This window comes from Saccopteryx leptura, chromosome 3, assembly GCF_036850995.1.
Source record: "Saccopteryx leptura isolate mSacLep1 chromosome 3, mSacLep1_pri_phased_curated, whole genome shotgun sequence".
Lineage (NCBI taxonomy): Eukaryota > Metazoa > Chordata > Mammalia > Chiroptera > Emballonuridae > Saccopteryx > Saccopteryx leptura.
The window spans coordinates 238,861,585-239,005,763 of record NC_089505.1 but is presented as its reverse complement, the minus strand read 5'-3'; the positions used below and the strand labels follow the sequence as shown (position 1 = coordinate 239,005,763).

At 38.1% G+C, this 144,179-nt stretch overlaps 4 pseudogenes; 2 read left to right on the top strand and 2 right to left on the bottom strand.

The window, feature by feature from the left end:
• Positions 1–51,903: 51,903 nt before the first annotated feature.
• LOC136400725 (T-cell surface glycoprotein CD1e, membrane-associated-like) lies at positions 51,904–54,781 on the bottom strand (annotated as a pseudogene).
• An 8,020-nt stretch (positions 54,782–62,801) lies between these two features.
• Positions 62,802–90,568, bottom strand: LOC136398441 (T-cell surface glycoprotein CD1b-1-like; annotated as a pseudogene).
• A 5,760-nt stretch (positions 90,569–96,328) lies between these two features.
• Positions 96,329–123,147, top strand: LOC136398440 (T-cell surface glycoprotein CD1b-3-like; annotated as a pseudogene).
• A 209-nt stretch (positions 123,148–123,356) lies between these two features.
• LOC136398438 (T-cell surface glycoprotein CD1b-2-like) lies at positions 123,357–130,812 on the top strand (annotated as a pseudogene).
• Positions 130,813–144,179: the final 13,367 nt, after the last annotated feature.

The window sequence follows — 144,179 nt, the reverse complement described above, 5'->3', positions numbered from 1 at the left end:
CTCCAGGTCCCCTGGCTATGAGAAGCAGTCATGTAGCCCTCCTCTCACAGATTATGTCCTGGAAGCCCTGGTGTCCCCTTGATGTGTCTAATTAGTGAAGAGTTTTATTGGAGGCAGGAAAATGACTCCAGGGACTGAATTGTTCACAGAAGAGTTAATTACTTTGTTGATTCTTTACTTGTGTTCTTTCATTGTTTGCTGTGCAACCTGCAGGCAGTTTAAATAATATTTCTTTGGTTTTCATAGACACATTCAAACTGACATTTAGTCAGAGCCCAAATGGTGTCAAAAGATATGTCAGTCACTAAGATTTCAGAGAGAAGTGCTTAAGAGAAAATGAAAGTAAACAAAAACACCCAATCTACAACCTCTACATTTATAATATAAAGGACTCACAGAATTGTGCTCAGAGTTATTAGAAAAAGTTTACACTTAGTCTCACCCATTGCTTCTGACTCTCATATACTATTTTAGACACGTCATGTCCAATGCTGTAAGGAAATATGTCAGAACTCTAAGGTAATGAGATAATCTTAAAATATTTTTGTTCAGGTAAATTATTATTCTCTTCTGAGGGCCAAATAATTCTATTTGAAATACTCAAAAAAATTAAAGAATATGCAATAGAACTAGATTATAAAACTAATGATTGAAATAAAACCAAACATTAACCTGAATAATGCAATAAGTACTAATATAAATTTATTTTTATAAATGAATGGACTACGTCAAACTGAAAGGTTCTGCACAGAAGAAATAACCATCAACATGACAAAAAGGCAACCGACAAAAACTTAGAAGATATGTGTGAACATAATCTCTGATTAGGGGCTAAAATCCAAATATACAGAGAAGTGATACAACTCAACAACAACACACACACACACACACACACACACACAAAAGTCCATATTTAATAATGGACAGAAGACCTGAAAAGACAGTTTTCTCAGGAAGACATTGCAATGGCCTAAAAATGTATGAAAAAATGTTCAGTTTCACTAATCACAAGAGAAATGCATATCAAAACCACAGAGTTTCCACCTCACACCTGTTAGAATGGCTGTTATCAACATGATAAGAAGTAACAAGTGTTGGAGTGGAGGCAGAGAAAAAACAAAAGCTTCATCCACTGCTGGTAAAAATAACCCAGGAGTTGGGAACCTATGGCTCGCGAACCAGATGTGGCTTTTTTGGTGTCTGCATCTGGCTCACAGACAAATATTTAATAAAAAAAATAACGTTAAAAGTATAAAACATTCTCTTGTATTACAATCCATTCATTTCCTACCTCTCATGTTCATGGTTGTGGGTGACTGGAGACCATCACAGCTGTCTTCCAGGACAACACCAAATTTTTATTGGATAATGCGTAATGTACATTAGTCGTTGTGAGGTCAGGAAGTAAACTTCCCTCCTTTTAATCAAATAGTCAGCTAGCTAATTGCAGAAACCCTTTTGACAAAAGAGATGGCTAAAAGAAAAAAAGATGAGGAGTATTGTACTTTTCATCAGGAATGGACAGAGGAATTTACCTTTGTGGAGAGAGCAGGTTCTGCAGTGTGTCTAATATGCAGTGATAAAATTGCATCGATGAAACAATCAAATATAAAGTGGCCCTTTGACACATGCCATACTACATTTGCATTGAAATATCCAGTGGGGGACAGCAGGAAGAAAGCATGTCAAGAGCTACTGAGCAGAGTGCAAGCTAGTCAGCAGCAACTCCATGTTTGGACCCGACAAGGTGACTGGAATTTGGCTAGCTTTGCAAGTGCTTTAGCAGTTGTGAGAAATGGAAAGCCATTCACAGATGGGGAGTATGCCAAAATATTTATGCTTGTGTTACCAATGAAATTTTTGACGACTTTTCAGATAATGACAAGATAATCAAATGAATAAAAGACATGTCTCTATCAGCAAGAACTGTTCATGATTGTACCATCATGATGGCAAATCAAATTGAGGCAACACAAGTGAAGGACATAAATGCAGCACCATTCTTTTCTCTTGCGTTGAATGAGTCAACAGAAATAAGCCACTTCTCCCAGTTCAGCGTAATTGCAAGGTATGCTGTTGGTGACACACTACATGAGGAAAGTCTTGCTGTTTTGCCTATGAAATAGACAACAAGAGGGGAGGATTTATTCAAGTCATTCACTTAGTTCGCTAAAGAAAAAAATTTACTAATGGATAAACTTATTTCGGTGTGTATTCATGGCGCTCCGTGCATGATAGGGAAAAACAGAGGATTTGTAGCGCTTCTTCGTGAACATGAAAAGAGACCCATCCTAAGTTTTCTCTGCATCCTACATCAGGAGGTGCTTTGTGCTCAGATGTGTGGTGAGTAGCTTGGTAAGGTGATATTGTTGGTCATTCAGGTGGTCAAGTTTATTGTTGCCCAAGCTTTAAATGATTGCCAGTTTAAAACACTGCTGGATGAAGTTGGGAATAATTATCCTGGTCTGCTTCTGCACAGCAATGTGTATTGGTTGTCAACTGGGAAGGTGCTCAGCTGTTTTGCATCTTGTCTAAGTGAAATCTGAACTTTTCTTGAAATGAAAAACGTTGAGCATCTTGAGTTAGCTAACACTGAGTGGCTCCTGAAGTTCTACTATCTCGTGGACATGACTGAACATCTGAACCAGCTTAATGTGAAAATGCAAGGCATTAGAAATATACTCTTATCCCTTCAACAAGCAGTGTTTGCATTTGAAAACAAGCTGAAATTCTTCATTGCTAACATTGAAACAGGTCATTTACTACACTTTTGAAAAAAGAAAGAATTTAAAGATGCATGCACAGCAAGTGACCCTGCTCAACACCTTGATCTCCAGCAGCTAGCAAGCATCACATCTAATTTCCTGTAGTCATTCAAAGCGTGCTTTGGAGAATTTCGTGAGTGCACTCGTCTTTTTAGGTTCATCACCCATCCACATGAGTGTGCAGTAAACAGTGCCGACCTGAGTTACATCCCCGGTGTCTCCATCAGAGATTTTGAGCTACAAGCTGCTGACCTGAAGGCCTCAGACATGTGGGTGAATAAGTTCAAGTCACTGAATAAAGATTTTTAAAGACTTGCACCACAGCAAGCAGAGTTGGCAAGCAAATACAAGTGCGGAGAAATGAAAAAACTTCAACCTGCGGACCAGCTGATTGTCAAGATTTGGAACACGATTCTTGTCATGTACCACACACTACAGCATATGAGTATTGCTGTACTGACAATGTTTGGCTCCACATATGTATGTGAGCAGTCTTTCTCACATCTAAAGAATATTAAGACCAACCTATGATCACATTTAATGGATGGAAGTCTCAACGCCTGCATGAAGATTAACCTCACCATGTATCAACCACACTACAAAGCCATCAGCAAAACCATGCAGCACCAGAAGTTGCAATAATGGTAAGAAGTACTTTATTCATCATTGGTTAAAAACAGTATAACAACATTATTAAAAAAATTTAGAGACTTATTGTACTTTAAAAGTGTTGGTCTTACATAAAATGCACACATTTACTTGTATTTAGTGTTAAACATATTGTATGGCTCCCACGGAATTACTTTTTAAAATATGTGGCATTCATGGCTCTCTCAGCCAAAAAGGTTCCCGAATCCTGATACAGCCACTATCAAAAAAGTATGAAGTTTTCTCAAAAAATAATACGTGGAATAGAAAACAGAAAGCAACATCAAACAAAATGAACAAACACAGTCATAGGCAATAGTGGAGTGGTCATCAGAGGGGAAGGGAAATAAGGAGAGATTGAAGAGGATAAAGGGGATGAAATATATGGTGATATGAAAAGACTAGACTTTTGGCCATGAAACATAATGCAATATACCAATGATTTATTATAGAATTGTATACTTGAAATGAATATAACATTATTGACAAATGTAACCTCAATAAATTTAATTTTTAAAATTTATTTTAAAAATATATAGTTGATCCTAAATATTGTTTAAAAATACTTGTATAATTTAATGCATTTGATTAATAATTAGAAAGAAGTTAATAATCAAAGAATTATGATACATTCCATATTCTTAATTCCCTGGGACGGCTGATAAAAAAGGGAGATAAATAAGTTTTATATCAACTCATATCTTACTGACCACAAAAGAATAATATAGAGTTTGTTGGAAAAATATATTAAATTATGATTTTTATGGAAGACTTGATTTAGTCTCAGTGGTGAAAAACACCAGCCTTTTCTTTATCACAAAAATGTGCAAATATTTTAAATATTTATTATAAAATTATGAATACATTCTTTATCATTCTAGTAAACAATGAAAGGATTCTACTGTGAAGAGAAACCTTAAATTAGTCTTTCAAAAAGACAACAGATAAAATCACTCACAGTCCACAGGCCAGAAATCATGCAAAAGAAAACTAATGCAAAGCATGGCTGGGTCCCAGTTAATTAGAGCTTTGTTACAAGACACAGAATTTGCCGTTTCAATCCTCGGTTGTGGCACACACAGGAACAGATCAATGTTCTTGTCTTTTTCTTGCTCTCTTTGTTCTCTTTCTAAAATCAATGAAATAAATATTTTAAATAATTAAAAATAAAACAAATATAAGGGATGTTTATAAATACTATAAATGGAAATGAAACATAAAAGTATGATAATTAAAGAATTATTTATTTATTTTAAAATTTATATTAAATTTATTAGGATAACATGGTTTAATAAAATTCTATAGTTTTCAACTGTACAGTTCTATACTACATTTTCTGTATTTTGCAGTATGTGTTTACCACCTCAATTAAGTTTCCTTGCATCAGCATGTATTTGACCCTTTTGACCTTTTTTTCTCACACCATGCCACCTCTTTTCTGTGGTAGCCACCATGCTTTTTGTTGTCTGTGTCTGCATGTTTATGTTTGTTTTCTTTGTTCATTTGTTGCTTTCATATGTATATCCCACATATCCGTGAAATCCTCTGATTCCTTTTTCCATCTTACTTCTTTCACTTAGCATACTATTCTCAAGATCCATACATGTTGTTTCAAATTGAAATATTGTAATTTTTTTCTCATGACTGTGTAGTATTTTATTGTATTTATGTACTGTTTTCCACAGTGGTCAAAACAATTTACATTTCCATTAGCAGTGTATGAGGGGTTTTTATTTCTCCATCACCTCTTCAACAGTTATTATTACTTGTATTACATATAATAACTAAATAATTATTTATTAAAACTGGTTTTATTGAGTTTCAAGCTTTAAAAGCAGTTGTTCATGTGAGAGCAATCCAGAAATTTCTCTCATAGTGGAGGATATATTTGCCTGGGAAGGTCTTTCATCTGGAAAACAGGCACAGTACTTGCAAGAAAAGCAGATGGGGAAAAAGTAACTAGATGCCCAATTGTATTTTGTTTTCGCTAAAAACGTAAGGATCAGTTGCTTCATGTACATAGAAAGGTAAAGGGGTATAAAGGTGTATTCTGAGCTGCAGCCACCTAGTTATACAGAAAGTTCTAGTATATGTGACACATTTTAAAATTTTATCTGAAGAAAATAAAAGCATAAGATCCTACATGTTTTTTCTATAAAGAAATGAAGGGACTGCCTGCCTTGCAGATAGCAAAACTTGCTAGAAAGTAGGAAATGTGTGGAGACCTACATGAGAGAAGTGGATATTGAAGCTTGGGGTCAAAGGAAAAAACAAAAAAAGAGACAAACAAGAGAAGGCCATGATAAAGGTGCCATATTGAAAAATTATCTTGTTTATCAAGGAAGTGAAGGATTTAAAAAATGAGCACGATATGGTTAAAATGGCATTAGGAAAGGTTTATAATTCACGTTGAGATTTGCAATCAGACAGTGATGAAAGATACAAGGCAGATAGATGACTTTAGTGACCCAAACAAAGGCAGTAGCAGTGAGGCTGCAGAGTAGAAAGAACGAAGCATGGTGGTAAGCAGGATTAGTCAAAGAAAGTGTGACCAGGAGAAGATAAAATGGTGTCACTTATTAAAATACACAACACAGTTTGGGTGAGAGGATATTGAGATATGCAGTCAGTTTTGGTCATGTTGAATTTGAGTCCCCAACTGGTGGTGTTTTGGTGATTCATGGCAGGTATATGGGTTGTTGCAAGGAGATGTTATGGGCTACACAATTTCTGCTGAGCTTGTGGCCATAGAAAGCAGTATAGATGTCTGTAAATCTATCACTTAAAATAACATTTAAAGTTAACTTGAATCAGTGTTGTTATTTCTGTCTAAAGTGTTCAAGTTTCTTGAGTGTTTTTACAGGATGACTTGGGTCAAAAGAGTCTCCACATACAATGTTTCAAGTTTATGATGCCCATTCCTATGAAAACTTTAAAACATTGAGATGTGAGTGTTTCAGCCTAAGTCATTAGAGTTGTACTTACAGACTACGTGGGCAAACTGATTCAGTTGCACACATGGGAAGAATACGCAGTAACACAGAAAATGAATAAGGGAGTTGGCAACTCTCAATATGTTTACCTTTGCCATTTTGGACCTCGAGAAGCACAAGTGTTCTGTTTTAGTTACTAGGGTGTGTTTTAATTTACTTAAATTAGGGTTGTGTTACTTTTGTAGGAGCAGAACTGTGTCGTAACCCGTGGACTCCTGAATTTCTTTTCTTTATTAATTAAATATTGAGCAATTATTTTGTGCCAGACATTTTTTAAGCATACAGTAACATGATAATAAATGATAGTAGGGATGGACCAAGTCAAGGATATCAAAGGAAATTTCCATTGACCAATTGCAGTTCTGCATTCTGAGAGAAGATTAGGAGTTTATCTGAATAAGATTACACAGTATATGCTAAGACCCAGTAAATACAGGGAGTATATACCATTGGAGGAACCAAAAAAAAATGCTATTTATAGTTTATACAGTTCATAACACAAAATTTCCCATATATCTTTAAAATACACTGCTCTGTTTTAACTGCATTTTTCCTTGAAAAAATGGACAAAAGGTATTTTAGGATATCATTATGCATTGAATTCCATAGTATGTCCTAGTAAAATTTATATCATGTTTATATCTAAGTAACATATTCAGGGGGCTGGTTTTCTGATAAGAACGTAGTTCACTTGTGGTAGCCTGCAGCATATGCATATCTCAAACTCAGGAATGATGTGTTGTCTTATTATCAATCATTTCATGAAGTACTAGGTATTTATGTGCTGGCCACCCTACATTTTTAGACTAAAATCCTCTTCAATTACCTCTAGGTAATATGGGCCCTTTCTTACCCATGCCACCCTGTTACCCACTGTGAATTAAAATAAGCTTGAGTATTTCACTTTGTTACAATACCACCCAACAGGTCCCAGGGCCCTTTTAAAAATCCAACTAGGCCTTTGTTAAATTTTTTAGTTCTGTGTGTGACACTAAGACCTTGCATGAGTGGAAGTGTTTCCATTGCACCCTAATACCATACAGACAAGTGGTGCTGCTACAAATCTGACCACCTGTTTCCTTTAGTATGAGAAACTTTCAGACCATTGAAGTGGAGGCCCAACTAATTCTCTCCATCAAAAGAGTGATGACCCCGAAAAATATTTTTTAAAGACAACCATATTGAGTGACATCAGAGAAATGGCGTTGTGAGGAGCAATACCGATAAATCTCCCCAAAATTTCAACAAGTTCTTCAACCAGAGATAGTAAAATCTATCCTTGGAGCATCTAGAATTACCACACATTGAACATGAAGGTATGATCAAGTGAAAAATTGACTAAGTATATAATCAATCCTGAAGGAAATAAGACAGAGAAAGCAACACTCCACCTTTCTCATTAACCTAAGCTAGGGCTGCTTTCACTTGGAACTGAGATAGAGAGCTAAGGGTGCAGAGGAAGCTAGTTGGCCACACAGCCGTCCGAGTCAAGCTGCGGCACAGATGTCCAAGCTGAGGAAAGACTGTGCCTGTGGCGACCCAACCAACACAAGCTAATGCCCATGGAGGACCCTGACAAAGATGGGCAGGTAGTGGCCGCCATTAGCTCCAATATCCTGGTCAGCAAGCGTGGATAGTGTGCAAGAGGTTCCTCCTGGCACCCTGGGAGTGGGCACCCATGTTACCAGACAGAGGGGCAGAGTCAGAGGTCTTTGTGTGGGCTGTGACCAGAGTCTTGGTGTGGTCCCTGCACCCTGAACAGTGGCACATGGGGAGTGTGCGAAAGTGAACTTCCCTATGCCCGAACTTCTCCGGGCAGGTGGGACACCTCACCCAGCCATTTAAGCTAACAGCCCCAAGAAGGATTAGCTTAACCCACAGTCTGCCCACCTCCCAAATGACCTATGCAGCTGACAAGATCTCTCTCAGTTCAGCAATCTAAGACAAGACGCGTGATATATTTTAGTGCCTCTTACTATGCACGTAGGGGTGGGATCAACTTCTGATTGGCAGAGCTTTCATACTCAAGGCTGTATGTTAAAAAGAGGGATTTGGCAGCTTGTAAGACCTCTTGTTTTGCAACAGCAGTACCCAGCCAAAACAGGTTACAAAGTACAAAAAGCCTGGGGAGAGTGGTCCCACAGAGTGCTGAGGCATACTGGAAATGCCTGGAGGCACAAAGAAAAGCACCTTGAGAGCAATTGGCTCCCAGCCCCGCCTGATTATGCTAGTGGCTCTGACTGACAGAGCCTTACCCAGAGCCCTGCACTGAGTGGGGATTTGCCAGCAATTTGAGCCTCTTACTCTCCAGGCAAAGGCAGCAGCAACCTCATAGTTGGATCATCAGGCTGCTAACTCAGGAAGGAGAGACTAGGAGAGAGGCTCCGGGAAAATGGAATCTCTCATTGTTGGAGCCTGCAAATGCTAACAAGTCTCTACTGCCAATGAGACTGAAGCCTAATATATGACATTGCCATAGAGACTTATCAACTGCAAATCTCTACCTAAGCATGCCACAGGGGTTGAGCCTGGGGTACAGAGTCATTGACCAGGAAGAAGGAGAAAAAAGAAAAAGGAAGAAGATAGCCTATCAAAATCAAGAAAAAGCCACAGACTTTTTAACCTTCTCCATTTTTTGTTTGTTTGTTTATTTTTCTCATCTTCTTGTCTTAATTATTTTCTTCTTCTTCCACTTTGGTCAATTTATTCTCTGCCTGTCTTATTCTTTCATCTTCTTGAACTACACTACCCATAAATGTTACATTTCCCATTTTCTTTCTTTTCTTCTTCCTTTCTCTCTATGAGGGTTGCACTCCAAAACCCTTAAAACTCTCTCTCTCTCTTTGTTTTTTTTTTCTTCTATTCGTTTTTCCCTTTTTCTTTTTTTTTCTCCATCTATATTAATTTCTTCTTTTCTCCTTTTCTTTTCCTCTCATTTAATCCTCAATCACAAACAAATTATTTTATTTGGGACTCAAATTTTTCTTTGTGGCATTTTGGGTACTTTTTACTTTGCTTTTGAACTCATAAGCATTCCTCCCAACCGTGGCTGTTCATTTTATCTAGTGTTTGCTCCAGTTAATACAATAGTAAGTTCTATTTTTTTCCCTTTTTCCTGTTTCCCTCTTATCCCTCTCATTATATCTCTTAGTCAACCATTACTTACAAAGAAATCATTTTATTCTTGACCAAATGTTTTTTTTGTATTTTGGGGGTCCATACCTCCTTTTTTACCCCTTTATCACTTCTCCCCAATTCAGGCCCTCTGTTATAGGTAGTTTTTGTTCCATTTAGCACAATATAATTCACAGTTTATCACAATTTTTTCTCAAGGAGGAGGGGAGAGGAGAGGAAAAAAAAAGGGAAATAATTTTTTTTTACATTTTATTTTTTATTAATTCTCATTAGTACTATCAACAAAACCACCCTCAGATGCCATTAAGGAAAAGGAAATCAAATATCATGGATACAAAAGACAGAGATGTAGCACAGATAGATAAGATAGATTTTTTCTATGGAGAAAAAATTTAATATATTGGAAACCTTGGAGATATATGACAGAGAATTTAAAATAGAAATCCTAAAATATTCAGAGATATACAAGAAAATATATAAAGGCAATTTAGGGAGCTCAGAAAACAACCTAACAAACACAAAGAATATATTACCAAGAAAATTTAAACTATAAAAAAAATCAAACAGAGATGAAAAACTCAATTGACAAGCTGAAAAATGAGGTAACAAGCTTAGCTGATAGAACAGGCCAGATAGAAGGTAGGGTTAGTGAAATAAAAGATAAGCAACTTGAGGCACAACAGAGAGAAGAAGAAAGAGACTCAAAAGTTAAAAAAGAAATTGAGAGAGACCTACAGGAATTGTCTGACTTCATCAAAAAGAATAACATAAGATTAATAAGTATATCAGAGGGAGAAGAGAGAAAAAATGGAATGGAGAACATATGCAAAGAAATAATAGATGAGAACTTCCAAAGCCTGTGGAAAGAACTAAATCCTCAAATTCAAGAAACAAACAGAACACCAAGTTTTCTTAACCCCAATAAACCCACTCCAAGGCACATCATAATGAAATTGGCACAAACCAATAACAAACAAAAAATTCTAAAGGCAGCCAGGGAAAAGAAGAATACAACATATAAAGGAAGGCCTATTAGATTATCATTGGATTTCTCAGCAGAAACTCTACAAGCTAGAAGAGAGTGGACCCCAATATTTAAAGTCCTGAAAGAGAGGAACTTTCAGCCACGAATACTATACCAATCAACGCTATCCTTCAAATATGAAGGAGAAATAAAAACATTCACAGATACAGAAAAGATATGGGAATTTATCTTCAGAAAACCCCCACTTCAGGAATTACTAAAGGGGGTTTTCCAACCAGATACAAAGAACAAAACAAAAGAAAACCACAAGTAAAAGCTCCACCAAGAACATAATAAAACCAAATTTAAACTGTGACAACAAAAACAAAAAAGGGGGGGTAGAGGAGGAGATTAACAGTATAAAGGGATGATGGAATGCAAAAGTACTCATAAGATAGAGTACTACAATGAACATGGTAGGTACCCTTTTCATTACTTAATGGTAAACACCCTTGAAAAAACCACCATAGAAGCACAGGACTTACAAAAGATGGCAACAGAGGAAAGAATTATGGAATACAACCAAACAAAAACAAAGGATAGAAAAACAAAAGAGAAGAATCAAACAAGATACAAAACTAACAGAAAGCAATTTATAAAATGGCAATAGGGAACACACAAGTGTCAATAATTACATTAAATGTAAACAGATTAAACTCACCAATAAAAAGACACAGAGTAGCAGAATAGATTAAAAAAGAAAATCCAACTGTATGCTGCCTACAAGAAACACATCTAAGCAACAAGGATAAAAGCAATTCAAAGTGAAAGGCTGGAAAACAATACTCCAAGAAAATAACATAAAAAAAGCAGGTGTTGCAATAGTCATATCTAATAATGCTGACTACAAGACAGCAATAGTACTCAGAGACAAAAATGGTCACTTTATAATGATTAAGGGGACACTGAATCAAGAAGACATAACAATTTTTAATATATATGCACCAAACCAAGGAGCACCAAAATATATAAGACAGCTACTTATTGACTTTAAAACAAAAACTGACAAAAATACAATCATACTTGGAGACATCAATACACCGCTGATGGCTCTACATCATTCATCCAAAAAGAAAATCAATAAAGATATATTGGCATTAAAGAAAACACTAGAGCACCTGGAAATGATAGACATCTACAGGACACTTCATCCAAAAGCAACATAGTATACATTTTTGTCTAGTGTACATGGGACATTCTCAAGAATTGACCATATGTTGGGCCACAAAAATAACATCAGCAAATTCAGAAATATTGAAATTGTATCAAGCATATTTTCTGATCATAAGGCCTTAAAACTAGAATACAACTGCAAAAAAGAGAAAAAAAACCCACAAAAATGTGAAAACTAAACACACTTTTAAAAAATAAATGGGTCAAAGAAGAAATAAACGCAGGATCAAAAGATATATACAGACAAATGAAAATGACAACACGACATCAGAATCTATGGGATGCAACAAAAGCAGTAATAAGAGGAAAGTTCATATCACTTCAGGCCTATATGAACAAAAAAGAGAGAGCCCACATGAACCACTTAACTTCACACCTTAAGGAACTAGAAAAAGAAGAACAAAGACAACCCAAAACCAGCCGAAGAAAGAAGATAATAAAAATCAGAGCAGAAATAAATGAAATAGAAAATAGAAAAAATATAGAAAAAATTAATAGAACAAGGAGCTGGTTCTTTGAAAAGATCAACAAAATTGACAAACCTTTGGCAAGACTCACCAAGGAAAAAAGAGAAAGGACTCATATAAACAAAATACAAAGTGAAAGAGGAGAAATCACCACAGATATCGTAGATATACAAAGAATTATTGTAGAATAATATGAAAACCTTTATGCCAATAAATTCAACAATCTAGAAGAAATGGATAAATTCCTAGAACAATACAACCTTCCTAGACTGAGTCAAGAAGAAGCAGAAAGCCTAAACAGACTAATTAGTACGGAAGAAATAAAAAAAAAACTATTAAAAACCTCCCCAAAAATAAAAGTCCAGGCCCTGACGGCTATACCAGCGAATTTTATCAAACATTCAAAGAAGACTTGGTTCCTATTCTACTCAAAGTCTTCCAAAAAGTTGAAGAAGAAGCAATACTTCCAAACACATTTTATGAGGCCAACATAATCCTCATACCAAAACCTGGCAAGGACGGCGCAAAAAAAGAAAACTACAGACCAATATCTCTAATGAATATAGATGCTAAAATACTAAACAAAATACTAGCAAATCAAATACAACAACATATTAAAAAAATAATACATCATGATCAAGTGGGATTCATCCCAGAATCTCAAGGATGGTTCAACATACGTAAAACGGTTAACGTAATACACCACATCAACAAAACAAAGAACAAAAACCACATGATCTTATCAATAGATGCAGAAAAGGCATTTGATAAAATACAACACAATTTTATGTTTAAGACACTCAACAAAATGGGTATAGAAGGAAAATATCTCAACATGATAAAGGCATATATGATAAACCATGAGCTAACATCATATTAAATGGCATAAAACTGAAGGCTTTCCCCCTTAAATCAGGAAAAAGACAGGGTTGTCCACTCTCTCCGCTCTTATTTAACGTGGTGCTAGAGGTTCTATGCAGAGCAATCAGACTAGATAAAGAAATAAAAGGCATCCATATCAGAAAAGAAGAACTAATGGTATCATTTTTTTGCGGATGATATGATCCTATACATCAAAAAATGCAAAGACTCCACAAAGAAATTACTAGAAACAATAAGCCGATACAGCAAGGTCGCAGGATACAAAATTAATATACAAAAGTCCATAGCCTTTTTATATGCCTACAATGGAATATTAGAGAACGAACTCAAAAAAAATAATCCCCTTCACAATTGCAACAACAACAACAAAAAAATACCAAGGAATAAACATAACAAAGAATGTAAAGGACCTATATAACAAAAACTACAAAGCATTGTTAAGGGAAATAGAAAGAGATACAATGAGATGGAAAAATACTCCTTGTTCGTGGATAGGAAGAATAAATATAATCAAAATGGCCATATTGCCCAAAGTAATATACAAATGTATTGCAATTCTCATCCAAATTCCAATGACATTTTTTAAAGAGATGGAACAAAAAAAATCATCAGATTTATATGGAACTATAAATATCCCCCAATAGCCAAAGCAATTCTAAGGAAAAAGAATAAAGCTGGGGGCATTAAAATACCTGACTTCTAACTATATTATAGAGCCATGACAATCAAAACAGCTTGGTATTTGCAGAAAAATAGACACTCAGACCAATGGAACAGAATAGAAAGTCCAGAAATAAAACCACATATATATGGTCAAATAATTTTTGATAAAGAGGCCAACAACACGCAATGGAGAAAAGAAAGCCTTTTTAACAAATGGTGCTGGAAAAACTGGAAAACCACATGCAAAAGAATGAAACTCAACTACAGTTTGTCCCCTTGTACTAAAATTAATTCAAAATGGATCAAAGACCTAAATATAAGACCTGAAACAATAAAGTACATAGAAGAAGACATAGGTACTAAACTCATGGACCTTGGTTTTAAAGAGCATTTTATGAATTTGACTCCAAAGGCAAGGGAAGTGAAGGCAAAGATAAATGTATGGGACTATATCAGACTAAGAAGTTTTTGCTCAGCAAGAGAAACTGATAAAAAAATAAACAGACAGCCAACTAAATGGGAAATGATATTTTCAAACAACAGCTCAGATAAGGGCCTAATATCCAAAATTTACAAAGAACTCATAAAACTCAACAACAAACAAACAAATAATCCAATAAAAAAATGGGAAGAGGACATGGACAGACACTTCTCCCAGGAAGAAATACAAATGGCCAACAGATATATAAAAAGATGCTCATCTTCATTAGTTATTAGAGAAATGTAAATCAAAAGTGCAATAAGATACCACCTCACACCTGTTAGATTAGTTATTTTCAACAACACAGGTAATAGCAAATGTTGAAGAGGCTGTGGAGAAAAAGGAAGCCTCATCCACTGTTGGTGGGAATTTAAAGTAGTACAACCGTTATGGAAGAAAGTATGGTGGTTCCTCAAAAAATTGAAAATAGAACTACCTTATGACCCAGCAATCCCTCTACTGGGTATATACCCCCAAAACTCAGAAACATTGATACGTAAAGACACATGGAGCCCCATGTTCATTGAAGCATTGTTCACAGTGGCCAAGACATGGAAACAACCAAAAAGCCCTTCAATAGATGACTGGATAAAGAAGATGTGGCACATATACACTATGGAATACTACTGAGCCATAAGAAATGATGACATCGGATTATTTACAACAAAATGGTGGGATCTTATACAGAGTGAAATAAGTAAATCAGAAAAACACAAGAACTGCATTATTCCATACATAGGTGGGACATAAAAATGAGAATAAGAGACAGGGACAAGAGTGTGGTGGTTACAGGGTGGGGGGGCGGAGAGGGAGGGAGCGGGGAATGGGAAGGGGAGGGGCACAATGAAAACTACATAGAAGGTGACAAAGGACAATCTGACTTTGGGTGATGGGTATGCAACATAATTGAATGACAAGATAACCTAAACATGTTTTCTTTGATCATATATACCCTGATTTATTGATGTCAACCCATTAAAATTAATAAAAATTAAAAAAAATAAAGACAACCATATTAAGACTTTGAAAGTGGTTCAAATGCATATATCTAATTAAGAAGTATTTGTTTTAAAACAATCATCATATTAAACCTCGACAAGCACAGTTGGTTCTAATCAGAGATGCTCTCAGCTACTCCCCATGCCCAGTACTCTCAGTGCAGTGCTAATAAGGCTTGGAGAGCCATTAAAAATGGAAGGTTTCTAATGGAGGTGGCAAACTTGATTTAGAGAGGAGTAGCGAAAAACACAAGGTCAGGGGCAATATTGTCAATAACAATAGCAAACTCAAACAATAGCAAAGTCAAAGGTACACACAGAAAAGATTACCTTCACAACTGCCTGAGGGTATAACTCTGGATGGCAAGGCAAGGAACTTACAGACTAGCAAGAAAATTTAGAGGAAAATACTGTGCATAAGATGAACATAGTGGACTCTGACTAGTTTGTTAAGTGGTAGAGCGTTCCCTGGCACGTGGATGTCCTGGGTTCAATTTCCAGTCCAGGCACACAGAAGAAGCACCCATCTGCTTCTCCATCCCTCATCTTCTCACTTCTCTCTCTCTCTCTCTCTTTTCCTCTACTGCTTCAGCCACAGCTTGATTTTAGCGACTTGGACCTGGGCACTGAGGATGGTTCCATAGCCTCTGCCTCAGGTGCTAAAAAATGGCTCTGGTTGCCATGGATTTTGGGCCCTAGGTGTGCAGAGCATGGTCCATTAGTGGACTTGCTGGGTGGATCCCATTCTGGGTGCATTTGGGAGTCTGTTTCTGCCTCCTCTCCTCTCTACTAAATAAATAACAAAAAGGTCAACATAGTGAAACATGATAATCTACCACATATCCCTGATAGCTCAGAAGAATGCACACATGTGCAAGGCTGTACTCATGCTTATAAAAGACCAGAAATGACCAACTTCAGCTTCTGTAGGCCCCTGGATGAGTTTGAGGCTTGTGCACATGCTGTGGATAGAAACAAGAAGAGAGGAAAGTCAAGTTCAGGGAACACCCTGAACCTTAAATGCACACCCCATCAGAAAAAAAGAGCTATTGGCAAAGGGTAGAAACCTTACACACTTAGGGTTTGAACACAATTTACTAAGCTATGCTGACATACAAATGTTCCCTAAAAAAAATAAAATATTATTAAAATAAAACTTGCAGAGCTATTTCTGGCCACATACTGTGGAAGAGTCAAACAGTAGAGAATTATTCCAGACAAGGCACTAAACAAACATTCAAAGAAGTGCAGCTAGTGCTCGACTTACGACCATGATTGGTTCTGACAAACCAGTCGTAACACGATTTGGTCATAAGTTGAGTAGGCTATATGTAAAGTGCTGTGAAATAATGTTATAAAAATCTTTAAGTCATATTTTATCATACTATTCTTTCATTATTTTTATATATCAGAATTTTCTTGTTAATTTTATGCCATTTGTATCATCTCTACACCATTTTGTTTCTTATTTTTACATTCATCAGGTTTAAGTAAAACACTGCATTACCAGTACAACTGGTTTAATATTTGCAAAACATACAAAATTACAAAATACATGTGCATACAAAAATATAAAATACTTGTACAGGTGTAAAAAATAACATAGGAAACATTTTCCCAATTGCAAAACATATCAAAATATATAAACATGTATGAAACATTTTATTGGCCACTGGTGCTTGGCTATGGATCGTTGATTGTCATCATCTGAGGGAGCAGTTGAGGTTACCGGAGTTGTTTTTTTCATAAACAAGTGCGATAATATTCACTTTCTTCCTTCATACTTTTTCATTGATTGCTTTCTCATATATACCTTGAGCATGGGGTTACAGCAGAGCAAGTGGCCCCTTGCTCAAGCCAGTGACCTTGGGCTCAAACCAGAGAACATGGAGTCATGTCTATGATCCCATGCTCAAGCCAGCACCCCTGCACTCAAGCTGGTGAACCCATGCTCAAGTCAGATGAGCCCGCGCTTATTTTCATGTTGAGATTGATGGCCTTTCTTTCCTTCTTGACAGGTTGAGGCATAGACAAAGACAATTTCCTCTTGGTAGACATCTTGGGAGGGGTTGGAGGAAAAATATACAAGACACAAAACACAAATTGCGGTACCGAGTCTGGGGTAAGAGTTGAAATGGTGCACATGGAGATGGTAGTGTGAGCAGAAGCTGGTCAACACTGTTGTATGCCCAGCTGGGCAACGCTTGTGCTGCCAGACGCAGAGAAGTTGTGGCTAGCGATTGTGGTCATAAAGTCGAATGGTCTTAAGTTGCATAGGTTGTAAGTTGATTAATATCTGTAAAGAGCAACAGCAATACCTCTTGAAAGATCAGAATCCATATAACATCATGCATTTCTCAAAAGTATAATAAGAGGCATGAAAAGAAAGAGGGAAGCATGACTAGACACAGGATCAAAAGAAGGCAACATAAATTGCCTTTGATGTTGCTCACATGTTGGAAATAGAAGAAAAACTTCAAAGCTAAAAAACAGTGAATATCAAATATATTTAAAAAATATATCCCACATTTAAGAATTAAGGGTGGTCCTGGCTGGTTGGCTCAGTTGTAGAGCTTCAGCCTGGTTTGATTCCCAACCAGGGCACACAGGAGAGGCACTTATCTGCTTCTTCACCCCTCCCCATCTCCTTCCTCTCTGTTTCTCTCTTCCCCTCCCGCAGCCAAGGCTCTACTGGAGCAAAGTTGGCCCGAGCTCTGAGGATGGCTCTGTGGCCTCTGCCTCAGGTGCTAGAATGGCTCTGGTTGCAACAGAGCGACACCCCAGATGGGCAGAGCTTCGCCCCCCGGGGGGCCTGCCAGGTGTGTCCTGGTCAGGCACATGTGGGAGATGGTCTGACTGCCTCCCCGTTTCTAACTTCAGAAAAATAAAAATTAAAAAAAAAAAAGAATTAAGGGAAAGAATATAAACAATGATGACTCAAAAGAAAAAGTCAATGAAAAAAACAATATATTTTTAATAACTCCATGAAATTTCTGGATTGAAATGTACAATAAATTGCTAACAAGATACAAAATAAATATACCAAAAAGAAAATTATTTTTCTATATTAACAGTGAGTAATTTTAAAATAAAATAAAAAAGAAATTTTTTCACAAAGCCTCAAATGTAATAAAATAAATAAGAACAAACATATTATTAGAAAGTCAAGGACATTCAGTGAATACTAAAAAGACTGCCGAGAGAAATAAAAGATTTAGGTAAATGGAGAAATATTTCATGCATTTATAAAAGCACCAAAAGCTAATAAATAAGTATAAAATCAATAAAAATATAACATCTATTCAGTTTACATCTACTTATGTCATAAACAACTCACCTTGGTTTTCCGCCAATGAAGTCTTTTTGTCTTTTATTTTGTTTTGTTTTTTGGTATAAATCATTTAGGATAAATGGGTATAAATGAAAAATCATTTAATTTGGTATTATAATTATTTAGTGTGTTGATATTTATTCATTTATTTGTATTTATTTCTTATTGATCTCTTGTTTAATCTGTTTTATGAAGAAAACAAATCAGATACTAGATAAAATATTATGCATATTTTAGCATATGCAAAAAGTGGATATTGTGGTAAAGAAATCAGGAATTGAGCAGGACTGTTGAGGAGAAAACCTTGTGGATAAAACTCATTCACACGGTCTCCAGGAGTCAGAGCCAACCCAACATGCAAATAATGACAATTTCATCTATCGTTAGACCCTTTCTATTTACTCCTTGAGCTAGAAAGTACAACTTTAGTACCAATTTGAAGAGTGTAATGGCAAGTGCTGATACTCTTGTCTTGTTCCGAATTTTAATGTTAAATGTTCTAAATTTTATTATCAAGTTTATGTCCTTTACCTTAGTTATAGCTAAACCATTGTATATTAAGGGAGTTCTCTTTTATGCTAAATTGATAATTTTTCTTCATCAATGTATATTTCATTTTATTGAGGATTTTGTTAAGCATATAATGAGGTGATAAGATTGTTAGTTTGTTAATTTAGATAGCTACATTAATTTATTTTCTAATAATCAATTATTCTTACACTCTTAGTAAAAACTCGGCATGTACATCAAAATTTACTTTCTTCCATGAGTAAAATTGGGTAAAGCTCTTGGTTGTTTGGTTTACTTGTTTGTTTAGTTTTTATTTATTTGCAAATCTTTAGTTTCGACTTTTTTGTCAAGTTGTGGCATTTTTCTATTTTGATATACTAGTCTCATAAAATGACTTCAAATTTTTTGTCTTTTTTATGTCCTGAAATTAACCATCAAATAAGAATTTAAGAACTTTGAAGTTAGTTATGTTGTGCCATTAGGTTTAATTTTATGATAACTGACAGACTTAGAATTTTTTTCCTTTGACTCTTATTTTAATCATTTAGAATTTTCAATAAAACTTTCCATTTTATTTTATTTTTTATTTTTTTATTTATTAAATTTAATGCAGTGACATTGATAACTCAGGGTACATATGTTGAGAGAAAACATCTCTAGATTATTTTGACATTTGATTGTGCTGTATACATCCTCCCCCAAAGTTAAACTATCTTCTGTCACCTTCTATCTGGTTTTCTTTGTCCCCTCCCCTCCCCCAACCCCTCTCTCCTTCTTCACCCCAACCCCTCTCCCCCCAATCCCCCACCCCTGTTGCCATCACATTCTTGTTTATGTCTCTGAGTCTCATTTTTATGTCCCTTCTATGTATGGATTCATATAGTTTATAGTTTTTTTTCTGATTTACTTATTTCACTCCGTATAATGTTATCAAGGTCCATCCATGTTATTGTAAATGATCCAATGTCATTATTTCTTATGGCTTAGTAGTATTCCATAGTATATATGTACCAAAGCTTTTTAATCCACTCGTCCTCTGACAGACACCTGGGCTGTTTCCAGATCTTCGCTATTGTGAACAATGCTGCCACAAACATGGGGGTGCATTTCTCCTTTTGGAGCCGTTCTATGGTGTCCTTGGGATATATTCCTAAAAGGGGGATAGCTGGGTCAAAAGGCAGTTCGATTTTCAGTTTTTGGAGGAATCTCCATAATGTTTTCAACAGTGGCTGCACCAGTCTGCATTCCCACCAGCAGTGCAGGAGGTCCCTTTTCTCCACATCCTCACCAGCACTTATTCTGTGTTGTTTTGTTGATGAGCGCCATTCTGACTGGTGTGAGGTGATATCTCATTGTGGTTTTAATTTGCATTTCTCTAATGATTAGTGAAGTTGAGCATTTTTTCATATGCCTATTGGCCATCTGTATGTCCTCTTTGGAGAAGTGTCTATTCATCTCTCCTGCCCATTTTTGGATTGGATTGTTTATTTTCCTGGTGTTGAGATTTACAAGTTCTTTATAAATTTTGGTTATTAACCCCTTATCAGACATATTGTCAAATATGTTCTCCCATTGTGTAGTTTGTCTTTTTATTCTGTTCTTGTTGTCTTTAGCTGTGCAAAAGCTTTTTACTTTGATATAGTCCCATTTGTTTATCCTGTCTTTTATTTCACTTCCCCCTGGAGATAAATCAGCAAATATATTGCTCCGAGAGATGTCCCAGAGCTTACTGCCTAAGTTTTCTTCTAAGATGCTTATGGTTTCACGGCCTACATTTAAGTCTTTTATCCATTTTGAGTTTATTTTTATGAGTGGTGTAAGCTGGTGATCTAGTTTCATTTTTTTGCAGGTACCTGTCCAATTTTCCCAACACTATTTGTTAAAGAGGCTGTCTTTACTCCATTGTATTTCCTTACTTCCTTTGTCAAATATCAGTTGTCCATAGAACTGTGGGTTTATTTCTGGGTTCTCTGTTCTGTTCCATTGATCTATATGCCTGTTCTTATGCCAGTACCAGTCTGTTTTGAGTACAATGGCCTTGTAGTATAACATGATATCCCGCTTTATTCTTCTTTTTAAAGATTGCTGAGGCTATTCGTGTTCTCTTTTGGTTCCATATAAATTTTTTGGAATATGTGGTGTACATCTTTGAAGTATGTCATTGGTATTTTAATTGGTATTGCATTGAATTATAGATTGCTTTGGGTAATATAGACATTTTAATGATGTTTAATCTTCCTAACCATGAGCACGGTATATGCTTCCACTTGATTGTATCTTCCTTGGTTTCTTTTATCAATGCTTTGTAATTTTCCGAGTACAAGTCTTTAGTCTCCTTGGTTAAGTTTATTCCTAGGTACTTTATTTTTTTGGTTGTAATTGTGAAGAAGATTGTTTCCTTAATTTCTCTTTCTGACTGTTCATTGTTGGTGTATAAAAATGCCTCTGATTTCTGAGTATTGAATTTATATCCTGCCACTTTGCTGAATTCATTTATCAGGTCCAGTAGCTTTTTGACTGAGACTTTAGGGTTTTCTATATACAATATCATATCATCTGCAAACAATGATAGTTTTACTCCTTCTTTTCCAACTTGAATGCCTTTTATTTCTTCTTCTTGTCTGATTGCTGTGGCTAGGACTTCCAGGACCATGTTAAATAAGAGTGGTGAAAGGGGGCACCCCTGCCTTGTTCCTGATCTTAAGGCGATTGCTTTTAATTTTTGCCCATTGAGTATGATGTTGGCTGTGGGTTTCTCATAGATGCCTTTTATCATGTTGAAGTATGTTCCCTGTATTCCCACTTTGCTGAGAGTTTTGATCATGAATGGGTGCTGGATTTTATCAAATGCTTTTTCTGCATCTATTGAAATTATCATATGGTTTTTCTCCTTCTTTTTGTTTATGTGATGAATCACATTGATTGATTTACAAATATTGTACCAGCCTTGCCTCCCCAGAATAAATCCTACTTCATCATGGTGTATGATTTTTTCCATATATTGTTGGATCCGGTTTGCTAATATTTTGTTGAGGATTTTAGCATCTATATTCATCAGAGATATTGGCCTATACTTTTCTTTCTTTGTGTTGTCTTTGCCTGGTTTTGAAATCAGAATTATGCTCGCCTCATAAAAGGAGCTTGGAAGTCTTCCTTCCTCTTGAATTTTTTGAAATAGTTTGAGAAGGATAGGAGTTAGTTCTTCTTTGAATATTTGGTAGAATTCTGTTGTGAAGCCATCGGGCCCCTGACTTTTCTTTGTTGGGAGTTTTTTGATAACTGTTTTGATCTCATTTGTTGTAATCAGTCTGTTTAGGTTTTCTGATTCTTCCAGATTGATTTTTGGAAGATTGTATGTTTCAAGGAAATTGTCCATTTCTACTAGGTTGTCTAGTTTTTTGGCATACTAGTTCTTCATAGTATTTTCTTACAATATTTTGTATTTCTGTTGTGTCAGTTGTTATTTCTCCTCTCTCCTTTCTAATATTATTTATTTGAGTCCTCTCTCTCTTTTTCTTGGTGAGTCTAGTTAAAGGTTCGTCAATCTTGTTCACCTTTTCAAATTACCAGCTCCTAGTTTCATTGATCCTCTGTATTGTTTCTTTAGCCTCTATGTCATTTATTTCTGCTCTGATCTTTATTATTTCCTTCCTTCTACTATATTTGAGCTTTACTTGCTGTACTTTTTCTAATTCTTTTAGATGCAGGGTTAAGTTGTTTATTTGAGCTTGTTCTAGCTTCTGAAAGTGTGCCTGTAGTGCTATGAACTTCCCTCTCAGCACTGCTTTCACTGTGTCCCATAAATTTTGAGTTGGTATATGCTCATTGTCATTCGTTTTTAGGAATTGTTTTTATTTCTTCTTTGATCTCATTCTTAATCCGTTCATTATTTAACAACCTGCTATTTAGTTTCCATGTGTTTGAGAATTTTTGAGCTTTTCTGTTGTGATTCATTTATAGTTTCATGCCGTTGTGATCAGAGAAAGTGCTTGATTTGATTTCAGTCTTCTTAAATTTGTTGAGAGCACTTTTGTGCCCTAACATGTGGTCTATCCTAGAGAATGTACCATGAGCACTTGAAAATAATTTATATTCTGCTGCTTTAGGGTGAAAGGTTCTGAAGATATCTATTAAATCGAGTTGATCTACTGTTTCCAATAAGTCTGCTGTTTCTTTGTTAATTTTCTTTCTTGAGGATCTATCTAATGATGTTAGTGGAGTATTGAAATTCCCTACTATTATAGTATTGCTGTTGATCTTGCCCTTTAAATCCATCAAAGTCTGCTTTATATATTTGGGTGCTCTTATATTAGGTGCATAGATATTTATAATAGTTATATCTTCCTATTTGATTACTCTCTTTATCATTATGTAGTGGTCTTCTTTATCTCTTACTATATCCTTTGTTTTAAAGTCCAATTTGTCTGATATAAGTATTGCTAACCCAGCTTTTTTTCATTTCCGTTTGCATGAAATGTTTTTTCCATCCTTTTACCTTCAATCTATGTGTGTCTTTTGTTCTAAGGCAGTGTTTCCCAACCTTTTTTGTGCTATGCCCCACCTTAACCTTCCTAAAATTTTTATGTCCCCCCCATGTAACATACATAATTTTTAACATTAAAAAATTGATTTGGGCCCTGGCCGGTTGGCTCAGCGGTAGAGCGTCGGCCTAGCGTGCGGAGGACCCGGGTTCGATTCCCAGCCAGGTCACACAGGAGAAGCACCCATTTGCTTCTCCACCCCTCTGCCGCACCTTCTTCTCTGTCTCTCTCTTCCCCACCCGCAGCCAAGGCTCCATTGGAGCAAAGATGGCCCAGGCGCTGGGGATGGCTCTGTGGCCTCTGCCCCAGGCGCTAGAGTGGCTCTGGTCGCAACATGACGATGCCCCGGAGGGGCAGAGCATCGCCCCCTGGTGGGCAGAGCGTCGCCCCTGGTGGGCGTGCTGGGTGGATCCCGGTCGGGCACATGCGGGAGTCTGTCTGACTGTCTCTCCCTGTTTACAGCTTCAGAAAAATGAAAAAAAAAATGATTTGTTCACTTAATAAACATAAATGATAGGTTCTAGTAAGAAATCACTATGAAATTGTTAACAAAACACAGTAAGATTTCAAAACATATAATGAAAAACAGAAATTTAAATTCCAAATAATTTTAATACAGATTTTTCTATATTAATTTATTATTTTAATTTAGTGTGATCCTTGCGCTTGATGCTTGTTGCACAGAGATTTTATATTAGGTTCCAATTTGGTTAGCTTTAGTCTCAAGTCTCCACATTGTGTTATATCCAGCTGATTTCTTTTTTTTACCAGTAAATCATTTACAGCACTAAATCCACATTCAGCTAAAAATGAAGATGGAAACGGTAGCAATAGTTTTCTTGCACATTGGTTGAATTTGGGTATTTGATTTCTGTTTCCTCACAAAGCCATGCCATTGTTCCTTTGATATTAAATAAAGCTTTAACTGACTCATCATTTTGCAATTCTGCAAGTTCTTCTTGATACTGCATATTTGATATATCAGACAAATCCACTAACATTGGCTGCATCATCCATGTTGGGAAATCAATTTGTTTTAAATCAGAAAATCTTTCTTTTAAATCAGCCGATAGAATATTCAAATGATTGACAATAACAAGTAAAGCAGTATCAGTTACTTCACATTTTTGGAGCCAATGAAACTGTTTAAAGTTTTTGTTGTTAATACAATATGTTTCTGACATAACTCAATATTGGTAATGAAACCAAATATCTTTGCTTTTGCATCGACAAGAGTTTTATTTGTTCCTTGAAGTTGCTTATTTAATACATTTAGTTTTTCAAAGATATCAGCTAAATAACTCACAAATGCTTTACCATCTATTGTTAACAGATACTTCATTTCAGGTTTGTCACTTAAAAAATCACTAAGAGTATCAAACAGTTCCATAAATCTTTTCAAACAGTTTCCTTTAGATAGCCATCTGACTTCAATATGAAGTAAAAGTCTCACATGGTCTTCATTTTGTTCTTCACAAAATAGCTTGAAAAGATGCTCACATTTGGCATTAGCTTTAATAGCATTAACACACTTTATTACTGTATGTAATACTTCATTCAGAACAGGCGAGATGTTTTAAGCTACCAAGTTTTCCCTATGAATAACACAATGCACAAGAATCATTTCTGGATTCGCATCTTTCATCAATTTTAAGCAACCATTTATCTTGCCCATCATATTGGGAGCACCATCTGCAGCACAAGATGTTATATTTTTCATTGGTATATCATTGACATCTAAGTAGTTTTTTAGCTTATTGCATATATCTTTGGAGGTAGTGGTGCTTTCTAATCTTTTACAGAACAACATTTCTTCAGCAAAATGTCCTTTATCAATATATCTTACATAAGTTATCAATACTGCCTCACTGTCTCTCAAAGTTGATTCATCCATTTGCAAGGAGAATTTTCTTGTTTTCAGCTTTTCAATAAGTTGTTTTTCAATATCCTCACTCATTTCATCTATTCTTCTGCTAACAGTATTGTCACTGAGTGGCATAGCTTTTACATCTTTGTCAAGAACCATTTTAAGAAATGCTGATAGTGATGGTTTTATTAAATTCTCTCCTATAGTGTGATTTTCTCCAGTTTTAGTGATGAATAAAGAAATTTGATAACTAGCCTCAAGAACACGATTATTAGTTGAAGTATGAGCAGTAAATAGATACTTTAATGTTGTTATTTTTTCAAAAATTTTCTTTAAAGTTTTAAAGTAACTCAAATCTGAATTAATATGAGCACTATGTTTCTCCTTCAAATGCGCCTCAAGACAACCTTGTTTCATTGATTCGTTGGTCAAGCATTGCTGGCATAAAAGACAAAAAGGAATCCACTCATCGTGAACAGCAGGTATGAACCCAAATTTTAAATATTCTTCCGAATATTGACGAGTTTTTTTCTTGCTTGCACCACTCATTTTACTATGGGCTATAAGAAATAAAAATAAGATCAATTAAAAACTAATATTAAAATATGTGTGAAAATATATTCAATGTGACATAGAGTAAACGTATACTAAAAATTCATATTTATTTAAATGTATATAACACATTTACTACACTACCACTGCAAATCAAAAGGTATCTATATTTTTTCCACTTGACAAAATTTTCTGGAAAGTTATGGTTCTAAAATTAAAATTGTCGTGCATGCACTATTATAGCCCCAATAATATTTATAAAATATTAGTGCTTTCTAGCCCTGATGCAAGAAGTACTTAATAAAGAGTTTAATATTGATAAAAATAAAATCAAATACTTATCAATTATATCTATACAATATATATATGTATATTTATTAAATCAATGAGCTTTTACAACAGTTCTGACTGACACTTATTTCAAATTAACACCAACTGAATGATGTGAAACACTACAGAAGTTGCGATGGGCCAATTAGATGAGAATAACTGCGTTGTTTAGCAAGTTTTTAAAACGTCTGGGGTTCCTCGCGGCAGACGGCATGCTCCGTGGTGAACCCAGGACAAAGTTTACTTGACGATGCCAATCACCCAGTTGATATTTTGGTCTCATCAAATGAAAATATACTTAATAATTATTTACCGCAATTATTTAAGAATTGCATTTTTTGTTAAATTTGGCAGCGATATCTAGCATTGCATTTAAATGGCCCGGGGCAAAAGAGTTAAAGTTGTGTCGAGTCCATTTTCAAATTGCCCCCCTTAACTATCAAATTGCCCCCCTGTGGGGCGTGGGTCCCACATTGGGAAACACCGTTCTAAGGTGTGTCTCTTGTAGACAACATATGTATGGGTCCTGTTTTCTTATCCACGGAGCTACCCTATGTCTTTTGATTGGATCATTTAATCCATTTACATTTAAGGTTATTATTGATATATAGTTGTTTATTGCCATTTTCTTCTTTAAAGGTGTATTCTATTTTTGCTATATTCTTTTCCCACTTTTATCTGTTTACAATAGGTCCCTTAACATTTCCTGCAGCATTGGTTTGGTTGTAATGAATTCCTAGAGTTGTTTTTTGTCTGGGAAGCTTTTTATTTCTCCTTTGATATTAAATGATAGCCTTGCTGGATAAAGTAGTCTTGATTGTAGGTTCTTGTTCTGCATTACTTTGAATACTTCTTGTCATTCCCTTCTGGCCTCAAGTGTTTCTGTTGAGAAGTCGGATGTCATCCTTATGGGGGCTCCTTTGTAGGTGATAACTTTTTTTTCTCTTGCAGCTTTTAATATTTTCTCTTTATCACTTAGCTCTGCTATTTTAATTATGATGTGTCTTGGTGTAGGTTTCTTTGGGTTTCTCTTTAATGGAGTCCTCTGTGCTTCTTGGACTTGTGAGAGTTTCTCTTGCATTAATTTAGGGAACTTTTCAGCTACGATATGATTGAACAAAGTCTCTATCCCTTGTTCTTTTTCTTCTTCTTCAGGAACCCCTATGATGCGGATGTTATTTCTCTTCATGTTGTCACAGAGCTCTCTAAGAGTTTCCTCTGACTTTTTGAGTCTCTTTTCTCTTTTCTTCTCTGCTTTCATGCCTTCATTCCAGTTGTCCTCTAACTTGCTGATTTGATCTTCTGCTCTATCTATCCTGTTTTTAATTCCTTCCATTGTGGTCTTTATTTCTGATATTGCATTTGTCATCTCCGACTGATTCTTTTTTATACTTGCTATTTCTTTATTTAGGTGTTCATAATGACCATCCATTGTTGTTCTAAGATCCCTAAGCATCCTTACAATCATTATTTTGAACTCCGCATCTGGAAGTTTGATTATTTCCATATCACTCAGTTCATCTCCTGAAGGTGTCTCTTGTGGTTTCATTTGGATTGCACTTTTTTGTCTTCTCATTGTGTTTGGGTGTTTTATTTGTAGAGTTGGTTGAGTCTAGGCTTGGTGTTGTCTGCCTCCAGTTTTCAGTTGTGTTATTTCTAGGTCTTCTTGGGTTGGTATCATCTGTTATCTGTAATCCACTTTCAGATTTGGGCAGCTTTGAAGTCTTGATTTGTTTGTTTTCTTAACAGGTGATAGTCTTGTTTACTGATCTCAGCAGGGGGCTTCCTTGAAACTGTATCCTGGGATGCGATGGGTGTAACCTGAGACTCTGAAGGCCTCTTTAGCCAGCTAATCTCACTGGGGTAGAGTATTTTCTCAGCTTCAGTAGGGGGAGGTGTGTCTCAGATCTCCATGGAGACTCCTTGGTTTTTGAGAGCTGTTCTTGCAGTTCAGAGTTGGTTTTTCATGCTGATTTTTCCTAAATTGATTTGTATTCCAGTTTGGTAGTGAGAGCTGGGCGTCTGTGCGTCCACCTACTCCGCTGCCATCTTTTTGAAGCCCCATTTTATTTTGACTTCAGACCATTGAATATCCATTTGCTCTCTCCATTAACACCCACTTTTTAATTCTCAGTGTTGTTTATTTGTGCAGTATCTTTTTCATTAATTCTGCTAAAATTTACTTTTATACTGTTCATACTTCCAAAAAGTAGTTTGAGAATAATTAGATAATTACTATTATATAGTTTCTCTTAATCTCTATTTTAATAATACAGCCTTTATATCAGTGGTCCCTAATCCCCGGGACGCAGACCAGTACCTGTTCGTGGGCCATTTGGTACCGGTTTGCAGAGAAAGAATCAGTAACTTACATTATTTCTGTTTTATTTATATTTAAGTCTGAACGATGTTTCATTTTTAAAAAATGACCAGATTTCCTCTGTTACATCCGTCTAAGACTCACTCTTGATGCTTGTCTCAGTCACATGATACATTTATCCATCCCACCCTAAAGACCGGTCTGTGAAAATATTTGCTGATATGAAACCAGTCTGTGGCCCAAAAAGTTTGGGGACAACTGCTTTATATTGATTTCTTTTCTTTCAGCATTTGAGTTTATTTTATGTTTGTTTTACTTGTTTCTAGAGTGAATTGTAGATTATTTATTGTCAACAGTTATCTTTATTTACAAATACATTTAAAGCTATAAATGGTTCTGTAAGTCTACCTTGATATTATAATTCCATTATAGACTATACACAAAGAGCAAATTTGAAGAGACTATCTAACAACCTACAAAAAATGTACTAAAATAAGATCAAAATGACATAAACCAAACATCAGTGTTATATGTAATTGTACTAATTTGAGAAAGTTCAAATCCTTTACAAAGTAAAAATTAGATAAGAAGATAATTTTATTTTTCCATAAGAAATTGTGCTATTATATGGGTGAAAATCATCACATACCACTTTTCAATTTTGACATGACCAGATATACAAATCATAGCAAAGAACCGTGGAATGTGAAATTAAATTTCTGATAGCAACTAAACAACACTTAATAAATAAAATCATTAGTAAAATTAATTCTAAATTAAAATTTTGCAAAAGACAAATTCTGAAGAAAAATATGTAACATTAATATTAATTTTTGTTATAAGTTATGGTATATTATTTCTTCCTGGCTTATAAATATTTCATTAGGTTCTAACTAGTATTTAAAAAATTAATGAAATTAATTGGGGTAACATAGTTAATAAGATTATCCAGGCTTCAGCTGTGCAACTCTAAGATACATCCTCTGTATGTTGCATTGTGTGTTCAGCACCCACGTCAAGTCTCCCCCATTACCATCTATTCCCCTCTCCCCTCCTCCACCTCCCTCACCTCCATTTTCCTCCTGCAATCCCTACACTGTGGTCTGTGTCTATAAGTGTTTTTTGTCCTTTGCTTAACTTATTTTTTTTAGACTAAAAATATTTACTTTATTTGACCAGATCTGTTTTCAGAAGAAATCTCCCCTCCTGTGCTTTTCCCTGGGGGTGTCCCATAGTCACACTCACAGATCCTCTTTCATTAACCTTCCTGCCAAAGTGAAACATTTACTGGAAACACATCACAAGACCTACTTTAAATGAGTTGAATTTTTTAAGTAGGAAAATGACTAGGGGGGAAATCACCTAAAATTAAGCTAAAGTCATATTTTTAATAAATTTGTGTAAATGTAAGAAAATATTTCATCTACTTTATTGAAAACTTTGTATTTATCAAAAGGATGACCTTCTGCCCTGGCCGGTTGGCTCAGCGGTAGAGCAACGGCCTGGCGTGCGGGGGACCCGGGTTCAATTTCCGGCAAGGGCACATAGGAGAAGCACCCATTTGCTTCTCCACCCCCCTCCTTCCTCTCTGTCTCTCTCTTCCCCTCCCGCAGCCGAGGCTCCATTGGAGCAAAAAGATGGCCTGGGCGCTGGGGATGGCTCCGTGGCCTCTGCCCCAGGCGCTAGAGTGGCTCTGGTCGCGGCAGAGCAACGCCCCGGAGGGGTAGAGCATCACCCCCTGGTGGGCAGAGCTTCGCCCCTGGTGGGCTTGCCGGGTGGATCCCGGTTGGGTGCATGCGGGAGTCTGTCTGACTGTCTCTCCCCATTTGCAGCTTCAGAAAAATACAAAAAAAAAAAAAAAAAAAAAAAAAAGGATGACCTTCTTACATTTCCTTCAGAGAAGTCTGATTTATAATGTTAATACTATTTGAATAAAAAATAATCCCAATGTTATTATATCTATATAGACATAGAGAAAATGATTTGATTTGAGGTGATGGGTACACAGCATAATTAACAACTCAAATGCTATAGAAATATTTACCTGAAACTTATATTCATATTGATCAATGTCAGTTAAATTTAATTTTCTAATTAAAAATTTTAAAAAAGTTATATCTATATACAATAAACAACTAAAGATTTGTATAATAAAATTTTATCTTTCAGTTTGAACATGATGCTCTTTCATCATAGGTCTAGAAGAGGGTGACTGCCCAGACTGTCCTACATAGTCACACAATGGGGCCTTTTCTAAGTCCATTCATCTACTCAGCAATTATTTAATTTTTCAACCCTGGCCACATAAAGTTGGAATTAACTCCTTCTTAGGATTAATTTTTTGAAGGTTTATATATATATTCCAGCTCTATTTCCCCTCCATACCATATTTTAAAGCTAAGTGATATTTTTTCTCTGAGGGCTCATTCTTTTTCAAAGTTATTTTCCTTTAGATAACAGCTTTATTCATGTGATTTTATGAGATCAATACTGTCCCAAATAACCATAGTAAAGGGTACAAAGTAGATCACTTCAGTAGTATCAATCCACATTGTTCTAATCATCATTTTCTTACCTCTTAACTGCACTATTTTCAGATTTTTTAAAACCTTCAACAATTGTGATTCTTTCATAAACTCACCAATGAGTGCATTTAGCTCCCACCTTGAAAACCTGTGTGAGAGTCCCTAGCCCTGTCTGCCATGGCCTCAGTCACCACCTGTCATGTATCATTACAGTCATATCTAGTGACATAAACTGGGTCTACACACTAAAATTATTACATAAGCTCTGAGGCCCTCAAGGTGCTAACTTAAAATGGAAATCTCAGTTTTCTCCTCACCATTAGTTACATTTTGTTATGTAGCTTAAGGAGCTCTAAATTATGCTATACTCAACTTAGAGTCATGATGCCTAATAGAACTACTATGGAAATAATTTATTTTGTACTGTTTAGTATAGTATTTAATTAAATTTTACTGTTGTAGTTTAATTAAATTTGGAAAGAGTCTTTATGTTTAAACTGAAAATAACTACTTTCAGTTTTTACCCAAATTGTTATGGCTTTCTGTGAATCAAATGTTCAGCCCACAAATCAGGCTGACTACTCCTCATATCTGAGTTCCAGAGACAGACATTGCCCATCCCCCACAGGGACTGCTGACACACTTACATGGTAACTGCAGGGCTTCATTTAAAAATGTCTGGAAAGACCCTGGCTGGTTGCTCAGTGGATAGAGCATCATCCTGGTGTGTGGACATCGTGGGTTCGGTCCCTAGTGATGGCACTTGTGAGAAGCTATTTCTCTTCCCCTCCCTCTTCCCTGTTTTACCTCTCCTCCTCATGCAGCCAGTGGCTCTGTTAGTCTGAGCACATTAACCTCATGCGCTAAAATGAATAACTCTTTCATTTGAGCATTGGCTTCAGATGAGGGTTGCTGGGTAGATCCTGGTCAGGGCACATATGGGAGTCTGTCTCTTTAGCTCTCCTCCTCTCACAATAAAAAGAAAATATAATAAAAAATAATGTCTGGAGAATTTAATTCCGGCTAAAAAGCTCTGTTAGTTGAAGCATCATCATGAAGTGCAGCAGTTGCTGGTTTGATCCCCGTTCAAGGCACATTACAGGAACAGCTCGATGTTTCTGTCTTTTTGTCTCGTTCCCTACTTTACTCTCAAAAAAAAAAAAAAAGAAAGAAAAGGAAAGGAAAAGTCTGAACAATTGATCCCCACAGAACTCTACACTTGTTCATTCAACTACCAAGTCTATGATATCTATATTCTGTGGTTAAAGATAATTGTTTCTTTATTCTTTGCACTATTAATGAAATATAGCTTTTTTGTTTTTTAATTAACCCGAATGTCACTATTCTGATCATCTACGTAAAGTCAGGGTAATTGACATTTCTCTATAGGTTTATGAAGTTTTTCAATGAGAAAATATTTGAATAATAAATTTAACACTGAAATTCAGCCATTATATTTTTTATTTTTATTGTCAGCATTTTGTCCATCTATTTCTAATTAAGTTTTTACTTCTATTGTTCATTTTCCAATTTTTTTCTGTTGTTCACAGATTCTATCAAATACTGAATGCCCTCAGAGTAAGTTTATGAGACGTACAATTGTGTACATCATATTATCAGGTTAGATACATAAAAACTGTAGTTTTAAAAAAATTTTACTAGGACTTTTAAAAATAAATACTTTATTTTGAAATAATTTATATTTAATAAAAGGTTCAGTGATAAGTATACAGTTTCCATATAACTTTTACCTGGATTCCCCTAAATTTAACATTTTACATAATTCTGGAAAACTTGCTGAAACTAAGAAATGAAGATTGGTACATTATCATTAACTAAACTACAGATTTTTCCAGATTTCACAAATCTTTTTAGTAATTTCTGTTTCCTGTTCAAAGTTTCAGTTCAGATAATCACACTCATTTAGTTATCACGTCTCAGTCTTCTCTGATTTGCATCAGCTTCCCAGTCTGTCCTTGATTTCATGACCTTGATTATTTTAAAGAGTACAGGTCAGATATGACATAAAATACATAAAATGCATGAAATTTTTCTCACTTTTGGTTTGTCTGATGCTTTTCAAACAAACTTTGTGGTTCACTAATAATTTTAGGGTTGTAGGCTTGAAGAAAAAGCCCCATAGCAATGACATGCTCTTCACAACATGCCATAATTGGGGCACATGATATCAACATGACTTATGATTGTAAATTTTTATCTTGATCATCTGTTTAAAAGTGTGTCAGAAAGTTTTTTTATTGTTCTTTTTCTTTTATAGTGAAGTTGCTCTTTTCCCTCTTCAACACTCTTTTTATTGGAACCAAAACACTAAGTCTCCATTATTCAAAATGAGAATGTTTTACCTGACCAGGCGCACAATGAATAGAACGTCAGATTGTGATGCCGAGGACCCAGGTTTGAGACCCTCTAAGTGGCTAGCTTGAGTGCGGGCTCATCTGGTTTGAGCAAAAGCTCACCAGCTTGGACTTAACGTCACTGGATTGAGCAAGGGGTTACTCGGTCTGCTGAAGGCCCACGGTCAAGGCACATATGAGAAAGCAATCAATGAACAACTAAGATGTCGCAACAAAAAACTGATGATTGATGCTTCTCATCTCCATTCTTGTCTGTCTGTCCCTATCGATCCCTCTCTCTGACTCTCTGTTTCTGGAAAAAAAAATGAGAACATTTTAAAGATCTGTGGTAGACTGTACCTATACTTAGCAATATGATACTGTGTACTTTAAAAATGTGCTAAGAGGATAGATCTTATGTTAAGTCTAATAACCCCTCCATACACACGTGCGCGTACACACACACACACACACACACACACACACACACAAACTGGTAATGATTGGAAGTAATAGATATGTTTAGTTCCTTGGTTAAGGTGATGAAATTACTAGTGTAGGTTGTTACACATTAACAATGGAAGGGAGCAAAAAGGAAATCAGAAATTAAAAAGCCTATTTGCTTCTCTAGGAAGTTACAGTTTCAGACATTCCAGGATATTGCATCTTTGCCCCTCTAAGGGGATTAACACACCCCCTTCCTGATTTAAGAAGAGAGGACACATTTTTTAATCTCCCAAGAGTACAACGCTTCCATCCTCAGACTATGACAGAAGAAAAAAGTAAAAGTCATGATGGAGCCATAGAACCCTTCAGTCAAGCCTGGAAAGTATATCTGATTGATGAGTGGAAAATTCATCACAAGCCTGCAAATGATTTAAAAGTTATCATAATTGGTTAGTTTAAAGAAGGCCTAGTCCAGTGATGACAATCTTTTGAACTTGGTTGTCAAAATTTGCCCAAAAAACCGAGCGTAACTCGGTTGGTGTATCACTTCGAGAAAAACGGTCTAACCGGAAGTCCCAGAACTAAACACTCTGTGTCGGAATTCAGTTGTTTTGGCCTACAAACCTCCGGCACAGAGTGTCTACACTACAGCAAATGTTTTATCTTTGGCTACTGCACCTGGCCGTGCAGGAGCCGAGGATGAAATGTCCTTCTCAGCATGCAGCCCCATACTTCTCTGGTATGCGGCCACATGCAGTTGCATGTCATCGAAAATGGCTACACGTGTCAGTGCTGACACACATGTCATAGGTTCGTCATCATGGGCCTCGTCCTTCCCAAAGACTAAGGCAATATAACCCAAGCATAACAAATAAGCTCTCTCTTCTTTGCTCTCAATGGCAACATATTTGCCCCATTCATTTGTACATTCCCCAAGCTCTCATGCAGCCCTAAGACCCACACAGGCCAGCCAGCTGCCAGTAGCTGTGTGGACTCCAAGCATGTGCTTGACCACAGCACCAACCAGAGAGCAGGCAAGATAGCTCTGGACAGTTGGCTTAGTGGTAGAGCATCGGCTGGGCATGTGAAATTCCCGGGGTTCAATTCACAGTCAGGGCACCCAAGAGAAGCAACCATTTACTTCTCCACCCCTCCCCATCCTCCTTCTCTCTCTGTCTCCCCTCTTCTTATAGCCAGGGCTCAAAAGCTTCAAGCAAGTTGGCCCCAGGTGCTATATATTGCTCCAAGGCCTTGCCTAAGACACTAAAATAGATCAGTTGCCAAGCAACAGAGCAGCAACCAATTGTAATTTTATAACATGTTTTTTATCCACTTCCTGGCAATGGACATTTGGGTTGCTTATACTTTTTGGTCATCAGGAATATGCTTGCTATAAAATATGTCTTATGTAAAGCTAAAAATGTTTGTGTTCTTAACAGGTCATATCAAAATATTCCATGAGGTTTCATCATGTCTCATTTCCTATTTGTAATAAGTACCCAGAAGACCAGAAGATGAGGTTGGCAGCTCAATCTCATCATACTTAAAAAAATAATCATATTTGATCAACTCAGTTTCCATAGATTGTGAGACATATCATAATTTACACACTAGTAAAAAAATAATCAAGAACTGTGAGTATATTATAAGATGATATCCATAGTGGACATATCACCCCATATAGGTTTGGGTAAAATCCTGAGACATGGCAAACCAGCAACAGACGACCAGGCAAAGGAGGGGGGCCACAGGAAAGCCAGGCCTCGGGCTTCAAAGGGCAGAAAGGAGCAGAAGAGTGTCACAATATGACTCTAATCTAGAGTACAGGGACTCAGACACACATAAGTTTGGACAGTGACCCCTTCCACTTTTTTGGCACCCCGTACCTTTGAATTCACAGAGTTGGTGGAACATGAAATAGAAAAGTCTTCAGGGAGAGAGAACAGGACTAACCTTGTATCTGCAGTTCTGTTATTTCTGCATCAAGAATACCTAAGAGAGAATGAGGGCAGATGTTTGAGAGGAATTTCTCTATGATATAAAAGATGCCTTGGTAGTGAGAGGGAATTGCACAGAACCTCTGTGATCTGCTGCTGCCCTCAGTCACAAGCACACATGAATTATTCTGGAGGCTCATGAAATCCACTCCTTCCAATGCTCTCCTTGAAAATCTTACTGTGGTCTCTCCAGAATGCAGCTCACAGCCACCTATAGCCTGTATCTCAATGGGATCTGGATAGAAGAAAAAGAGGGAAAGACGTATTTAAAGCCAACAAGGAGAAAAGGGATAAGAAAGAACCTAGTATTTTTTATTTGTGTGGGGAGAAATGTTTGAGATGTGAAATGATAAGCAAAAACCCAATTTAAGCCCTGGCCAGTTTGCTCAGTGGTAGAGTATCAACCCAGTGTGTGGATATCCTGGGTTTGATTCCTGGCCAGGGCACACAGGGAAGCACCCATCTGCTTCTCCACCCTTCCCCCTCTCTTTTCTTTCTATCTCTCTCTTCCACTCCTGCAGCCAAGACTCTGTTGGAGCAAAAGTTGGCATGAGTGTTGAGGATGGCTCCATGGCCTCTGCCTCAGGAGCTAGAATGGCTTGGGTTGCAACAGAACAATGCCCCAGAAAGTCAGAGCACCACCCCCTAGTGGGCTTGCTGTGTAGTTCCCATTTGGGATCATGCAGGAGGAGTCTGTCTCTCTGCCTCCCTGCTTCTCATTTCAGAAAAATACAAAAAAAAAAAAAAAAAAGTAAAAAGCCAATCCAGTTCTGTCACTTCCTGCACACTGACTTTTTAGTAAATAACAATCCAAGTATAAGAGGGTTGTCCCATAAGATTATAAAGAAGCGTGAAAATTTTTATTTGCCTAGTGACATCATGGCCATCATAATAGCACTATGCATTGCTCATATCTTTGTGTGATACTGTGGTAAACAAACCCACTTTACTGTCAGTTGTATAAGAGAATAGCAATTCAATATATACATTACATAATAAATGATGCTACTGGTTTATGTATTTTTTTTACTTTTAATTGTTATTTTAGAATGTACGCATTGTACTTTTAAAAAGACAAGTTTACCATAAAATGGTATGCTATATTATTTCAGCAATAGCCTAATACCTCCCATTTTCTGCATCACTTGATGAGATAATTTTCTCTTGAGCTTGATTTAATGTTATATGCTTATAGTACAATAATGTGCTCTATAAGATTTTATCCTTGGTGTAATAAAATATACCATATAGCCTAGGTGTGTGGTAAGATATCTTATCTAGTAATGTTTAAGTGCACTCTATGATGGTTACACAGCAATAAATTTGTCTAACAATGTATTTCTCAAAACATGGCCTCTGTATGAAGTGGCATATAACTCTATTCAGAGACTTTATGAAAATTTTTTTTTATTGCTTGATTTTAGAGAGAGAGATCAAAACAGAGAGAAAGACAAGAGAGAGAGAGAGAGAGAGAGAGAGAGAGAGAGAAATAACCAATTGTTTTCCACCCATTCATGCACCTATTAGTTGAGTCTTGTATATGGCCTGAATACGGATTAAGTTTGCAACCTTAACATAACAGGATGATGCTCTAAACAACTGAATAATCAGCCAGGGTATTCTCAGGCTTTTCAATAAGAAAAGAACATGGGAAAAGTATACATATCATAAATTGTGGAGAAGAGCTATTGTAATAAAGTAGAGTGGGTGAGAAGAAAGAAGAGGGAAATGTGAGGATCAGAGTGATAAAGTCAGGAGTAAGTCCACATTCCAGTAAGAATGGGAAAATTACATTGAGAAGAGGGAGCAGGGAGGAGATGCTTGAGGAGATGGATTGAAAAAGAAAAATCACACTTTGGTTTACTCAGAAACAAGGTAGGAAAAATGAGAGCTTCTTGTTTGGGGTTTAAGCAGAAAAAGTTATGCGCAAATAAAAAGAGGTCTTTATCAGATAAAAGTGTAAGAAGCAGAAACAATCTGAAATACAGAGTGTCCTTGGGTTACAACACAGTTCTGTTCCTATGAAAGTGATGTAACGCAAATTTTGTTGTATGTCAAAACACACCTAGCTGCCTTATTAGGCAATGGTGCAGTGGATAGAGCATTGGACTGGAACACAGAGACCCAGGTTCAAAACCCCGAGGTGGTCAGCAGCTTGAGCGAGGGCTCATCTGGATTGAGCACAGGTTAACTGGCTTGAGCATGGGGTTGCTGGCTTGAGTGTGGGATCATAGACATGATCCCATGGTTGCTGGCTTGAGCCCAAAGTTTATGGCTTGAGCAAGGGGTCACTTACTCTTCTGTAACCCCCGTTCAAGGCACATATATATGAGAAAGCAATCAATGAACAAATAAGGAGCTGCAACAAAGAGCCACAGGAAAAATTGATACTTCTCATCTCTCTTTTCCTGCCTGTTCCTCTCTCTGTCTCTCTCTCTGTCTGTGTCAAAAAAAAAACAGAAACAAACACACCCTAGCAACACAAACAGAACATTTGCACTTTCAACAGTCCAAAACGGCATAGGTAAGCATACTGCGGATCCCAACTCCGCCATTCATGAACCTTGTTACTACATATCCTTGCACCTTGTGCAACCAAACTCATTCATCCACACAGTCCATATGGACGATGCTGACAGCATAAACTGAAGCACTCACATCTCAAATTTTTTTTTTTGTTTTTTTGGAGGTGAGCATTAAAAACTCAAAACGTCATATGTCGCGCAAGTTGTAACCCGAGGACTCTGTACTTGATGGAGGTATGGTGTCTAAGATGAAGAATGCTCTAGGGAAGTGTGTTCAAACAGTTGGATAAACTGAGAAGGAGAAGAGAAAGATCATGTGGTACAGTAGCATGAACCAAGAGGAAGAAAGAAAAAAAAATCATTGGTAAACTTCCCAGATCAAAGGACTTCACTTACATGTCAACTGGAATACACTGACATGATCCTGTGCTATCTCAGTGAATCCAAAGAAACAGAACTGGTATGTTTCTAGCACCTCATTCACCTCTGCGTTGCTGAAGTTGCCCTTAACCAAGGCTTCAAGCCTGACCAGGCAGTGGCGCAGTGGATAGTGTCAGACTGGGACGCGGAGGACCCAGGTTCCTAACCTGACATTGCCAGTTTGAGTGTGGCCTCATCTGGTTTAAGCAAGGCTCACCAGCTTGAGCCCAAGGTTGCTGGCTTGAGCAGGGGGTCACTAGATCTGCTGTGGCCCTCAGGCAATACACATATGAGAAAGCAATCAATGAACAACTAAGGAGCTTCTCATTTCTTTCCCTTCCTGCCTGTCTTTCCCTATCTGTCCCTCTCTCTGTCTCTCTCTGCCTCTGTCTCAAAAACAAAAACAAACACAAACAATAAAAGTCTTCAGGAAAATGGCTGTGTCAGAGTCACTATTTCAGCCATGAATCCACAAGTCATCCTGCCGGTCTGAACCTTGATTTTGTGCCCAGGTGCTGTTGACAAATGATGACATGAGATGGTATGGAAAGAGGATGGACCCTGGAAAGCTGTGGTAGTGAGAGGGTAAACAAAGAACAAGAAAAGCAGGAGAAAATTTGGGGAGGGGAAGGAATTAAGCCAGAAACATCCAAAAAAATAAAAATCCCAAGCCTGAATAGCAAAATGGCAGAAACATTTGCTTGTACCAGGGCCTCCGGCTCCATCCTCAGCATCCAAAATAGAAGAAGAGGGCCGGAGACAGGCTGGCCCAGACCCTCAGGGGTATTCACAGCATGCCTTCATCCAGACCACCCACACCCAGAGTTCCAACCAGGGTTACCCTTACCTTGCTTGTGTTTGTGCTCACTGTCACCATCTCGGATGAGACCTGTTAGCAACAGAAGTGGAAAAAGCAGTATTTCACCAGGAGATGGAACTTCTGACTCTCAGAGGTGGTATTTCATCTCTGAAGTCAGCGAACCATTGTTTCCTCAGTGCTCTATAGTAGTGACTTCCTTTTTCAAGGGACAAGACTGCTCAGCCCTGTTGCGCATCAGAGAAAGGATGCGCCTCCCACACAGTGACCCTCCCACTAAGCCTGTCACTTGACTCTGGACTTGAGTTTTAGATTTTTCTTCATACCTCCCTGGCTCTCAGGTGTCTTTCTTCACCTCAGCTTTCTTTAAACTACCTTGAAAAAGCCACCATGTGGTTTTGAAAGGTTATTTTACCTCCTCAGTCTTTTATTATATCCTCTGTTTAATCAGAAGGCACTGTTAAACTATTGCCTGCTTTAATGCATGAAAATTTTTTTGGTTCATCCACCCAACTCAACCTTCCCTGCATGGCCCTCTCTTCCCTTGCACATTCTCAGTGGCTCCTCTTTCTCATTTTATCCCACTTGTCTGGTCTCAAAACTGCAACCTTGGGGTATCAATATAATGTGCTACCTGGCCAGGGCATGAAAAGAAAAGCATTTAAAATATTTATTTGGGCTATACTAGCACAGACCCAAATCCTAAAATCAAGTTATATAAATACAAGTGTTTATACTCTAGCAAAGTTTTCTTAAGTCATAGCAATTTATGCCAAAAAAAAAAAAGAAAACTCAAAACAAAATAATGAATTTATTACCAGTCTATGACCTTCCCTTTAGTTGCTCTTGCCCTTTCAAAGTGGTCCCTACTCCAGAGCCTGATCCCTCAGCCAGTGATAAATACTCAAATATATTTCTCCCCAACAAGGTGAGCAACAGGTTTAGGTTGCAGTGGGGCTGACAGTCCCCTCTGCAGAAGTTCTTACAGCTGGTGAGACCCTGGTCTCAGAAAGAAAACTGAGATAATCCTCTCCTGGAGCTGACATTGCCCCCACAGAATGTGGCTAAGCTCTTCGACAGATCTATACTAGACTCACAGGGTCCCACACATTAAATGTCCATGCTCCAAGCCTCTCTCTCTTTTCCAAGTGGGATCTAGCCCAGCAGGGCCGGATATCCAGCACCTGGCCGGCTGACTGTGAAGCTCCGTTCTTCCCAATGCGCATGAGCTGATGTGCTGGTGCTGATCACAGAGAGAGAATCCACCTCAGCTCGGCCAGGTGTGAGGAATCCTTTTTTTGGATACCACTCTAGCAGGGGTTGTTAGGTCCTGAACCGATACTGTCTGTAGCTGGCCTCTGGGTGTGCCAGCCTGGGAGCTCTCTGGAAGGAACCCAATGCAGACCAATGGGAGTAACTGCACATAACTGGCCCTCCACAACCTTCTTGGAGCTACAAGCAATCCGGAGTTTGTGGCTGCCTCTGCTGGGCCCAGCTGCACATGGAAATACCAAGCTGCCCACCTGAGTTGGCTTTGCCCACACTGGTCCTGGGGGAAAGTCTCCTCAGGACACACCTCCTGCAGCCTCTGTCTGCTTGCTGGCTGCTTGTTCGGCTCAGCCACTGAAAAAAACCTCTGCTAGAGTCTAGAGCTTGTGGCAATTCAGGGATTAAGAAGGGTGGTATGTGTGGCTTTGCCTCTCAGCCCCAAGTTTTTGTCTGTCTAGACTTTTATCACCAACTTGAGTAGGTTGTGGCCCCCAGAGTCTGGTGGGTGTGGATTCTGAGACCCAGAAGTGTGGTCTGCCGTATTCTGGACAGTTTCTACCGAGTCTGCCCTGAGGTGTAAGCACCAGTTTTGGACTCAGGAGAGTTTGGGAGAAAACTCCAGCCTCAACACCAGAAAACTGAGTTACTGCTGTGCCCCCTGCTTCCTGGCCTCTCAGAACGACCCATCACCATAACTGGGGTAGCAGAGATTCCTGAAGGCAGAGCAATTATTTTTCCCCAGGTTGATGCCACTCAGAGGGGACTGCTCCACTTGCGACTGAGGAATTGGAGAATGACTCAGCATAGAGGTTCCGGTGGCCATCACTCACAGTGTCTCTCCCTGAGCCTCCAATTTTACACTCTCTTCACGCAACTTTACTCCTACCAGCTTTCCCTCCATTGGAGCCCCAGGTGCCTGTGAAGGAGAATTTCTGTGCAGGCCCTTTAAGATGGAGCCTGCCCCTCTGAGAGCTCCACCTCTTTCTTGCAGACAGAATCCCAGCTCTTTTCACCTCCAAATGCTGTGTGAACACCTATTCTATAAGGCTCTGAGGCTCTAGACTGGTGCTTCAGGCCTGGGACTGAGCACTCATACCTCTTAGGGCAACCATCCCCACAGTGAGAGTCCCTCCAGACCCTCAGCCACCACTTGCTCCTGGGCATGGGGCAGTCCTTTCTGTGTCTCCACCCTTCCGTCCAGTCTCAGTTGAGCTTCTTCTGTGAATCTTGGTTTTAGACTTCTCTTTGTTTAACACAAAGTTGGTTTTTCAGGATGATTCCTCTTAAATTAAGTTGTAATTCAATTTGATCCTGGGAGGTGGCAGTTGGAACATCTGTCTACTACATCACCATCTTGGAATCCCTTATTTCAATCTCATTCTTTTATTGCAACTAGTGTTAATGAGACAACTTGTATCATTCTATTGATATTTTAATTCAAGGCAAATCTTTCCTCTAAAGCCTGACCTGTGGTGGCGTAGTGGGATAGTGTCAACCTGGAACACTGAGGTCGCCTTTTCGATACCCTGGGCTTCCCTGGTCAAGGCACATATGGGAGTTGATGCTTCCTGCTCCTCCCCTTTCTCTCTCTCTCTCTCTCTCTCTCTCTCCCCTTTCTGAAAATTGAATAAATAAAATTAAAAAAAAAACCTTAAAATAAAAAAAAGTCTTTCCTCTAAAGATTTTCCACCTTTATTTTTATTATTTTCTAATTAAACATCTTATCCCTGAACTATGAAGTTAATGTGTGAATATAATTAGTTGTTCATTTTATAATGGGGTGAACATGACATAAAATTAACTATTTTAAATTATACATTCCATTGGCATTTAGTTCATTATATTGTTGTGGAACCATTAGCTGTGACAATTTCCAAAATATTTTTATTACCCTAAAAGAACATTTTATATTCATTAAGCAATCACTTTTTCACACCATGCCACTATTAATCAATAACTTTCTGTCTCTGAGGAGTTACTTGTTCTGGATATTTCATATAAAGGGGATCATACAATATGTGTCTTTCATGTCTGGATTCTTTTACTTAGCATAATGTTTTTGAAGTGCTTTTTTGTTCAATCATGTATCTACCATTCTTCATTTTCTTCTGCATGAAATACTTTTTCCAAATATTTACTTTTAGTCAATATGTATCTTTTATTCTGAATGGATCTCTTGTAGACATCATATATACAGGTCTTGTTTTCTTAACTATGCAGCTACACTATGTGTTTTGATTGGAGCACTTAACCCATTTGGTATTAATATGTACTTATTTATTATCATTTTATTCTTTAAACCTATAAATCTCTTTCTCTAGTTTCTCTCTCTCTCTTTTTTTTCCCTTTCCTCTTCTTATGGCAGGCTCTTAAACTTTCTTTCAGTAGTGGTTTTGTGGTAATAAACTCTTTGAGTCGTTTTTTTTGTTTAGAAAGCATTTTATTTCTGCTTTAATTTTACTTTTTTTTTTTTTTTTTTTCATTTTTCTGAAGCTGGAAATGGGGAGAGACAGTCAGACAGACTCCCGCATGCGCCCGACCGGGATCCACCCGGCACGCCCACCAGGGGGCGATGCTCTGCCCACCAGGGGGCGATGCTCTGCCCATCCTGGGCGTCGCCATATTGCGACCAGAGCCACTCTAGCGCCTGAGGCAGAGGCCACAGAGCCATCCCCAGCGCCCGGGCCATCTTTGCTCCAATGGAGCCTTGGCTGCGGGAGGGGAAGAGAGAGACAGAGAGGAAAGCACGGCGGAGGGGTGGAGAAGCAAATGGGCGCTTCTCCTGTGTGCCTTGGCCGGGAATCGAACCCGGGTCCTCCGCACGCTAGGCCGACGCTCTACCTCTGCTTTAATTTTAAATGATACCTTTGTTAGATAGTGTAGTCTTGGTTGTTGGTTTTGTTTTGCATCATATTGAATATTTTTCACTAATTCCTTCTGACCTGAAGTGTGTCTGTTGAGAAGTTAGATATCAGCAATATGGGGGCTACTTTGTAGGTAATTGATTGATTTTATCTCATAGCTTTTAGTATTCTTTCTTTGTCTCTTAACTTTGGTATTTTAATTATAATGTATCTTGGTGTGGGCCTCCTTAGGTTTCTCTTTATTGGGTTTCTCTGTGTTTCTTGAACTGATGTGACTTTTTTCTTCATTAGTGTATCGAAGTGTTTGGTTATGATTTCTTCAAACAATTATCTATCCCTTGTTCATTCTCTTTTCCTTATGGAACCCCTATAATTCGAATGTTGTTTCTCTTCATGTTGTCACAAAGGTCTCAGAGCTTCCTCAGTCTTTTTGAGCCTTTTTTTTTTTAACTCTTGTTCCTGTGCTTATGTTTATCTTGTCCTCTAAAGCACTGATTTGATCCTCCACTTCATCTGACTTGCAGTTGATTTCCTCTAGTGCAGTCTTCATATCAGATATTGTATTGGCCATTTCAGGCTGGTTCTTTTTTATAATTTCAATGTCCTTTCTAATGCTTACTCTCTCTTTGTTTAAGTTCTCATTTTAATCATTCATTCTTACTTTAAATCCTGAACATCCTAATGACTGTTATTTCAAACTTTGTGTCTGGTACATTGGTTACTTCCAATTCGTTTAGTTTTTTTCCTAGGGAATTCTCTTGTTGATTTATTTGGATCATATTTCTTTGTCTTCCCATTTTGTCTGTGTAGTACAGGGATCAAGAACCTTTTTGCATGAGAGAGCCATTAACAGCACATATTTTAAAATGTAATTCCTTGAGAGCCATACAACGACCTGTGTATGTTATGCATTATCCAATAAAATTTTGGTGTTGTCCCGTACGACAGCTGTGTTTGGCTCCAGCCACCTGCAACCATGATCATGAGCAGGAGGAAATGAATGACTTGTAATACATGAGAATGTTTTATATTTTTAATGTTATTATTTTTTTTTATTAAAGATTTGTCTGCAAGCCAGATGCAACCATAAAAAGAGCCACATCTGGCTCACGAGCCATAGGTTCCCGACCCCTGGTGTAGTAGGTTGTACTTTCTGACTTTCATATTTGTTGTGGTGTCTTTATGAGGAAGATGAGCTCAGTGGTACTAATCTCCAGGCTGCCTGTGTTACTTGCGCTAGCAATGGTTTTTGACAGTTATATTTATCTTCTGTTGTATTTGAGTCTGAATGCCGTTGGCCCTTTCGTGTGTAGAGTTATCCCTTCATGTTGGCTGGCTCTAAGGGTGGACCTTCATCACATGTTTTAGATCTTACTCAGTGTCTGCCCTGCTGAGTGCATTTATTTGTTGCTGTGTCTTGTTCCTTCTGGACTCCTCCACTGAGTGTGCTGCTTGTGTAGCTAGCTGAGTCTAGCATTTGTTTGATCAGCCACCCACCATTGTTTGTGTTGGTTCTGGGTCCTCTTGGTGTGGATAGAGCACAGAGCGCATTCCTAGCAGCTGTGGCTGATATAATGCTGGGAGAACACTCCAGCACCTGAAACCCTTCTAGGCACACCCAGGAGGGAGCTTACCTGCTATAAGAAAGTAACTCAGTGGCCCTGGCTGGTTGGCTCAGTGGTAGAGCATCAGCCTGGCATGCAGGAGTCCCAGGTTTGATTCCTGGCTAGGGCACACAAGAGAAGCACTCATCTGCTTCTTCACCCCCCCTCCTTCCTCTCTGTCTCTCTCTTCCCCTCCCACAGCCAAGGTGCTGTGGATGGCTCTGTGGTCTGTGCCTTAGTCACTAGAATGGCCCAGGTGCTGAGAATGGCTCTGTGGTCTGTGCCTCAGGCACTAGAATGGCTCTGGTTGCAACAGAGCAATGGCCCAGATGGGCAAAGCATCGCATCCTGGTGGGCATGCCGGGTGGATCCCGGTCAGGCGCATGCAGGAGTCTGTCTGACTGCCTCCCCGTTTCAAACTTCAAAAAATACAAAAAAAAAAAAAAAAAAAAAAAAAGAAAGTAACTGAGCTCCAATCAGGCAGCTCCCTGACTTTTTCAGCCATTGGCTGTGAAGGACGTGCTGTAACATTCTATTGGCTGAACCCGTGTATATAAGCTAGCTTAATTCCTTAATAAAGTGGATCTGCGTCACTGAACCTGGTCTCCCAAGTCAGGTCTTGGCGTCTCTATGGTCCTCACCCCCGACGGGCCTTGTCCACAACTTGCACCTGGACAGGGACCTAACCTAACCGGCATCCAAGGGATGGGTGAGTGACCCTCCGCAATGGGAAACCTCTCCCTCACTCCTGAGCCCTGCAAGCTCAATTCCTCTATGCCCTATTGCAGAGTAAGCAAGTTAAATTTAGTGAAAAGAATCTTTGTACCTACTGGGAAATCCTCTCAGGTTTCAACCCTTGGCTCCAGGATGTGCTTCTTTGGGACCCTGATACTTAGTCCTGAGCTTTCCGGTGCACGAAGTACATGAAGGACAAACCTTCCTTCTCGTCCTCATTCCTGCCCTGCTAGCGATACATGCTTACCTGACCAGTGCTCCTGCAGGGGATCTTCCACCAGTGCCAAATATATTACAGGCTACCCCTCTCTCTGGGGAGCCCCTACCTTCCTATTCGCCCCCCTCCACTGAGGAGAAAAGTAGTTTAGCCTCCGAATTTGACAAAATTGCGGCTGAGCACGCAGAAACGAAAGCAGCCGAATTGCTAACTTCCTCATCAGCTCTGCTGCCTGAAAAAGCAGAAGCCACCACTTCTACAGTCCCTGTTGGGGATCAAGGCCCAGCCCCAATTCCTCAGACTATAAACCTAACCCTTGTTCCCACTGTAGACTCATGAGCCAGCCTATATGTCCCCATGTGTCTTTTCTCTTTCCCCCCTCATTTTTTTGTCTGTCTTGTCTGTTTTTCTGTATCTCTTGCTCTCTCTCTCTATGCCCTCTCTCTGAAATGATGCTGGAAGGACCCAGCCATGGCACAGTGGTGGGGAATACACCCTCTTCTAACACAAGGGAGAGGTTATGCTTGTGTTTTTCAGCCAATTTGGATCCCAGGATCCACCCAACCTGCTTGACAGGGTTCTTGGGCACCCTCTAAGTGGTTCAGTCTTCACCCATCCAAAGCCACAGCCCTGGCCTCCTCCACACCGACTACACCTGAGGGGAGGAGGTCCTCAGAGCTCCAGAAGAAGACCTTGCGGCCAGCATGCACGCCCCATCACCCGGGGGATGTGGAGGCTTTGGTGGTGCAGGCTCAGGGAATGGCCCCTGATCAGCCCCCAGACCCTGGTACTCTGTTCCTGTTTATGTGTGCTATAGTAACCACTAACTCCCAGACACGAACCGACCCACACGTCTGGGCTGTTTTTCCCCACCCTGGCATTGTCCTGCCTGTAGAGACAACAACAGCAAGCTGTCATTCATCAAGTCCAACTGGCCCTAACTGAAAGAGAAGGGGGAACTGTAGGTAGATCGCAGAGCTCATTCCTAGCAGCTGTGGCTGATGCAATGCTATGAGAACACTCCAGCACCTGAAACTCCCTAGGCACACCAAGGAGGGAGCTTGCCCACTGTAAGGAAGTAACTCAGCACCAACCAGGTAGCTCCCTGAACTTTTCAGCATATAGGCTGAACCTGTGTATATAAGCTAGTTTACTTCCTGTATAAATTGGATCTCCATCACTGAACCTGGTCTCCAAAGTCGGGTCTCTGTGTCTTCATTGTCCTCACTCCCAGTGGGCCTTGTCCACATCTTGGCAGGATTCCAGTATAGGCTGGCATCAGCCATTGTTTGCAATCAACCCACTTTAGGCCACCTGTCTGGATCTACTGCTCTGTTCACTCTTTGTGTCAGTGTTTTCTGTGCCTGCACGTAGTGTGGGTGGTATCAACCTGTGTATATGAATCAGCTTCCTCATGCTTAGAGCTGACAGCAGCATCTTAAAAGGGCCCGAACTCCATAAGTTTTCTCCACTTTTCATTCACTCTACTTCCTATTGCAGCTTCTGGTTTCCCACAGAGTCTTTTGTTGAAAGTCTGTAGTGTGGGTTCAGACTGGCATCACACCATACACCCCTTCGCATAGTATGTTAGGGCAGTTGAGGTCAAGATGACATCATTACAGGATCCCCCTATTTCAAGTGTGATAAGGTGCCAAGGAAATGTAAAACTTAGCATTAGCAATGCCATTTTAGAGAGGAATAATCAGGCCACTTTTCTGTGGAGAAAGGGAAGAGAAGAATGCAGGAGCTTCCTGGCTTACAAAGGCAGCTGGGTCATCTAGTCATAGTTTAGCTAATTCCTAGAATTCTCTTAAAGGTTGCCTGGAGCCACTTGCTACACAGAGCAAAGAAGATACAACTTATCTGAAATCTTTAGAAAAACAATGTTTATGTACTTTAATCAAGAATTCCTATACTCGGACTCACCCTAAAGTCATGAGAGTAAGTACACATCTAGACAAAGGGATCACAAGCCCCTCCTCACCCACTCCAACTTGTACTTGGTTTTGTATAAAAGTAGGCTCAGAGCTGTATTAGGCCATACATGATTTGGCATTGTGCCTCTTGTAGCTAGCCAGCTAATTAATAAACTCCTCAAAATTTCTTCTCTAACCTGCTTTGGTGTCTCTGTGTAACCCGCGGATAAGATTAAACTGCTTTGTAACACAAGGATCCCTTGGTCAGGAGCTCAGGACAGGGAAAGTCACTCTTATGCCAGAGTTTAATCCTTTAGACACTGATGGATACTACAATATTATATTTCTCCTCAGTGAGGTTAACAGAGGGTCAAGATTGGGTGGAGCCAACAGTCTCCTCTACAGAACTTCTTCCATCTGGGGAATCCTGGTCTCAGGGAGAAAATCCAAGCGTCCTCCACTGGGGCTGACTGTGCCCTTCTAGATAGAAGCTAAGCCCCTCACTTTATTCTAACAATGAGCTCCAAGGAATCCACACCTTCAATATTCATGCACCAAGTCTCTCTTTCTTCCCTGTGGACCCTGACCAAGTGGGACAAGATATCTGGGACCCAGAAAGGCTGACTGTGAAGCTGTGCCCCGTGCAATGTGTGTGCAAGCTGCTGTGCAGGTGCTGACCACATAACATGAAACTTGCCTTGGCTAGGCCTTGTGTCCAACATGCTCTTCCTTAGGACACACCACCAGCAAGGGTTCTTATATTCTGAACTAATGTTTTCTGTTCCTGGCATCAGGATGTGGAAGCCCTGAATCTTTCTTGAGGAAACCTGGTGCAGACCAATGGGGAACATTGGCCGTGACTGCCATGACTAGCCCTTAGCAATTCTTAGATCTCCAGGCAAAACTGCCTCTGCTGGGACCAAGTGTACATGGAAATACCAAGCCAAACACCTAGACTGACTTTTACTCACACTGGCCATGGGGTAAAGTCAGAAAAGACCCAAGGTTCTCTGATTTCTGCCTCTTGCTGGCTCTATGTGCTGGCTGCTTGTTGGGATCAGCCACTGAAATAAAACCTCTGGTAGAGTCTAGAGCCTGGGATAATTCAAGGATTAGGAAGGGTGGTGGCTGTGGCTCTGAATCCATAGCCCCTAGTATCAGTCTGTCCTGACTTTTTTCACAGAACTAAGTAGGGTGTGGACACAAGGAGTCAAGTGGGTGTTGCCTTTGAGACACAGAGATGTGTTTGCCTGAATTACAGACAGTTTCTACTGATTCTTTTGTGACACAGGAGCACCAGTCACTTCATGTAAGAATATGTGGAAAGCTCTGGACTCAATGCCAGAGAAGTAAGTCCTGAGGCACCCCCTGCTTCCTGGCTTACTTCTCAGAACAGCACAGTCTCCTTATGGTGGGGCAGGGGAGATTTGCAAGGCTGGAACCATTGCTTTCCCCCAGTTTGATGTTGCGAGGAGTGGACTGTTTCAACCAAGAATGATTACCACTATAGCACTGGAGAATGATTCAGTATAAGGGTTCTGGTGGCCGTCCCCAAGAGTCTCTCTGTAAGTCACCAACTTCACATTCTCCTCACACAACTCCATTCTTCTTAGTTCTTTCTTTCCTGGAGCCTCAGGCAAGTGGCTTTGAACAAGATTTTTTTTTTTTTTTACTGGCCCTTTAAGACAAAGCTTGCATCTCCAAGAGCTCTGTCTTTTTTGTGCAAAGAGATTCCTCTGCTCTTTTCACTGCCAAATGTTGTGCTGGCACCTCTTCTAGGCTCTGGGGCTCTACACTGGGGCTCCAGGCCTGGTGCTTAGGACCCTCCCCTCTCTGGGCAAACCTCCCTGCAGTGAGTCCATTCGTACCCTCCTCCACCGGTCACTTCTGGGAGTGGTGCAGCCCTTTCCTCGTCTCTGCCCAACCTACCAGTCTCAATGTGGCTTCTTCTGTGATCCTTGGTTATAGACTCCTCTTCATTTAGTTCAAGTTGTTTTTTGAAGATGAATGTTCTTAAATTTAGTTGTAAATTTCTTTTGGTCCTGAGCGGTAGCAGTTGGAACATATTCTTACTCTGTTGCCATCTTGGAATCTTCCTTATTTATTTTTTATTGACTGTACTGGAATTATATTGGTTAAAGAATTTATAGGTTTTAAGTGTACATTTCTATAATACAACAGCTGAATATTGTATTGTGTGTTCACCAGAGAAAGTGAAATCTCTTTTCCTCACCTTTTATTTCTGTTAGGTTTGGGTCCAGAGCCTTTTACCAATAACCTCAAATAGCCAGTCTGAACTTTAGGTGACCTGGGGCCTAGGGAGTTCCCATGACTTTTCATCTAAGGCTTAGATTCTAAGCAATCCTTATTCATGTCTTACCTGCACCCAACTCTGGGACACCCTGAGAGTTAGTCATCCCTCATCACTTACCTGAACATTCTTTACTTAGCACCATCCCACCTCTCCCATTGTTTAAACCACCACAGAGAACAGAATTATTCCCCTTGCAGCAAGAGATACACCAAACTCCGTTCTATATAGGACGAGGCTTTTCATTCTCTTGCTGTTGATGCCACTAGGATCTCAGCCCACCTGGCCACAGACGCATAAATAAACCTTTTATAAAATTCATCACGCCTTGGGCATCCCTCCTTTGTTAACCCAACAATAACCCCGTTACCCTCTTCTGCCTCCTTAAACCCTCCTTTTCCCTCTATCCTCTGGTAATCACTGTAATGTTTTTTGTGTCTATGTGATTTTCTCTGCTTAATTCCTTCACCTTTTTACCCAGCCACCCAAAACCCTCCCCTCTGACAACTAGACAACTATTAGCCTGTTTTCTGTATCCATGAGTCTGTTTCTATTTTGTTTGTTTATTTTATTCATTAGATTACAGACATAAGTAAGATCATCTGGTACTTGTTTTGAGATTTCAACTGAGCCATATGATATCAGTTGGCAATAGGGAAGGTCACGTGAGGAACCAGGCCTGGAACTTTGGCTGGAACCGCCCACACCCATGCACGCCAAAAGAAACTTCCCAGAAGCCCTTTGAAAAAGACCGACTGTCTGTCAGCCAATGAAATTTTGCCACATAATATTAACTCGATCACCCTATCAATGCTACAAATTACCCCCAAATAGGGTAGGCAACTCGACTTCTCTGGCCCGTTTTGTGAACCAGAGAACCTCGTCCAGGATATGCTCTACTAAATAAAGCTTTTGCTATTCCACACTTTGTGGCTATGCCCTTCTTTCTTCCTCAGCTGGAAAAATACCTTACAAGCCATCCAGGGAAATTTTCGGGGAAGATTCAGAAACAGACATCTAAATTAGACCTTGAGTGATCCATAAACAGGTGGTATAAGTAGAAAAAACATTGTCACATGATTGGGAAGAGGGGTCAAGTTTACAAATAAGTCAGAATCTCCATAAAAAACAAACTGTTTTAGAAACATACTTTATTTTTTAGTATGAAGCAGGTTCAAGAGAAGCAGACCAGAATATTATGTATAACGTAAAACTAATAACATCACAGTTGGTACAAGCTCTTTTTCCATTTCTTCAACAATTTATTTTTGATCCAAGATCTCTGTGCCAGGCAGAGGTGGTTTCCTGAACCTCTGGGTTCCTGGGTGTTGCTGTCCGTGGGAGCGGCAGGGCTGGGAGCACAGGGAGAGCAGAGAGTCTGATTTGAGCTATGGGAGAAGAAGAAGATTTTGAACTAAAAGATAGGAAAATTAGAGAGAAAGAAAAACAATAGTGGAAAGAAAGAATAAATAGATAAGTGTGTTAAAGAAACAAAATAAGAAAAGTCTCACCTGTGCTGTTTAATCCATGAACCCACCACAAGCACTATAACCAGAGTAACTGCTACAGCAAAGCAGATCAATATCAGGGAGGTGAGGTATCCATCTGATTGGGGACAAAATAATGTCACTCTATGAAATACACTCTACCCTACCTCAGTTAATGCTTCTCATTTCACAGGGTTGGGACCTTCCAAGAGTTTCCTTCCGTATTTTCTAGAGCCCTTATTTCAATTCTTCCTGAATCTATGTGTCTGATCTCATCCCCTTTTCTTTTATACCAAGTTATTTGCTCCTTCGTTTATTTCTCTTTAGCACCTCTAATCTTCACCTTCTCTTTTCTTGAAATTTAATTACCCTTCTTTATGATTTGTATTCTCCCACTTTTATCCTCTGGTGCATAGCAGTTCTAGCCATCTCCAGCTGCTCATTCATTAGCCCTGGAACTATGGAAGAACAATTATTTCCCAGTGGAACCCTCGTTCTTTCTCACCCCAGTGGATGATTATATCATGGCCTCCCAGGCTGCTGTGTTTCACTCGGCAGTACAGGCCAGAAGCCTGTCCAGCTGCCACATCCAGTATTACTCGAAGATACCACGTCCCGTCAGCATTGGGCAAGACTTCACCTAGTTGAGTGCTCCGCTGCTCCTGTTGACCCCGCATCCACATCACCCACACAGGTTTTAGATGAAAGCCAGAGACGTGGCACACCAGCAGCAGATGGCCAGGACCAGGACTGGAGCCTTTGGTCACCCAAGCCTGTGGCTTCACTGGAAAAAGACAAGAAAAAATGGAGTTTAGCAGGGCATCCCACTTTTGGTTTCATGGCTCAGGAACGTTAGTTGTTTGAGTAATCACTCTTTTTCTTGTTGCAGAAACAGTCCAGAACCAACACTAACATTCAAGCCTCTTATTCCATGTCTCAAAGGGATGATAAAGAGAAAAAACTCAAATAAAAGAGATAAGCACTGATGCTATGAGGGGAGAGGAGGTTGGGCTCACCCTGTCGTTCCAGGTCTGACTTCCCTCCTTGCAGGAGGCCTGACAGAAACCGAGGGCAAATGTCACTGAGAAGGCCCTGCACAACTTCTTTAATAACATGGTAGTGATTAAGCATCTTACAGACATTCTGAGCCTGACTCCCTGCTCCTGGAGACGGCTTCCAGGAATTTCCTTGAAAACTCAGGAAATCTGATCTTTGATATGCTAGTTTTAAAAAACTCTGTGGGTCTTTTCCAGAATGCATTCCACAGCCACCGGATACCTGGATCTCAAAGGGATCTGAGGGTGGACAAGAAAGAGCTAATTAATACAGATCAAATTGTAGGGAGGAAAACTCAAGTATCTAGAAAATAAAGAAGTACAAGAAAAGAAACATTATCTGATGAATGACATGGAAGATGAAAGTTTGGTGATAAAAGTGAAGAAAATATGTAAGGAGAATATGTTAAAATAATAAAGGAATGTTGAAACAATTAATGTGAAGTGTTAGATGGGAAGACTGTTAGAAACATAGCAGAGCAGCAGGAAGACCTTACTGGGGAGTTGTTAGGTCCTGGTAAGGTGTATGAACACTCAGGCCAGGGAGAAGGAAGGGCAGATCTTGGTTGTGAAAGGCTGAGTGAGCCTGAAGCCAAGGATGAGGGGAAGAAATCAAAAGGCAACAATTATTACAAGAAGCAGAATATGAGGGTATATTCCAGCGTGCGCAGGGATATGTACATGAAGGTCCTTCTTTGTATTAGGGGTGAGGGTATATTGCAAATAGTGGTAAAAGGTGAAGCCAAATAAATAAATAAATAAATAAATAAATAAATAAATAAATAAATAGAAGTGAGCTAGGGAGACAGAACACAATGTCAGGAAGACTGAATAATGGTCAGAGCTCATATATCACCAGCCCTGGTGGGAACTTTCAGGCAAATATCAGCTTGGAAAAGCAAACTCACATTCAAGCTGAAACTGACTGGAAAATGCCTGTACCTCCTTGGGGAAACTGTGGATGTACAACTGCAATAACGTCTGGATGTTCTTCAGCTCTTCCTTGCTGAAATTACCCCCAGCCCAGGGCCACAGGAACTGGAAGGCGCCCAAGACAGTGTCCCAGCGATGAGTCTGCAGCTCGCCCAGCCAGCCTGATTCCTCCATGTGCTGCCAGGTCTGGTTGGCAAAGGAAAAAATTTGAAGCAAGCGAAAGGAGGGGGTCTCTTCTGTTGCTGGATGATGAGGTGCTAGAACTCAGGTAGCTGAAAGACAGAGAAGTGACAATAGAGAGCGGGTGAAAGGAGTAGAGAAGAAGGACCCATGGAGGAAATGAAAAATGGGAATACTTACAAAGTTTGTACATAGTTCCATATCACCTTCCCCCTGATCCAGATTCTTATCCCCAAAATCAGAAAATATATGGCCCTCGCCTGGCATGCAGATTGCAAGGGCGTCTATTCGGAATATTATTTCGTGCCTCCCATCCCTCTCCAGAACTTTTCTCCACCCTGCTTTGCCCAACCACAGGTCTCATTCCATCTAGGTTCTTCTTACCCCCTGTACCTGGCCCATGGCAGAGAATTCCCTTGAAGAGCAGCGGCAGAAACAGCAGCATTGCAACTCTGGTTGGTAAGGATTCTTCAGCAGAATGAGTGCCCACAGACTCAGAGATCAGTTTCCTCTCCAAACCCTTCTGAACTCTTCTGTAGTAACTACTTTTGCCACAAAAACAAATCAGCCTCTCCCTCTGCTCACTTCCCTGTAGAGATACCCGACTGCCTCCCTCAGCCACAAGCCTCCCACAGGGCCTCTCATTTCCCCTCCATCTCTTCCATGTCTGGCTTCCAGATTTTCTGTTTGCTCTTGTCTGCCTCCTGACCTCCTCATTGCACCAACAACTATAAAGGGAGTCCTGGCTTATAACAATGTCTGCAGTCTGAGTTCCGGCTGGAAAATAAAGAACCTTCTGGTGTTCGGGAACTCAAGTCCACACTTGGAGTCTCAATGTTCTTTTCCATAAAAGATGTAACAGAAGGTTCTTGTAGTGCCTCGTGGACATTTGAGCAGTGTCTCCACTCCTGATCCCTCTGTGGTTCTGCTTCTCTCATCAGTTTCCAGATTCCTATATCTCTCTTCTTGGTTTCCTCTGTATTTTTCTATTTATCCATTATTTCTTGCTCTGCAGTCTACTGTCACTTCTCTTATTACCTCTCCTTTCTCCCTGTCCCCTCCCAGTACCTTCTGTCTTTTAAGTTTTCTCTACTCAAAATCATTATTAAAAGACAATGAGCACTTTGAGTGAAGCGGTTGAATCAACAGGCACATGTCTATAATCCACAGCAGCAGTGGCAAGACAGATAGTCAGATAATCTGAGGAAAATACCCTTTTGCTCAGTTTCTCCAGTCAGAGCAACAGCCACTCTTATAAGTTTCTACTGCATGCTTAACCGGGACGTAGTGAGGTGATAAGTAGATGGATGTTCATTAACGTTGTATGAGTGGGTATATTGGGGATGCACAGGTCTTTGGGCTCCCACTCTACCCTAAATGAGTTGATTGTGTCTCCAGGTCCCCTGGCTATGAGGAGCGGTCATGTAGCCCTCCCCTCACAGATTATGTCCTGGAAGCCCTGGTGTCCCCTCGATGTGTCTAATTAGTGAAGAGTTTTATTGGAGGCAGGAAAATGACTCCAGGGACTGATTTGTTCACAGAAGAATTAATTACTTTGTTGAGTCTTTACTTTTGTTCCTTTCATTGATGTTTGCTGTGCAACCTGCAGGTAGTTTAAATAATATCTCTTTGGTTTTCATAGACATATTCAAACTGACATTTACTCAGAGCCCACCTGGTGTCAAAAGATATGTCAGACACTAAGATTTCAGAGAGAAGTGCTTAAGAGAAAATGAAAGTAAACAAAAACACCCAATCTACAACCTCTACATTTATAATATAAAGGACTCACAGAATTGTGCTCAGAGTTATTAGAAATAGTTTACACTTAGTCTCACCCATTGCTTCTGACTCTGAGATACTATTTTAGACACGTCATGTTCAATGCTGTAAGGAAATAATTCAGAAGTCTAAGGTAATGAGATAATCTTAAATTATTTTTGTTCAGGTAAATTATTATTCTCTTCTGAGGGCCAAATAACTCTATTTGAAATACTCAAAAAAATCAAAGAATATGCAATAGAACTAGATTATAAAACTAATGATTGAAATAAAACCAAACATTAACCTGAATAATGCAATAAGTACTAATATAAATTTATTTTTATAAATGAATGGACTACATTAAACTGAAATATTTGTGCATAGAAGAAACAACCATCAATATGACAAAAAGGTAACTGACAAAAATTTAGAAGATATGTGTGAACATAATCTCTGATTAGGGGCTAAATCCAAATATACAGAGAACTCATACAACTCAACAACACAACAAAAAACAAAAAGTCTATATTTAAAATGGACAGAAGACGGATAAAGACAGTTTTCTCAGGAAGACATTGCAATGGCCTAAAGATGTATGAAAAATGCTCAATTTCACTAGTCACAAGAGAAATGCAGATCAAAACCACAGAGCTACCACCTCAAACCTGTTAGAATGGCTGTTATCAACAAGATAAGAAGTAACAAGTGTTGGAGAGGATGCAGAGAAAAAACAAAAGCTTCATCCACTGCTGGTTAAAATTTAATTTGATATAGCCACTAAGGAAAAAGTACGGAGTTTCTTCAGAAAATAATATGTGCAATAGAAAACAGAAAGCAACAAGCAAACAAAATGAACAAACATAGTCTCAGGCAACAGTGGAGCGGTTATCAGAGGGTATGGGAAATAAGGGGAGATTGAAGAGGGTAAAGGGGATGAAATATATGGTGATATGAAAAGACTAGACTTTTGGCCATGAAACATAATGCAACATACCAATGATTTATTATAGAACAGTACACTTGAAATCAATATAATGTTATTGACCAATGTAACCTCAATAAATATAATTTTTAAAATTTATTTAAAAAATATATAGCTGATCCTAAATATTGTTTAAATATACTTGTAAAATTTAATGCATTTGACTAATATTTCAGAAAGAAGTTAATAATCAAAAAATGAAATTCCATATTACTTAATTCCCTGGGGAGGCTGATAAAAAAGGGAGGGAAATGAGTTTTATATCAATTCATATCTTATTGACCACAAGACAATAATATAGAATTTGTCATAAAAATATATTAAATTGTGATTTTTATAGGACACTTGATTTAGTCTCGGTAGTGGAGAACCCCAGTTTTTTTTTATCTCAAAAATGTTCAAATGTTTTAAATATTTATTTTAAAATAATGAGTACATTCTTTATCATTCTGGAAAACAATGAAAGGATTCTACTGTGAAGAAAAACCTTAAAGAAGTCCTTCAAAAAGACAACAGATAAAATCACTCACAATCCACAGCCCAGAAATCATGCAAAAGAAAACTAATGCAAAGCCCTGGCTGGGTCCCAGTTAATTAGAGCTTTGTTGCAAGACACAGAAGTTGCTGTTTCAAACCTCGGTTGCGGCACATACATGAGCAGATCGATGTTCTTGTCTTTTTCTTGCTCTCTTTGTTCTCTCTCTAAAATCAATGAAATAAATATTTTAAATAATTAAAAATAATATAAATATAAGGGATATTTACAAATCCTATAAATAAAAATGAAACATAAAAGTATAATAATCAGAGACTTATTTACTTATTTTAAAATTTATATTGAATTTATTAGGATAACATGGTTTAATAAAATTATATAGTTTTCAACTGTACTGTTCTATACTACATTCTCTGTATTTTGCAGTATGTGTTTACCACCTCAAATTAAGTCTTCTTACATCAGCATGTATTTGACCCTCGTGACCCTTTTTTCTCACACCATGCCATCTCGTCCCTGTGGTAGCCACCATGCTTTCTGTTGTCTGTGTCTGCATGTTTATGTTTGTTTTCTTTGTTCATTTGTTGCTTTCATATTTATATCCCACATATCCATGAAATCCTATGATTCTTGACTATTTCCATCTCACTTCTGTCACTTAGCATACTATTCTCAGGATCCATACATGTTGTCTCAAAATGAAAAACTTTTTTTCTCATGACTGTGTAGTATTTCATTGTATTTATGTACTGTTTTCTACAGTGGTTAAAACAATTTGCATTAGCAATGTATGAGGGGTTTTTATTTCTCCATCACCTCTGCAACACTTATTATTACTTGTCTTATATATAATAACTAAATAATTATTTATTAATACTGGTTTTATGGAGTTTCAAGCTTTAAAAGCAGTTGTTCATATGACAGCAACCCAGGAATTTCTCTCATAGCAGAGGATATGTTTGCCTGGGAAGGTGTTTCATCCTGAAAACAGGCATAGTACTTGCAAGAAAAGCAGATGGGGAAAAAGTAACTAGATGCCCAATTGTACTTTGTATTTGCTAAAAACATAAAGATCAATTGCTTCATGTACATAAAAAGGTAAAGAGGTACAAGGGTGTACTCTGAGCAGCAGCCACCTAGTTCTACTGAAAGATCTAGTATATGTGACATATTTTAAAATTTTATCTCAAGAAAATAAAAGCATAAGATCCTACATTTTTTTTTCTATAAAGAGATGAAGGGACTGTCTGCCTTACAGATAGCAAAGCATGCTAGAAAGTAGAAAATGTGTGGAGACCTACATGAGAGAAGTGGATATTGAAGCTTGGGGTCAAAGGAAAAAACAGAAAAGGAGACAAAACAAGAGAAGGCCATGATAAAGGTGCCATATTGAAAAATTATCTTGTTTATCAAGCAAGTGAAGAATTTTAAATATGAGCGTGATATGGTTAAAATAGAATTTAGAAAAGGTTTATAATTCACGTTGAGATTTGCAACAGTGAATTTGAGACAGTGATGAAAGCTACAAGGCAGATGACTTTAGTGACCCGAACAAAGGCAGTAGCAGTGAGGCTGCAGAGTAGAAAGAACAAAGCATGGTGGTAAGCAGGATTAGTCAAACAAAGTGTGACCAGGAGAAGATAAAATGGTGTCACTTATTAAAATAGACAACACAGTTGGTGGGAGGATATTGAGATATGCAGTCAGTTTGGGTCATGTTGAATTTGAGGCCCCAACTGGTGGTGTTTTGGTGAATCATGACATATGGGTTGTTGCAAGGAGATGTTATGGGCTACACAGTATCTGCTGAGCTTGTGGCCATAGAAAGCAGTATAGATGTCTGTAAATCTATCACTTAAAATAACATTTAAAGTTAACTTAAATCAGTGTTGTTATTTGTGTCTTTTAAAGTGTTCAAGTTTCTTGAATGTTTATACAGGATGTCTTGGGTCAAAAAAGTCTCCATATACAATGTTTTAAGTTTATGATGTTCACTCCTATGAATACTTTTAATAATTGAGATGTGAGTGTTTCAGCCTATGACATTAGCGTTGTACTTAGACTACGTGGGCAAACTGATTCAGTTGCACGCATTGGAAGAATACGCAGTGACACAGAAAATGAGTGAGGGAGTTGGCAACCCTCAATACACTAACCTTTGCCATTTTGGACCTCAAGAAGCACAAGTGTTCCATTTTATTTACTAGGGTGTGTTTCAATTTACCCTAAATTAGGGTTATGTCAGTTTTGTAGGAGCAGAACTGTGTCGTACCCTGAGGACCCCTGAATTTTTTTCTTTATTAATTAAATATTGAGCACTTACTCAGTGCCAGATGTTTTCCAAGTATACAGTGACATGATAATAAACTATAGGAGGGATGGACAAAGTCAAGGAAATCGAAGGGAATTCCCATAGAGTGATGACAGATCTGCATCTGAGAGAAGATGAGGAGTTAATCTGAATAAGAGAACATAGTATATCCTAAGACCCAGTAAATACAGGGAGTATATACCATTTGAGGAACCAAAAAAAAAAGTGTGTTTCATAATATATACAGTTCATAACACAAGATTTCCCATATATCTTTAAAATACGCTGCTCTGTTTTAACTACATTTTTCCTTTGAAAAATTGGAAAAAAGGTATTTTAGGATATCATTATGCATTGAATTCCATAGTATACTCTAGTAAAATTTATATCATGTTTATATCTAAGTAACATACTCAGGAGGCTGGTTTTCTGATAAGGACGTAGTTCACTTGTGGTAGCCTCAGCATATGCATATCTGAAACTCAGAAATGATGTGTTGTCTTATTATCAATCATTTCAGGGAAGTACCAGGTATTTATGTGCTGGCCACCCTACATTTTCAGACTAACATCTTCTTCAATTACCTCTGGGTAACATGGGCCCTTTCTTACCCATGCCATCCTGTTACCCACTTGTGAGTTAAAGCAAGCTTGAGTATTTCATCTTGTTACAGTACTACCCAACAGGTCCCAGGGCCTTTTAAACATCCAACTAGGCCTTTGTTAAAGTTTTTAGTTCTGTGTGTGACACTAAGGCCTTACATGAGTGGGTGTGTTCCTACTGTACCCTAGTACCATACAGACAAGTGGTGCTGCAGCAAATCTGACCACCTGTTTCCTTTAGTATGAGGAACTTTCTGACCATTGAAGTGAAGGCCTTAGCTAATTCTCTCCCTCAAAAGAGTGATGCCCCTGAAAAATTTTTTTCAAAGACATCATATTAAGACTCTGAAAATGGTTGAAATGCATATATCTAATTAAGAATTGTTTATTTTAAAACAACTACTGTACTAAACCTCAATAAGCACAGTTGGTTCTAATCAGAGATGCTCTCAGCTCCTCCCCATGCCCAGCACTCTCAGTGCAGTGCTAGCAGGGCAGGGAGAGCCATTAAAAATGGAAGCTTTCTTACTGGATGTGGCTAACTTGATTTAGAGAAGAGTAGGGAAAAACACAAGGTCAGGAGCAATATTGTCAATAACAATAGCAAACTCAAACAATAGCAAAGTCAATGGCACACACATAGAAAAGATTTACTTCACAACTGCCTGAGGGTGTAACACTGGATGGTGAGGCAAGGAACTTGCAGACTAGCAAGAAAATTTAGAGGGAAATACTGTGCATAAGATGAACATAGTAGACTCTGACTAGTTTGCTCAGTGGTAGAGCATGTGGCATGTGGATATCCTGGGTTCAATTCCCGGTCCAGGAACAGAGGAGAAGCACCCGTCTGCTTCTCCACCCCTCATCTTCTCACTTCTCTCCTTCTCCCTCTCTCTCTCTCTCTCTCTCTCTCTCTTTCTACTCTCTTCTCCTCCACTGCTTCAGCCACAGCTTGATTTTAGCGACTTGGCCCTGGGCACTGAGGATGGTTCCATGGCCTCTGCCTCAGGTGCTAAAAAATGGCTCTGGTTGCCATGGAACTTGGGCCCTAGGTGGGCAGAGCATGGTCCATTAGTGGACTTGCTGGATGGATCCCATTTTGGATGCATGTAGGAGTCTGTCAATGCCTCCTCTGCTCTCACTAAAAAAATTGAAAGTGTCAACATAGTGAAATATGATAATCTACCATATATCCCTGATAGCTCAGAAGGATGCACACATGTTCAAGGCTGTACGCATGCTCAGAAAAGACCAGAAATGACCAACTTCAGCTTCTGCAGCTCCCTGGATGAATTTGAGGCTTGTGCACATGCTGTGCATAGAAACAAGAAAGTGGAGAGGAAAGTCAAGTACAGGGAACATCCTGAACCTTAAATGCACACCCCATCACAAAAAAAAGCTATTGGCAAAGGGTAGAAACTTTACACACTTAGTGTTTGAACACAATTTACTAAGCTATGCTGACATACAAATGTTCCCTAAAAAAATAAAATATTCTTAAGAAGAAAAATGAGGTTTTAAAATAAAACTAGCAGAGCTATCTCTGGCCACATACTGTGGAAGAGTCGGACTGTAGAGAATTATTCCACACAAGCCACTAAACAAACATGGAAAGAAGAACAGCTAGTGCTCGACTTATGACCATGATTGGTTCTGACAGACCAGTTGTAACATGATTTGGTCGTAAGTTGAGTAGGCTATAGGTACAGTACTGTGAAATGATGTTATAAAAATCTTTAAGTCATATTTTATCATAATTTTCTTTCATTATTTTTATATATCATAATTTTCTTTGTTCATTTTATGCCATTTGTATCATCTCTACACCATTTTGTTTCTTATTTTTACATTCATCAGATTTAAGTAAAACACTGCATTACCAGTACAACTGGTTTAATATTTGTAAAACATACAAAATTACAAAATACAGGTGCATACAAAAATACAAAATACCTGTAAACATGTAAAAAATACCATAGGAAACATTTTCCCAATTGCAAAACATCAAAATATATAAGTATGTATGAAACATTTTATTGGCCACTGATGCTTGGCTGCGGTTCATTGATATCATCATCTGAGGCAGCAGTTGGGGTTACAAGAGTTGTTTTTTTTCATAAACATGTGCGATCATATTCATTTTCTTTTCTCCTTCGTACTTGTTCATTGATTGCTTTCTCTTGTGTGCCTTGACCAGGGTGTTACAGCAGAGCAAGTGGCCCCTTGCTCAAACAGGTGACCTTAGGCTCAAACCAGCGACCATGGCGTCATGTCTATAATTTCATACTCAAGCCAGCAGTACCCCTGCACTCAAGCTGGTAAACCAATGATTAAGTCGAATGAGCCCATGATCATTTTCATGTCAAGATCGATGGCCTTTCTTTCCTTGTTGGCAGGCTGAGGCATAGACAAAGACAATTTTCTCTTGATAGACATCTTTGGAGGGGTTTGATGAAAAATATACAAGACACAAAACACAAATTGCTGTACCAAGTCTGGGATAACAGTTGCAATGGTGCACACAGAGATAATAGAACGGCCGGAAGCTGGTCTGCACTGTTGTAAGCCCAGCTGGGCAATGCTTGTGCTGCCAGATGCGGAGCAGTCGTGGCTAGTGATTGTGGTCGTAAAGTCTAATGGTCGTAAGTTGTATAGGTCGTAAGTCGATCAATATCTGTAAAGAGCAACAGCAATACCTCTTGAAAGATCAGAATCCATATAACATCATGCATTTTTTAAAAACATAAAGAGAGGCATGGGAAAAAAAGAGGAAAGCATGACTAGACACAGGATAAAAAGAAGGCAACATAAATTGCCTTTGATGTTGCTCATGTGTTGGAAATAGAAGAAAAACTTCAAAGCCGGAAAACAGTGAATATCCAATATAATAAAACAATAAATCTCACATTTAAGAATTAAGGGAAAGTGTAAAGACAATGATGACTCAAAAGAGAAAGTCAATGAAAAAAAGAATATATTTTCAATAATTCCATGAAAATTCTGGATTGAAATGTACACTAAATTGCTAACAAGTTACAAGATAAATATACCAAAATCAAAAATATTTTTATATTAACAGTGAGTAATTTTAAAATAAAATTAAAAAAAAAGTTTTTTACAAAGTCTCAAATATAATAAAATAAATAAGAACAAACTTACTAGAAATGCAAGGACATACAGTGAATACTAAGAAGATTGCTGAGAGAAATAAAAGATTTAAGTAAATGGAGAAACATTTCATGCATTTATAAAAGCACCAAAAACTAATAAATAAGGATAAAATCAATAAAAATATAACATCTATTCAGTTTACATCTACTTATGTCATAAACAACTCACCTTGGTTTTCTGCAAATGAAGCCTTTTTGTCTTTTATTTTGTTTTGTTTTTTGGTGTAAATCATTTAGGATATATAGGTCTAAATGAAAAAAATTTCATTTAGTATTATAGTTACTTAGTGTGTTGATTTTTATTCATTTTTTTGAATGTATTTCTTATTAATCTCTATTGTTTAATCTGTTTTATGAAGAAAAAATCAGATACTAGATAAAATATTGTTCATATTTTAGCATATGCAAAAAGTGGATATTGTGGCAAAGAAATCAAGAGAACATTGAGCAATGAAAGGGAAAGATAGAAAAATTAGAAAAGATGTGCATTAGATATTATCTTCTTATTCCCGATTATTATGTATAGATGCAAAAGTTAGATAAAGAAGAAGGTTGTTAGGGAAAAAATGACTTAAGTAAAATATAGTGTTGAGGAAATCTCTATGAATATCCTGGACTGTGAGGAAGACAAACATCTGGGTTTTAAAGCAAATTAAATCTGAAGCATTGCTGGAGGCAAAAATGACAAAACTGAAGCTTTTCTACTTTGGGCACGTCATGAGAAGGTAGGTTCTTTGGAAAAGATGGTAATGCTGAGAAAACTAGAAAGCAGTAGGCAAAGAGGAGGACCAACTATGTGGTGGATTGACCTTGTAAAATAAGCTATAGGTATGACTGTTCAGGAGCTGAGCAGGACTGTTGAGGACAAAATGTTGTGAATAAAACTTATTCATAGGGTCTCCAGGAGTCAGAGCCAACCCAACATGCAAATAATGACAATTTCATCTTTCGTTAGACCCTTTCTATTTACTCCTTGAGCTAGAAAGTACAACTTTAGTACCAATTTGAAGAGTGTAATGGCAATTGCAGACACTCTTTTTTCATTCTGAATTTCAATGTTAAATTTTCTAAATTTTTATTATTAAGTTACGTCCTTTACCTTGGTTATAGCTAAACCATTGTATATTAAGGGAGTTTTCTTTTATGTTAAATTGATCATTTTTCTTCATCAATGTATATTTAATTTTATTGAGGATTTTGTTAGGCATATAATGAAGTGATAAGATTGTTAGTTTGTTAATTTAGATAGCTACATTAATTTATTTTCTAATAATCAATTATTCTTATACCCTTAGTAAAAACTTGGCATGTACATCAAAATTTACTTTCTTCCATGAGTAAAATTGGGTAACAGCTCTTGGTTGTTTGGTTTACTTGTTTGCTTAGTTTTTATTTATTTGCAAATCTTTAGTTTCAAGTTTTTTGTCAAGTTGTGGCATTTTTCTATTGTTATATACTAGTCCCATAAAATGACTTCAAATTTTTCTGTCTTTTTTATGTCCTGAAATTAACCATCAAATAAGAATTTAAGACCTTTGAAGTTAGTTATATCTTTGCCATTAGGTTTAATTTTTATGATAACTGACATACTTAGGGTTTTTTCTTCGTTTGACTCTTATTTTAATCATTTATAATTTCTAATAAAACTTTCCATTTTATTTTGACTTCAGACCACTTGAATATCTATTCGCTCTCTCCATTAACACCCACTTTTTAATTCTCAGTGTTGTGCACTTGTGCAGTATCTTTTTCATTAATTCTGCTAGAATTTACTTTTATTCTTTGTTAATATTTCAAAATAGTATTTTGTGGATAAGTGAATAATTACTATTATATAGTTTGTCTTAATCTCTATTTTAATAATACAGCCTTTATATTGATTTATTTTTTTCAACATTTGGGTTTATTCTGTTTGTTTACTTGTTTCTAGAGTGAATTCTAGAATTCTAGATTATTTATTGTCAACAATTATCTTTACTTACAAATACATTTAAAGCTATAAATGGTTCTGTAAGTCTACCTTGGTTTTATATATAACTCCATTATACACTATAGACAGAGCAAATTTGAAAAGAATATCTACCAAACTCAAAAAATGTGATAAAATAAAGTTGAAATGACATGTGCCAAACATCAATGTTATAAGTAATTGTACTAATTTGAGAAAGTTCAAATCCTTTACAAAGAAAAAATGAGATAATAAAATATTTTTAATTTTCCCCAAGAAATTGTGCTATTATATGGGTGAAAATCATCACATACTATTTTTCAGTTTTGACATGATCAAATACACAAATCACAGCAAAGAACTGGGGAACACAGAAATAAATTTCCGATAGCAATTCAACAACACTTAATGAAATTATTAGTAAAATTAATTCTAAATTTAAATTATGGAAAAGACAAATTCTAAATAAAAATATGTAACATTAATATTAATTTCTGTTTTTAAGTTATGGTATATTATTTCTTTCTGGCTTGCAAAATTTCGTTAGTGTCTAACTAGTATTTAAAATAATTTTTAATGGAATTACTTTTGGTAACATATTTAATAAGATTATCTAGCCCTGGCCGGTTGGCTCAGTGGTAGAGTGTCGGCCTGGCGTGCAGAAGTCCCGGGTTCGATTCCCGGCCAGGGCACACAGGAGAAGCACCCATCTGCTTCTCCACCCCTCCCCTTCTCCTTCCTCTCTGTCTCTCTCTTCCTCTCCCGCAGCTGAGGCTCCATTGGAGCAAAGATGGCCCGGGCGCTGGGGATGGCTCCTTGGCCTCTGCCCCAGGTGCTAGAGTGGCTCTGGTTGCAACACAGCGACGCCTGGAAGGGCAGAGCATCACCGCCTGGTGGGCAGAGCGTTGCCCCCTGGTGGGCGTGCCGGGTGGATCCCGGTGGGGCGCATGTGGGAGTCTGTCTGACTGTCTCTCCCCGTTTCTAGCTTCAGGAAAAAAAAAAAAAAAAAAAAAAAGATTATCCAGGCTTCAGCTGTGCAACTCTAAGATACATCCTCTGTATGTTGCATTGTGTGTTCAGCACCCACGTCAAGTCTCCCCCATCACCATCTATTCCCCTCTCCCCTCCTCCACCTCCCCTCACCCCGTTTTCCTCCTGAAATCCCTGCACTGTGGTTTGTGTCTATAAGTGGTTTTTGTACTTTGCTTAAAGTTGGTTTTAGACTAAAGATATTTACTCTATTTGCCCAGATCTGTTTCCAGCAGAAATTTTCTCTCCTATACTTTTCTCTGGGGGTGTCTCATAGTAACACTCACAGATCCTCTTTCATTAACCTTCCTGCCAAAAGTGAAACATTTACTGGAAACACATCATAAGACGTACTTTAAACGAGTTGAATTTTTTAAGTAGGAAAATGATGAGGGGAGGAAATCACCTAGAATTGACCTAAAATCATATTTTTAATAAATTTGTGTAAATGTAAGAAAATGTTCCATCTACTTTATTGAAAACTTTGTATTTATCAAAAGGATGACCTTCCTACATTTCTTTCAAAGGAGTCTGATTTATAACATTAATATTATTTGAATTAAAAAAATCCCAATTTAATAAAATATTAGCAGAAATTTTAAAATAACACCAACAGTTATATCTATATAGAAATAGAGATAATGATTTGATTTGGGGTGATAGGTACACAACATAATTAACAACTCAAATGCTATAGAAATATTTACCTGAAATCTATGTATTCATCTTGATCAATGTCACCCAATTAAATTTAATTTTCTAATTAAAAATTTTAAAAAGTTATATCTATATACAATAAACAACCAAAGATTTGTATAATAAAATTTTACCTTTCAGTTTGAACATGATGCTCTTTTATCTTAGGTGTAGAAGAGGGTGAATGCCCAGACTGTCCTACATAGTCACACAATGGGGTCTTTCCTAAGTCCATTCATCTACTCAGCAATTATTTAATTTTCCAACCCTGCCCACACAGCCAGCTCCTTCTTAGGGTTAATTTTTAGAAGGTTTATATATTCCAGCTTTATTTCCCCTCCATACCATATTTTAAAGCTAAGTGATATTTTTTCTTTGAAGGCTCATTCGTTTTCAAAGTTATTTTCCTTTAGATAACAGCTCTATTCATGTGATTTTATGAGGTCAGTACTGTCCAAAATAAGCACAGTAAAGGATACAAACTAGAATTCTTCAGTAGTATCAATCCACATTGTTCTTATCATCATTTCCTACCTCTTAACTGCCCTATTTTAAAATTTTTCAAAACTTTCAACAATTGTGATTCTTTCATAAACTCACCAATGAGTGCATTTAGCTCCCACCTTGAAAACCTGTGTGAGAGTTCCTAGCCCCGTCTGCCATGGCCTCAGTCACCACCTATCACTTATCATTACAGTCATATCTAGTGACATAAACTGGGTCTACACACTAAAATTATTACATAAGCTCTGAGGCCCTCAAGGTGCTAACTTAAAATGGAAATTCCATATTTCTCCTCAATTTTAGTTACATTTTGTTACATAGCTTAAGGAGCACTAAATTATGCTATACTCAACTTAGAGTCATGGTGCCTAATAGAACTACTAGAAAATAATTTATTCTGTGCTGTTCAGTATAGTATTTAATTAAATTTTACTGTTGTAGTTTAATTAAATTTGGAAGGAGTCTTCATGTTTAAACTGAAAATAACTACTTTCAGTTTTTACCTAAATTGCTATGGCTTTCTGTGAATCGAATGTCCAGCCCACAAATCAGGCTAATTACCCCTCATATCTGAGTTCCGGAGACAGACACTGCCCATCCCCCACAGGGACTTCTGACACACTTACATGGTAACTGCACGGCTCATTTAAAAATGTCTGGAAAGGCCCTGGGTGGTTGCTCAGAGGATAGAGCATCATCCTGGTGTGTGGACATTGTTGTTTTGGTCCCCAGTGATGGCACTTGTAAGAAGCTATTTCTCTTCTCCTCCTTCATCCCTGATTTACCTCTCCTCCTCATGCAGCCAGTGGCTCTGTTGGTCTGAGCACGTTAACCTCAGGCACTAAAATAAGTAACTCTTTCATTTGAGCATCGGTTTCAGATGAGGGCTGCTGGGTAGATCCTGGTCAGGGCACATATGGGAGTCTGTCTCTTTATCTCTCCTCCTCTCGCAATAAAAAGATGATAAAATAAAAAAATAATTACTGGAAAATTTAATCCCTGGCTGAATAGCTCTGTTGGTTCCTGGTTTGATCTCCAGTCAGGGCACATTACAGGAACAGCTCCATGTTTCTGTCTTTTTGTCTCTTTTCTTCACTCTCCCCATACCACCCAAAAAGGGAAAAGTCTGAACAGTTGATCACCACAGAACTCTACTTTTCTTCATTCAACTAACCAAGTCTATGATATCTATATTCTGTGGTTAAAGATAACTGTTTCCTAATTCTTTGCACTATTAATGAAGTATAGCTTTTTTTTTTTTTAATTAAACCAAATATCACTATTCTGATCATCTACAGCCAGGGTAGTTGACATTTTGCAATAGGATTATGAAGTTTTTCAATGAGAAAAATATTTGAATAATAGATTTAACACTGAAATTCAGCCATTATATTTTTTCATTTTTATTGTCAGCATGTTGTCCATCTATTTCTAATGAAATTTTTATCTCTATTTTTCATATTCGAAAATTTTTTCAGTTGTTCATAGATTACATCAGAGAGCTAATGCCCTCAGAGCAAGTTTATGAGGCATACAATTGTGTACGTCATATTATCAGGTTAGATACATAAAAACTATAGCCGTTTTTAAACTTTACTAGGACTTTTAAAAGTAAAACCTTTATTTTGAAACAATTTATATTTAATGAAAGGTTCAATGATAAGTATAGAGTTTCCATATAACTTTTACCTGGATTCCCCCAAATTTAACATTTTATGTAATTCTGGAAAATTTGCTGGAACTAAGAAATGAAGATTGGTAAATTATCATGAAAAAAACTACAGATTTTTTCAGATTTCACAAGATTTTCAGTAATTTCTGTTTCCTGTTCAAAGTTTCAGTCCAGGTAATCACACTCATTTAGTTACCACATCTCAGTCTTCTCTGATTTGCATCAGCTTCCCAGTCTGTCCTTGATTTCATGACCTTAATAATTTAAAGAGTACAGGTCAGATATTACATATAATACATAAATGTGTGAAATTTTTCTCACTTTTGGTTTGTCTGATGCTTTTCAAACTACTATGGGGTTGTCTAATAATTTTTGGGTTGTAGGTGTAAAGAAAAAACCCCATAGCAATGACATGCTCTTCACATCATATCATAGTTAGCGCACATGATATCAACATGACTTATGATTGTAAATTTTTTTTTTTTTTCTGAAGTTGGAAATGGGGAGGCAGTCTGACAGACTCCCACATGCGCCCAACCGGGATCCACCCTGCATGCCCACCAGGGGGCGATGCTCTGCCCATTTAGGGCATTGCTCTGCTGCAACCAGAGGCGTTCTAGCGCCTGAGGCAGAGGCCACAGAGCCATCCTCAGCACCCGGGCAATCTTTGCTCCAATGGAGCCTCGGCTGCAAAGGGTGAAGAGAGAGACAGAGAGGAAGGAGAGGGCGAGGGGTGGAGAAGCAGATGAAGCAGATGGGCGCTTCTCCTGTGTGCCCTGGCCGGGAATCAAACCCGGGACTCTTGCACACCAGTCCGACACTCTACCACTGAGCCAGCTGGCCAGGGCCATGATTATAAATTTTAACCTTGATCATGTGGTTAGAATTGTGTCAGGAAGTTTTTGTTTTGCTTTGTTTTATAGTGAAGTTGCTCTTTAACCTCTTCACACTCTTTTTATTGGAAACAAAACACTAAGTCTCCATTATTCAAGATGAGAACGTTTTAAAGATCTGTGGTAGATGTACCTATACTTAGCAATATGATACTATGTACTTTAAAAATGTACTAAGTGGATAGATCTTATGTTAAGTGTTATAACCCCCCCATGCACACACATGCACACACACACGCACACACACTCATACACAAACAGGTAATGATTGGAAGTAATAGATATGTTTAGTTCCTTGGTTAAGGTGATGAAATTACTAGTGTAGGTTGTTACACATTAATAAGGGAAGGGAGCAAAAAGGAAATCAGAAATTAAAAAGCCTACTTGCTTCTCTAGGAAGTTACAGTTTAAGACATTACAGGATATTGCATCCTTGCCCCACAAAGGGGATTAATACACCCCTTCCTGATTTAAGAAGAAAGGACACATTTTTTAATCTCCTCAGGGTACAACCCTTCCATCCCCAGATTATGGGAGAAGAAAACAGTAGAAGTCAAGATGGAGCCACAGAGACCTGTCAGTCAAGCCTGGAAAGTGCATCTGATTGATGAGTGGGAAAATCCAACACAAGTCTGCAAATGATTTAAAAGTTACTATAACTGATTAGTTTAAAGAAGGCCTAGTCCTTCCCAAAGACTAAGACAATATAACCCAAGCATAACAAATAAGCTCTCTCTTCTTTTCTCTCAATGGCAATGTGTTTGCCCCATTTATTTGTGCATTCTCCAAGCTGTCATGCAGCCCTAAGACCCACACAGGCCAGCCAGCTGCCTAAGACACACACAGGCCAGCTAGCTGCATATGCTTGACCTCAGCACCAACCAAAGAGCAGCTAAGATAGCTCTGGACAGTTGGCTCAGTGGTAGAGCATCGGTCGGGCATGTGAAAGTCCCAGGTTCAGTCAGGGCACTCAAGAGAAGCAACCATCTACTTCTCCACCCTTCCCCATCCCCCTTCTCTTTCTCTCTACTGTCTTCTTGCAGCCATGGCTCAAATGGTTCAAGCAGGTTGACCCCGGGTGCTATGGATTGTTCCATGGCCTTGCCTAAGCCACTAAAATAGAGCGGTTGCCAAGCAACAGAGCAGCAACCACAAATGGGTAGAGCATCATGGTGTGGGGAGTTTACTGGGTACATTCCAGTTGGGCATGTGTGGGAGTCTCTCTCTCTGCCTCCCCACCTCCCACTTAAAAAAATATCAAAATTCAAGCACCATTTCTACGAAATGTGTATTGCTTTCACACCATTATAAAGTTAAAAAAAACGTACGATGGAAACCATCTGTACTTTATTTTATTTATTTTGAGATGCATTTTATTTCATACCTTACATCTATAAAATCTGGGTGAAGCCCACTATGGATATCATCTTACAATATACTGACAGTTCTTGATTATTTTTTTGCTAGTATGTAAATTATGATATATCTCACAATCTATGGAAACTGAGTTGATCAAATATGAGTATTTTTTTAAGTATGATGAGATTGAGCTGCCAACTTGAGCTTCTGTTTTTCTGGGTACTAATTTCAAATGGGAAAGGAGACATAATGAAATCTCATGGAATATTTTGATATGACCTGTTAAGAACACAAACAGTTTTAGCTCTGCTTAAACATATTTTATAGCAAGCTTATTCATGATGACCAAAAAGTGTAATCAAACCAAATGTCCATTGCCAGGTAAATGAATAAACAAATGTGTTATAAAATTACAATTGAATATTATTCAGCCTTCATTAAATAAAAAAATAAAATCTTACACACACTACAATATAGCTGAACTATAAGTACATTACACTAAGTAAAATAACCCAATCATAAAGTATATATACTGGTAATTCCACTGACATCACGTATGTAGAGTAGTCAAATTTATATAGACAGTAAGTGGAATGTTGGTTTTTCAGGCCTAGATGACCAGGCAATAACAAAATGTTGTTTAATGTGTATACAGGTTAAGTTTTTCTAGATGAAAAGAGTACTAGAGAATGATTGCACAAAAATAGAAATGTAATTAATACTATTAAAAATGCTAATTAATACTATTAAATTTAAAATAACTGAGGTAATAAGTTTCATATCATATATACTTCACCACAATTATAAAACAGATTTACATAAAATAGATAGGAAGTGGGGAGAGAGTTCATAGGCATGGACAGCTGTCAGAGGGCCAGGGGAAGAAGACTGGATCAAAGAAGGTGAAATGATAAGCCAAAACCTTTAATATATAACGTATTGAGAGATAGCAGAATGGCAATAGCCAGAGTGAGAGAGGGTTGGGGTAGGGGGAGGAGGGCAAAGAAAAGAGGAGATGATTGGAAAGGACTTTCTTAGAGGCAGGTAGAGCATGACGCAGAGTGTAGATGGTGATATACTGAGTTATACACTTGAAACCTGCACGGTTTGGCAAACCATGTCAATGCAATAAATTAAAAACTAAATTAAAAAGAGAAATATTGAGGATAAAGTGTTATAAATAAATAGAAATTGTATAAAAGAGTAGGAGGAAGACAGAAAAGAAAGATTTTAAAAATTTTTACTAGCTCTTTAATACCATAATGCAAACATATCAAAAGACTGAAGGTGGACAATATTATTGCCAAAATTATCACTGTGGTAGAAGTAGCATGTCCTGACAATTGGGAGAAAACACACACATGTCACTACCAAACCCATTCCTGAGTCTCCTCCTGCCTTTCCTTGCTACCTAAGTGTCAACTCCATCACTTACCTGCTTTGATGTAAAGGCAGTTCCAACTTTCCCTCTCAGATTCTCTAACACAATAATCCATATCTATCTTCTATCATTTCTTTTTGCGCCACTTCAACCCATTAATAGGTCCATGACTCTTACCTCCTTTATGCCTTAGGTAAGTGATTTTCAATCTTTTCATCTAATGACACACACAAACTAATTATTAAAATTCTCTGGCACACCAAAAGTTATATTTTATGCTGATCTGACCAAAAAAGAAATAGGTAAAATTTTGATCTATTCACACAGATGGCTGTTACTGTGTTAATAGTTCCCATTTTTTTAAATTGACTATCTAAGTGAAAAGAGGTCACTGCCTCTGATTGAACAGTCAAAATTGTGTGTTTTAAAATATCTTGCAGCACACCAGTTGAAAATTGCTGCCTTTGTTCATCTTTTTCTCTCTCTTGTTTTTTTTTTTAAATTAATTTATATGTACTCACATGTTTATTGAAGCATTAGCCAAAATACAAAACAATGTCAAATCTCCATCAACAGATGAATGGATAAAATGTTGTACATATATACAATAGAATCTATTCAACCATTGGAAAGGAAGATTTCTTGACATTTGCAATGGCATGGATAAACCTTGAGCACATAATATTAAGTGAGATGAGTCAAATGTAAAGTATTTGTATAATATAACATATATGTAATATAAAAAATGTCAAACCTATGAAAAGCAAAACAACAGAGTAAAATGGTGTTTACTAGGGTATGGGGTGTGGGGGGTATGAGTAATTGCATTTAATGATACAAACATGTAACAGGTAGTAAATAAGCCATAGAGATCTACTGTTAAGTAAAATTAATTTAGAAACTAATATTGTATTTAACTATTTAATGTGACAAATATTGGTAAACAGCAATCATATTAAAATATATAAATGTATCAAAAGCATATATTGTATGTCTTAAACTTACAATTTTCTATGTCAAATTTATTTAATTAAAAAAAAATTCAAACTACTAAAGGCCACAGTGCTACAGAACCTACACTGTGTTGTGAATTAATTGCCAGGCAAAGTGAGTCATTACAGGGACTCACGTGTAAACATCTTCTGACACAAAGTTTAAGATGAAGCATTAGTTAGGCCAACAAGAACATCTCTCTCTTTCTGCCTCTAGACAGGATTAACACTATTTCTTAGACTTGAACTCTGAAAAGAACCTGAGGAATGTGTTTCAAGAGGATGACCCCATTCCCAACAGATTCTGAAAATAGACCAACTCATCACCAGCAGAATTGATCCTTTTATGAAATTAGTTCAAATTTAAGTTACAACAGCCAAACACACCTTCTCATAGATATGTGGTTTTTCATTCAGTAGTACACATAAACTTCCATGAATTCTCTGGAATAAAATATTTTCTCATGTACTTGGACAACTTTATAAGGAGCAAAAACAAAAGCAGATGACCTAGAGATAGGACTTCTCAAGTACTTAAGATCTAACAATTTCAACATTTTCTAACTAAGGCCAGCTGAACTCGGTAGCAAAATTGATTCTTGGTTTCCCTTTCCATTCTCAGTAACCGAATCAATGGGTATCCTTATAAACAAAGTTCTGATGTGAGAGTCAAGGTTAATTGTTTCACAGGACAGCATATCAGTAAACCAGTCATCTCTGTATTGGTTGTAATTATTCAAAGAAGTAAAGGCACTTACATTTCAATTCACTAACATCTTGTGAAACCACATTTCAGTAAAAATAAAAAGCAATTCTCTCTTCAAAAAGTTAAGAAACCTCTAGATGTAAATACAAACAAGTGTTCCAATCATGACACAGTGTAGTAAGGGAATGGATACCTGCCTGGCTGAAAATGGAAACAAAGCATTTTAAAATGATGACCAAACAGATGTCAGATAGACTCTTCAATAATTAACATAGAAAGTTTTGATATATTTGGAAAGCTTCTGGATTGGTGAACGCAGGAAAATGCAGGGGCAGGCACACCAGGAGAGGGCATGGGAGCTCCGCCCCTTCCCCATACCTTGTCCTGGCAGCTCTTCCATCTGGCTCTTCCTGCATTCAACTGTCGATATAAGAATATTCCAACGTTACTAATCTGACATCATGTAGATAGAATCACAGCATTTTTCTTCATTCAGGTGAAACCAGTGGTGGGTTTAGAAGTTGTATATTTCTGGAGGCTGGGAGTCCAAGGTCAGGGTGTCAAAAGGATTGGTTTCATTCTGAGGCCATTCTAGGCTTGCGGATGACCACACCTTCCTGTGGCCTCCTTCTGTCTCTTGTTTTTCTTTACTATTTCTTTTTACCCTCCTTCCCTCCCTCCTTGCTTCTCTGTCATACTCACTAAGTCTCACATTTGCCCCCCCCCCTCCATGCTTGTGGACCATCTCCTCCCATTTCCGGCCAGGGCCAGTTCTTTCTCACGCCAGTGGAGGACGATGTCTTGGCTTCCCAGGCTGCTGTGCTTTACTCGGCAATTCAGGTTAGCCTCCTCCCCAGCCACAACGTTCAGGGTGACTTGGAGATACCACGTACCATCAGCATTGGGCAGGATGTCACCTTGATGAGTTCCTGGATGCTCCTGCTCACGCCTCATCCACATCACCCATACAGGTTTGGGGTAAAATCCTGAGACATGGCACACCAGCAGCAGATGACCAAGCAAAGGAGGGGGGCCACTGGAAAGCCAGGTCTCAGGCTTCACTGGGGCAGAATGGAGCAGGACAGTGTCACATTATGACTCTAATCCAGAGCATAGGGAATCAGAAACCCACAAATTTCGACAGTGAACCTTCCCACTCCTTTGGAACCCCCCAAAATTTATGGATTAAGCTCCTCTCTCTTAGGGAACTACTACCAAAAATTTTAAAGAGTGGTGGAAAGTGACATAGAAAAGTTTTGGAGAGAGAACAGGACTAACCTTGTCTCTGCAGTTCCGCCTTCCCTGCATCGAGAACACCCAAGAAAAATCGAGGGCAAGTACTTAAGAGGATCATCTGTATAATATTATAAAGACCTTGGTATTTAGAGATAACTGTGGAAAAACCTCTGTGCTCTGCTGCCGCCCTGTGCAGCAGGCACACATGAATTATTCTGGAGGCTTATGAAACCCACTCCTCCCAAGTTCCCCTCGAGAAGCTTACTGTGGTCTCCCCAGAATGCAGCTCACAGCCACCTATAGCCTGTATCTCAATGGGATATGGATAGAAGAGAAAGAAGGAAAAACATATTTAAAGCCAAGAAGGAGAACAGGGATAGAGAAAGAAACTAGTATTTTTTAATTGGTAGGGGAAAAAGGTTTGAGATGTGAAATAATAAGTCAAAAGCCAATTTAAGCCCTGGCTGGTTTGCTCAGTGGTAGAGCGTCAGTTCAGTGTATGGATGTCCTGGGTTCGATTCCTGGCCAGAGCACACAAGAGAAACACCCATCTGCTTCTCCACCCCTCACCCTCTCTTTTCTTTCTATCTCTCTCTTCCACTTAAGAGGCTCTGTTGGAGCAAAAGTTAGCCCGAGTGCTGAGGATGGCTCCATGGCCTCTGCCTCAGGTGCTAGAATGGCACCTGTTGCAACAGAGCAATACTCCAGATGGGCAGAGCATTGCCCCGTAGTGGGCTTGCCATGTGGATACCGGCCAGGAGCATGCAGGAGTCTGTCTCTCTGCTTCTCCACTTCTCACTTCAGGAAAATACAAAAAACCCCAAACCAATCCAGTTCTGTCACTTCCTGCACACTGACTTTTTAGTGAACAACAATCTAAGTATAAGAGGGTAGTCCCATAAGATTATAATGAAGCGGAATAATTTCTACCTACTTAGTGACATCATGGCCATCATAATAGCATAATGTATTGCTCATGTCTTTGTGGTGATACTGTGGTAAACAAACCCATTTTACTGCCAGTTGTATAAGAGAATATCAATGCAATATATAAAGTGCATAATACTTGATAAAGATAATAACTGATGCTATTGGTTTATGTATTTTTATTCACTTTTAATTGTTATTTTAGAATGCATGCATTGTACTTCCAAAAAAAGAAATTTACCATAAAACAGTATGCCATATTGTTTCAGCAATAGCCTAATACCTCTCACTTTCTGCATCACTTGATTAGATAACTTTCTCTGTCCTTGATTTAACATAATCTATTTTTAGTACAACAATGTGCTCCATGAGATTTTATCTTTGGTGCAATAAAATATACCATATAGCCAAGGGGTGTGGTAAGCTATCTTATCTAGGAATGTTTAAGTTACATAGCAATAAATTTGTGTAACAATGTATATCTCAAAACAAGACCTCAATGTGAAGTGGTATATAATTATATTCAGAAACTTTATAAATTTTTTTTATTTATTGCTTGATTTTAGAGAGAGAGAGCTAGAGAAGGAGAAAAAGACACAGGAGAAAGAGAGAGAGAGAGAGAGACAACAATTTGTTTTCCACCCATTCATGCACCTATTAGTTGAGTCTTGTATATAGCTTGACTAGGGATTAAGTTTGCAACCTTAACACAACAGGATGATACTCTAAAAAACTGAATAATCAGCCAGGCTATTCTCAGACTTTTCAATAAGAAAAGAACATGGGAAAAGTATACATATCATAAATGGTAGGGCAGGGCTGTTGTACTAAAGTACAGTGGGTGAGAAGAAAGAAGGGGAAAATGTGAGGATCAGCGTGGTGAAGTCAGGAGTAAGTCCACATTCCAGTAAGAGTGGGAAAATTACATTGAGAGGAGGGAGCAGGGAGGAGATGCTTGAGGAGATGGATTAAAACAATAAAATTCACACTTTGGTTTACTCAGAAACAGGGTAGGAAAAGTGAGGGCTTCTTGCTTGGGGTTTAAGCAGAAAAAGTTATGCGCAAATAAAAAGAGGTCTTTATCAGATAAAAGTGCAAGAAGCAGAAAGAATCTGAAATACAGGGGGTTTTTGGGTTACGAAACAGTTTTGTTCCTAGGACAGTGAAGTAACCCAAATTTTGGTGTAAGTTAAAACACAACTAGCTGCCTAACCAGGCAGTGGTGCAGCGAATAGCACTGTACTGGGACACAGAAAACCCAGGTTCAAAATCCCAAGGTCACCATCTTGAGTGAAGGCTTATCCGGATTGAGTGCATTACTGACTTGAGCACAGAGTTGCTGGGTTGAGTGTAGGATTATAAACATGACCCCTTGGTCACTGGCATGAGCCCAAGGCAACTGGCTTGAGTAAGGGGTCACTCACTCTGCTGTAGTCCCTTGTCAAGGCACATATGAGAGAGTAATCAATGAACAATTAAGGAGCTACAACAAAGAGCCACAAAGAAGAATTGATACTTCTCATCCCTCTCTTCCTGTCTGTCTGTCCCTATCTGTCTCTCTCTCTGTCACAAAACAAAACCAGAAACAAAAACACACCCTAGCCAAACACAAACAGAACATTTGCACTTTCAACAGTCCAAAATGGCCTAGGTTAGCATACTGTGGATCCCAACTCTGCCATTTAGAAACCTTGTTACTACATATCCTTGCACCATGCTCAACCAAACTAATTCATCCACATAGTCCATAGGGATGATGCTAACAACATAAACTGAAGCACGCACATCTCAATTATTTTTAATTTTTTTTGAAAATGAGCATTGTGAACTAGAAACAACATATGTCACACAAGTCATAACACAAGGATGCCCTGTACTTTGTGGAGGTATGGTGTCTAAGATGAAGATTGCTCTAGAGAAGTTTGTTCATACAGTTGGATAAACTGGGAAGGAGGAGAAAAAGATCATGGGTTGCAGTAGCATGAACCAAGAGGAACAAAGAAAAAATCATTGATAATCTCCCCGGATCAAAAGACTACACTTACATGTCAACTGGAATTCACTGACATAATCCTGTGCTATCTGAGGGAATCTGAAGAAATAGAACCAGGATGTTTCCACCACCTCAGTCACCTCCAAATTGCTGAAGTTGCCCTTGGACTATGGCTTCAGGCCTGACCAGGCAGTGGCACAGTAAATAGAGTGTCGGACTGGAACGCGGAGGACCCAGGTTCCTAACCCCAAAGTCACCAGTTTGAGCTTGGGCTCATCTGGTTAGAGCAAGGCTCACCAGCTTGAGCCCAAGGTCACTGGCTTTAGCAAGGGGTCACTTGATCTGCTGTAGTCCACAATGCATATTTGAGAAAGCAATCAATGAGAAACTAAGGTGCCTCAACAAAGAATTGATCATCTCTTTCCCTTCCAGTCTGTCTGTCTCTATCTGTTCCTCACTCAGTCTGTCACAAAAAAATAAAAAATAGGATGAAGACAAGATGGCGATGGAGTAGGTGGACGTACCAATTCCCACCTCCTAGAACCAAAGTGGATTACAAACTAATTTTAAGAACTATCATCTGGAAAAACCAACTTTGGACTAAACTAAGAGGACTCTTCAACCAAGGAACACTGAAGAAGGCACACTGAGACTGGTAGGAAAAGTGGAAACATGGAGAGGGCTGCCCAGCTCCCCAGAGCAAACGGCAGCCGGGAGAGACTTGCGTGGTGGGAAGTGAATTTAGCAGAGAGGGAGGGTTGTGAGTCCCAGAAACAAAGCTCCAGCCTACAGCCCCAGAGCCTAGAAGAGGTGTATGGACAGTATTTAGATAGAAACAAGACAGGATACTGTTTGTGAGAAAAAGACTGATTTCTCAGACCCAGGATTCTTCTTAAAGGGACCGCACAGAACACCTCTCTCACAACCACTCACCCAGGGCTCTGGGGGATGGGGAGAGAGGAGAGGACTGGAGTAGCAGGAAGAGAGTATAATCTAGGAGGCACAGGGAGAAACATTTTGGGAGCCAGCCACCCTAACCCCTGGAACGAGTCACTCCCCAAATCTGAAGTGAATATTTCCCCTGGAAACAGCAATACCAGCAAAGGGAAGCAGGACACCAGCCAAACAAGCTCTCCCATGGCACTCAGAGCAGAGTCACTTAGAAGGAGAGAGCTTTTGGGACTACAGTAGTGAGTGTTAGGGTCTGAGCTGCAGCAACCCCACTCATACGGCTGAGGGCTCCCGGAGGGCGGGTAGTGGTGGGACACAGAAGCGCAGTTCTGTCAGCAAGGGCGGAAGCTGGTTGACCACGACTGGGCCCAGGAGTAAGCTCAGTCTTGGCCAGATGGGGAGGAGTAGGTGTGCAAAAGTGGTCAAGCCCAGCTGTGGGCAGCCTGCAATCCAGCCTGCGGTAGAAGGGTAGGAGCCTGGAAGGAGTGGAGACCTGCCCTTGAGCAAGGGTGCAGGAGCACAGCCTTGCCCCACTAATGGAACTGAGGCTTGTGGCCTGACTTGGGAGCCGACTCCCCCCACAGGGGTGGAGCCAAAAGCCCAGAACAGGCGGAATCCTGCTACTGAGCATGGGCACACAATCCCACCCAGCCTGTGGAGCCAAAGCTTGCAGCTGTCCTACGAACAGGCTCCTCCTGCAAGGGTGGGGCGGAGCCCCGCAGCTGAGCAAAGGTGCTCGTTACTGTCCTCAGGGCTGAGCATAACACCACCCACGGAGATGGGACAAAGGCTAAAGCCACCATGGCATGTACACCCAAGCACATGTTCACAGACACTCTTTGAAGGAAAGCCGGAAACCATAGCAACAGCCCCAGTGGGCAGGCACTGGCAACATCCATACCCAAATGCTCTAGGCAGCAACAGCAGAGGGGGTGGTGGGCCTACAGACAGACCATACCTAGAAAACAGAGGCCACAACCAGTGGACTCCAGTGGCCAAGACCTTCTTTACACAGAGAAGATGAGTAGGCAGAGAAATGCAACACAAATGAATCAAGAGAAATCCCCAGAAAAGGACCTGAATGAATCAGATATAACCAAATTACCAGATGCAGAGTTTAAAATAATGATTGTTAGGATGCTCAAAGATATTAGAACAATAATAGATGGTCATTACAAACATCTAAATAGAGAGATAGCAAATATAAAAAAGGACATTGAAGTAATAAAAAAGAATCAGTCATAAATGACAAATACAATATCAGAAATGAAGAACACAATGGAAGGAATTAAAAGCAGGATGGATGAAACTGAAAATTGAATGAGTGAGTTAGGGGACACAATTAATGAAGAATGGAAGCAGAGCAGAAAAAAGAAAAGAGAGTCAAAAAGTCTGAGGAAACTCTAAGAGAGCTCTGTAACAACATGAAGAGAAATAACATCCACATCATAGGAATTTCTGAAGAAGAAGAGAAAGAACAAGGGATAGAGACTTTGTTCAAGCATATTATAGCTGAAAACTTTCCTAAATTAAGGTAGGAAAACATCTCACATGTTCAGGAAGCACAGAGAACTCCATTAAGAGAAACCCAGAGAAATCAACACCATGAGACATCATAATTAAAATACCAAAACTAAGTGATAAAGAGAAAATATTAAAAGCTGATAGAGAAAAAAAGACTATCCCCTACAAAGGAGCCCCCTTTAGGATGACTTCTGACTTCTCAACAGAAACACTTGAGGCCAGAAGGGAATGGCAAAAAATATTGAAAGTAATGCAGAACAAGAGCCTACAACCAAGACTATTTTATCCAGCAAGGCTATCATTTAAAATTGAAGGAGAAATAAAAAGCTTTACAGACAAAAAAAAAAAAAAAAACTCAAGGAATTCACTGCAACCAAACCAAGGCTGCAAGAAGTGCTAAGGGGCCTGTTTTAAACAGATTAAAGGAGAAAAAAGAATATAGCAAAAGAGGAATACAGTTTTAAAGAATAAAAAGGCAATAAACAACTATATATTAATAATAACCTTAAATGTAAATGGATTAAATGATCCAATCAAAGGACATAGAGTAGGTGCGTGGATAAGAAAACAGGACCCATACATATGCTGTCTACAGAAGACACACCTTAAAACAAAAGATGCACATAGACTCAAGCTAAATGGATGGAAAAAAATATTTCACGCATATGGAAATGAAAAAAAAGCTGAGGTAGCAATACTTACATAAGACAAAATGGACTTTAAAACAAAGACTATTGTAAGAGATAAAGAAGGTCACTACATAATGATAAAGGGAGCAATCCAAAAGGAAGATATAACCATTATAAATATCTACACACCTAATATAGGAGCACCTAAATATATAAAGCAGACTTTGATGGATTTAAAGGGTGAGATCAACAGCAATACTAAATAGTAGGGGATTTCAATACCTTACTAACATCACTAGATAGATCCTCAAGAAAGAAAATTAACAAAGAAACTTAAAGGACATATAGATCAACTCGATTTAATAGATATCTTCAGAACCTTTCACCCTAAAACACCAGAATATACATTCTTTTCAAGTGCTCATGGTACATTCTGTAGAATAGACCACATGTTAGGGCACAAAAGCGGTCTCAACAAATTTAAGAAGATTGAAATCATATCGAGCACTTTCTCTGATCACAATGGCATGAAACTAGAAATCAACCACAACAGAAAAACTGAAAAATACTCAAACACTTGGAAATTAAATAGCACGTTATTAAATAATGAATGGGTAAACAATGAGATCAAAGAAGAAATTAAAAAATTTCTAGAAACAAATGATAATGAGCATACATCAACTCAAAATTTATGGAACACAGCAAAAGCAGTCTTGAGAGGGAAGCTCATAGCATTACAGGCATACCCCAAGAAGCTAGAAAAAGCCCAAATAAACAACTTGATCCTATATCTAAAAGAACTAGAAAAAGAACTGCAAGTAAAACCTAGAGCTGGTAGAAGAAAGGAAATAATAAAGATCAGAACAGAAAGAAATGACATAGAGGCTTAAGAAATAATACAGCGGATCAATGAAACCAGGAGCTGGTTCTTTGAAAAGGTAAACAAGATTGATGAATCTTTAACCAGAATCACCAAGAAAAAAGAGAGAGGACTAAAATAAATAAAATTAGAAACAAGAGTGGAGAAATAACAACTGACACAACAGAAATACAAAATATTGTAAGAAAATACTATGAAGAACTGTATGCCAAAAAACTAGACAACCTAGATGAAATGGAAAAATTCCTTGAAACATATAATCTTCCAAAAATTAATCTGGAAGAATAAAAAAACCTAAACAGACCAATTATAACAAATGAGATAGAAACAGTTATCAAGAAATGATGACATCGAATCATTTACAATAAAATGGTGGGATCTTAATAAAATTATATGGAGTGAAATAAGTAAATCAGAAAAAAACAAGAACTACATGATTTCTACATTGGTGTGACATAAAAATGAGACTAAGAGACATGGACAAGAGTGTGGTGGTTACTGGGATTGGGGGGGAGGAAGGGCGCAGGAGGAAAGGAGGGAAAGGGGAAGAGGGAGGGGGAGGGGCACAAAGAAAACTAGATAAAGGGTGAGGGAGGAAAATCTGACTCTGCGTGATGGGTATGTAACATAATTGAATGACAAGATAACATGGACATGTTTTCCTTGAATATATGTACCCTGATTTATTGATGTCACCCCATTAACATTAATACAAATTTATTAAAAGAAAAAGAAACAGTTATCAAAAAACTCTCCAAAAAGAAAAGTCCTGGGCCTGATGGCTTCACAAGTGAATTCTACCAAATATTCAAAGAAGAACTAACTCCTATCCTTCTCAAGCTATTTCAAAAAATTCAAGAGAAAGGAAGACTTCCAAGCTCCTTTTATGAGGCAAGCATAATTCTGATTCCAAACAAAACAAAGAAAGTAAATTATAGGCCAATATCCCTGATGAATTTAGATGCTAAAATCCTCAACAAAATATTAGCAAACTGAATCCAGCAATATATGAAAAAAATCATACACATTCATCAAGTGTGATTTATCCTTGGGAGGTAAGGCTAGTACAATATTCACAAATCAATCAATGTGATTCATCACATAAACAAAAGGAAAGAGAAAAACCACATGATAATTTCAATAGATGCAGAAAAAGCATTTGATAAAATCCAGCACCCATTCATGATCAAAACTCCCAGCAAAGTGGGAATACAGGGAACATACCTCAACATGATAAAGGCCATCTATGTCAAACCCACAGCCAACATGATACTCAATGGGCAAAAATTAAAAGCAATCCCCTTAAGATCAGGAAAAAGGCAGGGGTGCACCCTTTCACCACTCTTATTCAACATAGTTTTGGAAGTCCTAGCCACAGCAATCAGATAAAAAAAAAAGAAATAAAAGCATTCAAATTGAAAAAGAATAAGTAAAACTATCATTATTTACAGATGATATGATATTGTATATAGAAAACCCTAAAGGTGCAGTCAAAAAACTACTAGACCTGATAAATGAATTCGGCAAGGTGGCAGGATATAAAATGAATACTCAGAAATCAGAGGCATTTTTATATACTAACAATGAATTTTGAGAAAGAGAAATTAAGGAATCAATCCCCTTTACTATTGCAACCAAAAAAATAAAGTACCTATGAATAAATTTAACCAGGGAGATTAAAGACTTGTACTCAAAAAATTATATAACATTGATAAAAGAAATCAGGGAAGATACAAACAAGTGGAAGCATATACAGTGCTCATAGTTAGGAAGCATAAACATCATTAAAATGTCTATATTACCCAAAGCAATTTATGAATTCAATGCAATACCGATTAAAATACCAATGACTTACTTCTTCAAAGATATAGAACACATATTCCAAAAATTTATATAGAACCAAAAGAGAACACGAATAGCCTCAGCAATCTTGAAAAGGAAGAATAAAGTGGGAGGTATCACACTTCTGGATATCAAGTTATACAATAAAGCCATTGTATTCAAAACAGCCTGGTATTGGCATAAGAACAGTTATATAGATCAATGGAACAGAACTGAGAATACAGAAATAAACCCACACCTTTATGGACAACTGATATTTGACAAAGGAGGTAAGAGCATACATTGGAGTAAAGACAGCCTATTCAACAAATGGTGTTGGGAAAATTGGAAAAGCTACCTGCAAAAAAATGAAACTTGACCACCAAGTTACACCATCCACAAAAATCAACTCAAAATGAATAAAAGACTTAAATGTAATTCGTAAAACGATAAGCATCTTAGAAGAAAACATAGGCAGTAAGCTCTCTGACATCTCTCGCAGCAAGATATATGCTGATTTGTCTCCACAGGCAAGTGAAATAAAAGACAGGATAAACAAATTGGACTTTATCAAACTAAAAAGCTTCTGCACAACTAAAGACAATAAGAACAGAATAAACAGACAAACTACACAATGGGAGAATATACTTGACAATGCATCTAATAAGGGGTTAATAACCAAAATTTATAAAGAGCTTGTAAAACTCAATACCAGAAAGACAAACAATCCAATCCAAAAATGGGCAAAAGAATTGAATAGACACTTCTCCAAAGAGGACATACAGATGGCCAATAGGCATATGAAAAAATGCTCAACATCACTAATGATTAGAGAAATGCAAATTAAAACCACAATGAGGTATCACCTCACAGCAGTCAGAATGGCATTCATCAACAAAACAACACAGAATAAGTGCTGGCGAGGATGTGGAGAAAAGGGAACTGCTGCTGGAATGCAGACTGGTGCAGCCACTGTGAAAAACAGTATGGACATTCCTCAAAAAATTAAAAATCAAACTGCCTTTTGACCCAGCTATCCCACTGTTAGAAATATACCCCAAGAACACCATAGTACTGTATGAAAAGAAGAAATGCACCCCCATGTTTATTGCAGATTTGTTCACAATAGTGAAGAGCTGGAAACAGCCCAAGTGTCCATCAGAGGACAAGTGGATTAAAAAGCTTTGGTACATATATACTATGGAATACTACTCAGCCATAAGAAATGATGACATCGGATCATTTACAACAACATGGATGAACCTTGATAACATTATACTGAGCTAAATAAGTAAATCAGAAAAAAACTAAGAATTATATGATTCTATACATAGGTGGGACATAAAAATGAGACTCCGAGACATGGACAAGAGTGTGGGGGTTATGGGGTGTGGGGAAGGAGACGGAGGAGGTTGGGGAGGGGAGGAGCACAAAGAAAACCAGTTAGAAGGTGAGGAAAGACAATTGGACTTTGGGTGATGGGAATGCAGCATAAGCAAATGTCATAATAACCTAGAGATGTTTTCTCTTAAAATATGTACCCTGATTTATCAATGTCACCCCATTAAAATTAATAAAAAAAAAAGAATTTGTCTCAGGGCTAATTCAGGCAGTGAGAAGAATAGTATAAGGATGTTAATTCTGCTTCTCAGGCCACATCCTGTTAAAGGGGCCCCAAGAAAATTGGCGATTTGGCTCTTCTGACTTTGCCAATTGGATTTAAAAAAAAATAAGTCAGGAATGCCCTGAAATGGAAGTAACAATTCAAGGGCATAAATTTAAAGGACTTTTAGATACTGGAGCTGATGTATCTGCTATTGCTAAGCTACTTTGGCCTCCTTTCTGACCCACTCATGCAGCAGCCACAGAATTACAAGGTATAAGGCAGAGTAAATCCCCTCAACAAAGTTCTAGTTTTTTACACTGGAAAGATTAAGAAGGTCATTCTAGATTTTTTAAGCCTTATGCGCTCTTGGATGGCCAGTTAATTTGTGAGGTACAGATGTTTTGAAAAATATGGGAGCGTTGCTTGTCAGTCCTAATGGTTTAGTCAGTACTCAGATGCTTGATCGGGGATTTTTGCCCACTAAGGGATTAGGGAAAGAATAGCAAGGAATTCTCACCCCCATAGAAATGGCACCCAATACCAGAAGGTGTAGATTAGGATATCAAAATTTAGCATAGGGGCCTTGGTAGCTCCTGCTACCCCAATAATGCATTGTGCAGACCCAATTACTTGGAAATCAATTAATCCTGTATGGGTAGACCAATGGCTCCTTTCTCAGGAGAAACTTAGGGCAGCTGCTCGATTGGTACAAGAGCAGCTATAGCTTGGGCACATTGAACCATCTAATAGCCCATGGAATACACTTCCGTATTTTGATCTCCTTGATTATCAAGGGGCACAGGCGACCCTTACAGCTTATAGGTTTTGAGCCTCAAAATTATTGTTGTTCCTTTTTTCAAAGGATCGACAACAATGGCTCTGGGAAACTTCCACTAAATGGCAAATCACTTTTGCAAATCAATGGACAACTTTATACTGAAACAGTCAACTTAAAATCAGCTCAAAGACTAGAATTATATGCCATTATCATGGCTTTTCAGCATTTGCCATATTCCTCCTTTAAGCAAATATTTACTTATGGTTGTTTCCACTATAAAGACTGCTGTCTTAGGGACAACTGCAGATTAATTATTTCAGCAGTTCCTCCTTCTTCAAAGACTTGTATGTCAACATAGAGCTCCATGTTTTATAGGACATGCTCAAGCTCACTCCATGCTCCCTGGAGCTTTAGCACAAGATAATTCCCTTGTTGATCAAGCTACCCAAAAGAAAATTATTTGGAGCAACCATGACAGATCGAACAGTTCAGTCTCATACTATTCATCACCAGAATGCTGCAGCCCTGTGTAAACAGCTTCAACTTTCTCGGGAAGCAGCATGGCAGATTGGTAAATCCTGTCCAATGTGTGCTATACTACAATCTGTCCCTTCATTTGGAGTTAACCCTCAAGGACTCCTACCAGGACAACTTTGGCAAATGGAGGTTACTCATATACCTTCATCTGGCAAACAGCCCTATGTCCAAGTTACAGTAAATATTTATTCTGGATTTATATACATAGTAACCTCTGCCAGAACAGGAGAGGCTGCTAAGCACATTATAGCTCATTACGTGTATGCATTTTTCTATTACTGGATTTTCTAAACTGGTTAAAATTGGCAATGCTCCTGCATTGTAGCAAAAGCATTTACTGTATTTTGTCAAACCTTTTGAATTATGGGTATTTCTTACAATCTTTAAAATCAAGGTATTATTAAAGTACACCCAGCAAATATTTTAAGGTCAACTTAAAAAAAAATTAAAAGGGGGGAGTCATATCTTGGAACATCTATGGGTCTGCCATATCATGCTTTTAACTTAAAAAATTTTAAATTTCTTTTGAATGCTGATGAACTGGAAACACCAAATCTTCTTCTCCTGCAAACTTCTAACTTCTTTTATTTGATCCAGCTAATTAATAACACTGTTCTATCTTTTTCTAAATAGTTCCAGATATACAGAAAATGTTTATATAGGCAGATGGGGATCCTCAAACCCCTCAGCGAGATCTTCTGAGCATGGCTTTTAAGGTACCAAGAGGCAGAAAAAGCCCAATAGAGATCAGGTGAACTTCCAGCTCTTAAGATATGCCCTTAAAGGCTCCAATGTCCCAAAGAAGTCTCATAGAAATCCATCTGGGTCCTGCTTCAATAGTGAAAAGGAAGGTCATTGAGCTAAAGCCTTTGCTGTGAGGAAAAAGGGACACTGGAAGGTAGGCTTCCCTCTCACTCCTCTAAGGGAGGGTTCAGTCTCTTCCAGCCCTGCTTTAGCCACCTATGACCTAACCTTGCCCAGAATGCTGGGGTTTGCCACTGAAGGCTGAAGGTGCCCAGGGCTGTCAGCCCCATCTATGACACTGTGGACGAGCCTAGGGTGTTTATTCCAAGAAGCAGGTAAACTGATCTCATTTGCATAATGGCCACATAACTATGTCTTGCCTGAATAGTCAGGTTTTTTATTCTTCCCTCGAAGATCTCTGTTGTGGGTGTTGATAGTCCTATTTTCTGCTGCTTTGTTTAATATATAGTGTTTCCTTTATTCCTCCTACCTCAATGCCCCACTCATATTTCAGGCTGGGACCTACTCCTAATTTAGAGCTCTCTTTCCCCCTTTTGCCAACTTCTATTGTGAATTTACCTTTGCCACCCAGCTTAGTGTATCCCAAGGTTCTCTTTACCATGCCACAGTAGCAGAGCTCCAGGGAAAAGCACTCTGGTCTCATCTCTCCAGGCAGAGAACAGAGGCTCCATCTCCACACATGCTGCAGATGGCTTTTCCAGTCTACCTGAATCATTACCAGCTAGTAGCAGTGGTCATTGAGACTTGGACATGATTTGCAAAGTATAGAATTGTGATAACAATCCCAGTGCCATGTGGACTTTTTCTGGATGTGGACTTTTCCTGGATGCCTGCTCCTTGTGATAGCTCCTAACAGACTGAACTGGGGTCGGGTTGCATTCGCAGGGATTTGGAATGGTGTTGGTGCCAACTTGGACTTGGTAAACATGTTAAGGACACTACTCTTTTATGGATTCATGTTGTATTGGCCAAGAGTTTGCTTAAAGGTTTTAATCACAGTAAAATAATATATATATATATATATATATATGTATAAAGAAGATGTGGCACTATGGTATACTACTCAGCCATAAGAAATGATGAAATCATATCATCTACAACACAATGGTGGGATCTTGATAACATTATATGAAGTGAAATAAGTATATCAGAAAAAAACCAGAACTGTATGATTCCATACATTGGTGGGACATAATAATGAGACTAAGAGACATGGACAAGAGTGTGGTGGTTATTGGGGGGAGGGAAGGAGGGAGAGAGGAAGGGGGAGAGGGAGGGGCACAAGAAAACTAGATAGAAGGTGACGGAGGACAATCTGACTTTGAGTGATGGGTATGCTACATAATTGAATGACAAGATAACCTGGACATGTTTTCTTTGAATATATGTAACCTGATTTATTGATGTCACCCCATTAAAATTAATAAAAATTTATGTATTAAAAAAATAAAAATAATTATAAATAAAAAATAAAAATAAATAAATAAAAAATGCTTCAGGGAAATGGCTGTGTCTGAGTCACTATTTCAGCCATGAATCCGCAAGTCATCCAGCCAGTCTGAGCCTTGATTTTTTGCCCAAGTGCTGTTGATAAATGATGATATGAGATGGTATGGAAAGAGAATGGACCCTGGAAAGCTGTGGGTAGTAAGAGGATAAAGAGAGAGAGAGAGAGAGAGAGAGAGAGAGAGAGAGAGACAAAGAGAGAGAGGAGCAGGAAAAAATTTGGGGAGGGGGAGGAATTAAACCAGAAATATTTAAAAAATAAAAAATAAAAATCCCAGAGCCTGAACATCAAAATGCCAGAAACATTTGCTTGTACCAGGGCCTTCAGCTCCATCCTCAGCATCCAAATTAGAAGAAGAGGGCTGGAGACGGGCTGGCTCAGACCCTCAGGGGTATGCACAGCATGCTTTCATCCAGACCACCCAAACCCATAGTTCCAGCCAGAGTTACTCTTACCTTGCTCATGTTTCTGCTCATTGTCACTACCTGGGATGAGACCTGTTAGCAACAGAAGTGGAAAAAGCAGTGTTTCACCAGGAGATAAAAATTCTGACTCATAGAACTGGTGTTCCATCTCTGAACTCTGCAAACCACTGTTTCCTCAGTCCTCTATAGTAGTGACTTCCTCTTCCAGGGGACAAAACTCTGCCTTATCCCTGTTGCTCATCAGAGAAAGGCTGTGCCTCCCACACAGTGACCCTCCCAATAAGCCTGTCATTTGACACTGGACTTGAGTTTCAGATTTTTCTTCTTACCTCCCTGGCTCTCAGGTATCTTTCTTCACCTCAGCTTTCTTTATACTACCTTAAAAAAGCCACCATATGGTTTTGAAAGTTATTTTACCTCCTCAGTCTTTTATTATATCCTCTGTTTAAACAGAAGGCACTGTTAAACTATTGTCTGCTTTAATAAAGGAAAATTCTTTGGTTTATCCACCCAACTCGATCTTCCCTGCATGGCCCTCTCTTCTCTTGCACATTCTCAATGGCTCCTCTTTCTCATTTTATCCCCCTTGTCTGGTCTCAAAACTGCAACCATGGGGTATCAAGATAATGTGCTACCTGGCCAGGGCATAAAGAGAAAAGCATTTAAAACTTTTATTTGTCTGGGCTATACTACCACAGACCCAAATCCTAAAATCAAGTTGTATAAATACTACAGTTTATACTCTAGCAAAGTTATCTTACGCCATAACAATTTATGCAAAAAAAAATGACATTTACTAGAGTCTATGACCTTCCCTTTAGTTGCTCTTGCCCTTTCAAAGTGGCCCCTACTCCAGAGCCTGATTCCTCAACCACTGATAAATACTCAAATATATTTCTCCCAACAACGTGAGCAGCAGGTTCAGGTTGAAGTGGGACCGACAGTCCCCTCTGCAGAAGTTCTTACACCTGGTGCAACCCTGGTCTCAGAAAGAAAACAGAGATAATCCGCTCCTGGAGCTGACATTGCACTCACAGAATGTGGCTAAACCAATCAAACAGATCTAACACTAGGCTCACAGGGGCCCACATATTAAATGTTTGTTCTCCAATCCTCTCTCCCTTCCTCAAGTGGGATCTAGTCCACCAGGGCTGGATATCCAGCACCTGGGCTGCTGACTATGAGGCTCCACCCTACCCAAAGCACATTAGCTGCTGTGCTGGTGCTGATCAAAGAGAGAGAATCCACCTCATTAGGGCCAGGTGTGAGGAGTCCTTTCTTTGGATACCACTCTAGCAAGGGTTGTTAGGTCCTGAACCAATACTCTCTACAGCTGGCCTCTGGATGTGCCAGCCCTGGACCTCTCTGGAAGGAACTCAGCACTGACCAGTGGGAGACACTGCTTGTGACTGGCCCTCGGCAACCTTCTTGGAGCTACAAGCAATCCAGTGTTGGTGGCTGCCTCTGCTGGGCCCAGGTGCACATGGAAATACTAAGCTGCACATTTAGGCTGGCTTTTACCCACACTGGTCCTGGGGAAAATCCTCTGAGTCACGCCTCCTGCAGCCTCTGTCTGCTTGCTGGCTGCTTGTTGGGCTCAGCCACTGAAAAAACCTCTGCTATTGTCTAGAGCTTGTGGCATTTCAGGGAATAAGAAAGGTGGTGTGAGTGGCTCTGCCCCTCGGCCCCAGGCTTCAGTCTGTTTAGACTTTTATCACCAACTTTAGTAGGGTGTGGCCCCAGGAGTCTGGTGGGTGTTGCTTCTGAGACCCAGAAGTGTGGTCTGCCATATTCTGGACAGTTTCTACGGAGTCTGCCCTGAGGTATAAGCACCAGTTTTGGACTTGGGAGAGATTGGGAGAAAGCTCTGGCCTCAACACCAGGAAACTGAGTTACTGCTGTGCCCCCTGCTTCCTGGCCTCTCAGAACGACCCATCACCATAACTGAGGTAGCAGAGATTCCTTAGGGCAGAGCAGTTGCTTTTCCCCAGGCTGATGCCACTCAGAGGGGACTGCTCCACTCGCAACTGAGGAATTGGAGAATGACTCAGCACAGGGGTTCTGGTGGCCATCACTCACAGTTTCTCTCCCTGGGCCTCCAACTTTACACTCTCCTCATGCAACTCTACTCCTCTCAGCTTTCTCTCCACTGGAGCCCCAGGTAAGTGCTTGTGAAAAAGAATTTCAGTGCAGGCCCTTTAAGATGGGGCCTGCCTCTCTGAGAGCTCCATCTCTTTCTTGCAGACAGAATCCCAGCTCTTTTCACCTCCAAATGCTGTGTGAATACTTATTCTTGGCTCTGGGGCTCTAGACTGGGACTCCAGACCTGGGGCTGAGCACCCACATTGGTCAGGGGAACTGTCCCCACAGTGCCAGTCCATCCAGATCTTCAGCCACCACTTGCTCCTGAGCATGGGGCAGCCTTTTCTGTGTCCCCACCCTTCCGTCCAGTCTCAATGGAGCTTCTTCTGTGAATCTTGGTTATAGACTCCTCTTTGTTTAACATGAAGTTGGTTTTTCAAGATAATTTCTCTTAAATTTAAGTTGTAATCCAATATGATCCTGGGAGGTGACAGTTGGAACATCTGCCTACTCCATCACCATCTTGGAATCCCTCATTTCAATCTCATTCTTTTCTTGCATCTAGTGTTGATGAGACAACTTGTAACATTCTATTTTACTTCAAGGAAGACTTTTCCTCTAAAACTTTCCATTTTTTTATTATTTTCTAATGAAACATCTTATCCCTGAATTATGAAGTGTTTAGTTAATGTGTGAATATCTCATAATTACTTGTTCATTTTATAATGAGGGGAACATAACAAAAAGTTAACTATTTTAAAGTATACAATCTATTGACATTTAGTTCATTATATTGTTATGGAACCATTAGCTGTGACAATTTCCAAAATATTTTTATTACCCTAAAAGAATATTTTATATTTATTAAGTAGTCATTTTCTCACACCATGCCACTATTAAACAATAACTTTCTGTCTCTGAGGAGTTACTTGTTCTAGATATTTCATATAAACGGGATCATACTATATGTGTCTTTCATGTCCGGATTCTTTTACTTAGAATAATGTTTTTGAAGTGCTTCCTTGTTCTATCATGTATCTACCACTCTTTATTTCCTTCTGCATGAAATACTCTTTCCAACCCTTCACTTTTAGTCAATGTGTATCTTTTATTCTGAATGGATCTCTTGTAGACATCATATATACAGGTCTTGTTTTCTTAAATATGCAGCTACCCTTTGTCTTTGGATTGGAGCATTTGACCCATTTACATCTAAGGTTATTAATATGTACTTATTTATTATCATTTTATTCTTTAAACCTATAAATCTCTTTCTCTAGATTTCTCTCTCTCTCTCTCTCTCTTTCTCTCTCTTTTCTCTTCTTATAGCAGGCCCTTAAACATTTCTGTCAGTAGTGGTTTTGTGGTAATGAACTTCTTGAGTCCCATATGTGCCTTGCCCAGGCAAGCCCAGGGTTTCAAACCAGCGACCTCAGTGTTCCAGGTGATGCTTTATCCACTGTGCCACCACAGGTCAGGCCACATTGTTATTATTTTTTTTATTAAAGATTTGTCTGCAAGCCAGATGCAGCCATCAAAAGAGCCACATCTGGCTTGCGAGCCATAGGATCCTGATCCCTGATGTAAGGTGACCAATCGTTCTCCTTTAGGGAGGACAGTCTTTCTCTTGTAAGTTCCATCCTCCCTTGAAAAGTGTCCCCCTGCATGTCCTCCTTTTTGATATTGAAAGACTAATCTGTAAATGTCCATATTCGATAGATGCAGAGTTGATTCATTGCATGTGATGTGACGTATTTGTATTTGACATGATGATTCGTCATGGATCAGTGTTAGTTTTAGTGAGACACGATTATGAGACACATGTGCTCTGCACAGGAGACCTTGAGAGAGTGCATGATATACCAAGAGCGCAAATGGCTTTGTGTACTTCTTACTGAAACATGACATGGCACATACAACATTGTAGACTCACGATTATTTCTTTCTCAGTGAATATTCAATCATAGACATGTAAGCACAATTAATGTAAAATTTAATATGAAGGATATTTCTTTTTCAGATATTTCCAACATATTGATACAATTTGATACATTGACAAAAAATATTCATTCAGTGGAAAAGTATTATTCTTACAATTATTATTAAAATTAATAGGCATGTAAGCATAATTACAATATAATATGTACAAATGTTTTTATTATGCATTCACTATATTATAGTGTATTATTGTGAGAAAGGAGACCCCCTCTTCAAATAAGAGGCTTCAAAGATATTTCATAATTTAGGCCAAGCGTTCAGAGATATTTTGTAAATATAATTTTGTACTTGTGTAATTTACAAAATCTCAAGATGGCTGATAGTATTTCTGTTTAAGAAGGGCTGTTATAATGTAAATGAAGAGGTTTGCATACTTAGAAGGTTTTGAATAGAAGGAGGAAGGAGGCTTGGGCCCCCTCCCTTCTATACACCTGGGTGAAAGAAAGTAAAACAGCCAGGAATATAGGAGGAGAAGGGAGACTTGAGTAGTCCTTTACTCTTCCCCTTTCTTTCTCCTTAATGGGTGATTTACAAATAATGATCCTCTGGCATCCTGTAAGCCCCCTCCCATCCCAAAATCATGTAATTGAAGACAAAGGAATCATGTGAACTTACGTTCTGTAAAGGGTATATAAGGTGTAAGAAATTTAATTTTGTGGACCATGTGTGTTTGGAACTATAGTCCTGCACCCTCTGCCAGCTTAATAAGTTCTCTTTTTTCCTCTTATATGTTATCTGAGTGTCAATCTTCCAAGATTTTGATCTGCAGCAATTGCTGCAATGAACAAAATGTTTCTTTTATTTATGATATTGTTTTCTTCAATTTATATTTGTCCTCCTTTTCATTGTAAAAAAATTGGTCACCTCAATGTATGGGAACTTCTATTCCATAATGATGTGATTATCTGTGCTTGCAATTGGCATCTGAAGTTAGGTTGGAGGGGACCATTCTTACAGAACTAAATAGAGATATTATGGGTCTATTTAATTAAATTCACCCAGGCATTACAGGATCATGTCAGTGAATTCCAGATGATATGTGAGTGTATTCATCTGATCTGGGGAGATTACCAGTGGCTCTCTCTTACTCTCTCTTTTAATTCATACTACTATATCCCAGGATCTTTCTTTCACTCTGCCTTTCCAGTTTATGCAAGTGTATACACAAACTTTTGTAGAGCAGTCTTCATCTTAGACTCCATACCTCCACAAAGTACTTCAAATTCTCCCTGCTTTTTGCATTCTTGTCCGATACAAACCACCCTTTGTTTGTGTATAACATTTCTCACTTAAACCTTAAGTGTAAAGCCAGTAGCCATGGCCACCATCACAACTGCCTGGTCCATGCAGGTTCTCATTTGATTCGAACAGACGGTAATGAAACAATGGAGCCAAGAACTGGTGGGCCATCATCTTTATCCTAGCTTGCACCCTGGCGGGCAAGAAATACACACAGTGGGAAAACACTTTCCTTTCCATTCAAGGCTCCCAAAGCCACTGACTTATCTGAGTTTCCTAGAATCAAAGGTTTCTAGCTAACTAGCCTTATTCACTTCTGTTCCCCATCTCCTTCTCTCTGCACAAACTCTGCATGAACTGGCTTCTCCTTCAGCACTCCACCATCTTGGCTGCCTCTCCTCTCCTCCACATGGCCTTTCTCTGCTCTCCTACAGCATGGGCTCCTCCTAGAATGTAATCACTCTTCCCCAGAATAATACGATCTCTCTTGCTTTTAAAACTTTTTGGCGCAAAAGCCCTCCCCCAACACACATTAATATAATCACACCCATCTCAAGCAGGAAGGGCAACTAATATTATCACCTGAGCAATGGGCTTCCACATGGGCAGTGCCATCTTTAACAAAGTGAGCGTAATATATTTTATCTGCCCAACACCAAGCAAGAAGTCCTTACTTTTCCTACCCTGTATCTAAGTGAATTAAAGTGTGACTTCCTTTGTTTTCAGTCTACCTCCTCAAGCATCTCCTGCCTGCTCCTCCTCTCAATGTAATTCTCCCATTCATCCTGGAATGTCTACTTCCTCCTGACTTCACCACCCTGCTCCTCACATTACCCCTTTCTTTCTTTATACCTCTTATACTTTATTACAACAGCCCTTCCCCACCATTTATGATATGTATTCTTTTCTCCTTTTTTCTACTTATTGAAAAGTCTTTGAATAGCTGTGGCTGGGTAGCTCATTGTTAGAGCATTATCCTGATATGCTAAAGTTGCAGGTTCAATCCCCAGTGAAGGGCATATAAATGACTCAACCAATGGGTCCAGAAATGTAGGCAAAAACAAATTGATATTTTTCTATCTGTCTATTTATTTATTTATTTTTTTAATTTTTTTTTTAATTTATTAATTTTTAGAGAGGAGAGGGAGAGAGAGAGTGAGAGAGAGAGAGAGAAAGGGGACGAGCTTGAAGCATCAACTCCCATATGTGCCTTGACCAGGCAAGCCAGGGTTTCGAACCGGCGACCTCAGCATTTCCAGGTCGACGCTTTATCCCACTGCACCACCACAGGTCAGGCCTGTCTATTTATTTATGCATCTATCTATCTCTGTATCTGAAATCAATCAATCAATCAATAGTTGTTTTTTTTTTTAAATCTATGCATACAGTCATACACCTGTTGACATTGAGGACTTGTTCTGAGAAATACATTGCTAAACAATTTTATTGTTGTGTAACTATCATAGAGTGCACTTAAGCAAATATAGATAAAATAGCCTAAAATACACCTAGGCTATATGATATACTTTATTGCTCCAAGGCTACAATCTTACAGAGCACATTACTGTACAAAAATATATATATAGAATTAAATCAAGCACAGGAGAAAATGATCTGATCAAGAGACGCAGTAAACACAGGAGGATAAGGCTATCGCTAGTATAACATGGCATAATGTTATACAGCAAACTTATTTTTCTGTAAGTAGGAAGCATACATTTTAAAATTATTAACTGTATAATAAACACATAAACCAAGATCATCATTTATTATCATTATCAAGTATTATGTACTGTACATATTGCATTGTTATTCAGTTATACAAACCCAGCAAAGTGGGTTTGGTTACCCCAGAATGACCACAGAAATATGAGCAATGCATTATGCTGTTATGATGGCCATGATGTCACTAGGCAAATAGAAATTGTTCAGCTTTATTATAATTTATGGGACTACCCTCTTCTACGTGGTTTGTTGTTTACTGAAAAGTCATTGTGTGGCTCATGACAGAACCGGATTGGTTTTTGGCTCATCATTTCACATCTCAAACCTTTTTTTCCTTCCAAATCTTAAATTTTAGGTTGCTTCTCTATCCCTTTCCTTCTTGTTGGCTTTAAAAATTCTTTTTCTCTGTTTTTATTTTATCCTGATCCCTTTGAGGTTCAGGGTATAGCCAGCTCTGAGCTGCATACTGGGGAGAGCATAGTAAGCTTCCCAAGGAGAGCTTTAGGAGGAGTGGATTTCCTGAGCTTCCAGAATGACATGTGCACACCTGCCGGAAAGGTGGCAGCAAAGCACAGAGGTTTTGTACACTATACTCTCAATATGAAGGTCTCTTTAGTATCATAGAGAAGCTCCTCTTAAACACCTGTCCCGATATCTCTTGGGTGTTCTTGATGCAGAGAAGGTGAAACTACAGAGACAAGGTTTGTCCTGTTTTCTCTCCAAGACCTTTTTATTTCACTTTTCACTACCTCTTTGAATTTAAAGGTTGGGGTTACCTAAGAAGAGAGGGCCTTCATCAGTAAATTGTTTGGATTCCAAAACAATGGGAGAGGTCACTGTCTAAATTTGTGGGTTTCTGAGTCCCCATGCTCTCGATTAGTGTCATAATGTGACACTGTCCTGCTCCTTTCTGCCCCAGTGAAGCCTGAGGCCTGGCTTTCCAGTGGCCCCCCTCCTTTGCTTGGTCATCTGCTGCTGGTGTGCCATGTCTCAGGATTTTACCCCAAACCTGTACAGGTGATGTGGATGAGGGGTGAGTAGGAGCAGCCAGGAACTTATCAAGGTGACATCCTGCCCAATGCTGATAGGACGTGGTATCTCCGAGTAACCCTGGACGTTGTGGCTGGGGCGGAGGTTAACCTGAATTGCCGAGTAAAGCACAGCAGCTTGGGAGGCCAGGACATCATCCTCCACTGGGGTGAGAAAGAACTGGACCTGGCTGGAAATGGGAGGAGATGAGCCACAAACATGGAGGGAGGGGTGAGCAAATGGTGAGACTTAGTGGGTGTGATGAAGAAACAGGGAGGGAGAAAGGGAGAAAAGGAAAGAAGGAGGAAAAACAAGAGAGAGAGAGATAAACTAAGGGAGAAATTTTCAACTGGTGTGTTACAAGAAATTTCAAAACTCGCAACATCTGATTATTTAGACAGGGGCACTGACTTGCCATGAGATGAAAAAGATTGAAAATCACTCATCTTAGGTACAAAGGAGGTAAGAGTCATGGACCTAGAAATTGGTTCAAGTAGCACAAGAGGAAGTAATAGAAGATAGATATGGACTGGTGTGTTAGAGAATCTGAAAGGGGAATTTGGATTTGCCTTCACATCAAAGCAGGTTGAGATGGAGCTGACACTCAGGTGAGCAAAGGAAGGGCAGGAGACTCAGGAATGAGTTTGCAGTGACATCTGTGTGTCTTCTCCCAATTTCCAGGACATCCCACCTCCACCATGGTGAGAATTTTGGCAATAATATTGCCCATCTTCATTCTTTTGATATGTCTTACATTATGGTACTTGAGGCGAAGGTAAGTTTTTAAAAATCTTTCTTTTTTGTTTGCCTCCCATTCTTTTATACCATTTTTATTTATTTATGTCACCTCAGCCTCGATCTTCCTTTCATTTATTAGGTTGACATGGTTCACCAAACCATACAAGTTTCCAGTGTACAACTCAATATACCACCATCGGCACTCTGCATCATATTCCGTCTCCCCAGCTCAGTCTCTTTCTGCTCTCCTCTTCCTACCTCCATCCCCCTTTCTCTCTGTTATCTGTTTATGTTTTGGGCTAATCCCTTCATCTTCTTTGATGCAGTCCCCTCTACTCTATCCCTCTGACAGCTGTCCATCTACTCCCTGTGTCCCTGCCTCTGCACTTTACCCCACTTCCCACCTATTTTATGTAAATCTGTGTTTTAATTGTGGTAAAGTATACATGACATGAAAGTTATCATCCCAGTCATTTTTAAATGCATAGCTTAACAGTATTAATTACACTTCCATTTTGTGTAAATCTCTAGTACTCTTTTCATCTAGAAAAACTAAAGTTGTATACCCATTAAAAACATCTTGTAAATTTCTGGTCTTCTAGGTCCGGACATCCAACATTCCACTTTCTGCCTTTATAAATGTGACTATTCTACATACCTCATGTCAGCTGAATCATTATTTGGTTTTTTTTTTTTATGACTGGATTATTTTATTTAGCATAATGTACTTATGGTTCGACTATGTTGTAGCATGTGTCAGAATTTATTTTCTTTTTAAGGAAGACTGAATAATATTCTATTGTATTTATATAGCCTGTTTGTTTATCTGTTCACCTGGCAATGGATATCTGGGTTGATTCCATCTTTTGGTCATTATGAATAATTCTGGTATGAAATGGGTGTACTAATATATCTTATGTAGAGCTAACACTGCTTGTGTTCTTAACAGGTCATATCAGAAAATCCTGTGAGATTTCATCATGTCTCCTTTCCCATTTGAAATAAATACCCTGAAGACCAGAAACTCAAGTTATCAGCCCAGGAGTCAATGTCATCATATTTAATAAAATAATTATCATATTTGATCAACTCAGAGTTTTCATAGGTTGTGAGATATATCATAATTTAATTTTTGATATATTAGTATTAATTACTGCTAATTTACACAGTAGCAGAAAAAGAATTAAGAACTATAAGATGATATCAATGGTGCACTCCAGCAAGATTTCAGAGATGTAAAATGCGAGAAAGAATGTATATTATAATAGATAAAGTACAGATGGTCCTCAACTGACATTTTTTTACTTTATAATGGTGTGAAAGCAATACATATTTAGTATAAATGGTACCTGAATTTTGATTCTTTCCTTAGCTACCCACATGGAGTCATGATATCATGAGAATAAACAACCAATATTCTATTATGTGTTTATTGTGTTAGATGATATTACCCACATGTCGGCTAAAGTGTTTTGAGCATGTTTAAGGTACGCAAAGCTTAGTTATCCTATGCAGTAAACTACTTACATTAAATGCTTTTTTTATTTTTATTTTTAGTGAAAGAGAGAGATAGACAAGGAGCTTCTGTATATAATTTAATGGTGAAGTATCTTTGTCTTCCTGTTTCAAAACATTTTTTCTGCTTGTGCTAAAATAACATTTGTCAAAGTTAGCTAACTAAATTTATGCTGGAATATTGTGTTTGCAGAGATACCAATCATGTTAATGTGATTTCTCTGTCACTATGTAGATGACTTTCTAACCCTCAAGGCCCATTTGTGACACTTCTTTCTCCTTCCCTAGTTCTACAATGGAAGTTTCTTTCCTTCTCTGGTGTTATGCAGAGAGCCATTTTTCTCAGTGTCCTCAACATAGCAGTGACATTTATTTTTTGTATTTGAAAGTCCCTTAAGGTTAAGCTTGTTCAAAATGGATCTCTAGCAAAATTTTTAACTTGCATATTATTAATTCAGTAATATTATCTGAGTTGATATAGCTGCCATGTTAATAGGTTTCCTCAAAATTACTTCCTTCCTCCTTTTATTCTTTATATTTGATATTTTACATTTTCTTATTATTATCAATAAAGTATTTCTTAAATAGAAAATATTTTTATATATGTGTTTATATCATGTTCTCCTTTTTTATGCCCTGAACCCCTCTGGGAAAACACCTTCATACCCATACTATAACTAGAGTTTACCTCCAAAGATTAATCTGAATATGATTCTGCTCCTCATTTCTTAGTGAGAATAAATGAGAAGTAGTATGTGTGAGGGATAATAGTGCAAGGAAGTTGTTAAATAGACAAGTCAGAATCAAGAGGGCCTTTCTTGCCTTCAGGGACTTTGAGATCAATGGTGTATCAATTCATTTTGATTTATATATTTTATTTATTTATCTATCTATCTATTTATTTATTTTGCTTATTCTAGTGGTAGAATTCAGATAATTTAAAAGTTCTCTGCCTTAATTATTGTTTTAAGTATTAAAAAATAATAAACCAAAAGTGAGTTTATTATTTTATGCATTTAATACTTAAATAAGAACAACAAAAGAGGTACATAAAACTAGATTATGTTATAAGGAAGAGTTTTAAAATATTCATGAAAAACATTTAATAATACTCTCCAAAAAGCAATAAAACTGCTATTCAACATATTCTCAGCCTGACCAGGTTGAGGTACAGTGGATAGAGCATTGGACTGGGATACAGAGGACCAAGGTTTGAAACTCTAAAGATGCTGGCTTGAGTGTGGGCTCATCTGGTTTGAGCAAGGTTCACCAGCTTATGTGCGGTATTGCTGGCTTGAACGTGGAATCATAGACATGACCCATGGTGTATGCCTTGAGCCCAAAGGTGGCTGGCCTGAAGCTAAAGTCACTGGTTTGAGTAAGTGGTCACTCACTCTGCTGTAGCCCCCCTGCTCCATTCAAGGCACATATGAAAAAACAATCAATGAACAACCAAGATGCCACAATGAAGAATTGATGCTTCTCATCTCTATTTCTTCCTGTCTATTTCCCTCTCTCTCTCTCTCTCTCTCTCTCTCTGTCACCATAAATAAATAAGTAATAAAAATATATTTCAATATTGCTTTATGATTGGCATCCTCACTTGCAATATTTTTACCTATGCATGGAATGAACATTACCACGGGTGCTTAGAGTATGTTGTTGCACAGATGAATGTTAAAGAAGTAATTTCTTCTTTACTTTTCTTCTCATTCAATCCTCAATCATGAACAAATTACTTTATCTGGGACTCAAATTTTTCATTGTGGTGCTTTGGGGGTTTTTTTACTTCGCTTTTTTAACTCACTAGCAGTGCTCCCAACCCTGGCTCTCCATTTATCTAGCTCTTGCTCCACTAAATACAATAGTAATTTTTAAATTTTTCCCCCTTTTTCCTGTTTCCCTCTTATTCCTCTCATCATATCCCTTAGTCAATCATCACCTAAAAGCAAATCATTTTATTCTTGACCCAATTTTTTTTCTTTTTTGCATATTGTGGGTCCATACCCCCTTTTCTGCCCCATTATCACTTCTCTCAACTCAGGCCCTCCATTATAGGTAGTTTTTGTTCTATTTAGCACAATATAATTCACAGTTCACCACAAGAAGATTTTCTCAAGAAGGAGGGGAGAGGAGAGGTGAGGAAAAAAGGGGGAGGAATAATGCTTTTTTATTTATTCTTATTTATTTTTTTAACTTTTTATTTTTTATTAATTCTTATTAATAGTATCAATAAAACTACCCTCAGATGCAATTAAATAAAAGGAAATCGAATATCATGGATACAAAAGACAGAGAGGTAGCACAGATACATGAGGAAAAATCTATGGAGAAAAAATTTAATATATTGAAAATCTTGGAGCTAAATGACAGAGAATTTAAAATAGAAATCCTAAAAATACTCAGAGATATACAAGAAAACACAGAAAGGCAATTTAGGGAGCTCAGAAAACAACTCAGTGAACAAAAAGACTATATTACCAAAAAAATTGAAACTATAAAAACAAACCAAACAGAGATGAAAAACTCAATTCATGAGCTGAAAAACAAAGTAACAATCTAAGCTAATAGAACAGGCCAGATAGAAGGTAGGATTAGAGAAATAGAAGACAAGAAAATTGAGGCATAACAAAGAGAAGAAGAAAGAGACTCGAAAATTTAAAAAAATAAGAAAGCCCTACAGGAATTATCTGACTCCATCAAAAAGAATAACATAAGAGTAATAGGTATATCAGAGAGAGAAGAGAGAGAAAATGGAATGGAGAACATATTCAAACAAATAATAGATGAGTACTTCCCAAGCCTGTGGAAAGAACTAAAGCCTCAAAGTCAAGAAGAAAACAGAACTCTGAGTTTTCTTAACCACAACAAACCTACTCCAAAGCACATTATAATGAAATTGGCAAAAACCAATGACAAAGAAAAAATTCTCAAGACAGCTAGGGAAAAGAAGAATACAACATATAAAGGAAGGCCCATTAGATTATCATCAGATTTCTCAACAGAAACGCTACAAGCTAGAAGACAATGGACTCCAATATTTAAAGTCCTAAAAGAGAGGAACTTTCAGCCATGAATACTATAACCATCAAAGCTATTCTTCAAATATGAAGGAGAAATAAAAACCTTCACAGATACAGAAAAGATGAGGGAATTTATCATCAGAAAACCCCCACTCCAGGAATTACTAAAGGGGGTTTTCCAACCAGATAAAAAGAACAAAACCAAACCACAAGTAAAAGCTGCAGCAAGGACACAATAAAACCAAATGTAAACTGTGACAACAAAAAAAAGGGGGAAGGAGAGGACAAAGATTAACAGTAGCAAAGGACTATGGAGTGCAAAAGTACTCACAAGATAGTGCACTACAATGAACAGGGTAGAAACCCTTTTCATTACTTAATGGTAACCACCATTGAAAAAACCACCACAGAAGCACATGATTTAAAAAAGATAGAAACAGAGGAAAAATGCATGAAATACAACCAAACAAAAAGAAAAGATTAAAAAATGAAAGAGAAGAATCAAACAAGATACAAAACTAACAGAAAGCAATGTATAAAATGGAAATAGGGAACTCAAAAGTGTCAATAATTACACTAAATGTAAATGGATTAAACTCACCAGTAAAAAGGCACAGAGTAGCAGAATGGATTAAAAAAGAAAATCCAACTGTATGCTGCCTAAAAGAAACTCATCTAAGTAAGAAGGATAAAAACAAATTCAAAGTGAAAGGCTGGAAAACAATACTCCAAGCAAACAACACCCAAAAAAAAGCAGGTGTAGCAATACTCATATCTGATAATGCTGACTACAAGACAGAAAAAGTACTCAGAGACAAAAATGATCATTTCATAATGATTAAGGGAATGCTGGACCGAGAAGACATACCAATTCTTAATATATATGCACCAAACCAAGGAGCACCAAAATATATAAGACAGCTACTTATTGACCTTAAAACAAAAACTGACAAAAATACAATCATACTTGGAGACCTCAATACACTGCTAATGGCTCTAGATCGGTCATCCAAACAGAGAATCAATAAAGATATATTGGCCTTAAACAAAACACTAGAGCACCTGGATATGATAGACATCTACAGGACATTTTATCCCAAAGTGACAGAGTATACATTTTTCTCCAGTGTACATGGATTATTCTCAAGAATTGACCATATATTGGACCACAAGAACAACATCAGCAAGTTCAGGAAAATCGAAGTGGTACCAAGCATATTTTCTGATCATAAAGCCTTGAAACTAGAATTCAACTGCAAAAAAGAGGAAAAAACCCACAAAGTTGTGGAAACTAAACAACATACTTTTAAAAAATGAATGGGTCAAAGAAGAGCACAGAGATCAAAAGATATATACAGACAAATGAAAATGACAATACGACATATCAGAATCTATGGGATGCAGCAAAAGCTGTAATAAGAAGAAAGTTCATATCACTTCAGGCCTATATGAACAAACAAGAGAGAGCCCAAGTGAACCACTTAACTTCATACCTTAAGGAACTGGAAAAAGAAGAACAAAGACAACCCAAAACCAGCCGAAGAAAGGAGATAATAAAAATCACAGCAGCAATAAATGAAATAGAGAACAGAAAAACTATACAAAAAATTAATAGAACAAGGAGCTGGTTCTTTGAAAAGAACAACAAAATTGACAAACTCTTGGCAAGACTTACCAAGGAAAAAAGAGAAAGAACTCATATAAACAAAATCCAAAATGAAAGAGGAGAAATCACCACGGACATCATAGATATACAAAGAATTATTGTAGAATACTATGAAAAACTTTATGCCACTAAATTCAGCGATCTAGAAGAAAGGGATAAATTCCTAGAACAATACAACCTTTCTAGATGGAGTCAAGAAGAAGCAGAAAGCCTAAACAGACCTATTAGTAGGAAAGAAATAGAAAAAACTATTAAAAACCTCCCCCAAAATAAAAGTCCAGGCCGAGAATGTTATACTAGTGAATTCTATCAAGCATTCAAAGAAGACTTGGTTCCTATTCTACTGAAAGTCTTCCAAAAAATTGAAGAAGAAGCAATACTTCTAAACACATTTTATGAGGCCAACATAACCCTCATACCGAAACCAGGCAAGGACAGCACAAAAAAAGAAAACTACAGACCAATATATCTCTAATGAATACAGATGCTAAAATACTAAACAAAATATTAGTAAAACAAATACAACAACATATTAAAAAAAAGTACATCACGATCAAGTGGGATTCATCCCAGAATCTCAAGGATGGTTCAACATACGTAAAACGGTTAACGTAATACACCATATCAACAAAACAAAGAACAAAAACCACATGATCTTATCAATAGATGCAGAAAAGGCATTCGATAAAATACAACACAATTTAATGTTTAAGACTCTCAACAAAATGGGTATAGAAGGTAAATATATCAACATGATAAAGGCCATATATGATAAACCAGGGGTCGTCAAACTTTTTATAAAAAGCGCCCACTTTTACAGTGCTGGTCAACCTGGTCCCTACCATACAACCTAACAGTGCCGCGATTGGCCCATCATGAAAGCTGGAACGCCCACTAGTGGGCGGTAGAGACCAAGTCTACCAGCACTGCAAATCTGGGCGGTTTTTATAAAAAGTTTGACGACCCCTGTGATAAACCATCAGCTAACATCATATTAAATGGCACAAAATTGAAGGCTTTCCCCCTTAAATCAGGAATAAGACAGGGTTGTCCACTCTCTCCACTCTTATTTAATGTGGTGCTAGAGGTTCTAGCCAGAGCAATCAGACAAGACAAAGAAATAAAAGGCATCCATATTGGAAAAAAAGAAGTAAAGGTATCACTTTTTGCAGATGATATGATCCTATACATCAAAAACCCCAAAGAATCTACAGAAAGACTACTAGAAACAATAAGCCAATACAGTAAGGTCATAGGATATAAAATTAACATACAAAAGTCCATAGCCTTTCTATATGTCAACAATGAAACATTTGAGAATGAACTCAAAAAAATAATCCCCTTCACGATTGCAACAAAAAAAATAAAATACCTAGGAATACACATAACAAAGAATATAAAGGACTTATATAATAAAAACTACAAAACATTGTTAAGGGAAATCAAAAAAGATACAATGAGATGAAAAAAATATTTCTTGTTCTTGGATAGGAAGAATAAATATAATCAAGTTGACCATATTACCCAAAGCAATATACAAATTAAATGCAATTCCCATCAAAATTCCAGTGACATTTTTTAAAGAAATGGAACAAAAAATCATCAGATTTATATGGAACTATAAAAAACCTCGAATAGCCAAAGCAATCCTAAAGAAAAAGAATGAAGCTGGGGGCATTACAATACCTGACTTCAAACTATATTATAGAGCCATGACAATCAAAACAGCATGGTATTGGCAGAAAAATAGACACTCAGACCAATGGAACAGAATAGAAAGTCCAGAAATAAAACCACATATATATGGTCAAATAATTTTTGATAAAGGGGCCAACAACACACAATTGAGAAAAGAAAGCCTCTTCAACAGATGGTGCTGGGAAAACTGGAAAGCCACATGCAAAAAATGAAACTCGTTTACATTTTGTCCCCTTGTATGAAAATTAATTCAAAATGGATCAAAGACCTAAATATAAGACCTGAAACAATAAAGTACATAGAAGAAGACATAGGTTCTAAATTCATGGACCTTGGGTTTAAGGAGCATTTTATGAATTTGACTCCAAAGGCAAGGGAAGTGAAGGCAGAAATAAATGAATGGGACTATATCAGACTAAGAAGTTTTTGCTCAGAAAGAGAAACTGACAACAAAATAAACAGACAGCCAACTAAATGGGAAATGATATTTTCAAACAACAACTCAGATAAGGGCCTAGTATCCATAATATACAAAGAACTCATAAAACTCAACAACAAACAAACAAAGAATCCAATAAAAAAATGGGAAGAGGACATGAACAGACACTTCTCCCAGGAAGAAATACAAATGGCCAACAGATATATTAAAAGATGCTCATCTTCTTTAGTTATTAGAGAAATGCAAATCAAAACTGCAATGAGATACCACCTCACACCTGTTAGATTAGCTATTATCAACAAGACAGGTAATAGCAAATGTTGGAGAGGCTGTAGAGAAAAAAGAACCCTCATTCACTGTTCATGGGAATGTAATGTAGTACAACCATTATGGAAAAAAGTATGGTGGTTCCTCAAAAAACTGAAAAAAGATTATTACCCAGCAATCCCTCTACTGGGTATATACCCCAAAACTCAGAAACATTGATACGTAAATACACATGCAGCCCATGCTCATTGCAGCATTGTTCACAGTGGCCAAGACATGGAAACAACCAAAAAGCCCTACAATAGAAGACTGGATAAAGAAGATGTGACACATATACACTGTGGAATACTACTGAGCCATAAGAAATGATGACATAGGATCATTTACAACAAAATGGTGGAATCTTGATAACATTATACGAAGTGAAATAAGTAAATCAGAAAAAAACAAGAACTGCATTATTCCATAAGTAGGTGGGACATAAAAATGAGACCAAGAGACATTGATAAGAGTGTAATGGTTACGGGAGGGGGGGGGGAGAAGGGAAAAAGGGGAGGGGGAGGGGCACAAAGAAACTAGATAGAAGGTGACGGAGGACAATCTGACTTTGGGTGATAGGTATGCAACATAATTGATTGACAAGATAACCTGGACATGTTTTCTTTGAACATATGTACCGTGATTTATTGATATCACCCTAGTAAAATTAATAAAAAAAAAAAAAGTAAGGAATGTTAACTGTGATTTCCACATTGAGTGGCTGCCCAGGGTTCCACATTGGATAGAACCCTGATTACAAATGCCATTTTAACAACCAGTTTGCCAAACTCAACAAAAAATTAGGTATCAGTTCTGATCAACCAGTGCAAACTAGCTGAATCCCACCACTGGCTTATTCCATAGTTTTCTAAATACACTACTGAAAAAAAACAAATTCATTTGATTAAAACAGCAGCACAGAAAGGTGAAAAGCATTTGAATTTATTTTGTATAGAATTTAAAAAGGGAAGTCAGAGCAAGCAGAACTTTTGAGAAATGAAGGGTTTTGGAAGCTTTTCTCCCACCTAAAATTTTTAGGACAATGTTGACATTAAAGTTGAGATGGGAAAGAAATGGCTGAAAATATAGGTTTATCCTTTCGGCATTAGAATAGCGGGTTACTTCTCCAGAATTCATTAAATTCCATCTCATTTTGTAGAGTACACCTGTTGTTGTATGCTTTACTGCACCCTCAGCTACAGTCTGGGGCCCTAAATAATCTATGTTTCTTGGAGTGTGGACTATGCATCACCACCAGCAGCAGTACCTATGAGTTTGTTAGAAAATATAATTTTCAGACCCCACTATAGCTTACTATATAAAAGAACCCCAAAAAGGAACTAAAAAGCTGTGTTTTAACAAGCCTTTCAGATTATTCTGATATACATTTAAGTTTGAGAACTCCTGTTCTAAAGACTTCTCAGCCTTTTACTATTGATATTTGGGGGCAGATGATTCTTTGTTATGGAGGGTTGTCCTGCGCATCATAGAAATTTTAGCAACATCTCTACTCACAAGATGCCAGTAGTACATTTCCAATTTTGGCTGCTCTATATATCTTCAGATACTGCCAAATGTCCTTTAAGGGTGGTAAAGTCAACTTCTGATGGAAGCCTGCTTAGTTGGAATAATGTATTCACAGTGTGTATATGACCTAATTTGGTCCAGTCCAGCTAACACTGACCGATTATATTTGGTGAATGAGAAAAGATGGGGTCTTTTTGTCTGGATGGTATGCCACGTTCAAAGCTCAAGATTGCCACAGAATTTTGTTCCATGAGTAAAGATGATCAGGAATAAAGTGCACAAATAAACAGAATGATGAATTGACAGAGCCAATGATCAAATCCTGCTCTTCATAGAGACTTAGCTACCTACCTCTGGATACCTTAGTTATATAAACCCAGGTTTCATTGTTCCTTTTAAATCAATTTAGTTTAATCTTTAATTCCTTAAAAATTCTGATTTCTTTGCCGTCTCATGACTTGCAACAGTCTTTTGTGTTCTTCTTAAATTTTCTTTATTTTCTTTGTTCTTCTTAATCTCCTCTCCCTCCCCCAAATCATCTCTCCAATGTAATTTCCTGAACTCATGATTTTTCTCTAAGTGTCCTTAGCTTGGAACACGTTAATTTATTCATGATTTTCATATGAATTCTAAATAACTTACTTTTAGAAAGATAATTTTAGTTTCATGATATATGAGCTTTTCAACTTATTCTTTTATTTTCTTTTTTGGCGATAGTGTGTGTGCATGGATATGTATTTCTGAGATTTTTGCTAATGCATAAAAATATGTTTAAAATATTTATACCTGGCTCAGTATCTATAAAATTAACTGAGAAACTTTTATATTTTATCTGTAGTTCCTCTTGGATAGTCTATGCATACTTTTATGACATCTATAAATATGAAAAATCCAATTGTTTCTTTTGATTTTTTATTGCATTGTCTTGCCCACCTGCACTGTCTATAAATTCTAGTAGCGATGAGGAGAACTGACAGCTGACATTCTCATCTGTTTAAATATATCAGATAAGAATTATTCAGGATTTAATATTAGTTATTATAATTAGTGTTAAGAGTTTGTGAATATTTTTTATAAAATTAAAAACATTTTCTTTCATTTGCTAAATATTTATCATTATTACTGTAATTATGAATAGCTATTGAATTTATTAGGTGCTTATTCTGCCTCTCTTGAAATAACAAGATATTTTATATTTTGTCTTTAATAGAGTAAATCACATTTATTAATAATCAAATGGTAAAATAAAATTGTGGTTCTATAACATATCTCTCTTGTTCTTAATGTATGTATATGAATTCAGTTGATAATATTTTGTTTATAATATATTGTTCCTTATTATCTGTAACTTTCCTGGTAAGTAATTCTATTAATGATTGTTTGCATCATAAATTGAATCAAGAAATATTTTTCATATTTCTATTTTCAGAGCTGGTTTGCGTGTTTTTTATTGTTACTATTTTGTATAATTCACTTGTGAAGTTATATATGTTGGAACATATTTTTTTGATTAGGATGTAAACTTCACAGCTAATTAAAAAATAAATATATCTTTATTCAAATTATATACTTATTTTTCTGTCATATTTGTTATGTTGTGTTTTTTAAGAATTTGTCTGAGTTTTCAATGTCCAATTTATTGTTGGCTCTGTGCATAATATTTATTAATTATCACATTAATTTCTGGAGGGTTCACAGTTATGTACCTTTTGCCAGGTCTTGAAAATTTATTCTTTCTCATATTTTTTTTTTCTAATTTTAACAGGTATTTAACAATTTTATAAATTTTTCGAAAACTAAGCTTTGGCTTTGATAGGTGTTTCTATAAGCATATTATTTCCTTTTTCTGCCAATAGTTATTTGGTTTCTTAATTAAATTTATTGAGGTGGCTTTGGTAAATGAAACTATATAGGATTAAAGTGTAAGTTCTATAATACCTTATCTGTATATTGCCTTGTGTGTTCACAACTCAAAGTCAAATCTTATTCCATCACAACATACTTGAATCTCTTTAACTCATACTACTCTCCCACGTCATTCTCTCTGGTAACCACATACTAATGTCTGTGTCTATGAGGTTTTGTTTGTTTGTTTTTGTTTATTTGTTGCTTCAGTTTTATGTCCCAAATGTGAATGAGATCATATAGTTCCTGACTTTTTCTGTCTGACTTACTTTGCTTAGCACAATATTTTCAAAATCTACTTATGTTGTTTTAAATGGCAATATTTTATCTTCTCCTATGGCTGAGTAATATTCCATTGTGTATCAGTACTATGTCTTCTTTATCCAATTATCTATCAAAAGACACTTTGGTTGTTTCCATGTCTTGGGCACCATGAATAATGCTGCAATGAACATACAGCTGTCTAAATCATTGCAAATAAATAATTTCATATTTTTTGTGTAGATGCCTATAAGTGGAATACTGGGTCATATGGTAACACTATTCTTAATTTTTTGAGGAACCTTCACACTGTTTTCCATAGTGACTACTAGTTTTTATTTCCACCAGAAGTGAATGAGGGTTTATTGTTCTCCACAACTTCTTCAACTCTTATTATTACTTGTTTCATTAGTAATAACAAAACACATTGTAACAGTGTGAGGTGCTATCTCACCATAGTTTTGATTTTCATTTCCTTAATGGGTAGTGAAGTTGAAAATCATATACCTGTTGGCCGTTTGTATGTTTTCTTGGGAAAAATGTCTGTTCATGTCCTCTGCTCATTTTTTATTGTATTGTTTATTCTTTGGTGTTGATTTGTTTAAGTTCTTTACCCTTTTTGGATTTAAACCCCTTGTCAGAGATATTTAAAAATATTTATATCTTCTCTCACTTGGTTGGCTTTTCTATTGTTTGCTAGTAGTTTGTTTCACTATACAGAAACTTTTTATTTTGATGTAGTTCCATTCATTTATTTTTGCTTTTATTTCTCTTGCTTCAGGGTCAAATGCATAAAATCCACTCTAAGCCCAAGGTTCATAAATATAATTATTCAAGTTTTCTTTATGTAATTTCTTGTTTCTGGTCTTATATTTAGGTTTTTTATCCAGTTTGAGTTCATTTTTGCATGTGGGGACTAACAGTAATCTATATCATTCCTTTTACATGTGGTTTTCAATTTCTCAGGACAATTTGAAGAGACTTTTTTTCTTCATTTTTTGTTTTTGGTTCCTTTGTCAAAAATTATTTGTCTGTATACAAGTGGTTTTATTTCGGGGCTCTCAATTTGTCCCATTCGTCAGTGTGATTTATTGCCAATACCATGCTCTTTTATCGTGGCTCTGTGGTATAATTTGAAGTGAAGTAGTGTGATACCTCTGGCTTCATTCTTCTTTTCCCAGTTGGCATTGGTTATTCAGGATCTTTGTGATTACATAAAAATCTGATGATTTCTTGTTCTATTTAATTTTTATTATTAATTTTAATGGGATGACATTGATAAATCAGGGTACATATGGTCAGAGAAAACATTTCTAGATTATTCTGACATTTGATTATCTGCATTCTCATCACCCAAAGTCCAATTGTCTTTCATCATCTTCTAACTGGTTTTGTTTGTGCCCATCTCCTTCCCCAACTCCCTCCCTCTCCTCCCCTGCCCCCTGTAACCACCACACTCCTGTCCATGTTTCTGAGTTTCATTTTTAATGTTCCACCTATGTATGGAATCATATAGATCTTATTTTTTTCAAATTTACTTATTTAGCTCAGTATAACGTTATCAAGGTCCATCCATGTTGTTGTAAATGATCCGATGTCATCATTTCTTATGGTTGAGTAGTATTCCATAGTATATATGTACCAATCCACTTGTCCACTGAAAGACACTTGGGCTGTTTCCAGATCTTTGCTATTGTGAACAATGCTGCCATAAACATGGGGGAGCATTTCTCCTTTTGAAACAGTGCTATAGTGTTCTTGGGGTATATTCCTAAAAGTGGGATAGCTGGGTCAAAAGGCAGTTCAATTTTTAATTTTTGAGGAATCTCCATACTGTTTTCCACAGTGGCTGCACCAGTCTGCATTCCCACCAGCAGTGCAGGAAGGTTTTCTTTTCTCCAAATCTTTGTCAGCACTTATTCTGTGTTGTTTTGTTAATGAGCACCATTCTGACCCGGTGTGAGGTGATATCTCATTGTTGTTTTAATTTGCATTTCTCTAATGATTAGTGATGTTCAGCATTTTTTTCATATGCCTATTGGCCATCTGTATGTCCTCTTTGGAGAAGTGTCTATTCATTTCTTTTGCCCATTTTTTGATTGGATTGTTTGTCTTCCTGGTATTGAGTTTTACAAGTTCTTTATAAATTTTGGTTAGTAACCATTCTATTTCTTTAAAAAATTGACATTGGGATTTTAATGGGAATTGCACTAAATCTGTATATTGTTTTCGGTAATATGGCCATTTTAACTATGTTGATTCTTTCAATCCATGAACATAGAGTATCTTTTCATTTCATTGCATATTTATCATTGTTTTTAATACAGCTTTGTAGTTTTCAGTAAATACATGCATTACATACTTTCATAAGTTTATTCTTCAATATTTTATTATTTTTGTTGCAATTGTAAAAAAATGGAGTTTTTAAATTTTATTTTTTAGGGATTCATCTTTGGTATATAAGAAAGCAGCAGTTTTTATATATATATATTCTGATACTTTACAGTATTTATTGTTTCTAAGAGTTTGGGGGGGTTCTGTATATAGAAACATGTCATCTGCAAAAGTGACACTTTCACTTATTTTTTTCTGATTTAGATGACTTTTATTTCCTTTATTGGTCTGATTGCTCTGTCTAGAACTTCCAGAACTGTGTTGAATAAGAGTGGTAAGAGTAAACAACCTTGATTTATTTTTGTAATTTTAGAGAAAAATCTTTCAGTTTTTTACAATGGAAATTAATACTGTCTGAGGGTATTATATTTCATCTTTACTATGTTGAGGTATTTTCTTCTATAAATAACTTATAGTGTTTTTCAATCAAAAATAAATGGTGCATTTTATAGAATGCCTTTTCTGCATCTATTAATAGAATCATTTTTTTTTGTCCTATATTTGGTTAACATGGTGTATTACATTGATTGATTTGCATGTGTTGGACCATTCTTATGCCCAGGAAAAAATCCCACTGAACTGTGATGTATTAGTTTTTTAAGATATTGTCATATTATTATATTCAATTTGCTAGGATTTTTAAAAGATTTTTGCATCTGTATTCATCAGAGATATTTGTCTGTAATTTTACATTTTGTGTTTTCCTTGCTGTAAGGTCGGTGGATAGAGGGCTAGTCACGTGGGAACTTAGGCTCCGGGAACTTTGGCTAGGACCGCCCACAGTCAAGCACGCCAAAAAGAAACTTCCTAGGACTCCTTGGAAACAAAAGCGATTGACTGTCAGCCAGTAAGATTTTTCTACGTCATATTAGCCCGACTGCCCTAGAGGGACTCTTTTTTAAATATACCCACGCGGTCTCTCCATGTGTGATTTTTTTTCTGACCTCCATCTTGCACGCCAGTGAGTCTCGTCCGAGGAACGCTTTGTACTGAATAAAGCCTTTTGAACTTACCACACCTGGTGGCTCCGAGACCTGTTCCTTCCTTCTCGGTGGGGAAAAATACCTTACACTTGCCACGTATTGGTTTCAGGGTTATGTTGGTTTCGTAAAATGTGTTAAAAAGTATTGCCTTTATTTCAATTTTCTAGAAGAGTTTAAGAAAGGTAAGTACCAAATCTTCTTTGAATGCTTGGTAAAATTTACTAGTAAAGCCATCTGTTCATGAACTTTTATTTTGGGGATAATTTTTTACATTTGATTCCATTTCTTCACTGGTTATTGGTTTATTTAGGTTTTGCAATAAATATGATTCAGTCTAAGAAGGTTGTATAGTTCTAAAAAGGTATCCATATTTTATGAATCATTTATTTTGGTGGCATTTAGTCTCTCACAGTATTCTAGTATGATTCTTTGTATATCTATGATGTATATAGTAACTTCTCTTTTATTTTTCATTTTGTTTATATTAGTTGTTTCTCCTTTATTTTTAGTGAAACTAGTCAGGGGTGTTTTTACTTCTTTAAGATGTAGTGTTAGATTGTTTACTAGGGATACCTCTAATTTCTTGAAATAAGCCAGGAATGATATAAACTTTTCTCTTATTACTGCTTTCATTATATCTCAGAAGTTTTAATATTGTATTGTCATTCATATTTGTCTCTATATATCTTTCAATCTCGCCTTTGTTTTTTCTTTGACCTGGTCATTTTTTAATAGTATGTTGTTTAATTTGCACATTTATGTGGATTTCTTTACTTGCTTTTTGCAGTTCAATTCTAATCTCAAAGCATTGTTGTCGGAGAATATGCTTGGTATAAGTTAAACCTTTTATAATTTGTTTAGGCTAGTTTTGTGACCCAACATATTATTGAGCTTTAAGAATGTCCAACGTGCCTTGGAGAATAATGTATGATCTGATGTTCTGTGATGAAAGGCTCTGTAAATGTCAGTTATGTCCATTTGGTCTAACATGTCATTTAAGGCCAATATTGTTTTATTGACTTTGTTTTAGATCATTTATTTATAGCTATCATTAGAGTTAAGCTCTCTAACTATGACTGTGTTTCTGTCTGTTTCTTCTTTTATTCCTGTGAGTACTTGCTTTACATATTTTGTTTCTCCATGATTCAGTGAAAAAATACTAAGAAGTGTTATGTTTTCTTGCTATTGTGTCCTCTTCATCATTTGAAATGTCCATAAAAAATCTGTACTCAAAAAAAATATAAGGTTCTAAAGACAAAGTGAGGAAGATACCAAAAAGTGGAAAAATACATTGTTTTCATAATTAGAGAGAATTAATATAAGGTCTACTGGAAAGTTTTGTCCATTTTTAGAATAAAACAAAACATAAATTTTTCTTACCGTCAATAAATTTTATTAAATAATATATTTCCACACCAGTCCTATCTTTCAAATATGGTCCAAAATCATTTGCTGAGCTGAATTAAGCCTTTCTGTGATCTCCAATGTTGTCAGAAAAGGATCTTGCTCCAACATGGTCTTAACAACATTGTCATCAATCAAAGATGGCTGCCCAGAATGTGGCTTATCAGAAAGGTCAAAATAACCTGTTTTGACTTTTTTGAACCATCTTCTGCATGTCCTATCAGAAACTATACCTTCACCAAACAATTTCAATAAATTTCTACATGCTTCTGTAGCATTTCTTCCTTGTTGAAATTTGTATACAATACAGTGATGCAATGAACTTTATCAGCCATGGGTACACTCGCTTCACACATAAGACTAACATGAATCAACTTTGTTTTAGTTAATTTTCTACATAAGTATGTATACATTAAGTGATAAAAATAGAGAGGCACACATGTGCCCAATAAACATGTGCTTACATGTCAAAACTTGTGATAGAAATGAACAGAACTTTCCGGTAGACCTTTATATTATTAGAATGGCCGTACTACATAAAGCAATCAGTAGAGTATATGTAATTCTATCAAGACATCAATGATATTCTTTAAGGAACTGGAACAAATATTCTAAAAATGTATTTGAAACCACAAAAGACCCCAATAGTTACAGCAATCTTAAGAAAGAAGAATGAGGTTGAAGAAAGCATACTACTGAATATTGAACTTTATTACAAGACCATAGGAATCAAAATGACATGATACTGGCATAAAAACAGACATATCGCTCAATGGAAGAGAATAGAGACCCCAGAAATGAAGCCATGCCTTGAAGGTCAATTAATTTTTCTTTTGATCCTGAGAGTACATTTATTAAAGCTGGGGACAGTAAAACAAAGAGGGGGTAAGGATAGAAAAAACTACATCAGTGGCCCCAGGCACAGCTTTTTTGCTCTCTAGAAATGTTATAGAAAAAAAAAATGTGTAATAAGCAGGGCTGCTTTTGCTCACTGGAAGTAAATGTTTCAGTGGCAGAAGTGACCCAAGATAGTGCTACTATTGTCTTACTGACAAGTCAGAGAAAACAAGGCTCTGGAGATAGGTTCAGTGTGTAGCCCTGAGAGAGCCACTACTGAGGATGGAAGGGCCCAAAGGGCTGACTAAATCTGTTTACAAAGTAACAACACACAGCCATGCAATTCATTTATCCGCTTCCTAGAACAACTTGCTATACAAGTAAGAAAAACAATATATGTAAATGGTCAAGACAATTGGTCTGAAACACCCCCTCACTACCCTCCCCTCCCGGAGATATTAGAGTCATAGATCAACAGACAAAAGAAACAAGTGCCTTTCTAGTGAAAGCTGTAAAGGTATATAATACTGAAAAAAAGCCTACTTTGAGGATCCAGTGTCTTGATGCCTATTGGGCCACTTACCAAGAAATAAATCTCCTTTCTCCAGCACATTGTCTGAATGTGTTTGTCTCCTCGAGTTGCTTCCTTTGTCCCTGCAATAAATTTTCTGCTGCATTGGCTAGGAAGCATAGAGGAATAACTTCCACAATAGGTGAACTTTTAGGACCTCCATTGAGCAGCGCCAGAACCATCCTGTAGACATGGCCCACTGAGTGTGCACTGGGGCTTTACCCTTCTGGATATCTCCAAAAGGTGGAGCAGCGGGTGGAGGCAAACAGTCCCCTCCATCATACCAGCACGGATCAGACAATGCAGGAATGGAAAATCAGAGGTATAACTGAGTTACAGTATGGCAAACTGGGCAAGCATAGCTAGCTAAGAGGTCCTGTTCCAGTTGGGCAGATGGAGGATTGATCACCCTCCAGAGGATGGGTTACAAGTGTTGGGAGGATATGTGAAATAGAGTGAGTATTGAGTGAATGAGACAGAAATTGGAGGGTTCCAACTTCCTCCCACAAGGCCAAAGTTGAGTCCCGAAGCACTAGTTCATAGGGCACCTCATATGGCTCAGAGAAAGAATTGCATGCTGATGGCTTATATCAGCTTGCCATAAGCCAAGATAGTCTGATATCTCCACAAGGAGAGCTGCTGGTGATGGAGGAAGTAAATGATGTCCCCTCCAAATTCCCTTTATCATTTTCCCATTTTCTCCATATGACATGACCATTGCCTGTTGTAGAAGGTATGGGAGGTTCACAGGGAAAACCCACTCCCCTGGCCAATGTGATCAAAAACTTTAAGAATGGGTTCTTAGAGGATTAAGGAGTCACCATATCCTAATGGAAATTGAGAAACTTGTATGAACTGGAAGAGCACATGTTCAGGATTGGGTGGCCAGCATAAGGAAGCTTGGATAGGTCCATTGCGCAAAAAGTGTGGCAAGTTTGCCCTGGCTGGTTGGCTCAGTGGTAGAGCGTCGGCCTGGCGTGCAGAAGTCCCGGGTTCGATTCCCAGCCAGGGCACACAGGAGAAGTGCCCATCTGCTTCTCCACCCCTCCCCCTCTCCTTCCTCTCTGTCTCTCTCTTCCCCCCCCCCCCAGAGAGTCTCCATTGGAGCAAAGATGGCCCGGGCACTGGGGATGGCTCCTTGGCCTCCGCCCCAGGTGCTAGAGTGGCTCTGGTTTAAACAGAGCAACGCCCTGGAGGGGCAGAGCATCGCCCCCTGGTGGGCAGAGCGTCGCCCCCTGGTGGGCGTGCCGGGTGGATCCCGGTCAGGAGCATGCGGGAGTCTGTCTATCTCTCCCCGTTTCCAGCTTCAGAAAAATACAAAAAAAAAAAAAAAAAAAGTGTGGCAAGTAGTCATTGGAGATTTAGGCGACTTCAACCAGTTTTCTTGTATAAACACTTGGCTTACACTGGTATTGCAAACTTCTCCTTGGTTCAGAGATCAGGCATCCACTGTACTAATAAAAAAACAGGGAAGCATTCCCCGCAACCCAAGAAGCAGCTACCGCCACTGGTACCAAAAATCTTAGTCTCCGGTGAATTAGAAGAAGTAATAGAAACTTTGAAACCTCCCCCCACTTATGTATGGGCAAAGCTTTACCTTTCCATATCTGACCCCTCACTGAACCCAGAGACTGCCAACCGCCCCTGCTGGGACACTATCTACTGAGAAAATTAAAGGCTACTATATCTATTGTTGTCAAAAGGTGGCAAGACTTGCAGGTATCAAAGCCTAGGTTTGTTTTAACCCTAACTATTCCCAGAGAGGATGAGTGAAGAAATTTTTCCACCAAACCTGGAAAACTCCCAGTCAGAAGTTGACACAGAGATGGCTTAAAGTCTGTACTGAAGACAATCATCCTGTTTTGGGGACCAAAACTTCAACAGGGTTTTTGCAGTTTAGATTTTTGGGGGACAGCCTGATGAGGTGGTGGCACAGTGGATATAGTGTCAGACTGGGATGCAGAAGGACCCAGGTTCGAGACTCCGAGGTCACCAGCTTGAGTGCAGGCTCATCTGGTTTGAGCAAAGCTCACCAGCTTGGACCCAAGGTCACTGGCTCAAGCAAGGGGTCACTCAGTCTGCTGAAGGCCCATGATCAAGGCACATATGAGAAAGCAATCAATGAATAACTAAGGTGTCACAACGAAAAACTAATGATTGATGTTTCTCATCTCTTTCCGTTCCTGTCTGTCTGTCCCTATCTATCCCTTTCTCTGACTCTCTCTCTGTCCCTGTAAAAAAATAAGAAGAAATAAAATAAAATATATTTTTGGGAGACAGAGTTATAGGAAACTAACTGTAAGCTGACAGTCTACCCAACCACCACTTCACTTGACTGATTAAGTTGCAAAAGGCTAAGCCCTTCCCCACACTTCCATGTTAGCTGATACTCATCCTACCCTGCATGTTCCCCAGAAATATTGGAAGCAAGTTTCTTTTATCCTTTGTTTAGTAAAGTTAAGATGATATGTATGGTGGGGGTTTTCTGCACTTGGTAAAATTCCTGGGTTTCCTTGGAAATGTAATCAGAGATCTCATTGATTTGCCAATGGCCCATTGTGCCCTATAAATAAAGCAAGATGCAATTTTTGGGCACAGTCTGTTTCTGCTATAAGCTTTGCAGAACTCTCCCAACCCATTATTTAATTCTTTAAGTGTATTTTCTTAATTCTGCATTTTCTTCGTTCCAACTCAGGACCTGGAATTACTAGTTGCACTGGTTCACGACAAGTGTCATTCAGACAGGGACCTGAGAAAGAAAAAACTAAACTGAAGGCAGGTGACAAAACTCCCCAAGTGTGCACAGTAAGTATATAATATTCTTGAAATAGAGTTTTAGAGGAGAGTATAATTGGGAGTAATAAATTATGGGACAGTTAGGGTCAAAAGTGAGGGAACTTTTTATTTTTGTACAAATGTTTTTATTTGAGGAGAAGCTGTTGTTTGATCAGAATGAGCTAGAAACAGAGAGATGTATGTATGAGAAGCCTTTGGAGTCTGAGGATGACTTGGGAGATAATAAAAATGTCGAAGCTAAGGCCGTTTTAATCGTTGCGCCTTCGTGGCCCTCTGCTCTTCCATACCCTTATTGGGTTGCTTCCAGAGTCTCTAACTCAGACCCTTGGAAATCCCCACTCCAACAATCTTTAGATCAGGTTCAAGATACAGGGGCCAAAACAAAGGAATTGAGCAAAATTAGGCAGGCTCTGATGAGCCATTTTAAGAATTTGTTTCACAGCTGATTCAGGGAGTTGAAAGAATAGTAGTAGACAAAGAAGTAGGAAGGATTTTAGTAAAACAGTTAGTGTATGAAAATGCTAATTCTGTTTGCCAGGTTGCACTTCGGCCTCACTGCAATAAGGAAGATACAGAGGACTATATCAGAATATGCACTGATATTGGGACTTCATATATGAAAGGTCTTGCTATTGCCATAGCGCTTAAGGGGAGCCTTTCAAGATACTTTCCTAAAAGGCAAAACAAACAAAATAAGGAAGGTCAGGGAATTACTTCTGCCAGTGGATCTTGTTTCCAATGCAGGTGTTCCGGACATTTTGCTAGAAACTGTCCTGCTCCCTTTGGATATCAGTCTTGGCCTCTCCCTCAAGAGCAGCCAGCTCTTAAGGCTCCGGACCTCTGCCCCGTCTGTGGGAGAGGGAAACATTGGGCAAATGAATGTAAATATACTGCCGAAGGGCAGGTAATTCAGGGAAATGGACAACGAAGCCTTCCCCAAACCCATCAACTAAGTTTGCAACTCAGCTAAAATTGAGGTAGAGAAATCTCAGCATAATCAATCTGAACTGCAGTTGCAGCAGCTATTGGAATATGAGAATAAATAGAAGACTCGGGTGTTAGGAAAGTTACAACTTTTTTTATTATTGTCTAATTTTCTTTAAAGTTTTAGCTACAATCCTCTGAACTATCATTTTGTTTCTCTCCTATTCTTTGCCTGGAAATTGGGGCAGGAGACACCTGTTTGGATCTGGCTATGCAAAATTTTTTGTAGCCACCTGAGATTTTTTTGAAAGAATTTTGTTTAGCCTCATTCATCTTTTGTCTCTCTCTCAAAAAATGAAATCCCAGTTTCTCTCTGGTTTGTCTGATTCTTATTTGTGCTTAGTATTTGTTTAATGTTGTCTAAAATGTGTTCACTTTTAAAGCCTGAATTAAGTTATTGCATGCAAAAATTGGATATGCCAGCTCTAATATTGAAAAAATAAAGTAATTTTATCCCTACTTTTTTTTTAATTGGAATTTGTAAGGAGCTGCGAGGCTTGGGGCTGGGTGGATTTTCCATAATAACAGTGTAACTTTTTTTTTAAAAAAATGGGAATATAATTAAAGTTACACTAGATTATTCCTTGAGAGGCCCCGGAAGGAATACAAGTATATTTGCAGAGGCTCAAGGAACATGACATTATCATCTCATGCCAGTTGCCTTGAAACACTCTCTTACTGCCTGACAGGAAACCATGAACCAATGACTACCAACTAGCACAAGAACTGAAAGCAGTAAACCAGGCAGTAGTAATTCTGTATCCAATAGTACCAAACCCATACACTGCCCTAAGCCTCCTGCCTGCTCAAGCCTCTTGGTTGACTTGCTTGGACGTAGAAGCTGCCTTTTTCAGTGTAAGATTAGCTCCTGAGAGCTGTGAACTGTTTACTTTCCAGTGGGAAAACCCATCTACAAGAGCAAAGGTGCAGCACACCTATACCCAACTTCCACAAGAGTTCAAGAACTCCCCACCATCTCTGAGGGAGCTCTTGCTTGTGACATCCAGCTGTTTCCAGCACAGGACATTGGGTGCATCCTCCTTCAGTATGTAGATGACTTGTTGTAGGGTGACAAGACGGCAAGGATGTGCTCGAGGAACAGATGAGCTCTTATATCATCTAGAAAATAATAGATATAATGTCTCCAAGAAAAAGACCCAGATCTGTCAGAGATTCATTCTCCAGCAATGGAAAAGAAGGCTAGGGGTGGATTGAAAGCATGTCATTCAAAACATCTTGATCCCTACCACTAGGAGACAAGTCAGACAGTTCCTGGGTCCACTAGGATTCTGCCATTTGTGGATCCCAAATTTTGAAGTCCCGGCAAAATCTCTCTATGAGATCACAAAGGGAAGAGAAAAGGAACCCATGGAGTGGGGGCCTGATCAGGACTGTATTTTTCAGACTCTCAAAAAGGAATTGCAAGTTGTCCCAGAACTAGGCCTTCTTGATCTAGCAATACCTTTTACACTGTATGTCTCTGTGTTAACTCAGAACTTAGGATTATGGCCAGAACAGTTGCTTACCTTTCCAAACAATTAGATGTGGTTGCTAAAGGCTGGGCCCCCTGTTTAACAACATTGGAAGCTACAGCTATGTTAGTATAAGAGGCAGACAAATTAATTTTAGGAAAAGACTTGAAGGTGCAGGTGCCACATGCTGTAGTGATTCTGATGAATGCCACAGGACATCATTGGCTCTACAAAGCCTGCCTCACTAAATACCAAAGCTTACTATGTAAAAACCCAAGACTGCTAATAGAAGTGTGCACCACTTTAAATCCAGCTATGCTACTCCTGGTGCAGGAGGAACAAACATGGCACAATTGCCTGGAGGTACTTGATTCAGTGTATTCAAACTGGTAGAACTTGCTAGACCAGCCCATGAGAGACCCAGACTGGAAGCTTTATGTAGACAGAAGCAGCTCTATCAACTCAAGGGGAGGGAGGCAGGTGGGGTATGCAGTGGTAACTCTGACAGAGACTGTGGAGGAGCAGCCTCTACCCCAAGGCACTCATTCAAGGAGCAAAACTGATTGCCCTGACTCGAGCCTTGAGCTCAGTGAAGAAAGAAGAACAAACATCTTTACTAACTTCCATTTTGCCTTTTTTACTTTCCAAGTGCATGGGTCAATACTAAACAAATGGAATTAAATCAAATAAAAAGTTTTTGCATAGCAATGGCATCTGTCAACAAAATGAAAATAAAATCCACTGACTGAAAAGACATATTCACTAATGATACATCTGATAAGGGAACATACTCAAAATTTATAAAGAACGTATATAACTCAACACCAAAAAAAAAAATCTTATTAAAAAATGGGCAAATAACCTGAATGCACACTTATCCAAAAAGACATACAAATGGTCACTAGACATATAAAACAATGCTCAACATCACTAATCATTGGGAAAATATACATTAAAACCACAATGAGATATCCCCTTACACCTTTCAGAAAGGCTCTCATCAAAATATCAACAAAAAACAAGTGTTGGTGAGAATGTGGAGAAAGGAAACCCGTGAACTCTTGATACAACCACTGTGGAAAGAAGTATGAAGTTTCTTAAAAATATTAGAAATAAAATGGCCTTATGACTCAGTGATTTTTACTTCTAGGAATATCACAAAAGAAAGCAGAAACACAAACCTGAAATTATATATGCACCCTGTGTTCATTGCAGTGTTATTTATAATGGCTATGATTTAGAAGCAGAGCATCAGTAAATGAGGGGATTAAAAACCTGTGTTACATTTACACAATGGAATCTACTCAGCCATAAAAAGAAGAAAATCTTACCTTTTGTGACAGCATGGATAAACTTGGAGAGTGTTACACTAAGTGAAATAAGCCAATCAAAGAAAAACAAATACCATATGATCTCACTTATATGTAAAATCTAATGAACAAAATAAACAAACAAATAGAAAAAAGACCCATAGATACAGAGAATAGACTGACAGTTGTCTGAGGAGTGCAGGTTTGGGGAGGGGAGCCAGGGTAAAAAAGGTGCAGGAACTAAGCAGAAAACCATAAAACAAATTGATAGACAAAATAATATGTTATCTCTGACTTAGTCTGAAGCTATACATAGCATTTCTCCCAAAGTTCTGCTTGTCTCATTAAAATTTGCTACTCAAACTTCCAAAGGTCAAGAGTGAATGAAAAAAAGGTCATGTACTAGTAGTATATGCAATTTTTCTTTTCAACAATTGCTAAAGCATAAGATAATTTTAGATACTTGGAGAATAAATAATAAGGTAGTATTTACCTTATTAATTTTAGAATTTGGGTCTGCAGTACTTTAGTCAACACAAATGTTTAAATATTTTTTCTTTGAGGCCTCAGCCAGGTATCACATCATCCTGATAAACCAAGGTCACAGGTTCAATCCCTGGTCATGGCACATATATGAATCAACCAATGAAGCATAAAAAAATAAAACAACAATTTAATGTTTCTATTTCTTTCTCTATTGCTTGTCTTTTCTCTCTTTAAAATCAATTTAAAAGTGTTGGAAGAACTAAAAACATTAAAAACATGAAGCAAATGATTGCTTTGCTTTTTGTAAATGGTCACCAACACATGCCACACAAATATAAGGTTAGGGCAATGAGACAAGGGGACAAAATGAGAAAGAGAAGCCATTGAGAATGTGGGGAAGAGGTAAAAGCAAAGAGCAGGAGAAGACAAGGTCATGCTGAGGAAGATTGAATCGTATGGATGAACCAAAAGAATTTTCCTAAATTAAAACAGATGATTGTCTAACAGTCCTTTCCCATGTAACAGATGTAAAAGTAAAAGACTGAGGAGGTAAAATAACCTTCAAAACCATATAGTGGGCCCCGGTCAGTGGCTCAGGGAGAAGAGCATCGGCTTAGTGTATGGTCATCCAGGTTTCAATTCCTGGTTAGGGCGCACAGGAGAAGCGACTGTCAGCTTTGCCCTACTCCCCTTTTCTTTTCTTCCCTTTCACAGGCAGTGGTCTAATTGGTTCTGGCATGACCCTGGGTGCTGAGGATGGCTCAATTAGAGCACAACAGCCTTGGGCAGTAAATATAGCTTGGTATTCAAGCATTGACGCCTGATGGGGTTGCTTGGTGGATTTTAGTCGAATCGCATGTGGGAGTTGGTCTCACCATTCCCTCGTCTCTCATCTAAAAAAAAAGAGAAAGGAAAAAAAAACTATACGGTGGCTTTTTCAAGGTAGTACCCAGAGAGCTGAGTTCAGGAAAACAGCAGTAAACCAGGAAGAAGAAAAATTTGGAACACAACTAGAGTGGAAATGACAGAGAAAATGGGAAGGTCAAGGCTGTGGGAGACACAGCTTCTTTATGATGTCCAATGTAAATGAGACAAAATTTTGTCCCTTGGAAGAGGGAAACACTATAGAGCACTAAGGAAACAACAGTTTGCTGAGTTCAGAGATCAAACACCAGCTTTAAGAGTCAGAAGTTCTATCTACTGGTGAAATGTTGCTTTTGTCACTTCTGTTGCTAACATATCTCATCCCAGGTGGTGACAATGAGCACAAACACAAGCAACATAAGAGTAACTCTGGCCAGAACTCTGGGTGTGGGTGCTCTCCAACCTGACTCCAGCCCTCTTCTTCTATTTTGGATACTGGGGATGGAGCCAGAGGCCCTGGTACAGGCAAATGTTTCTGGCATTTTGTTGTTCAGACTCTGTTTCTTTTTTTCTCAATTTTTCTGGTTTTCATTTGTTTTTTTCCATCATCTTCTTCTTCTATCTTTTCATTTTTACTATCCCTTCACTACCCACAGCTTTTCAAGAACTAATCTCTTTCCATGTCATCCAGATATCATTTGTGACCAGCACCTGGGAACAAAATCAAGGCTCAGACTGGCAGAATATTATGCAGATTTAAGGATGAGATAGTGACTCAAGCACTGTCATTGTCCTGAAGCCTTGGTCCAGGGCAAACTTCAGTAATATGGAGGTGACTGAGCTGGAGGAAATATTCTGGTTCAATAATATCTGATTTCTTCAGCTAGTACAGGATCATGTCAGTGACTTCCAGATGACATGTTAGTGCAGTCCTCTGATCTGGGTAGATTACCAATAACTTCTCTCTCTCTCTCTCTCTCTCTCTCTCTCTCTCTAATTTATACTACTGCACCCCAGGATCTTTCTCTCCTCTTTCCCAGTTTAGCCAACTGTATGCACACATTTATCTAGAGCAGTCCTCCTCTTAGACTCCACACTTCCACAAAATACTTCAGATTTCTCTTGCTTCTTTTACTCTTATCTGATGAAGATTCCCCTTTGTTTGTGTCTAACTCTTTCTCTCTTAAACCCCAAGCAAGAAGCCATCACTTTTCCCACCCTGTCCCTCAGTGAACTAAAGTGTGACTTCTTTTGTTTTCAGTCCATCTCCTAAGTATCTCCTGCCTCTCCTCCTCTCAATGTAATTCTCCCATTCATCCTGGAATGTGTACTTCCTCCTGACTTCACCACCCTGCTCCTCACATTACCCTCTTCCTTCTTCTCACCCACTGTTCTTTACTACAACAGCGCTTCCCCACTATTTATGACATGTATACCTTTCCCTGTTCTCTTCTTGCTGAAAAGTCTCTGAATAGCGCTGGCTTGGTTGCTCAGTTGTTTAGAGCATCATTCTGATATGCTAAGGTTGCAGGTTTGATCCCCGTCAGGGTATATATTGTAGAAGCCTCAACCAATGGGTGCATCAATGAGTAAAAAACAAATTGATGTCTTTCTCTCTCTCTCTTTCTTTCTGAAATCAATCAACCAATATTTTAAAAAGAAACATCTCTAGAAACAGTCATGTATCACTTGACATTGAGGACATGTTCTGACAAATACATTGCTAGACAATTTTATGGTTGTATAACAATCATTGAGTGCACATAAACAAACCTAGATAGGGTACCTACCACACACCTATGCTACATGCTATATTTTATTGCTAAGAAACTGAAATCCAGTATTGAACATTACTGTAAAAATATATAAAACATTAAATCAAGCAAAAGAGAAAATTATCCAATCAAGTGATGCAGTAAATATGAAAGAGATAAAATTATTGCTGATCTGACATGACATACTGTGTTTCATAAACTTTTTTTTTTGTAAGTAGAAAACGTATATTCTAAAATAGCAATTAGTCAGCCCCATCTATGACACTGTGGACGAGCCTAGGGTATTTCTTCCAAGAAGCAGGTAAACCGATCTCATTTGCACAAGGGCCACTTAACTATGTTTTGCCTGAATAGTCAGGTTTTTTATTCTTCCCTCAAAGATTTCTGTTGTGGGTGTTGATAGTCCTATTTTCTGCTGCTTTGCTTAATATATAGTGTTTCCTTTATCCCTCCTACCTCAGTGCCCTACTCATATTTCAGGCTGGGACCTACTTCTAATTTAGAGCTCTCTTTCCTCCTTTTGCCAACTTGTATTATGAATTTACCTTTGCCACCCAGCTTAGTGTATCCCAAGGTTCTCTTTACCATGCCACAGTCACAGAGCTCCAGGGAAAAGCACACTGGTCTCAACTCTCCAGGCAGAGGAGAACAGAAGCTCCATATCCACGCATGCTGCAAATGGCTTTTTCTAGTCTACCTGAATCATTACTAGCTAGAAGCAGCAGTCATTGGGACTTGGACATGAGCTGCAAAGTATAGAATAATGACAACAATTCCAGTGCCATGCGGACTTTTCCTGTGGGGAACTTTCCTGGACTCCTGCTCCCTGTGACAGCTCCTAACAGACTGAACTGTGGTTGGGTTGCATTTTTCAGGGATTTGGCATGGTGAGGGGCCAACTTGGACTTGGTGAACATGTTAAGGACACTACTCTTTTATGGATTCTTGCTGTATTGGCCAAGAGTTTGCTTAAAGGCTTTTAATCACTGTAAAAAAAAAATAGAGGACTGGATGAAGAAGATGGAGCACATATACACCATGGTATACTATTCAGCTAGGAGAAATGATGACATCGGATCACTTACAGTGGAATGGTGGAGACTTGGTAGCATTGTGCGGGGGTGAAATAAGCGAATCAGAAAAAAAACAGGAACTGCAGGATTCCATACATTTGTGGGACATAAAAGCAAGACTAAGAGGCATGGACAGGAGTGTGGTGGTTACTGGGGGTGGGGGGAGGGAAGGAGGGAGAGGGGGAGGGGTAGGGGTACAGAGAGAACTGGATGGAGGGTGGTGGAGGATGATCTCTCTTCGGGTGATGGGTATGCAACAGAACTAAATGACAAGGTAACCTGGAAATGTTTTCTTTGAATGTATGTACCTTGATATATTGATGTCACCCCATTAAAATAAAAATTTATTTATATAAAAAAAGTATAATAAACACATAAACCAGTAGCATCATTTACTATCACTCTCAAGGATCATGTACTGTACATATTGCATTGTTACTGTCTATACAACCAGCAGCACACTGGAGATTTGACCACACTATCACCACAAACATGTGAGTAATGCATTATGCTGTTATCATGGCAAAAATGTCACTAGGCAAATAAATTTTCAGCTTTATTATAATCTTATGAGACTACTTTCTTGCATGATGTTTGTTGTTAACTGAAAAGTCATTGTTTGGCTCATGATGGTGCTATATTGCCTTTTGGTTTCATTTCGCATCTCAAACCTTTTTCCCCACCAAAATCCAAAACTCTACATTGTTTCTCCATCCCTATCCTTCTTGTTGCCTTTTAAATATCTTTTTCTCTGTTTTTCTTCAATCCAGATCCCTTGGAAATCCAGGCTATAGCCAGCTGTGAGCTGCATTCCAGAAGATCATAGTAATCTTCCTGAGGGGAGCTTTGGGAGGAGTAAATGTCCTGAGCTTCCAGAATGACTCGTGTGTGCCTGCTGTGGAGGGTGGCTGCAGAGCAGAGAGGAACTGCACACGTCCCTCTCAATACCAAGGTATCTCTAGTATCATAGAGAAGCTCCAGTCAAGAAGCTGCCCTCAGTTTCTCTTGGGCATTCTCGATGCAGGGAAGGTGAAACTGAGAGACAAGATTAGTCCTGTTCTCTCTCCAAGACTTTTCTATTTCAATTTAGACCACCTTTTTGAATTCAAAAGTACAAGGTGTCCAAAAAAGGAGTGGCTCAAGCAATAAATTATTTGGTTTCCAAATGAGTAGGAAGGGTCACTGTCCAAACTAGTGGGTTTCTGAGCCCCAATGCTCTAGAATAGAGCCATAATGTGACACTGTCCTGCTCTCTTCTATCCCAGTGAAGCCCAAGGCCTGGCTTTAGTGGCCCCTCTCCTTTGCCTGGTCATCTGCTTCTGGTGTGCCATGTCTCAGGACTTCATCCCAAACCTGTACGGGTGATGTGGATGAGGGGTGAGCAACAGAGTCCAGGAACGTATCAAGGTGACATCCTGCCCAATGCTGATGGGACATGGTACCTCCGAATAACTCTGGACGTTGTGGCTGGGGAGGAGGCTAACCTGAATTGCCGAGTAAAGCACAGCAGCCTGGGAGGCCAGAACATCGTCCTCCACTGGGGTGAGAAAAAACTGTCCATGGCCGGAAATGGGAGGAGATGGTCCACAAACATGGAGGGAGGGGCAAGCAAATGGTGATACTTAGTGGGTGTGACAGAGAAGCAAGGAGGGAGGGAGGGTGAAAAGAAAGAAGGAGGAAAAACAAGAGAGAGAAAGAGATAGATGAACTAAGGCAGCAATTTTTCACTGGAGTGCTGCAAAAATTTTAAAACACTGTAATATCTATTTAGTCAGAGGCACTGACCTCTTTTCCGTTAGATTGTCAAACAAAGAGATAAATAACAACAGCAGACACAATATAGCCATAGGTGTGAATGAATTAAAATTATACCTTTTTTATGTCTGATCAGAAAAATATATATATTTTTGGTGTGCCACAGAATTTTAGTACTTTGTGTGTGCCATGAGATGAAAAAGGTTGAAAATCACTCACTTAAGGAATAAAGGTGGTAAGAATCACAGACCTTTAAATTGGGTGACGTGAGGAAGAAGAAGTGATAAAAGATGGAGATAGATTATTGTGTTAGAAAATCTGAGAAGGGAAGTTAGATTTACCTTTATATCAAAGCTGGTGAGTGATGGTGCCAACACTCAGGTGAACAGAGGAAGGGCAGGAGATTTAGGAATGAGGTTTGCAGTAACATCTCTGTGTGTCTTCTCCCAATTTCCAGGATATCCTTCCTCCACCACGGTGATAATTTTGGCAATAATATTTCCCACCTTCATTCTTTTGATTTCTCTTGCATTATAGTATTTGAGACACTGATAGATTTCTTAAAACCATTCTTTTTTGCCCATCTTACACTTTTTAATACCATTTTAATCTGTTTATATCACTTTAGCCTCAATTTTTTTTCAGTGTATTGACTTGGCATGATTTGCAAACCATACAGATTTCAAGTGTCCAACTCAATATAATCACATCCACATACCACATCATACCCCAACCCCAACAAAGACTCTTTCTGTCCACCTTCCCTCCCTTTGCCCACCTCCCCCTATCTTTACCCACGTTTCCCTCTGCCTATTGCCACTCTGTTGTCTGTGTCTATGTGTTATGTATTTCTACTCTGGGCTAATCCCTTCACCTTCTTTGATCCAGTCTCCTCTTCCCCTGTCCCTCTGACAGCTGTCCATCTGCTCCTATGTCTCTGCCTCTGCACTTTCCCCCACTTCCCACCTATTTATGTAAATCTATGTTTTAATTGTGTTAAAGTATGCATGACATGAAACTTGCTATCTCAGTCATTTTTTAATGTATGGTTTAATAAGATTAATTATACTTTTTTTATTGGCACAAACAATCTCTAGTACTCTTTTCATCCAGTGAAACTAAAACTGTATACCCATAAAACACAACTTGTAATTTCTGGTATCTAGGCCCAGACAATCAACATTCCACTTTCTGTCTATATAAATGTGACAACTCTATATACCTCATGTCAGTGGAATCATCAATATTTGTCTTTAAAACTGAATTATTTTATTTAGCACAATGTATTTATGATTTAGCTATCTTGTAGAATGTGTCAGAATTTATTTTGTTTTTAAGAAAGGCTTAATAATAGTTGCTAGTATTTATTTACGTGTTTGTTATCCATTCACCTGGCAATGAACATTGGGGTTGATTCCACTTTTTGATCATTATAAATAAGTTTTCTATGACATGAATGTACAAATATGTTTTATGCAGAGGTAAAACTGCTTGTGTTCTTACCAGGTCATTTCAGAGTATTCCATGAGATTTCAGCATGCCTCCTTTCTCATTTGGAATAAATACCCAGAAGACCAGAAACTCAAGTTGTCACCCCAGGAGTCAATCTTATCATACTTAATAAAATAATTATCATATTTGACCAACTCAGAGTTTTCATAGGTTGTAAGATATATCATAATTAACAAACTAACAAAAAAATTAAGAACTGTGAATTTATTATGAGATGGTATCAATGATCTTTCTGTTTTAAACCTTTTTTTCGACTTGTTCTAAAAAACATTTATGAAAGCAACCTAACTATAATTATGCTAGAATAATGGTGTTTGCAGAGATACTGATCATTGTTCATGTAATTTTTGTGTCTCTATCATGATGTATTTGTAACCCTCAAGGCCCATTTGTGATGCTTCTTCCTCTTTCCCTAGTTCTACAGCGTTAATAACCTTCCCCTTTCTGGTGTCATGCAGAGATCCACTTTACTCTGTGTCCTCAACATCGCAGTGACTTTTTTTTGTACTTGTAAGTCCCTTGAGAGAAGACTTTCTCTCAAAAGCAAAATAATCTGAGTTGATATAGCTGCCATGTTAATAGGTTTTCTCAAAATCACTTCCTTTTTTTCATTTATTTTTTTAAGTTGATATTCTATGTATATATCCCTCTTATTAAAATATTTCTCACATAGCAAAAAATAGATATACCATGTTCTTTTTTTCTGCCCTGAACCCCTCTGTGAAAACCCCTCGTGCCCATACTATATAACTAGAGTTTACTTACAAAGATTAATCAGAATAGAATCCTGCTAATTTTTTTGTAAGAATGAGTGAGAGGTAGGATGTGTGCGAGATAATAGTACAAGAAAGTTGTTAAATAGGTCAAAGTCAAGAAGGCTTTTCTTGCCTCAGAGATGTTGGGATCTATGTTGTATTGATTTATTTTGATCTTTGATTTAGATTTACATTTATTTGTTTGTTTGTTTTTTAATTATTTTTCTTATTCTATAGTTTTCTAGAAAAACCATTTTAAAAATCCAAATTAATTTGATTAAAACAACAGCAGGTAGATGCGGCGAGCAATTGAGTATATTTTTTTTATAGAACTTAGAAAGGAAAATCTAAGCAGGCAGAACTTTTGGAGAAGCTATAGGTACTGTAAACTGATTCCCACCTGGAACTTCTAGGATGATGTTGAATGTAGGAGTTGGGAAGAGAAACAAATGACTGAAAATATGCTTTTATCCTTTCTCCATTAGAATAGCATGTTACTTCTCCAGAATGCATTAAACTCCACCTCATCTTGTAGAGTAGCATATTGTTGTATGCGTGACTGCATCCTCAGCTACGGTATGGGGTCCTAAACAATATGTGTGTTTTGGAGTGTGGACTATGAGTCACTACCAGCAGCAGTACCTATGAGTTTGTTTTTTTAAAAAAGTAATTTTCAGACCCCAAAAATGGAAACTAGAAAGCTGGTTTTTAACTAGTGTTTCAAGGCCCTGGCCGGTTGGCTCAGTGGTAGAGCGTCAGCCTGGCATGCAAGGGGTCCCGGGTTCTATTCCCAGCCAGGGCACACAGGAGAAGCGCCCATCTGTTCTCCACCCCTCCCCCTCTCCTTTCTCTCTGTCTCTCTCTTCCCCTCCCGCAGCGAGGCTCCATTGGAGCAAAGATGGCCCGGGCGCTGGGGATGGCTCCTTGGCCTCCGCCCCAGGCGCTAGAGTAGCTCTGGTCTCAACAGAGTGACACCCAGGAGGGGCAGAGCATCGCCCCCTGGTGGGCAGAGCTTCGCCCCTGGTGGGCGTGCCGGGTGGATGCCGGTCGGGCGCATGCGGGAGTCTGTCTGTCTCTCCCCGTTTCCAGCTTCAGAAAAATACAAAAAAACAAAAAACAAAACAAAAAAGTGTTTCAGATTATTCTTATATACATTTAAGTTTGAGAACTCGTGGTCTAAAGATTTCTCAACCTTTCACTATTGATATTTGGGGTCAGATAATTCTTTGTTATGGAGGGTTGTCCTGTGCACAATACAAATTGTAGCAGCATCTCTACTCACCACATGCCAGTAGTACCTTCCCAGTTTTGACAAACAAATATATCTTCAGACACTGACAAATGCCCTGTAGGGGACAAGTTTGAAGGCAGATGAGAGCAGGCTTAGTTGGAACAATTTGTTCACCGTGTGTACGTGATATAATCTTGTCCAATCCAGCTGAAGCCAACTGATTATAATTGGTGAGTGAGAAAAGAAGGGGTCTTTACTGTCTGAATAGTATGCCTCTTTCAACGCCTAAGACTGCCGCAGAATGTTGTTCCATGAGTAAAGCTGACCAGAAATAAAATGCACAAATAAAACAGAATGGTGAATTGAGAGAGCCAAAGATCAAATCCTGCTCTATCTGGAGACTTAGCTACCTCTGGATATCTTAATTGTAAAACAGCTTTCATTTTTCTTTTAAGCCAATTTAGTTGAAACTTTAAATTCCTTTAAAATTCTGATATTTCTCTGGTGTCTGTCTTGCAACAGTCTTTTCATATTCTTCTTTACCTTTTCTCTGTTTTCTTTGCTCTTCTTATTCTCCTTCCTGCCCCAAATCAACATCTCTCAAAGGTGATTGCTTGAACTCATGTTTGTCTTCTAAATGTCCTCATCTTAAAAAATTTTAATTTACCCATGATTTTCATATAAACTCTAGATGAATGACTTTTAGAATGAGAATTTCAGTTTCAAAATACATTATCTTTTCAACTTTTTTTTTCTGGTGGCAGTGTGTTCATGAATACGTGTTCCTGTAATTTTTTGCTAATATAAAAATATATTAAAAATATTTATACCTGGTTCCCAGTATCCATGTTAAATTAACTTATGAAGTTTAAGATTTAACTGTAGATGATCTTCTTGGATATTCTATGCATACTTTTATGACATCTTTAAATATGAAAAATCCAATTGTTTCTTTTGATCCTTTATTGCATTTTCTTGCCCAACTTCACTGGCTATAAGGTCTAGGTACCCTTAGAGTAGAACTGACTGCTGGCATTCTCATCTGTTTAAATATATTAAATAACAATTATTCAGGAGTTAACATTAGTTATAATAATTACTGTTGTGTTTTTGAAATATTTTTTTATAAAATAAAGAACATTTTCTTTCAATTTTGCTAAATGTTTATCATTATTACTGTTAGTATGAATAGCTATTGAATTTTATTAGGTGTTTATTCTGCTTCTCTTGAAATAACAAGATATTTTATATTTTTTCCTTAATGTAGCAAATCACACTTACTGATAATCAAATGGTAAAATAGAATTGTGTTTGTGTAACATATCAGTCTTGTTCATAATGTATATTTGTGGATTCTGTTTACTAATATTTTGTTTATAATATGTTGCTATTTATTACTTGTCAAGAACTTTCTTGTCAAGTAATTCTATTAAGGATAATGTACCTCATAAAATAAGTCAAAAATATTTTCTATGTTTTTATTCTCACAGAGGGTTGGTGTTTAATATTATTATTATTATTTAGTATAATTCACCTGTGTAGCCATATGTATTGGGAAATAACTTTTGGGGGGTTGAGGAAAGTTCACAGATAATTTAAAAAATATGTATACCTTTATTCAAATTACATTTTATTTTTGTGTCATATGTGTTAAGTTGTGTTTTTTGTCCAAGTTTCCCAATGTGCAATTTATAGTTCGCTCTGTACATAATTTTTATTTATTAACATGTTAATGACTGGAGGATACACAATTATGTACCCTTTTTGCCAGAGTTTGAAAATTTGTACTCTCTTGTTGTTTCTTTTTCTAACTTTGAAAGTAATTTAACAATTTAATTTTTTTCAAAAACTAACTTTTGGCTTTGATGGTTCTATCTATAATCATATTTTTTACTTTCTTTGCTAATAGTAATTTGTTTTTTAAATTAAATTTATTGGGGTGACAGTTAAGAAATTATGTGAGATTTAGTGTACAATTCTATAATACATTATCTGTATATTGCATCATGCTCAAAACTGAAAGTCAAATCTTATTCCATCATGACATACTTCAACCCCTTTTTCATACCTTCCCACCCCTTTTCCTCTGGTAACTACCATACTATTTTCTGTGCCTATGAGTTTTTGTTTATTTGGGGTTTTTTGTTTGTTTATTTGTTTCATTCAGTTTTGTATTCCAAATGTGTGTGAGATCATATGATTCTCGATATTTTCTGAATTACTTTGCTTAGCATAATATTCTCAAAATCCACTTATGTTTTTGCAAAAGACAGCATTTTATCTTCTCTTATAGCAGAGTTGTATTTTATTGTATATGTACACCACATCCTCTTTATCCAATTATCTATCAAAGAATGTTTTAGTTGTTTCCATGTCTTGTCCACCAGGAATAATGCTGCAATGTACATAAAGTTGCATAAATCTCTGCAAGTAAATTTTTTCAAAATTTTTAGGTAGATATCCAGAAAAGAGATACTGGGTCATATGGTAACTCTATTCTTAATTTTTTGAGGAGCCTTCACACTGTTTTCCATAGTGACTACCAGTTTTCATTCCCACTAGCAGTGAATGAGGGTTTATTTTTTCCACAATTTCTTCAACACTTATTGTTACTTGTTTGGTTGGTAATAGTCATTGTAACAGGGTGAGGTGCTATCTCACTGAAGTTTGATTTTTATTTTCCTAATGGGTAGTAAAGTTGACAATCATATATCTGTTGGACATTTGTATATCTTCTTAGGAGAAGTGTCTGTTCAGGTCTGCTGCCCATTTTAATTTGGATTGTTTGTTTGTTAGTGTTGAATTGTATGAATTCTTTACATATTTTGGATTTTAACCTCTTTTCAGAGCTGTTTAAAAATATCTTCTCTAGAGGGAGTAATGTCAGAGAAATGGTGCCATGAGGGGTGCTGGGGTACTCCCGATATCTCCCCTTAAAATTTCAACATATTCAACAACTAAAGACAGAGAAACAATCTCAGGAGCATCTGAAATATACACACACCAGACAAATGTACAATTGGTCAAAAAGGTGGCTGAATATATAATCCACTCTGGAGGAAATAAGATGGAGAACAGAGTATTTCGCTTTCCTCATTGATTTGAGGAAGGGCTGCTTTCTCCTGGAAACGAGAGAAACAGAGGATTTAGGGCAGAGGGAAGAAGCTGGGCTAGCGCGGATGATCAAGCAGAGGAGAGAACAAGCCAGCTTGTCTTGAGATCGCAGACACAGGGCTAGCATGGGCAGGAGGCTCTGATGAAGGTTCCTGGAGTGGTTGCCTGTGGATGATGGTGCCAGAGCAGCTATGGGCTTTGTGCACTCCCAGTCAGTGATCACGGGCCATGTATGAGTGGCTCCACCTGGTGGCTCTGGTGTGGGCATGCACATTTGTGGGAGGGGGGGTTAGGCCTGAGATAGTTAGCAGTGGACTTCTGCTTGAGCTATACCAGCATTTCTGTGTGGTACTGGCTCTCATACCAACAGCATGGGAAGTGCACAAGGGCCGGCATCCCTAGGCCTGGACCTGTCCGGATGGGGCACCTTCGTGACTTGATACAGCTTATAAAGCACATTCCTGCAAAGCAGACCTCCTAGTGCACAGTGGAAGTCATGGGTACTGGGTGAGCATGTAGCTTACTGTGAGCAAAAACCTGTGGAGATTAGACCCGCGGAGCACTGAGGCATACTAGACATGCCCAGGTTCCCTTAGAAAAGTGCATGATGAGCACTCAGCTCCCTGACCTTCCTGCTTTCACTGGTGGCACTGGTTGGAACAGCCTTACCCAGAACTGTGCTTTCAGTGGTGCTGGAGGAAGAACGTGGCAGCTCTTTGAGCCTCTTGCTCTTCAAGCACTGACTGGGCCAACTTCACATCTAAGTCCACAGGCTGCTAGCTCAGGAGGGAGAGACTAGAGGAGAGGCACCTGGTAAACTAACTGACTCTCCCATTGTGGAGCCTGCAAAACCTAACAAGCCCCACCTACCAACAGGACTGAGGTCCAGTTTACATCATTGCCATAGCAACACAACAGCAAATCTCTACTCAAGAGAGCCACAGGGGAAAAACCTGTAGTATAGCACCACCTGCCAAAAAGAAAAAGAAAAAAAAGAAACTACCTCTCAAAACCAGGAAAAAATTATATATTTTATAGCTTTTTTTAATTTTTACCTTGTTTTTTTTTCCACTTTGGTCATTTTATCTTCTTTCTGTCTTATTATTTTCCTTTTGAACTTCATTATCCATAGGTGTTACATTTTTCATTCATTTTTTAAAGAAGATTATTACATTTCAAAAACCTTAACTATTTTTTCTTATTTTCTCTTTTTTTCTTTTTTCTCTCATTCAATCATCATTTATCAACAAATTATTTTATTCTGGATTCATTTTTTTGTGGCATTTTGTGTGTTCTTTACTTCATTTCTTTTTATCTTTTTATCATTTTCCTCAGTTCTGGCTCCCCATTTTATGTAGTTTTTATTCCACTTATCTAATAGAATTTTCATTTTTTTACTGTACCTTTTTCAACATTTATTTTATATTTTTAAATCATCTCTTATTAGTGTCATTAACAATACAACTCAAATGCCATTAAGGAAAAAGAAATCAAATATCATGGATACAAAAGACAGAAATGTATCTCAGATAGATGATAAAAAATCTCTAGAAAAAAATTTTAATTGCTTGGATACCTTGAAGTTAAATGACAGAGAATTAAAAATTGAATTCCTAAAAATACTCAGGGAAGTACAAGAAAGCATGGAAAGGTAATTTAGAGAGCTCAAAAAACAATTCAGTGAATAAAATGAATACATTATCAAGGAAGTTGAAACTATGGGAAGGAATCAAACAGAGATGAAAAACTCAACACATGAACTGAAAGATGAGGTAACAAGCTTAGCCACTAGAACAAGCCAGATAGAGGAGAGAATTTTTGACATAGAAGAGAAGCAACTAGAGATACTACAGAGAGAAGAGGAGAGAAACTCAAAAATTAAAATAAAAAAATGAGAAAGTCCTGCAGGAATTGTCTGACTCCATCAGAAAGAACAACATAAGAATAATGGATATATCAGCAGGAGAAGAGAGAGAAAATAGAATAGAGAACTTATTAAAACTAATAATAGATGAGAACTTCCCAAGCCTGTGGAACGAATTAGAGCCTCGAATTCAAGAAGCAAACATAACACCAAGTTACCTTAACCCAAACGGACCTACTCCAAGACACAATGTAATGAAATTATCATAGCCAATGACAAAGAAAAACTTCTCAAGGCAACCAGGAAAAAGAATACAACATATAAAAGAAGGCCTAATAGGTTATTATCAGATTTCTCAGCAGAAACTCTGCAAGTCAGAAGAGAGTGGACCCCAATATTTAAAGTACTGAAAGAGAGGAACTTCCAGCCAAGAATACTATATCCATCAATGTGGGTGGAGTGCATAGCTCATTCCTAGCAGCTGTGGCTGATGCAATGCTGTGAGAATACTCCAGCTCCCAGAAGCCTCCTGGGCATACCCAGGAAGGAAGTTCACCCACTATAAGGAAGTGACATAGCGCCAACCATGTAGCTCCCTGATTTTTTCAGCCATTGGCTATGAAGGACATGCTGTAACATCCTATAGGCTTAACCCATGTATATAAGCTAGCTTACTTCCTGAATAAAGTGGATCTGTGTCACTGAACCTGGTCCCCGGAGTCGGGTCTTTGTGTCTCCGTCGTCCTCACCCCCGGCAGGACTTGTCCACAACTGGTGCCCAACATCAGGCAGGGACCTAACCAGCATCCAAGGGACAGAAGAGTGGCCCTCTTCAATGGGAAACCTTCTCCCCCACTCTCGAGCCCCACAGGCTCGAGCCCTGCACTCCCTATTACAGAGAAGGCGAGTTGAAGTTTGTGAAAAGGATCTCTGTACTTACTGGGAGATTCTCTCTGGTCTCAATCCCTGGATTAGAGATGCGCCTCTCTGGGAACCAGATACTTGAGCCCGAGCTCTCTGACGCATTTTTTCAGCCAAAGTACCTGGGGGACAAACCTTCCCTCTCGGCCTCACTCCTGCCTTATTGGCAATACACGCCTGCTTGACCAGTGATCCTGCTGGGGACCCTCCACCAGTCCCTAAGGTCCTACGGGCTACTCCTCTTTCAGAGGAGCCCCTACCTCCCTATTCATCCACCTCCACTGAGGAGGAAAGTAGTTTAGACAAAATCTCTGAGTTTGACAAAATCGTGGCTGAGCGCACAGAAACAAAAACAATCGAATTGCTAACTGCGCCATCAGTTCTGCAGCTGGAAAAAGCAGCAGTCGCTACTTCCGCATTCCCTGCCAGGGCTCAATGGCCCACCCCAGCCTCTCAGATGCCATTTTCTCCAACACTTGTTCCTGCTGCAGACCCATGGGCCAGCCTATATGCCTCCATGTGTCTTTTTTCTTTCTGTCTGTCTTGTCTGTTTTTCTGTATCTCTCGCTCTCTATCTCCCCCATCCCTTTCTCTGAAATGATGCTGGAAGGACCCAGCCATGGTACAGTGGCAGGGATCACACTCTCTTCTAACACAAGGGAGAGGTTATGCTTGTGTTTTTCAGCCAATTTGGATCCCAGGAACCCCACAACCTGCTTGACAGGGTTTCTTGGGCACCCACTAAGTGGTTCAGTCTTCACCTGTCCAAAGCCACAGCCCTGGCCTTCTCCACACTGACTACGCCTGAGGGGAGGAGGATCACAGCACTCCAGAAGAAGACTTCATGGCCAGGCCAGCATGTGTGCCCCATCACCTGGGGGGATGTGGAGGCTTTGGCGAGGCAGGCCCAGAGAATTGCCCCTGACAGGCCCCCAGGCCCTGGTGCTCTGTTCTTGCTAATGTGTGCTATAGTAACCACTGACTCCCAGATGCAGGCAGCGGCAGCCTGGGGCTCAAGTCCTACAGCGCGGGCTGGTGTTTTTAGTTCATCTTTGGAGGATGAGGAGAATTGGGCCGGAGTTGTGATTCACAGACTCCAGAAGGTAAACGCCGGCAGCTGTGGAAGGAGGATGAACAGAAGCCAGGCTTGCATGGCCGAGTGGCTGCTGGAATGGCAGGGAGTGCCTGGTAAGCTGCTGGTGGGTTCACTGACATGTTAGAATATAGGGGTGAATGCCATCATGCTCTCCAGAGCAGAGATAAAAATGCTGACTGCCATTGCCACGTGCTCCTCTTTGGGACAGTGTAAGACCTGCCAGGATGGCAGAGGTGAAGACAGTGGCTAAGGCCTCACGTGCATAGACTGATTTCCTGTAGTATGACCAAAGTGAGCTCTGGCTCCTTTGTTGGATGTACTTACAGATTTGGACAGTGTAAAATACCCTTATGGGTGTGGGGGTGGCTTTGCAGGAGGCCCTTCCCCTGCCCCAGAAAGCTTTTCCCATGGCTAGAAAGAAGGCTGAGGACATTTTGTGCTTTTGGCAAAGTACTCAGAGACTGGTGAAATGTACCTCTGTAATTGTTGAAATTGAATAATTTGTCATGTTGTTGTAATTTGTGTAATGTGCCTTGCAACCATATGCAGTATGCAGCCCATGGCAAGCCATCTATTCTGTGTTTGGATGCTGGGACCTTTGTGGGAAGGGGGCATGCATGTACCTATGTCCATTTTTTACAATCAAAATGAAACTGTGTTTAATGGCACCTAGAAGGTCTCTGTAACACAATGGGAGGGAAATGACATCACAACCCCTAGGAGGAATCCCTTGTTAAGACCCCTGTTCTATTTCCTAACTATTCAAACATTACAGAAGCTTGCCTCATTGTTTAATCCAGCTAATCTATTAGCATATAGTATAATAGGTATTATAGTTGTTTTAGTTCTACTAGGGTCTGTTGCATAATCATAGCATTCAGAAATTACAACAATAGCAAGCTGTCATTCATCAAGTCCAACTGGCCTTAATTAAAAGAGAAGAGGGAGATGTGGGTGGAGGCAGAGCTCATTCTTATCAGCTGAAGCTGATGCAATGCTATGAGAATACTCCAGCTCCCAGAAACCTCCTGGGCATACCCAGGAAGGAAGCTCATCTGCTATAAGGAAGTGACTTAGTACCAACCACACGGCTCCTTGATCTTTTCAGCCATTGGCTATGAAGGACATGCTGTAACATACTATAGGCTGAACCCATGTATATAAGCTAGCTTTCTTCCTAAATAAAGTGGATCTGTGTCACTGAACCTGGTCCCCAGAGTCGGGTCTTTGCGTCTCCATCATCCTCACTCCCAGCAAGACTTGTCCACACATCAAATTTACCTTCAAATACAAAGTGGAAATAAAGACATTCACAGATATAAAAATGATGAGGGGATTTATCACCAGAAATTCCCACTTCAGACAATACTAAAGGGGATTATCTAACCAGAAACAAACAAACAAAAAAAAACAACAAAATTACAAGTAAAAGCATCAAGATCACAATAAAAACAAGATTAATTTGTGACAACAAAAACAAAAAAAGGGAGAAGACAAAGATTAACAGTAGCAAAGGAGGATGGAGTGCAGAAGCACTCATGAAATAAAATACTACAATAAATACGATAAATATCCTTTTTATTACATAATGGTAACTACCCCTGAAAAAAACCATTACAGAAACACATGGCTTAAAAAAGAAGAAACAGAGGAAAAAAGTATGGAATGCAACCAAACAAAAACAAACGACAGGAAAACAAAAGAGGAGAACCAAACAAGATATAGAGCCATCAGAAAACAATATATAAAATGGCAATAGAAAACTCTCAAGTGTCGATTATTACACTAAATGTCAATGGATTGAATTCACCAATAAAAAAACACAGAGTAGTAGAATGGATCAAAAAATAAAATCCAACTGTATGCTGCCTTCAAGAAACACATCTAAGCTACAAGGATAAAAACAAATTCAAAGTGAAAGGTTGGAAAACAATTTTCCAAGCAAATATCATTCAAAGAAAAACAAGAGTAGCCATACTCATATCTAACAATGCTGACTACAAGACAGCAAATGTAATCAGAGGCAAAGATGGTGATTTCATAATGATAAAGAAGACTTTGAATCAAGAAGATATAACACTTCTTAATATATATGCACCAAACCAAGGAGCACCAAAGTATATAAGACATCTACTAACTGATCTAAAAATAAAAACTGACAAAAATACAATCATACTTAGAGAACTCAGTACAGCGCTGATGGCTCTAGATCATTTATCCAAACAGAAAATCATTAAGGATATATGGGCCTTAAACAAAACACTAGAACAATTGAATATAATAAACATCTACAGGAAATTTCATCCCAAAATACAAGAGTATACATTTTTCTCCAGTGTACATGGAACATTCACAAGAATTGACCATATGTTGGACCACAAAACTAACAGCAACAAATTCAGAAAGATTGAAATTATATCAAGAATATTCTCTGATCATAAAGCTTTGAAACTAGAATTCAACTACAAAACTAAAGTAAACAAACCCACAAAAATGTGGAAATTAAACAACATACTTCTAATAAATGAGTGGGTCAAACAAGAAATAAAAGCAGAGCTCAAAAGATACATACAGACAAACAAAAATGACAATACGACATATCAGAATCTATGGGATGCAGCAAAAGCAGTAATAAGAGGGAAGTTCATATCATTACAGGCTTATATAAACAAACAACAGAGAACCCAAGTAAACAACTTAACATCACATCTTAAGGAACTAGAAAAAGAAGAACAAAAACAACCCAAAACCAGCGGAAGAAAGGAAATAATAAAAATTAGAGCATAAATAAATGAAATAGAGAACAGAAATAATATAGAAAGAATAAATAAAATAAGGAGCTGGTTCTTTGAGAAGATCAACAAAAAGACTCACTAAGGAATAAAGAGAAAGGACTCATATAAACGAATCCATAATAAAAGAGGAGAAATCACTACAGATATTATAGATATACAAAGAATTCCTGTAGAAGACTATGAAAAATTTTATGCCACCAAATTTAACAATCTAGAATAGATTAATTCTTATAACAATACAATCTTCCTAGACTGAGTCATGAAGAAGTAGATAGCTTAAACAGACCCATAAGCAGGGAGAAAATAAAAACAACTATTAAAAACCTACAAAATCAAACTGTCTTTTGACCCAGATATACCACGGTTAGGAACATACCCCAAGAACACCATAGCACTGTTTGAAAAGAAGAAATGCACCCCCATGTTTATGGCAGCATAATTCACAATAGCAAAGATCTGGAAACAGCCCAAGTGTCCATCAGAGGATGAGTGGATTAAAAAGCTTTGGTATATATATACTATGGAATACTACTCAGCCATAAGAAATGATGACATAGGATCTTTTACAACAACATGGATGGGCCTTGATAACATTATACTGAGCGAAAGAAGTAAA